At 53.4% G+C, this 141,336-nt stretch overlaps 3 protein-coding genes across 3 annotated transcripts; 2 read left to right on the top strand and 1 right to left on the bottom strand.

Moving 5' to 3' along the window:
• On the top strand, positions 5,104–8,409 carry TFF2 (trefoil factor 2). The gene is made up of 4 exons (XM_003358971.3): positions 5,104–5,391; positions 6,166–6,315; positions 7,205–7,351; positions 8,203–8,409. The coding sequence occupies exons 1-4, from the start codon at positions 5,205–5,207 to the stop codon at positions 8,214–8,216; spliced, it is 498 nt and encodes a 165-aa protein (XP_003359019.2). The 5' UTR covers positions 5,104–5,204; the 3' UTR covers positions 8,217–8,409.
• Positions 33,090–36,385, top strand: TFF3 (trefoil factor 3). Its single transcript, NM_001243483.1, has 3 exons — positions 33,090–33,212; positions 34,803–34,949; positions 35,872–36,385. Exons 1-3 carry the CDS (start codon positions 33,131–33,133, stop codon positions 35,883–35,885), a joined length of 243 nt encoding a protein of 80 aa, NP_001230412.1. The 5' UTR covers positions 33,090–33,130; the 3' UTR covers positions 35,886–36,385.
• Positions 48,995–115,526, bottom strand: ABCG1 (ATP binding cassette subfamily G member 1). The gene is made up of 15 exons (XM_021071021.1): positions 115,324–115,526; positions 108,141–108,384; positions 71,658–71,775; positions 69,878–70,010; positions 67,234–67,284; positions 62,759–62,904; positions 62,448–62,571; positions 61,009–61,123; positions 59,507–59,655; positions 59,230–59,331; positions 58,023–58,191; positions 56,841–56,941; positions 56,602–56,760; positions 55,436–55,554; positions 48,995–53,515 (listed from the first exon to the last, which is right to left on the bottom strand). The coding sequence occupies exons 1-15, from the start codon at positions 115,363–115,365 to the stop codon at positions 53,287–53,289; spliced, it is 2,001 nt and encodes a 666-aa protein (XP_020926680.1). The 5' UTR covers positions 115,366–115,526; the 3' UTR covers positions 48,995–53,286.

Raw genomic sequence — 141,336 nt, 5'->3', positions numbered from 1 at the left:
CAAGTTGCTTATGTTAGGAGGGAGACTTGAGAACAGAAGAGGGTGGGGGTGGGTGGGTGCAGTTCTTAAAGGGTCTTGCTTTTCAAGCCAACTCATACTCAGGCTTTACCCTTCAGGCTGGGAGGAGTGGCAGGGGAGTGACATATAGGTTGTCACTTGATAAAGGTAATTAAGGCCCCAGACTTTTTTCTGGATGGGGACAAAACTCTGTGGCTGAGAGAGTAGTTAGGAGACAGTCATAGCAAACCAAGGGAGAAGTCATGAGACTAGAGTGGGTTGTAGACACAAATGCTGACAGAGGCCACCAGGGGCCATAACTGAATAAATCAGGCCAAGTGGGCAGTGGTGGCAGCAACCTGAAAAATTAAGGCCCTACATCAAGGGACCACTGGAGTTCCAGCCTGAAGAACCACTTTTAGATTCCTTGGAGGACAGGATTGCAAGGGACAGATTATTTCAGCATTTGTTCGTCTAAAAAAGTATTTTGATATCTCCATACATTCTTCTCCATTCTGTTATGACTCTATAACTCCTCTAAAAAGACAAACTCTTTTTTTCAAAAAATTATTTTTGCCTTTATTTTTGAAGGACATTTTCAGGGAGTATAGAATTCTGACTTGGCAAGGCATTCAATCTCTTTTTTGCACTTTTTATCTATCTATCTATCTATCTATCTATCTATCTATCTATCTATCTATCTATCTATCATCTTTTTGCCTTTTCTAGGGCTGCACCCATGGCATATGGAGGTTTCCAGGCTAGGGGTCTAACTGGAGCTGTAGCCACTGGCCTACGCCAGAGCCACAAACAGCAACGTGGGATCTGAGCTGCGTCTGTGACCTACACCACAGCTCATGGCAACGCCAGATCCTTAACCCACTGAGCAAGGCCAGGGATTGAACCCGCAACCTCATGGTTCCTAGTCGGATTCGTTAACCACTGCACCATGATGGGAACTCTCTTTTTGCACTTTAAAGTCATCACTCCATCGCCTTCTGGATTGCATTGTTTCATGTGAGAAGTCACTTGTCGCTCTTAACGTGCTCTTCCACGTTTTTCCAGTTGCTAGAAAAGTATTTTTAAATTACTTATTTTCAATAATTAGATCATGCTATGCCTTGATGTGGTTTTCTGCATCTTTTTTTTTTTTTTTGTCTTTTGTCTTTTTAGGGCCGCACCCACAGCATATGGACCTTCCCCGGCTAGGGGTCCAGTTGGAGCAACAGCTGCCAGCCTATGCCACAGCCACAGCAATGCCAGATCTGAGCCTTGTCTGCAACCTACACCACAGCTCATGGCAACGCCAGATCCATAACCCACTGAGTGAGGACAGGGATTGAGCCCACATCCTCATGGATCCTAGTCGGGCTGGTTAACCACTGAGCCACGATGGGAATTCCTGGTTTTCTTTATCTTGCTTGGCATTTACTGATCTTCTAAGATGTGTAAGTTTTTAAATTTCATTAAGCTTATCAAAAAAACGGCCATTATTTTTTCAAATGTTTTTTCTTGCACAAATATTTTTTCTTCTCCCAGTCGTTCACCAATTTCCTGTATGTTAGATGGTTGACACTGTCTCACGGGTCACTGAGCTTCTGTTAATTTTTTTCAGCCTCTTTTCTCTCTATGCCCCAGTTTGGAGAGCTTATACTGCATTGACTTCAAATAAAGCAGGCATTTCTTCTACAGCATCTAATCTAAATTAGAATATTTCATTTCAGATATTGTGTTTTTCACATCTAGAATTTACACTTGGCTCATTTTTAGTTTCCATTTCTATGTTCAGATTTTAAAATGTGTTCCCTAATTATATTTTGATGTTTCTCTCTCGGTCTTTGAACATTTTAGTGAAGCATCTAGTCTATTTCTATTCTCTGTTATTTATGATTATGGGTTTTGCTTCTTCACATATCAAGTAACTTTTGAGTTTGCATTGAATATTCTGATTGCTAAGTTGTGTGCCTGGATCTTGTTGTTTCCCTTTAAAAAATGCTGAATTTTGTTCTGTTAGGCAGTCAACTTACTTGCAGATTAAGATGATTCTTTTAAGACTTGTTTAAAGTTTTGTTGGAATAGGTATAGAGTGCTTTTACTCTATTTTTTTCTTGCTTTTTTGTTTTTGAGAGCCACACCTGTGGCATATGGAAGTTCCCAGGCTAGGGGTCAAATCGGAGCTACAGCTGCCAGCCTATGCCTCACTAGAGTGGTTTTACTCATGAGATGGAGCCTACTCTCATGGAATGTTGTGGACTGAATGTTTTTGCCCCTCCCCTCCCAAATTTACATGTTGAAGCCATAACCCTCAATGCAATGGTATTAGGAGGTGGGGCCTTTGTGAGATGATTAGGGTTAAATGAGGTCATGAGGGCGTGGGAGCCCCATGATGGGGTTAGTGCCCATATAGGAAGAGAGACCAGAGATCTCCTTCTTTCCACCAGGTGAGGAAGTAGCCATCTATAAGCCAGGAGGAGAGATTTCACCTGAACCAACCTGTGGTTCCAATTATGGGCTTCCAGTCTCCAGAGCTGTGAGAAATCGGTGTATGTTGTTTAATCCATCCCACCTGTGGCATATCACTGTGGCCACCTGAGCTAAAACATGGCCGTCCTGTGTCCCTACTCAGTGCTTGGATGGCCAAGAAGCCTTCTCTTGCATCTGGTCTGAACTCACCTGAACGTGGCTGGTGACTGCCCAGTCCCCTTGATGCGTGTTACTTCCTGGGAGCTGTGTCTTCCTGACCTTGCATGTCTGGTAGCTCAGCATCTCCCTAAACTTCAGGGAGACCCCAGTCCTTTTTCAGGGGCTCCCCCTCCTTCAGTTCCCACTGGAAACCCCCCCACCTTGGCTTCCGATTCCAGCCTCCATCCCTCAGCCCCACGAACCTCCCATGCTCTGTGGTCTCCCCGCTTCCCTGCTGTCCAGTCAGTGTCTCTGGGCAGAAAACCAAGGGGTCCATGGAATTCCCTGCCCCTCCTCCCTCTCTATCCAGTGCAGCCCATTGCTCAACATCTGCAAATGGTCATTCTACATAGTTTTTGAGTCATTTATGGCAGGAGGGAGTGTCTGATTCTAGCATCTCCATAATAATCAGAAGCAGGTGTCCACCTGAGCAAACTCTCTGGAAGCTGCATTTGTTGGTTTCTGTTTCCTATGAGAACAGACAGATAACGTCCCTACCAAGATCTGTTGTCCTACTGGGTGCAGGACTTGTCTGAACCCATGTGTTGGGGGGAGCTGGAGATGTAAACAAGCAGGTGTCCCCTGGGGTGCCAGGATGGGAAGAGCAGGTGGAGTGGGGACCATGGGAACCAGGTTGGCAGGGCGGGTGAGAGGCGCTCACAGAGTAGAGGCCGAGAGGTTAAGGGCCTAGAGGGTTTAAGGTTTGGAGACCAGGTGTGGTGGGAGACCAGGTGTGGTGGGAGTGACCAGGAAGCTTTAGCAGCTTAGGACATCCTGAACAGAAAGGACATGTGTCTGTCTCCTCTTGGTGATGAAGCAAGTGGGATCAGGGAGGGGATGGATGGAAGTTCCCAAAGGTGAGGAGGAATGAAACACCTGCGCCTGCAGCTCTGGGTGAGGTGTCCACTCGAGTGCTGCAGCCACCTGGGATGTCACACGTCTTGATGTGACAAGGACCACAGTGAGCTCAGGGTTAAAGCCTCAACAAAGGAGCAGTCTGAGGGTCAGTGGATGACAGTGGGGCGGGGGACTTGAAGGTGGTACAGCCACAGCTGGGTCTCCAAGGAGCACAGCCTTTGTGAGAGTGTGGAGACATGGGGGCTCAAGGTCCACATCCAGCCACTGGTCTGAGCCCATGTGATGGGAACGCAGCCATGGAGGTGGAGATGTGGACGCAGCTCCATGCTCAGGTGGGTGCCATCCAAACTCTAAACATCACATCTATTGTAATGACATCCTTACCAGTGGAGGCAACTTGTCTTGAAGAAAATGCACCTTTTCCTAAGGTGGGGGGACGGCAAAAGCTCCCTCTGAGCAGGTGATGCCCTGGGTGTGGCCTGAGCACCTCCCCCTGAGATGGATGCAAGAGGAGCATCCCAAGGAAGGTGCTGGCCCCTGTCCAGGCCACAGCAGGGCCAGCAGGGTGATGAGCCGTCCCTTTGATCTGGTTCCATCTGGAAGGGCTGGGGCAGTGGGGAGGAAGCAGCGAGGACAGCGGGATGAGAATCCGGGAGAGGAGGGAGGGCTCAGGGGGTCTTGGTGTGACTAAGAGTCGCGGGGACATGGATGGGGAAGGTGACATTTAAAGGTTTGCAAGGTGCCAGAGGTTGCTGAGTCAGGGGTCTGGTCTGGAGGGTGTGGAGCTGGATCTGGTAGAAGCCTTGAGCAGAGCCCTGAGCAGGTCCTGCTGTCTAGACCCTGAGGATCGAGGGCTCTGGGTTCTTTGCGCCTTTGTGTCCCTGGCTGCCCGAGGCGTGCTGGTGGCGGGGGCGGAGGGGGGTCCTGGAAGCGCCCGGGCAGTAGGGGTGGATGATCTTCTTGCTTCCCCTCTGCATCTGTCCTCTGTCTCCGCTGCTGTCTGCTCTCCATTTCTCTCTTTGGGTCCCCTCCACAGACTCCCTTCCCTGGAGCATCTGTCCTCCCCAGGCCCAGGCTGGTTTACAGGTGCCATCTTTTAGGAAACACAGACAGTTCCCACGGAAGAAAAGAATGCCACACTTGAGGGTTGGCTGAAATGAACTCGTTCCCTTTACCCCATCCCGGGTCCTTTCATCAGACGAGCCTCATCCCCCTGGAGAGCAGCCCCCTGCCCCAGGACAGAGACAAGGGGCTAGGAGATGCATCTGCCACTCAGGAGGGCCCCCAGCCGTCCTCAGAGACCCTCTCAGTCCTGCAGGAGGGTCCCTTCTCTGCGCCTGGACCATTTTCCCCAGTAGCCTCAGGCACGATATTTTAAAAATCGCCGTGGTGGCCCTGTACCTTCTCAGGAGACTTATGTGACTCATCCTTTCCTGGGTGTGACCCTGCGAGTGCCCAGCACCAGACGCGCACACGGCCCGTCTTCCACGTTGGCATCCTGGCACGACTCGGCTCCCCGCCCAGGGCAGGGGGAGGTCTGGCTGCGCCCAGGGAGCCTGGCGCCCCCGGCCAGCAAACCTCGCCTGCGCCATCACCCCCACCGCTGGGCCTCCCGGGTGAACTATCTCAGCTCCTTTTCCCAACAAAGGCTCCCAAAAGCTGGTGCCATGGGGAGGTTATCTTGCTTGCTGAGCAAACAGAGAGAAGCTTATAAAAGCCCCTGGCAGCGGGGACCGTGTACTCTGCAGGCGGCTCCGGTGCAGCTGAGCATGGACGCCGGTTCCCGCAGCGCCCGGCTCCTGGCCATCCTCCTCCTGCTGGGGCTGTGTGCCCTGACGGGGGCCCAGAAGCCCGGTAAGCCACGGCCCGGGTCCTTGACGGCCGTGGAACATTCGGATCAGCGAGTCTGGGAGGCTTCTAGCCCCTGGGCCCCCACCTCCCCGCGCTTGCCCCCACCCCCCAAACCATGGTCCTTAGTTTCTTCCCCTCGGTGGGTCTCTATTCATGTCAGTTTCCCTCAAAGAGAAAAGGCAGATGATGCGTTAACCTGAGCTGGGAAGCAGCTGGAAAGTGTCCTAAGATTTGGGATGCTGGCCACATGGCCACTTTCACCACTTTCAGGCCGTTCAGGAAGGACGGTGGGGTCGGGGGAGGTGAGACGTCCCAGGAAGGCCCCTTTCCAGAGGGTCAGGACAATGTGGGCTGCGGGTGGGCAGCTCGAGGAGGGCCTCCTGGGAGCCCCACCTTGCTTGCTCCTTGCTCCTGACCTTGACCTAAGTCCATCTGCCTGCCCTCTTGCCAGAAGACTTTAAATGTTTTTGCTTTTTCGGACCGCCCCCGCGGCATGTGGACGTCCCCAGGCTAGGGGTTGAATCGAGAGCCCCCATCCTCAGGGACACCACGTCAGGGTCTTAGGCCGCTGAGCCACACGGGAACACCCACGGAAGGGCACTGGTGAAACACTTTCAGCGAAGCCCAGGCAGTTCCTCTGAAGGACATGGTGCAGTTCGAACACGGGCGAGAGAGGACAGGCTCTCCCAGGGCGGGGGCAGCGCTGCGGGCGTTCCTGGGGGGGCCCCCGCGGGCAGTGGGGAGGATGCGTGTGGCTGACCCGGGGCCTCTCTGCAGCCGCCTGCCGGTGTTCACGCCAGGACCCCAAGAACCGGGTCAACTGCGGATTCCCGGGCATCACCAGCGACCAGTGCTTCACCTCGGGGTGCTGCTTCGACTCCCAAGTGCCTGGGGTCCCCTGGTGTTTCAAACCCCTCCCGGCGCAAGGTAACGTGAGCATCCCAGGCCACTTCCCGGGGCTTGGCCAGAGCCCAAAGGGGAAAGCCAAGGCTCCGGACCCCGTGTCCACACTGGACCCCAAGGCTCAGCCATCTGCCCCCTTGGGAGACCTGCGGGAACTCAGCCATTTCACTGGGTTTGAAAAAACAACCCTCAGGCCCCTCTTGGCTGCAGCTCCTGCAGAAGCTGCTAAGGCGCATGTAGGCATTGATCAGTTCATCATTAATCATTAATTATATTAAGCAATCATTAATACAACTGCCAATAGACCCCAAATGTTAGGAAATTAAGGTAAGGCTCTAGAGTTAGTTACCGTTGAGAGTGAGTTTTATATCTGTGCCTATGGCATCAGGTGAGAAAGTCACTGATTCTGAGGTGTGCCTACGTGTGTGTGTGTGTGGCGGGAGGACCTGGCACTCACATACTCCGCCCACCCTCCCAGAGGCTGCCTGCTGGGCAGAGGCTCCCGGGCTCTGGGGGAAACCAGACTGGCGGCTGGTGGTTGGGGCGGCTGCAGCCAGGCCCCTCCAAGGAGGGCAAGGTTCCTTGGGTTTTAATCCTTTGGTCAAACGCTTTACGTTCTTAAAGGGTCCTCTCGGAGGCAGGTCAACCCATTTTACAGAGGAATAGCAAGTCCAGGGAGGTGAGACATTTTCCCTCCAGCTCGTCTAACTTTGGGCATCAGAAGGAAGGGGTGGCCCCTGCTGGTGCCCAGATGCAGACGGTCCAGGGGTGACGGTCCCAGAAGTGCCTCGAGCCACCCTGAGCCTGTGAGCCCAGGGTGGGCACCGTCTGGGGAGGAGGGGACAGGTGAGTCTGTTCAGCCAGCTGGCCTCACTGAGTCCCCTCGTTGTCCCCTCACCCTGTGGTGCGGCAGAGTCTGAGGAGTGCGTCATGGAGGTGTCCGCCCGCAAGAACTGTGGCTACCCGGGCATCAGCCCCGAGGACTGCGCAGCACGCAATTGCTGCTTCTCCGACACCATCCCCGAGGTGCCCTGGTGCTTCTTCCCCATGTCCGTGGAAGGTAGGGCGCCGGGCACGGTGCTTCCTCGGGGAGGCGGGAGCCGGGCTGGGGTGGGGGTTGCTCCGGGTTGGACAGGATGCTTGATGCCCCCCAGCCCCGAGGGTGGCCGGTTCAGGAACGCCTGCGCTGGTGTGGGAACCCGCCTTTGTGGTGAACCAGCTCTGAAGGCTATTCCAGAATGTTCTCCACAGGGCCAGCTTCTTTCTAAGAACTTAAGACCTCTGGCCTTCCCATTGTGTCTTCTGCGATGGTGGTAAAAGGCAGGTCTCTCTCTCTTGGCCACGCCCCCAGGTCCCAGCACAGGTGGGCAGTGTCCCTGTGCCTGGAGGCTTCTGACCCGGGCCGGGCACCAGGGCAGGACCCAGGGAAAAGCAGATGTGGGCCCTTCCCTGTGGACCCATTGTTCTCTCCTGAGACCACATGGGTCGGGTTCTGCCCCGGGTCCCGCCCCAGCTGTGGTCCCAGGATGCCCCGACCTACTCCCCACTCCCCTGGTGACCGTGTGACCCCGATGTTGAGTGTGGCAAGATCAAGGAGAGACCAGGTATTTCTAAAAGGCGGGAAGGCTGCGCTGGTCCCCAAAGGGCGCCTTCCCCTTTTCAGGAGGCAGGATGCCCCCATGAGCACGGCCTCTCCTTGCAGAAATTTCCAAGTGACTGTCTGTGAGGCCCAAGGGTCTACCTGGCAAATCACTGGTTCTCCGGGGGCTGTTTCCTCGCAGGCAGGCTGCCCACCCCCCGGCAGGGACACGGGCCGAGGGCTGCAGGCCGTGAACCCACAGAATCCTTTAGCGCAGGCTCCCCAGCCCCCTCACCCACCCCCTTTCCAACCGTCTTGGTTTAAATTTCTAGACTGTCATTACTAAGAGGCCATGGCTTCAGAGAACCCACCAGGCTCCTGGATGTTCTGAAACAAAAGAAGACTATTCATCATCTTATAATTTCAGGTTTTGAGTTTCTGAAATTCCTGGGTTTTCTTAATCTGCTTCCCCCTCTGCCCTTTTCAATGGTTTAACACAGAATTTCTTCAAATAAAGAAAACACTGAAAATCTGCTAAATTTTGTTTCGGCTTCATTGACGCAGAGGTGGCAATAACAGTGTGTGTGTGTGTGTGTGTGTGTGTGTGTGAGAGAGAGAGAGAGAGAGAGAGAGAGGCAGCACATGTGTGTACGTGTAATTTTAACACCCTTTCATTGGCTGTAAGAGCAAGAATTTATCTAATACGATCAGGTAACTCTGCCAGTAAAAAAATATCGCCTGCGCGGAATTCAGAATCCACGATCCCTTTAGAAGTCTCGCACCCAATCCTTTGCATAAAACCACAAATGACTTCACCCCCCAAACATATAAAAATTAGGTGACTCTCAGAGTGACATATAATTTGAGATCGCAATTACAAAACGGCTTTACTTTTAGCAAATGCGTCATGGGCTGTGTGCCTCCGAAGCCGAAGCGAGGCAGGGGACCCCCCCTCTTCCGAGGGCTTGGGCCGGCTGGGCTCCCGTGCTGTCCAGGCCCGTCTCCCCTCGGCCTGAGAGCCAGCAGCTTCAGCAACAGGCTGCGATTTGAAAGCCGTTGCAGCGGGCCAGTCGACAGCTTTCATCAAGGCGTGTCTGCAGCCCGCGGGAAGGACATTACGTGAGCGACACTTTAGGAACGGGTCTTCGGGAATGGGTGCTGACCCTCTGCAGCTCAGGCCAGGCTGTGGCCTCTCTGTGCTCCCTTCTCCTCGTCCAGTGTGGGCCCAGGGTCACCCTGGAAGTCCAGGGCCTCGCCTTCTGGGCGGCACTGGCTTTGCATTGAAAGGTGGGAATTTTGGGGATGGGCACGGCCAGGGCATGAGGAAGTTCCTGGGCCAGGGATTGAACCTATGCCACAACAGCAACCATGCCAGATCCTTAACCACTAGGTCACCAGGGAATTCAAAAGGTGAACATTTTAAGGAGTTCCCGTTGTGGCCCAGCAGGTTACAAACCCGGCCAGTATCCATGAGGGTGTGGATTCAATCTCTGGCCTCGCTCAGTGGGTTAAGGATACGGTGTTGCCGTGATGCAGCTCTGATCCCGCGCGGCTGTGGCTGGGGTGCAGGCCGGCAGCTGCAGCTCTGATTCGACCCCTCGCCTGGGCGCTTCCATATGTTGCAGGTGTGGCCCTAAAAAGAAAAAAGAAAAAAAAGTGGGAATTTTAAAAAGCACTTCTTCAAGGAAGGGGCTTGGCCCCACATCACGTCTCAGGACCCCTATTTGGAGAAGGGGTCCCCTTACAGCCTAAGGTCACTGTGGTATCTTTATCCTGCTAGTAAGACACACAGGCTCCATAAAATAATTGCTCTTGTTGGAACACAGGGGCTGAATCCTTGGAGCCAAGGGGCTGGTGGAGGCGGACACGGCGTTGTGACGTGTGTCTCCACGGGGCCCCGTGTCCCTCTCCAGCCTGTCCTCAGGGTGGCGTTCCCGCGTCCCGGAGCCGGCTCCGCCCGGCAGAGCCAAGTCGGGCCCTGGCATTTGCGTCTCTGGGAAGGGGTCTCTGCTGTGGGACTTGCTCGCGCCCGTGCTCCCAGGCCATGGCTGGGGGCTTGGGCCTGGGCTCCTGACCCGGGGCTGCGGGTCCTCTCTCAGGCGTCCTTCCTCAGGCCCCACCCCCAGCCCACCTCCTCCCTCCGCTTCTCCCTGATGCACTGACGCCCTCATTCCCCAGACGAGTCCTGATGGGCCATCTTCCTGATAACCAAGTGTGGGTTTGAAGCCGTGGCCTTCCCCGTGGGTGTGGGGGTCCTTAGGCCGTTTTCACCTGCTTTGCATAAGCCTCTTGCTCCAGCATCGCTGATGACCTGAACTGCGTCATGTCCCAACGTGGTCAGGACCGAGCCCCACCCTCCCATTATAGGGGGGCCACTAGGGGGTTCTCGCTGCCTCTGGAACAGCAGGTGGTGACATTCAAACCCACTCCATCAAACAACCGTGGTTCTTCCTCCTCCGCCTGGCTTCCCTGCCTTCCAGAGGCGGGTGCAGCCCGGCTGGGCTCAGGGGGATACTGCTGATGGCAGGGAGGACGGGCTTGCTGCAGGGGGTCTGGCAGGAGAAGCAGGGGGCTCCAGCCCCCACCCCCACCCTCCTGGTCTCCAGGCTCCAGGGGCTCACCCAGATCCTTGCCCTCTGGCTCCGGTGATGAGGGTGTTTGAGACGGTCCCAGGAGAGGGACTGGCCGGCTCTTTGGCGGAGGGAACAGCAGGAGGCATCACAGCGACGTGACTGTGGGGGGTTCTCTCCCGGCCCGGATGTTCAGGTGTTTCGTTTGTAAACCTGGGGTGATGATCACACCCCCAGCAAGGTTGCGGTGGGCACTAACAATATCATTTGCGAGCTGCCTGGCGCACAGCGGGCCCCGCTAAACAGAGCTCCTGCCAGGATGGTTGGCTCTTCCTGTCCTGACACTAAGCTGGACGCTCAGTGGCCTCGCGTCCGAAAGCCCTTCCACGTGCCACACGGAGCCGCACAAGTGCGCCCAGAACGTGGGGTGTTCTCAAACTGCACCCTCTCACCACGCTCGCCTGGCACCCACCCGTGCTGAATAGACATTCAGTTGGTGCCTTTGTTCAGGACTCTTCTGTTCCATGAAACCATCGACGCTGAATCGGCAACCCCTGGGCCCCTGCGACTGGGGAGACGCAGGACCAGGTGCCTGGGTAGCACCTCTTGACCATTTTCATCAACCCATCAACACGCGACCCAGCTGGATGTGTGTTTCTGTACAGACACAACTTACTTAATAAATACTCTTGTTTCATGAACACGGAACTCAGCCCCGCAGCCGTGGAGCGAAGCTCATCCGACCCCGTGCTTTCTTCCAGGGCACAGCCCAGCCTTCCCGCCCTGAGGGCCCCAGACAGCTCTTCCCACTCTGCCTGGAGCTGTTGAAACAGTGAAATCAGCAACAAAAATCACACACATGCGAAAAGGAGGTTTTGAACAGACCTTGATTTTCACCTGTTTGTGCTTTTTTGACGTTGGTTCATGGCGTGAACTGGGACAAAAGGGCGGAGTCGCCCTGTCCAGCCTCGGCTGGGGACCCTCATGGACGCTCGGACCCTCCCTGCTCTGCCCAGGCTCGTGCGGCTAATGACTGAGAAACACTTGGAGCGAAGGCTTTGGGCTTACACACACGTTTTGGTGAGTAGGCGAATTTGCAAATAGAGAATTAGGGAATAATGAAGATCAATTGTTTATTCAAAATACGTGTTTCATATTCGCTACGTATACATTTGGAGATGAGGTTCACACTCATAAAGACCCCTAGCGGCAGCTTTGGGGTTCAGGGGGACAGCCCGTCTATTGACACCCCCTCTCTCCCACTTTTGCCTGAAGGAGGAGGAGAGGCTGCAGCCCAGCCTGACCTTCACCATGAAATCAGGGGCTGCAGTAAGCGTATGTATCAGACTTCCAGTTTCTGTGTAGTGCACTTATGTTCCGTAATGGTTTCTACATCAAGGTCACTTCCAGGCCTTGTGACCTTGGGCAAGTCACTCAGATGTTGGTGCCTGGTTTTACGCAGGTGCGACATAGGGTATTAATAGCACCTGTCTTTAACAGGACTTTCTTTAAAGACTTGTCAGGATGCAAGGAGCTGATCCCTGATAACGCGGGCAGAACAGGCGTAGCACACGGCAGGTGCTTCACAGAATTAATGCTGGTTGTTGTTGCATTAACACAGACTCCAGGCCCCGTTAACGGGGGACAGGTGTGACCCTCTTCTCTCAGAGGCTTGTCTGCCTCTGTGGGACAATGGCAGGAGCCGCCCCCCCCCCCTCCCCCAGCCCCGGTGGATGGGCATGGAGGAGCCGCCTCACTCCAGAGCCCCTGGACGTGCTGATCCTGGTCCAGCCCAGCAGGCCCCTGGCAGCTCAGACACAGGTGTGCTCCGGTACATCCGGGTATCAGGTACCTGGGCTGGTACTGCTCTGGGGCTGGGTGACTGGGTTTCCACGAGGTCCCCTGGATAGAGCTTCCATATTTATTTCCTGTGACCCAAAGAGAGCTCAGCATGTAGTAAGTGCTTGACTCAATTCAGTGCAGTCAGAAATGTGGCTGCAGGGAAGGGCCGTTCTCTTCCTGGTACTTAGAACACAAACTTGATGAACCAAAGTCCCACGGAGAAACCGCCGGCGCCCAGGATGCTCGCGGCTGTGTCTGTCCTCTGGCGCCCTCTGCTGGCCACCCTGGGAACAGGCGGCCCAGCCTCACCAACCTGCAGAGACCGGGTGCCTGAGCCTTAGGACGTGGAGAGAATGTCCTTCAGAAACACTGTAAGTTGCTAAGTTATAAAGTCGGTTCAGGCAGAATGTATTGATGTGGGTGCACGAAAAGGAGAGGCTACATTTAGTGCTGCAGCTTGGGAAGTTGGGAAGGCTCTCTTCCTGGCTTGAAGACGGCCGCCCTCGGGCTGTGTCCCCACGTGCCCTTACCTCTGTGTGTATATGCATGGAGAGAAAGAGATGAGAGAGAGAGGAAAAGAGAGAGGGAGAGGAAGGGGGCAGGGAGAGAGGTACTCTACCCTTACGGCCTCATTTAAGCTTAATTCCATCTGTCCCGAAAAGGCTCCATCACCAAGGACAGCTGCCTTGAGGGTTAGGGCTTCAACCTGTGAATCTGGGGACAGGACTCAGTCCTAACACCACCTGTCATGAATCAGTTCAGTCTTCACACCAGTAACACTGATAAAGGTTATACCTTAAAGTTTTTTTTAATTAGCTTTATTAAGGTATAATTCAAGGCAATAAAATTGCCTTCTTTTACGTGAACCCTTTCAGCGAGTTTGGGAAAATGCATATCGTCGTGTAAACGCTCCCCCAAGGAAGTTATAGAACATATTTCTCCCCTGTCCCAGAAAATTCCCTCCTGCCCTTTGCAGTCCGCCCTCTTCCCACGTCCAGCCGCATCTTCTTTCCACCCTAGTTTTGCCTCCCCTAGAAGTCCCTGTAGGGTTCGTCACGTGGTGGGTGGTCCTTCCCGCCTTTCACTCATCACGTGGCTCTGAGATTCACGGGTCGCCCACGCCTGTTCCTCGCTGAGTAGAATTCCGGGCAGCGGCGGGTAGAAGGGCTTCTGTATGTTTTCCATCCGCCAGGCGCCAGGTGTTGGGATTGTTTCCAGCGCTTCCCTGTTATGAACAGAGCTGCTGCGGATGGACACGGGCATTGCAAGTGTAGCGAGGACTGTGAAAAGACTTTTCCCCTTGGTGAATATCTGTAGGTGGCATTGCTGGGTCCTACGACCGCTGTGCTGTTGACGTTTGTAAGAGTCGAGCAAATTGTTGTGCAGAGTGCTTGCACCATTTTGCCTTCCCACCAACAAGGCGTGAGAGTCTCGTTTTCCACACCCTCTCCAGCAGGATGCTGTTAGCTTTTACATTTGAGTCTCGCTGGTGTGTGCAGTGGGCAGCATCTCGGCTTCCACTTTCATTTACAGCCTAATAACTAATGATACAGAGTATCTTTTCATGGGCTTTTCCTTACTTTTTCTCTGGGAAAGCATGTGTTGCAGTCTTATGTGGTTTCCATCAGGTGTTGGGTTGTCTTCTTTTTTTGGCTATGCCTGCAGCATGCAAAGTTCCAGCGCCAAGAACTGAACCTGCACCACAGCAGTAACAACACTGGCTCCTTAACCCCCTGAGCCACCGGGAAACTCCTGGTTTGTCTGCTTTACAGGGAGTCGTAAGAGCTCTTGGTCTGTGTTGCAGGCAAGCCCTGCCCCAGAGAGAGGTTTTGCAGATATTTTCTCTGAGTCTGCAACTTGCTTTTTTATTTCCTTAAATATCTTTCAAAGAACAGATGGTGTTTAATTTTGCAGAAGTCCCATCTTTTCCATTTTTCCTTTATGAGTCACGCTTTATGTGCCCTAGCCAAAAAAAAATCTTTGCCTAATCTTTGCCTAATCTGCGGCTGCAAACCTCTTCTAGCATCTTTTCTTCTAGGAGTTTTACAGCCTCAGCTCGTATATTTTGGGTTTATAACACATTTCACGTTAATTTTTTCAGTGTGAATTTGTACATTTTCCTTTGTGTTTTATTCTTGGGAGCAATTTACGCGATACTGGGACCATTTGGTATTTGCAGCTTCGTTAGAGTTTCTCTGTGAGACCATCTGGGTGTGGACAGTTTCACAGACTTGTTCCTTGATAACTATTTCTATTTCCTCCCTCGTTGATTTGAGCTTTATGCCTCTACTGAAGCAATTTGGGTAAAGTGTGATTTTCCTAGAAACTGGTCTGTTTCATCTGGGTTTTCCAAATTCGCTGCATAAAGTTATCCAGATAAGCCTTTTATAATTTTTAAAGTTTCGTCTTTTTCAATAGGTGTTTTCCAAAGAATTCTTATTTTGTTTATTTGGGGTTTTTCCTCCTCTCCTTTTGTTTCTATTTTCTTGATTAGGCTAGGTAGTGGTTTGCATATTTTGTTTATTTTTTTCAAAGAACCAAGATTTTGAATGATTTCTTAATTCTGTTCTTTTTCTTTGAGCTACTTCATAATTTCTTCATCATTGCGTTCTTTTGGCTTATGCTCCTATTTTTTTCTCCTAGCTTTCTGAGTTGGGATTTAATTTACTTATTATTGATATGTGCTTAAGCTGTGCATTTTCCACTGATCACTATTTTAAATATTCTTCATAGATTCCAAAATGTGGTGTTTTTATTACCACGATTTTTTAAAAAGCCTCTAATTGGGTTTGTGGTTAATCTTTTAGCCACAAGAGTTTAGTGGAAGATATTTAAATTTCCCTGTGCAAGAACCTTCCAAAATGTTGTCACTGGGCTTCCCGCTGTGGCAAAGTGGGTTAAGGAGCTGGCGTTGCCGCATCCGTGGCGTAAGTTACAGCTGCGGCTTGGATTCAGTCCCTGGCCCAGGAACTTCCATATGCCATGAGTGCAGCTAGAAAAAATAATGTCATTATTTTCTAGCTTTTCCGCCTTTGATCATAGAGTGATCATAGCATTTCTACTGCATGGAAAAGAATGCTTTCTTTGTGAAAAAAATCTGTGATTAAATTTTGTGAATATTTCTTTTTCTTCTTTTTTTTTTTTTTCTTTTCACGGCTGCGCCTGTGGCATGTGGAAGTTCCCAGGCTAGAGATCGATTTGGAACTGCAGCTGCCGGCCCACAGCCACAGCAACACCAGATCTGAGCCACATCTGTGACCCATACCACAGCTCACGGCCGTGCTGGATGCTTAACCCACTGAAGGAGGCCAGGGATCAAACCTGCCTCCTTACACACGATGTAGGGGTTTTAACCTACTGAGCCACCATGGGAACTCCAAATTTTGTGGATATTTCACTTGCATGGATGTTGTATTATCAGGATTTAACGTTTGATGTGTGTATGTGCCCGTGAGCTGTCCCTGTGGATCGTATGACTTTTCTCTGTTTTCTTATTTTTTTGTTCACACGACTCATGCCCAGAATGGTGGCCCCTCACAAAGCCTGTGTTCCCAATACGGCATCCCCTGTGTTTGTCTCCATTGCTGCCTGCATCACCTATGCTTTCTGGCTTATGCAGTAGAATACCTTTGCCTGGCCTTTTATTGGTCCAGAGATATTTATAAATGTTATATCATCATAGTGAATTGTGGCTTATAAAGTGTCCCTCTTCACCACGTGTGGGTACTTTGTCCTGAATCATATTTTGTCTCATATCAAGTCGCATCCATTGGTTAAATCACTTTTGAGCATCAGTGTTTTAAAATTTCTATTTTGAGCAACATCTTGACTAATTTTTTCATCATGATGATTATGGGTTAAAGGCAGAAAGCAAAAGAGTTCTGGTGAAGAAATACCAGAAGCTGGAGTTTTCTGGTGGGTCAGCAGGTGCAGGATCCGGCATTGTCACTGCTGTGGCACGGGTTCGATCCCTGGCCCAGGAACTTGTGTGTGCTGTGGGCAGGGCCCAAAAAATACAGGGAGTTAATGAGGATAATAATACTAAAAATAATAATACTGAAAGCTCATCTTCAGATCTTCAACAGAGAAGTTATCTGAGGAGTCAGTTTAATCATCTCATAGAGAACACTCAAGTTTCTCCAAAAAGTAAAAACAATGCCAGAAAGAAATGAACAGGACCATAAAATTTAGTATTGTTTCTTAAGGAAATGCAATACCTAAAATAAATTTTTTTTTACATCAGTTTACTTTATCCTACACCATAGAAACTTACTACAATTTGTTTTATGTAATTCTTAGACAGGGGGTTGAGGGGGTTTATTTCTTACTATGCAAAGGGCAGTGAGAGGCTTGGGAAGCGCAGACCCAGTGCCTCCTCCCACATTCCCCAGCATTCCTGAGCTGCAGCATCACCCGCCCCGGAGTTGCTTACTAGCCCCAGAATCTCTGAGCTTTTCTGCTTTATGGCTACATTGTTCTGGAAATGTACCTTGGCACAGGGAGGATATTGAATTACTGTCCAAATGATCCTCATTAAGGCAAATAAAACCAGCTCAGGGTTCCTGCTGCCTCCCTGCCTCCTCTCAATTTGCTTTATTAGGGTCTGTAAAAGTGCGGTGATAAGCAAGAGCCCAGCTGATGGTTTTCCAATCATTTAATGGCCTTTGGGTGCTTGCCCAGACCTGTGCAAACTTCTAGACGGCTAACTGCTGGTCTCGGGTGCAGGCCCCTCCCCTGAGGGCTCCAGACCAGGCTGGGCCCCACCCTTGTCCCTCCCACTCCCACCTTCACCCCTTCCAGGACTTCCACCCCCCACAGCGGGGGTGCCAGGGACCTGAGCAGACAGCAGCTTCCAGCCCAGGAAGAAGAACCAGCAGGACCAGGATGGGGGATGCCAAGGGTCTGGTCCAGGCCTGGACAGCTGCTCTGGGCATGAAACCCTGAGTGGGACTCAGCCCAGGAGGCCAAGTTGAGCTGGGCTGAGTCGCGAGGCAAGGGGACTGCGTAGAGTTTGCTCTCGAGCTCGTCTCACGGTATCCCAATCTCTTGGAACAGACCATGATGGAAAATAAGACAGGAAAAGGAATGTGTATATATATATATACACATAATAGAGTCATATATATGTAAAAACAGAGTCACTTTGCTGTACAGCAGGAATCGGCACAACATTGTAGATCAACTACACTCTAATGCTAGAAAAATGTAACAAGTAGCCAAAAAAACAAAAGATGGTTTGCCACCATGATGATGTTGCCTCTCTGAATGGGTCTCCTGCACCTGCTGATCGATGACGGTGACAGCACCTGCTACCTGCCCCGGGAGTGCTCTTACCTGCGGGGTGGCTCTGACGTCACCGCTCCAGCCTCACAGCCCCCACAGGAGGCACTCTGGCTCTACATCAGGAAACCACAGCTCGGGCGTCTGGGGACACTTGAATACAGTCTTGCATCTCTAGAGCCCACAAGGCCACAGGGCCACCCTCTCCTGACCTTCCTGCAGGACAGCAAAGATGACGTGGGGGGTGTAGGGCCCCACCACTGGGCTCGTGAGCAGCTGCCACCTGGATGCCAAGGGCGGGGGACCCTTCTGCCCAGGGCCGTCCAGGGCCCCCCACGTGCCCTCTGGTGTCGGGATTCAGGGCCTCCTGTTCGTTTCCTACTTCCTCCATCAGGAAGTGTGACATGCATCTGTCGAAGTTCCAACACCCATATATCGTTTCCTCCCACCGCTGCCTGTGTGCTTTGAAATTACTTTTGAAATGAGCCTATTCACCCACTCAATCCCTCCTAACATAAAGACTATGAAAAAGAATGTATATGTGTGTATAACTGAATCACTTTGCTGTACAGCAGAAATTAACATATCATAAATCAACTATACATCAATGACATACATTTTTAAAAATGGATAAATCTGGGTGATGATAACAGCTTCCACATAATGCAAATGAACGTCAGATTGATTTAGTTATGAAAGGCTATGTGTTCTTCACCTTCCATCAGATAGAAGTAAAAGGAACACAGTTAACAGAAAACAAAGCACAAAGTTGGCGATGGAAGATCTTCAGTTAATTTCAGTAGGAGAGAATTCCAAGGCGAAATGAAACCTTGAGATGTTATACTATTTCAATACCCATACTACCATGAAAGAATGAAGAAATTCAGTTTATGGTGAAATTAACCAGCTGTTGTATTGTGTGTACTCTCAAAGTATAAGCTATTTGGACTACAATGGAGTCTTTCCTATCATGTGAGCCATTTACTTAATAAAATACCTAAAAACTCTAAAAAAAAACCCCCAAACCAAAAACCTTCCTAACGTATCAGCCACTAGAGGGCAGTTGCTCCAGCATTAGGAATGCTGTGTGGATTCCATAATGAGGTATCCGGATTTGAGTTCACGATGCTCCCTTCAGGACCACAGCCTTCTTATCAACCACGACCACATCGTCTTCTCCCTTCACCACATCCCACGGTATCTGGGTTAAAGACTGTGCACACAATTCATGTTTAGTAAATATTGACTGACTGTTCTTTGTTCCATAACATATCAGCCCATGGGAGGTGAACAAATATTAACGCTTTGGTAAAACCCCTCAAGGCAGTCAAACAAACTAATCCTGTGAGTGCCATGTATTATGAACCATCTATTAATGAACCTTGGTTTTAGCTTCTTTCCATTTAATATGAAGCAGGGCTGTTTTGAATCTTGAGAACACGTGAACCCCTTTATAACTAAGAGCTATGGGGAGGCACTGGTCATAGACACAGGTGCTGGTCTGTGGATGCTGACATTCTTGGTGATCTCACTTTGCTTTCAGTTCCTTGGCAGACTGAATTCTTACTGCAGTGAATACCTGACAGCAGGGGAAAAGCATTCTTTTAAATAGTGAAATGATGGTGCATATGAAGGGTCAACAGAGAGATACACTTTCTTCAAACCCAGTAAATTTCCACATGGTGCAGTTCCTGTCGTGGCACAGCAGAAAGGATTCTGACTAGGAGCCATGAGGTTGTGGGTTCAATTCCTGACCTTGCTCAGTGAGTTGAGGATCCAGCGTTGCCTTGAGCTGTGATGTAGGTCTCAGACACGACTTGGACCCTGTGTGGCTGTGGCTCTGGCGTAGGCCAGCAGGTGCAGCTCCAATTACACCCCTAGCCTGGGAACTTCCATATGCCATGGGTGCGGCCCTGAAAAAAGGACAAAAGACAAAAAAAAAAAAAATTTCCACATGGCACCTTGGCACAAACCAGCCAGAATCCCTACAGGTAGCAGCCCTGGGAAGGTGGCCAACCAGGAGGAATTCTTTTCCTCTGTGTAGACAGGTGCAAGGTATCATGTGACGATTCCAGGCTGGGTATTTAATACATTCTCTTCACAGTTTTGATGGTCCAGTATGGTTTTGCTTGTGGTGACACATTTCTTAAAGAAGGGAACTGCTTCCAATATCTTCTGAATTCCCTAAATTCTACTCTCTATGCAACTGACCTAACAGTTGTCAGGGAAGTGATGGAAAGGGCCAGGCATGCGATATGGTTGAATTTTATGAGATGTAAGCTACTTTCAATTCTGATCTTCCTCATCCTACATTTGAATGAAAACTCTTATAGCCCCTTTATTCCCCTCTGTTGGAACCGCTTGCTCTTTGAGCAAATTAGTGATCATTCCTAAGTCAGAATCATAACCTCTAGTTTATTTTCTCCAACGTACTTCAAGGTGAAGGATGAGCTGGTCCGTGGTGTGGGGGTTGCACCGAGAGGACATCTGATCCAGGGATTCATGGCATAAAACATGGTCACTTGCTCGGCTGGGACACCCAGTCACTCTCACGATCATGTGAGCGCCATGTGTTGTGAACCATCTATTGATGAGCCTTGGTTTTGGCGTCTTTCCATTTAGTATGAAGCAGGACTGTTTTGAGTCCTTTCCCACCCAGGGATGGAGCCAGGTCTTCACACCTCGTGAACCTGGAAAAACCGAACATGGAGAGAAAGTTGGGATCCCAAGGATTTAGGAACTAAAATACAAGAACTTGAAATGACTTGAGACTTTTATTTACTGTGAAGCAGGATGCTAAATGGGATTTCAGAGTGGTCCTCTCCCTTGTTCCCGATCAGCTAAACCTCTTTTGTATTGACTGGACATCCAGCATGGAATATTTTAATGGACCCTGCAAGCCAGGCCCACAGGGTTCTGGCCCCAAGCCTCTGCAGCGGCTTCTCCCAGGTTTTCTCACTCTCAGCCCTTCCCCTGCCTGCCCTCTGGATGGCCTTATTGATTTGAATGTATTTTATTTTCTCAAAATACAGTTGATTCACAATGTTGTGTTAGTTTCTGCTATACAGCAAAGTGATTCAGATATATGTTATGTATTTCATGTTCTTTTCCGTTCTGATCTATCCCAGTGTAGTGAATACGTTTCCCTGTGCTATAGAGTAGGACCTTTTGTTTATCCATCCTATATATGCTAGTGTTCAACTGTTAATCCAAAACTCCCAATTCCTCTCTCCCCAATCCCCCTCCTTCTTGGCAGCTATGACTCTGTTCTCTATGTCTGTGAGTCTTCTTCTGTTGTATAGATAAGTTCATTTCTGTTGTATTTTAAATGCCACATTTAAGAGGATATCTATGGTATTTGTCTTTGTCTTTCTGACTTCATTCACTTAGTATGAAAATCTCCAAGTCCATCCATGTTGCTGCAAATGGCATTATTGCATTCTTTTTCATGACTGAGTAGTGTTCCATCATATAGATGTACCACATCTTCTCCTCCTCCTCCTCCTTCTTCCTCTTCCTCTTCTCATTCTCCTTCCTTCTCCTTCTTCTTTTTCCTACACCTGCAGCATGTGGAGGTTCCCAGGTCAGGGATCAAACCCGTGCCACAGCAGTAACCCTAGCTGCTGTGATGACACCATCAGATCCTTAACCCACTGCACCATGAGGGAACTCCTGTACCACATCTTCTTTTTAGTTGGGTATTTTTCATGAAAATTTTAATCAGCCATATTTCGATCCCTTTTCCTTAGATAAACAGTAGGTAAAGTAATCATCTCCTATATATGTGCTACCCAGATTTATCCACCTTGGACTTTTGTTCTATTTGCCTTGGTGCTTCTCATTCTATAAAAAGAAACAAGACAATAAAAACGCTCCCTTTACCTGTCCTTTCCCATGCCTCCCCAGAACCAACCACAGTTCTGAAGTCAGTGCGGATTATTCCTGGGCATACCCATAAACAAAACATAGCCTTTTTTGTTGTTTAAAAAAAATCAGAAATGGTATCATAATACTCAGGCTTTCATCTTATATTTTAGGTAACTTTCCAGATGTATTTCTACTGATAAATAGGTCTGATTCGTTTAATTTAACATAGAATGCATTCCCCTACTGACAGGCAATCAGGTACCTTTGTTTCAATTTCTTCTTTTCAAAACAATATGGACTTGGAATTCCCTTGGGGCTCAGAGGTAATGCACCTGACTAGTATCCATGAGGACACAGGTTCAATCCCTGGCCTTGCTCAGTGGGTTAAAGATCTGGCATTGCTGTCAACTCTGTGTAAGTTTCAGAGGCGGTTCAGATCTGGCCTTGCTATGGCTGTGGTGTAGGGCAGCAGCTACAGCTATGATTTGACAGCTGGCCTGGGAAACTCCATATGCCACAGGTGCAGGCATAAAAAAAAAAAAAAAAAAAAAAAAAAAAAACAGAAAAAAAAAACAGTATGGACTTGTTCAGTTTCCTAGGTATCGTCCAACTACTTGCCAAGGTGGCTGTGCCAATTAAACTTATACCAGGTTTGAGTAAGAATTCCTAATTCTCTACATCCTTATCAACCTTTGGTGATATGAATGCAATCAGATGTAAGTGAAATGGTATCTAATGTTAGCTGATTTTGTAATTCCTGAGTGTGACTGAGGTGGAGCCTCTTCCTACATCCTTGTCAACTGCTTGGTTTCCCTTCCCGTGAATTTCCTATTTGTGCCTTCTCAGAACCACATGGGTTTTGTTTGCATTTCTTTATAGGAGTTCTTTGTGTAGCCTAGCCCTCCTTCGTGAATGACGTGGGTTCCAAATGCCTTCTCCTCGTTCCGGATTTGACTTTTCACTCATTTGTCACCCCTCGATAAATATAAAGCCTTGACTTGACTTGAGTCAAATATATCAACTCTGCATTCCTAATTTGTGCTGTTTTAGAAAATCCTAAGACGTCCTTGACTCAACAAATATACAGGATACGAAGTGAACCTAAAAATCCATTATAGTTTCATATCTGACCGCCAAGCAGTTAGAAAGATCATCACCCCTGAATAAAGAGCATTTTCCTTCTTCCTTTGTGACTTCTCTGACTTTTTTCCCTGGCCTTATCACATCTGCTAGAACCATCCTTGTAATAGTAAACAGAAGGGGTGAGATTGAGAATTCTTGCCTCGGTCCCAGTCTTAGAGGGGGAATTGCTGTATTTCACCCTAAGCTACCATGTTCAGTGGGTGGTTTTCAGGATTTATCAGCTTGAGAATGTTCCCTTCTGTTCCTAGTTGCTCAGAGTTTTTAATCATGTAGGGGAATAAATTTTGACAAACATCTTTTATGCATTTATTAAAATGATTTCATGTTTTTATTTTCATTTGTTTTTATTAATGTGGTAAACTGCATTAGTTCCTTGATATTCAACCTGCTTTGCCTTCCTTAAAGAAATCCACCTGCCTCCTGATGTATTTCTGTTTCTATACCCTGCCAGATTCAGTTTACTAATATTTTGTTAGGTATTTTTGAATCTATCTTCACGATGATCTTTCATGGCTCGTAATGTATGTGTCAGGTTTGAGTATTCGGTTCAGGCTGGCCCCGTACAACGCGTTGGGACGTCTTTCTTCCTTATCTTTTTTATTCTAAGTTTGCGTAAGACTTGAGGTCTTTGAGAGAATTAAATAATGAAACCACCTGAGTCTGAAACTTCCTTTGTGGGAATGTTTTTGATAATAACGTCATCAATTTTAATAGAAATAAGGCAATTTGGATTTTCTACTTCTTCTTGGGTCCAGTTTGGTAAATTGTGTTTTTAAAGGAATTTGTGCACTTCATCTAAGTTGTCAAATTTGATGTTATTAATATATATTGTTTTTTTTAATTTTTTTTTATTTTCCCACTGTACAGCAAGGAGGTCAGGTTATCCTTACATGTATACATTACAATTGCATTTTTCCCCCCACCCTTTCTTCTGTTGCAACATGAGTATCTAGACAAAGTTCTCAATGCTATTCAGCAGGATCTCCTTGTAAATCTATTCTAAGTTGTGTCTGATAAGCCCAAGCTCCCGATCCCTCCCCCTCCCTCCCCCTCCCATCAGGCAGCCACAAGTCTCTTCTCCAAGTCCATGATTTTCTTTTCTGAGGAGATGTTCATTTGTGCTGGATATTAGATTCCAGTTATAAGTGATATCATATGGTATTTGTCTTTCTCTTTCTGACTCATTTCACTCAGTATGAGAGTCTCTAGTTCCATCCATGTTGCTGCAAATGGCATTATGTCATTCTTTTTTATGGCTGAGTAGTATTCCATTGTGTATATATCCCACATCTTCCGAATCCAATCATCTGTCGATGGACATTTGGGTTGTTTCCATGTCCTGGCTATTGTGAATAGTGCTGCAACGAACATGCGGGTGCATGTGTCTCTTTTAAGTAGAATTTTGTTTATATTGGTTTTAATATTAATCTGAATATCATCTATTTGTTCCTTTCAAGGTCTGTAGGACTGTAATAGCCCATTTTTCATTTCTCATGTTGGTCATTTGTGTTCTTTTTAATTTTTTTCTTGATCAGTCTAGCTAGCGTTTTATCATTTCAAAAAGTCTTTTCAAAGATCGAACATTGTTATTTTTTGTCCTGTTTATTTTCATGTTTGTGTCACTGTCGTTAGATCTTCTTGATGTGATGTGGTGCCAGGGCTACTCGAGGCTGTGTGTATTTTTTGACCTTTTTTCCTCTCTGTTCTTCAAATAGGATGATTTACTTTGTTCTATTTTAAGTTAATCGACCTTTCCCCCTCTCATCTTCATTTTGCTGCTAACATCATCCAGTAAGTTTTTTCTTTCTGTCTGTCTTTTTACAACTGCACCTGCAGCATATGGAATTTCCCAGGCTAGGGGTTCAGTGGGAGCTGCAGTTGCAGGTCTATGCCACAGCCGGGGCAACACCGGATCCTTAACCCATTGAGTGAGGCTAGGGATCGAACCCGCATCCACATGGACACTATGTCGTGTCCTTGACCCCCGAGCCACAATGGGAACTCCCCATCAATAAGTTTTAATTTCATATATTCTGGGGTTCAATTCTAGAATTTTTATTCACTTTTTTTTTTCTTTGCTGGTTTCTTCTTCCTTCCCTTCCCTTCCTCCCTCCCTCATTTCCTCCCTTCCTTCCTTGGCAGGGCCACCAGGAGAGCCTGGTCCATGCCTGCCATATTGGGGGTGACAGAAGGCTGGTTTCTGACTCTTGAGGAGTCTGCTGTCAAGCAAGGAACAAGATGACCCTTTGGGACCTGCCTGCATCCCAGAGTTTGTTTGTTGGGGTGAAGGATGAGTGAGCGTTTCCAGCGGCGCAGAGACAGGCCATGGGGCGGGGGAACTCCATGCCCTCTCTCCAGGGCGTGTGCGAGACACATGCAGTCCGGAGTGTGACAGACGTCATCCCAGAGAGACGCGTGTCGTCCCGTTTCCGGGGGCTGGGAGGAGTGGCTGGAGGGCTGGCGGGGAGAGAATCTCCCATCTCCAGCATCAAAGGAGCTGCAGCTTAGGAGTCCCTGGGATGACGACTTTGTTTTAAACAAGACGGGTCCAGAGCCAGTGGAGGCACCGGGGAAAAATCAGTTGAGGAAGAACTTGCCTTAACCCTACATCCCTGCACCCCGCCCCTGCCCCTCCCCGGGCTCCTTCCCCTGTAGAAACAAGTCAGGAGAGGCGGGATTAGCCCTTCGTTATAGCCGGTGGGGAGCATGGTTACATGAGCCCCTGGGTGCCCATGGATTAGCTTCAGCAATGCTCAATTTACAGCTAAGCTTTTTTATCGTTACCTACCCCCCTTCTCCTTCTTGGATTATTTTGAAGGAAATCCTACAGATCATAATATTTCGGTGTACACGCCAAAGAGAGAAGGCTGTAGGTATAGATATAGACTCGTAAATCCTACAGATCATAATACTTCAGTGTATATCCCCAAAAGATAAGAATACAGACATTGGGAGTTCCTGTTGTGGCTTAGCAGGTTAAGGACCTGACATTCTCTCTGTGAGGACGCGGGTTCAATCCCTGGCCCAGCTCAGTGGGTTAAGGATCCAGTGTTGCCATGAGCTGCGGCGTAGGTTACAGATGCAGCTCTGTTCCTGTGTTGCTGTAGGCTGCATCTGCGGCTCCAATTTTTCCCTTAGCCTGGGAACTTCAATACGCTGCAGGTGCAGCAATAGAAAGGAAAAAAAGTATATATTGTATCTGAATATGTATATATATGTATCTGAAAGTATATACTGACACACAGTTGCGAGTCTATAGTAGAAGAATCTTGCTATAAATCTATCACTGCTTTTGCTCTATAAATGGAATGAAATCAAGGTCAGCATTGCGATATGAGGAACTGGGAGCCTCAGTTCCTGAAGGACAACTATGTTTTGTGACTTTGCAGATCACAGGGTCATCTAAGTTTCCATCCCCAAAGGGGCAATGGGGACAGAAACAAAAACACCGTGAGCCCTGCGTGGTCATTCAGCTCACTCACCACAGCTGTGGGTCTGCGATGGCTGGAAGGTCGGCGTCCCTCCCAGATTCATGTGCTGAAATCCTAGCGCCCACAGTGATGGCCGTAGGGGGGTGATGAGGTCACAAGGGTGGAGCCCTCATGAAAGGGATCAGTGCCCTTTTACCTTGGGCTCTAGAGCCCCTACCCCTTCCACCGTGCGAAGCGCAGATGTCTCCGAGGGTGAAGGCCCCGTCCTTGAACCAGCACAGCAGCCCCAGCGGAAGGCCATAGGGTGCCATGGTCCTGGACGGCCAGCCTCCAGAGCCGTGAGGAGAAACTGTTGTCTGCAAGCCAGCCGGCCGTGGAGCTGCTCTCGTAGCCGGCATGCACTGAGATGGGGGCCAGATACACACACTGATACCCACCTATGCATTGCCTGGCAGCCCGCAGGCACAAATATCAAAGTGTGACAGCTGATGACACACTCACGTTTGCACAGCGTGGCTCACATCTGTGTCCAGGGCTTTAGAACAACACACCATGCAGTTCAGACTCAGAAGGGACGACCACCTGGTGAGGGGCTAGCTGGGAGCGGGTGCCCTCTTGGCAGGTGGCCTGGGACGACCCTCCCCCAACACCAGCTGTCCTGGCATAATGGCTAAGAGCGCCCAGGTGCTCTGCAAGTGTCCCACTTTGGATGACTTGTAGCACCTCCCTGATGAGCCTCCCCTGGCCCTCGGGGACCTGACGGGGAAGTGAGAGCCCTGCCCCTCACCCCCACCCCCCGGCAGTGTTGTCCAGCCTCCCTTGAGACCAGGAAGGTGGAATAAATGACCCATGGGGGTTCTTTGGGTGACAGGTGGGAAGGGATTCAACAGTCGTTGGGTGATGGATGATGGCCGGGGGTTAATAGAGATCAACAGACAAACGTGCTTCGTGAGGACAAGGCCGGGGCCTGGAAGGGTGGTGGGGGCAGGTCTGAGCTCCACCAGCCAGGGTCCTGGGTGCGGGGTGCCGAGAGCTGAGAACTGGGCAGAGGGCGTCCAGCTCACCGGGGATGGGGTGGTGGGGGGAAAGGGCCCCGAGAAACTACCATGATCTTGAACTCCCCTCCCACACAACCCAAAGGCAAGGACATGTTAAAATAGGCCCTTGGGGAGTTCCTGTTATGGCTTAGCTGGTTAAGAACCCAACTAGCATCCATGAGGACACAGGTTCGATCCCTGGCCTCGCTCAGTGGGTTAAGAATCTGGTGTTGCTGTGAGCTGTGGTGTAGGTCGCAGATGCGGCTCAGATCCAGCATTGTTGTGGCTGTGGTGGAGGCCGGCAGCTGCAGCTCCGATTCGACCCCTAGCCTGGGAACCTCCATATGCCACAGGTGCGGCCACAGAAAGAAAACAATTTTTTTAATGGTCCCTCAGAGCGAGGGTCCCCTGGAGCTGCCACAGCAAAGTACCACAGACAGAGTGGTTTAAAGCACAGACGTGTCCTCCCCCAGGCTGGGGGCTGGGAGCATCAGCAGGCCTGGCTCCCTCTCGGGGCTCTGGGGCAGGTCCCTCCTCTTCTCCCAGCTCCCAGCGCCCGCCTGCAGCCCCTTGGCGCTCCCTGGTCTCTGCCTGGCGTCAGGGGCGTCCCTGCCTGTCCCTGTGCACATTGTGGCCTGGCCATGGTGTGTCTGTCTCTTCATCTTGTCCTCGCTCATGGGACACACGTCAGATTGGACTAGGGACCTGCCCCCTCCAGCCCGACTTCGTTTAACTGAAACTCATCTGCCGCAGCCCTGTTCCGAATAACGCCACGCTCTGCGATGCTGGGGGGTACATAAAGCTGGGAAGACACCGTTCTACCCAGCACACTCCCAAGTCACGCACAGTGACAGCGGCTTGATTCACAGGTGGCTTGTCCACAGCTGGCGGGAGGGTCTGGCTCCCTGGCATCTCCTGCTCGTGCCCAGCTTTTCCTCCCTGCCTGCACTGGGGGCTCTCAGGGACTGTCTCTGCCTCCCCCGGGTGTCCTCCTGGGACGCGGTGTGGGGCGAGGGGCTGGCCTTCTCAGGTTCAAGGGCGGGGCACACCAGGGGCGCTGCCAGGTCTCAGCTTCCTGCTGGAGCCCGTCAGCTGCTGGCAAAGTCCGCTGGGTCCAAAAGGTGGGGCTGTGGGTGCGGGTGGTGCCCCGAGCCTGTCTGCTCCCCGCTACCAGCTCTGTTTGTTTCTGACTCATCTCTATTCCTCTCCGTGTCCTGGTCATTGGGCCATGAGTTCCTGGGATGCTTTCCTTGTGGTCGCAGCACCTGAGACTGGCTACAGTTCCACCCAAAGGGCCCTGGAGGTCCCCCTGGAGGAAAGCACCCCAAGTACACTTTGAGCTGGACGTCATTTTATCCGGAGCCCCAGGGCTGCTCCATGCCCCTTTATGGGGTAGGGTGGGCACTGGCCTGGTATTGGGGGCAGGAGACCCCGGGTCCACGAGGGGCGTCCTCGGGCCCATGGCCTCTGTCCTGACTCAGGACACTCCGTCCCCATTCTTCCTCCCACATTCAGGGGGCTCCAGGCCCCCCAGTGTCCTCAGCCAAAACTAGGACAAGGTGAAACAGGAGCCTTCCTGAATCAGTCCAAGTTCATGTCCAGACAATACCCACACTCAGGCCCTGTTTCTCAGGAAGCCCTGGCAGGAATGCTGCCCCGGCAGGAATGTTTCTCAGGAAGCCCTGTTCAAACACTGTACAAACACGGGGGCGGCGGGGGGGCGGGCAGTGGAGGGAGGGGGGAGAGAAAGGGAGGGGGAGAGAGAAAGGGAGGGGGGAGAGAAAGGGAGGGGGAGAGAGGGAGGGAGGGGGAGAGAGGGAGGGAGGGGCCCACACCCTAGGCAGCTGCAGAATGATGCGACAGCTGGTGGACAGGAAGCTCCCTGGGGAGACTCTGACCCCAGGGCGGACTCAGGGGAGCTGCTTAGTGTGGCTTTGTACCCTCTTTCTTGGTGTGGCTGAGTAAACAAGGATAATATTAGAAAGCTGAGAGGGGACATGTACAGGTCTCTCTGACTATGTTTTCTGTGAGATGATGAGTTCACTCTTCTGACCCTCACCCATTCACGAACTCCTATTCATCCCTCAAGACCCAGGGCAGATTCCCCACACATCCCCTGCCCCAGCCATGAGATGCCTGCTGCATAGCATTCTGCCAGCACCTGCAGCCTTGTACCACAGTTCACTCTTGAACTTGCTCTTGCTCACAGGGCTGTGGGCTCTGAGGGCGGAGCGCTGCCTGATGTCCTCAGGGCCTGACATGACAGTCCCAGCACCTGGGCTGTGATCATGCTCAGTCCATGCTTGTTACATATATATGCCAATGGCCACGCTTTCCGCAGGTGGTAGGTGCGGCCCCAGCACTCCGGCCAGATGGCCTGCTTCTTGGACCCGTGCAGGGGGGCCCTTGCCTTTCCTGGCATCTGCCTATGAAGCCCAGGATGGGAGGGAGCTCAGAGGCGGGCTCCCAGGACCTGGCAGGCACCTGCTCACCCTAGTCTCCAGGTGCACTGGGCAGCCACCTGTCGGGGTGGGGCCACACAGGTGACCCTGGGACCTGCCTCTCTGGTTTGACTTCATTCCCAGAACTTGAACTCCCCCCAAGGATGAGGGGGAGTTCAGGAGGCCTTCGGGGCCTTTGTGCTCTGGCGGTGGGGTGGGCCTCTGCCCTGGAGGACAGCCCAGGGCTCGTAGAACAGAACAAAGAACACACAGGGACCTCCCCACACTTGCTCCCCTAGTCTCCCTCCCCCTTTCCTCTAAGAAGCCCAATCTGAGGAATCCAGCTCCACCCCACCCACCCCACCTTGGCCGTCAAACGGGGGTCTGGATTCTGGACCCTCTGCTGCCATGGCTGCTGTACCACACCTGCCCAGGGAGCAGAGTGTGTCCCAGCCCCCAGCTCGGCCCGGCATCACTACCTTACACAGACCTACAGGCCAGGGGCTGTGTGACAGGTACCATGTGAGGGGCGCCCTGGGCCCCGTGAGGAAGCAGAGGCGACGTGCCCAGGGTCCTGCGGCCCCACACCTGGAACCAGGTCTCAGCTTTGCCATCATAGTCACCCTGCCTCCCTGTCAGGGAGAGGGGTCCCCCTTTGTTATTCCTTCCTCAGCCCGAGCCCCGGGCTCCTGCAGAGGGTCTCTAGCCACATTGGCTGAGTTATACTGAAGCAAAGCTCCAGCTTGTGGCTGTCGTGCTGGCTGCCAGGAGCACTCAGGCGTGGCTCAGTTACCTGCCAGGGGTGGGGCCCAGGCGCCCATCTGGTCCAGCCCCCCAGGTGACTGCAAGGCAGCTGGGGGACCCCTGGCAGGGCAGCCTTCAAATAACTGTCCCTTCTCAGCCGGTTCCTGGGCGTTTGTGCTTTCCTGGGACCTGACCGAGTGCCCAGCCTGCCTGGCCCGGGGACACTGTGGGGTGTGGGAAGTCAGAGGGGTCTGGCTGGAAGAGGCTCCCAGGCACTTCCCCTGTGAAATAATAAATTTCCCTCTTTTTAATAACAAACATCATGCCATTTCCCAGCCTTGATGCCCTCTCTCCCTCTGAGAACAGAGCAAACGCCGCAGAAACAAGGCAGAATCTGCTTTGTCTTCAAGCGTGTGCTTGCCTCGGTTTTGGGGTGGGGTGGGGACCAGACAGAAGTGTCAGCTCACATGGGTTCTCGAGGGAGCACGGAGCAGTGGGACAGGCCTGGGGAGTCACGAGGTGGGACAGGTCCCCATTTGCAGCCCATGCACAGTCTGGCTCTATCAGTCACTCGGGGAAGGACAGCTCTGTGGACAAACCTTTGGCGATTTGAGACCCACCCCCCTAATGCCACACCCTACCTGGATGCTAGGTGCGGCCAGCCGGGGCCGCTGCTCTGGGATGGGGTGCAAACCCACCCCATGGTTCCTGGCTCAGAGCTGAACAGAGAGGAGAATGGCCCAGCCGGGGAAGAAGCCAGGAGAAGACATGATAAGGGGACCCCCACTCTCCCTGGTCAGCCAGCTGCAGGGCGGGGCACCTGCCCTGAACAGAGAGTGGAGACCGCAGGGTCCCACCAAGGTGGGTTGCATCCCAGCTCCGCCACGTCTCCTGGTGGCAGAGAAGAGGGAACCTGACTCCATGTTGCATCTCTTCCTTCAGCTCTCTGTGCTTTTTGCTACCTGTGCTTAGTCACCTGGCTCTGAACCTCTGTAAAAGAAGATTTCCTGGGAGCTCCCGCTGTGGGGGAGTGGGTTAAGACCCTAGCTGCAGCAGCTCAGGTCACTGTGGAGGTGGAGGTTCCATCTGTAGTTTGGAAACTTACCTAAGCCCTGTGTGCGGCCTGAAAAAAAAAAAATAAAGTTGCGTATAGCCTGAAATATACATAATAACCCTTTTCCAGCTTTGACCTTGAAAGGCAAAATGCTCTTCATTCATCTAGAGGTAAAAAGTTGCAGAACAAAGAAAAACATTTGCCTTGTTGGAAGTTAACCGAAACACGGAAATTACCAGAAACTAGAAATTACCAGTGACGAGATCTACCTGGAGAATTTCAAGAAAAAAGGATGTGGGCATCAAGAAGTTTGCAGCAGGGAGTTCCCACTGTGGCCCAGTAGAAACAAATCCGACTAGTAGCCATGAGGACAAGGGTTCCATCCCTGGCCTCGATCACTGGGTCGGGGATCCAGTGTTGCTGTGGCTGTGGTGTAGGTGGCAGCTGTAGCTCTGATTCGACCCCTGGCCTGGGAACCTGCTTCGGGTACGACCCTAAAAAGCCAAAAAAGAAGAAAAAAAAAAAGTTTGCAACAACCAAACACACTCCCTTCAATTTTAGTGTAGAAGACAATTCTAACCCTAGTAAGACGCCTCTTAGGGACACTAGTCCACCGTCTTCTTAGTTGGCTGGTTTTCAGAATAAAGTCACTCTTCTTTGCCCAACAACGCGTCTATTTCTTGGCTTGCTGTGCATCGACATTTTGAGCCTTAGCTTGTTCCTCTGGAAAATGGGTATAGTTGTTCCCGTCTCATTTAAATATGCTGTTATAAAGCAATTTTCAAGTTATAGCCTTCACCTTTTAAAAAGAAACAAACTGAGCAAAGGTGTAGAATAAGTTCTCAGTTGTGCTAAAAATGTGCTTAAATAGAGAACATTCTAGAAAAATACCTAAGACAGTGTTAAACTGGACATCACCGGAGAAAAGGTTGGTGGTGGGGATTCTTCTGTATTGTCTGATTGAAAAAAAAAAAACAGCTGCACATATTACATTTTTATGAAAATGTTTTGAATAAGTTTATTCAATTTATTTATTAAAATGATGATAAAAAATCATTTTTTCTAGAGAAAAGCAAAAAAGAAAGAAAAGGAACTTCCCCCTTTCAAAATTGGAAGAGAGAAATGAAATCTCTATGCACCACATACCTGACTTGTGGTTGTCACCTGTTTTCTTTTTTTTTTCAGGGCTGCAGGTGCAGCATATGGACGTTCCCAGGCTAGGGGTCAAGTCGGAGTTGCAGCTGCCGGCCTACACCACAGCCACAGCGACGCCAGATCTGAGCCTTGTCTGTGACCTACCCTGCAGCTCATGGCAAGGCCGGATCCTTAACCTCCTGAGTGGGGCCAAGGATAGAACCTGTATCTTCATGGAGACTAGTTGGGTTTGCCTCTGCTGAGCCACAATGGGAACTCCTGTTACCACTTTTCAAAAATCCGAGGCTGGTCTGGGATTAAGTGGCCCGTGAACCCCCTTCACTGAGCAGGGACTCTCCTGGACGGCTCCCGGGTGGGTTGTTAGGGCTAATGCCCAGGCTGGTTGGCCCTGCCCTCCCGCCCCACGCTGAGCCGTGAGCCTTTCCTTGGGGCCAGGCCAACACCTGGTAGAGAGGTGTTGGCTGGCAACTGGAATCTGCCTTCGCTGCTTCCTTGTTACCAAAGCCTTTGGGATGGACAAGCCTCCAGGGGCTTTGCAATCTGCAGGGAAGAGCAGGTGGGGCCGGAGCAGGAGGGAAGGGCTCCCCAAACAAACAGAATCCGGATGCCTGTGCAAACATGGGGCTATAAAGAAGTCTTTGCCTCGGACGTGGCACATCCGCTGAGCGGTCGGTTCCCCAGAACCTGCCCGTGACCATGGAGGCCAGGATGTTCTGGCTGCTAGTGGTGCTCCTGGCCTTGGCGTCCTCCAGCTCTGCCGGGGAGTATGTGGGCCTGTGTGAGTACCACTCTGTCTCCCCTACTTGGCAGTGGCGGGGAGGGGCCAGGGGCAAGGCGGGGCCCATGGCAGGGGCCGCTGGGCTCCAGGGCTTCCTGTGGGCTTGAGGAGAGGGACCAAGCCCCACGTCCCTTTAACCACTACCATTTACCAGACACCCAGGATTTCTCTCAACAGCCTTGCAAACGGGGTCTTGCTGCTCCCATTTTACAGACAAGGAAACTGAGTCTCTGAAAGTTAGTAACTGGCCCTCCCAGTCAGTGTTGAACTCAGGATTCAAGCCCAGGTCTGCCTTCCTTGCTAGAGATTTCCGAATGACAGTACAGGTCTTTGCATAGTATTCTGGCGGAGTCACAAAACAAAACAGAAAGATCCATGACAATGAGTTCTGGAACATTTTCCATCTGGTCAAACCTTTTTCTTTTAGCCATTGCGACTCGGGGCAAGGGCTGTGGTTGTTCCCGTCCCCTGAGTTAGGGTGTGGCTTTTATCAGGTTACCTGCTGAGCCATCTCAAGCAGTGGCTCCCAAACGGGGCACCTGTCAGCATCACCTGGAAACTTTGCCAACGCTTGAAGCTTGGGATGTGCCAGTCATATCAGAATGTCTCTGGGTGGGATCAGGTTTCCATGGAGTGAAAGACCCCAGGGCCAACAGAGTTTGGGAACCAGTGGAATACGGAATTACAGACTGGCTGCAATAGAAGACGAGCTGAGATTTCGTGTGATTTCTATTTTCCTGAGGAAAAGCACAGACAGGCAATGAGGCCAAGCAGACTTTTGCTGAACTTTAGACAAAGACTTAGATGAATATCAGAGTTCCCTTTGTGGCTCAGTGGTGACAAACCCCTCATAGTATCCATGAGGCTGTGGCTTCGATCCCTGGCCTCGCTCATGGGTCGGGTATCCGGCGTGACCATGAGCTGTGGTGCAAGTTGCAGGTGCGGCTTGGATCTGGTGTGGCTGTGGCTGTGGCTGTGGTCTAGACCGGCAGCTATAGCTCTGATTCAACCCTTAGCCTGGGGACTTCCATATGCCGTGGGTGCGGCCCTAAAAAGACAAAAAAAAAGAAAAGAAAAGAATATTAGAGATCAAAGAAAGTTCAGGGAAGGTGTGACAGGGGAGCAGGGAAGTGCAGAAAATGGCATATCCTGTGATTCTTCTTCTCTCGAATGTCTACCTATTATGCTACTATTTATTTTTGAAAGGGGGAAGTTTTATTGATAGAACAGCAAAGGGGACATTTGTTTCCGGGTTCAGGGGCCCCTGGATTCCCGTGGGTGCCTGCCAGCTGGAGGGAACCCAGGCCTTCTTGCCTTCCTGAAAGGTGCTGAGGGCACCCAAGTGAGAGACCCGGGGCAGCAGGCCAGACTTCCTACAGAACGTCTCTTTAAAATCCGTGTGCTGAGAGAGGGTCCTTGGCCAGCAGGTGTCGGGGTGGGGGATGGGATCACATCATTTGAACTCAGGAGCGGGTGGGGGTGGGGGTGGGAAGAGGGCAGGTTTGCAAAGCGCAGCCTCCAGACCAACCCCCCCCCCCGCCCCCCACCAGCAAGGGCTCTGACTCGGCTTTGTCGCTTTGTTTGGGGCAGCGGCGAACCAGTGTGCCGTCCCTGCCAAGGACAGGGTGGACTGCGGCTACCCCCAGGTCACCCCCGAGCAGTGCAACAACCGGGGCTGCTGCTTCGACTCCAGCATCCCCGGGGTGCCCTGGTGCTTCAAGCCCCTGCAGGAAACAGGTGAGCCGGCCCCCAGGAAGCCGCACACGCCTGGGCCTAGGGCGGTCCATTGGCCCAGGGCCTGGTGCAGACGAGAATCATTTCGGAAAGATGTTCGAAGTCGAGGCGCTATGTAGAGGGACCTGGTTTGAAACTACCCCAGAGAGAAATGGACAATCCGCAGTGTGAGAGCTGGGCTGACATTCAAGGCCATTTTCAGCAAACCACCCCCCAGTGTGTCTGTCACTGTGACACGCCCTCGCTCTGGGTGTGGAACCCGGCGTCACTCCCCGCCCTGCCCCCACCACGAGGGGCACCCCCTCTTTCATGGGTGCAGTGGGGTGCAGGATAGCCCCCTGGGGGACCCCGTGTCGGGGGCAGAGGGCAGTGCACAGCTGATTGGCCATCCTGCCTCCCTCGGGGCCCCCCCAGCTCCCCATATGTTGGGCCTGGAGGTCGCCGTGAGCCACCTGGTAGCCCAGGTGCCAGCTGAGCGCCTAAGACAGTTACTTAAGGCCCTTCCTGGAACCAGCACCTGGGGGCTGCTCCTGCCCTTTGTCCCCAGAGGAACGATGAAGGAGACCGTCTTCCAGCTGGTCCCAGCTCCCTGGTCAATGCTTCCCAGCAAACCCGGGCAGAGGTCCAGACATGGCTCTGGGCCCGCAAGGGAGTCACCTGTTGCCTTTGTGCTGGCCGTCCCCACCCGTCCAGCTCTTCAGTCTGGGACAACCCTTCTTTGGGTCCTGGCAGTGGCCCAGCCCAGGGGCCCAGTGGGGCGTGTGGCTTTTCTCCCACGAGGTGGGGACTCAGGCCCTCCCCAGGGAATTGGCCGAGAAGGTGGCACAGGGCACTGACCTTGGAGCCTGTCTGGACTGAAGAAACCAGGCAGCTGGTGGGCGGAGGCGCGACGGCCCGGGGTAACACCATCTTGCTTTGTTTCCAGAATGCACCTTCTGAAGTGACCACGCTTCCTAGACACCTGGGAGGGGCCCTTCGGCACTCGGCCCCTGCCCGGGGCTCTGCCCAGGACTCTGCCCAGGGCTCATCGCTTCTGCTTTTCTCTCACCTGCTCCTGGCAAGGCTGCGCAGAGAGCTGATGCCCACCCAGGGCCTGATGTCTTAAAGAATAAAGATCCGTGCTCAGCATAAGGACAGGTCATTTCTGAGATGTTAATGTGGTTGTGTTTTATTTCTGCGAGTCATGCTCGCTCCCTTTTCAGCATTTCATGGGGTGTCTTAGCCTCTCCCAGCAGAGGGTCTGCCCCAGGCCTGGGGAGCAGGGAAAAAGCTCCCTGGCTACAGCCCTGGTGCCGTAGCGACAGGAGGGACCAGCCACTTCTTGGTGCCACTTTCCGTGACCCTTGAGAAGCAAGATTTCGAATGTACGCTCCCCAGAAAAAGATTCTTAGTGTCTTTCTTGGCGACGAGAAAGCCAATAAAACCATCTGACAAAGGGGCACTTTTCTGTATTCATTTGCAAGTCAGGTTTGCTCTCTGTGACACCTTGAGGGGCCCGCTTTTGCTTTTTCCCCTGAAAAAGGATGTGGCTTTGTGAAGACGTGAGCAAGGGGCACCACAAGCGTCCAAGACGTCTTAGCAAGCCCTGGACAGAGAGCTGTCCCCTCTCTCCCTCCGGGGGCGCACCGGGTTCCACTCAGACAGCGGGCGGTTCCCCTGTGGGGAGCACTGGTTTCTCACACTTGCTGGCTGAGTCTCCTGCCCTCCTGCTGATGACCCAAGTCTCTGGGCCACACAGCAGCAGGATTCCACTGCTTCCACCGCAGCCTGGCTTTGCTCCCTGGGGCTGGAAAGCCCTGCTGCCCCCCTGAGATGGGGTTTCGGGTCTCAGCCACCCTTCCCTCTGGAGAAAGAGACACCGGCTCCTTTGCAAAACAAAAGGCTTAGTTTCTGAGCTTGCCTTGAGGCCAGGTCTCTAGGGTGGATCCTGTGACTATTGGAGAAGTGAGATACTATTACCTGCCCCCTGGGCAACAATATCGGAAGTCCCCGCTGCGGGGGCCCCACCCCAGAGCCCACTGGGGGGACTGTCACATTGAGATCTGTCACCTGAGATCTGGCAGGAAGAGCAAGTCCCCTCTGATGTGGCACATGATTCCCCACCTGAGACCCCCACCCACCCCATGGGCCCCAGCCGTGCATGTCCCCCGTGCGGGAGGGACTCCGTCCTGTCCCATCCTTCCTCCCCATGGCCCATCTTGTGGCAACTCCCCCACCCACAGTCCCCTCCTGCAGGTTTCAACTCACCCGCTGCTCCTGTGAGGACTGGCCACTCCCTGCACAGCCCTGGGGGGTGAGGAGGGACCCAGGGCCAGGGCCATGGGGTCCAACCCCCCATCCCCCACCGTCCCCCTCTCCCCGGCCCCAGAGGCATCCTGGGCTCCTGTGCCCGCCCTCCTGGGTGGAGCCTGAGGCCCCCACCCTCACAGGCGCTGCTGCTACCGTCCACCTGTCTCTCGGTGGTCAGACCAGAGAGACCCTGCTTCTCTGTCAAGGTCACTGACACCCTCAAGGGCGGCAGTCCTCACCCCACCCCCACCCCGAGCCCCATGTGGTCTTGTTGTTGGCTTAAAAAAATAGGCACAACCTGAACGTTGAGAGTTAAGTTTTACTGGGGGCAAAATGAGGACCAGAGCCTGGGAGGCGGCATTGCTGAGAGCTCTGAGCTACCGCCCCAGCAAGGCAGGGGAGGTCAGTGTAGACGTGGTTTTGGTGAAGGGGGAGGTCCACGCAGCCAAACACACGCTTTACAGCAGGTCACTACTGGTCACAAGGAGCAGATGCCACCGTGAAGGATTTTAGTGCTTTTCTAGATATGAGGAGAAGCAAGAGCTGGGCTCATAAAGTCTGAAAATATCTAACTGTCTGCAGACCTGTTCTGCCAGGGTTCCCAGGGCACAGAGGGCCCCACGCGTGGTCTCCACCCTGAGCTCTTTCGGGGTTTGAGGGTCAGCAGCTGCAGGCTCCTGGTTCCCTCCGTGTAGAGGCAGCTGGCGAGGCCCGTGTCCAGTTCACACCATGCCGGCCGTTCCGGCCCTGTCTTGAGAGTGCTTCCCAGGGACTTGGGAAGACCCCTGCCTGGCCAGACCCCGACGCGGGCATGAGTTCATCCCAGGAGGAGGGGCGAGCGCCTCTTCCTCTTCCCGCCCTGGGGCCCCAGCATCTCTCCCCCAACTCCCTCTGTGGTTCCTGCAGGGCCAGAGGGGGTCCCAGGCCCTGGGGTCCTGGCCAGCATGAATACCAGCCCCTCGCCAAGCCTGTGCCTTGGTTTTGCTTCCAGCCATGGACGTGGACGTTGGACTCATCTGGGGCAGCTTCAGACGTCTGGAGCCCTGGCAATTAGGTCCAGGCCTCTAGGCTGTGGCCCAAGCCCAGGAGTGTCCGGCTGGGCCGAGGAGCCAGGTATGTCCATCTGGGCAGGGAAGAACTGACAGTGGACACGAAGTGGGTTGTGAGAGCTGGGACACAGGGCGAAACAAGATCTCCAGAGCCTGGCCTGACCGTGTAGACGCTGACTCATGGCGTGAGACCGTCCGTCTCCAGCCTGTGTTTAGAATGAAATAAACAAAACCAGTGGCTCCCTTGTCCTCCGAGCCGAGAAGACCACAGACATCTGGGGACCCTGCCAGGCTATTTTTTAAACAATTACATTAAAATGTATTAAATAAAATGCATCCTGCGTTTGGGGCACCCTCTTCCATCTCGTGCCTTGCCCCAGCCACGTGGCGGTGGGGGGCGCTGTGGTCATCTCATAAATGCCTTCCTGGACCACGGACTTGGGCCAGACCCCTTGGACGGGGATGGAGCAGGACTCTGGCAAGCCCACCTCCCCACCCACCTGACGGGGTCCAAACCACAGGGGTCAACAGCCCCCTCTGCTGGCTGACACATGTAACCGCGGCTTCCTGCGCTCCCAGCCCTGGCCTGGCGTCAGGCCACCCACTTCTAGGAGAGATTTATTAAGACGCCCCATCACCCGACCACCCCACCTCCTGCGAGCATGCAGTCCTGAGCACAGCAGACCCCTAATTTCCACTGTGTAAGGGAAGACTTCAGTGTGGCAGAAAATTTGGAGTTTTTTTCTCCTTTTCCTTTTCCTGGTGGTTCAGTCCAACCCCAGGAGAGGCTGTGCCTTGCACTTCCCGCCTCCAGAGATGTCCTCTGGTCCAAGGTGGGGGCGGCGGCAAGAGAGGCGGAGTCTCAGGGAAGTGCCCCGTGCCCTGTCTCCCCCTAAAAATACTGAAAGAGCGGCTCATCCTCCGTTAGCCCCCGTTGCAGCAGCTCTGCGGGGTGCTCCACAGTTTGCTTCGTTTAACCCCCACAGCAGTCCTGTGAAGTAGGCTTATTGCCTCTGTTTTCACAAGTGACAAATAGAGGCACAGAGAGGTTAGGTCAGGAGCCCAAGGTCACACAGCAGTGGAGGGAGATCTGGTTCCAGGGTCTGCAGACACCCCCCCACCCCACAGCTCCCACCTCTCAGAGTAGAGGGGGCTCCTCCTCAGTTCCCGGGCTGGGTGCTGACCTCTGGGATGGCGGGGTGGGTGGTGGGCAGCTCTGCGCCCTCAGTCAGGCCAGTGAGGGGGTGATGGCTGGGTGTTGGCTTTGTGTCCTGTCAAAGAGAGCTGGAAGCAGCCCAGCTGAACCTGCAGGTTCCAGAAAGATCCAGGAGGGTGTTCCAAGGGTCCTGGGACCCCCCCCCCCCAGGAGGAGGCACCCTGCCCGGTGTGGTTGCCCGATCCTGGCGAGTCCGGCTCACTCAGCGGGAGAGTGGATGGAATTTGCCCCAAAGCGCCTGGGTGGGGGTTTTAAGTTCTGCAATAGAAAAAGCCAAGTCTTTGCTTTGCTGCCGCAAACAAATTTTGGGGCAAGGCTGAACATTTTGTGGGTCTGCCCACAGTGTGTGGCTATGGCTGTGGCTGCCTCTCTGTTTTCCAGAGTCTGTGTGAAACATCTCCTGGTGACCCTTGGGGTGCGAAGGGACCTGGAGAGGCTGCAGCCCCCTAGGTGCCCTGTGTCTGGGGCAGGGTGGTTTCCGCCTTTCTCTCCCACCCTACCCCACCCAGTGTGGCCAGCTGGGTGTCGTCGGATATTGGGGGACACCCAGACGGATATGGAAAGATGATCAAAGCTCACAGTGACCAAGAACCCAGCCTGAGTCACCCACCAGTCAGGTACGTGACATTTGCTAAACACTGCTTCCTTTGTTCCTTGCAAACCCACGTGGGGGGGAGGGGGTGCCACCTCCCCCGTTTTCAGCAAAGGAGAGCCCAGGAGCCCTTTAGAAATCCGTATCGGGGCTTCACCACGGGCAGGCCGCCTCTGAGGACAGCCCAGCCGCAGGAGGTGGAGAGCTGGGATCCCTTCTCCAAGGCAATGGCCAAGTCACAGCGCCTCCTGCTGGTCCTTCTCGTCTAACCCATTTTCTTAGTCACAGGAGATTTGGGATAAGGAAGTGAAATAGTTAATATGGGCCCAGCCTTGTGTAAAGGTCCATAATAATTTGACAAGTTTACAAAAGAAAGGATGAAATGCTGATGAACTTGAGCAATTACCCTAATTACTGGCTTGTCAGGAGGCAGCCTGTGATCCCACTGAGCCCGGCTCCACCCTTCAGGTCCACGTGACCCGATGGAGTGGACTCCCAGGGGTGGGTGGTCTTCTTCTGGAATTTTACTTTGTCTTTTTGCTTTGTAGGGCTCTACCTTCACCATAAGGAAGTTCCCAGGCTAAGAGTCGAATGGGAGCTGCAGCTGCCAGCCTACACCACAGCCACAGCCACACAGAATCCAAGCCGAGTCTTCGAGCTACACCACAGCTCATGCAATGCTGGATCCCTGACGCACTGAACAAGGCCAGGGATCAAACCCGCATCCTCAAGGATTCTAGTCAGATTCATTTCCGCTGCACCACAACGGGAACTCCTTACACTGGAATTTTAAACACGCTTCTTGGCTCTGGACATCGGCTGTTGGCTAAGTACCCAGACAGTGCTAACTGACTGTAAAGTTCTGGGGTAGGAAATACAACAGTGTGGGTGGGGAAATTTTTTTTCTTTAACTCAGGGACAACTTTATATTTACCCTTACCTTGCTCGTGAGGAAATTGAGAGAAATTTGCTCAAGGACACTGCCTTGCTAAGACTCAAACCCGGGATGCGCTGGCCACTTTTTCTGGGTTGCAGGTAATCCGACCACCATCAGTGGACTTGAGGCCTCTGGGTACGCAGCTGACACTGACCGTCCAGGGCTCAGATGGCCTTGACACCACCCGTTAACCTTCCTCCTCCCAATCGGTGTGCCTCAAAAACTGGAATCCTCCAATGGCTCAGAGTGGATTCAAATCATGATTCGCGTTCCGCAGGATCCAGGGATCACTTGTCATCAGAGATCTTTCTCACTGACTCGGAAATGGTACACGTTTGTAGAAACTTCCAGAAACCATAGCATGAGAGCTTTGACTTGCCCGGAGAGGCCAGATGGCCCCTCTGGGCTGCTGATGGAAAAGAAAGATAAATACCAGGCTCCCCTCCCCCACGCCCACCTGCAGTGGCCGGGAAACTGTTTCTTTTTTCTTTTCTTTTTTTTTTTTTTGTCTTTTTGTTGTTGTTGCTATTTCTTGGGCCGCTCCCCATGGCATATGGAGATTCCCAGGCTAGGGGTTGAATCGGAGCTGTAGCCACCGGCCTACGCCAGAGCCACAGCAACTCGGGATCTGAGCCGCGTCTGCAACCTACACCACAGCTCATGGCAACGCCGGATCCTTAACCCACTGAGCAAGGCAGGGATTGGACCCGCGTCCTCATGGATGCTAGTCGGGTGCGCTAACCGCTGAGCCACGACAGGAACTCCTACGAACTGTTTCTCGTGATGTTTATACCACGCTTTTTCCTCCTCCTCAGCATCAGGGCAGCTGGTCTGTAAGAGCTTTGCTTCAATGTTTCTTATTTGGCAGTGGTTCCTTCCGCATTGTTCCAGTATGTGTTGAATATTCACTGGAATCCCACACTCTATTCCAAGAATTCCTATATGTTCAGTGACATAGAGGGGAAGGGTGTTGCTGTGAACTCAGACTCCCCTGGGGACCCTTCGAGGGAGGGTGTAGCAGGAAGACTCATGTCCCCTGTGGGTCTGATGCTATGAAGGTGAATGCTCCCGCCTGGGTGGGCAGAGCCTCAGGCCAAGTTCAGACACGGTCTCCAACACCCCACGGACAGTCCCTAAACCAATGTGCCCCTTCAAGGAACCCTGTCTGGGGCGGGAATGGCCTGGTTGGGAGAAGCGGGGGTGGGGGGAAGCGTCCTGGCATCACGGGTGCCACAGGGCTGTCACTCAGCTGTGTCCCAAATCAGGTCCTCTTGGAGGGACATTCAGGGATGAGTGACACATCTCCAGGACTGTCACAGAAGCTCCTCCCTCCCTGCGTGTTTGCTCTGACCCTCAGCAGAGGCTGGAAGTTCTGCCCTGGGACCGGCAGTCTTTGGGGACAGGAGCGCTTTCACGCGCTGGAAAGACTTAGAGACCCTCTGAAGCCCCGTCCCCATCGGCAGAGGGGGGACAATTGCAATAGCCATGTCGGAGGGCGTTTAGTTTAGTGACAGCAGGACCAGGAGGCAGGCTCAGGAAGATGCCTCTTACTTGTTGGTCTTAGCCCGGGAGGTCTGAGCCAGCCCCCCGGGTCTTGATGCTTTGGGGGGCTGGGGGGGGGGCGGTTCTCAACCTTGGGAGCCATGGCCACCGTCCTTCCTGAGGTTGTGTCGCTTATGAAACATAACTGCTCTATGTGGAGTGAGGGGAGCCAGCCACCGAGATTACACCTTGTGTGATTCCACTTACAGGAAATGCCCAGAATGGGAGAACCCAGGGAACAGGGAAGAGAAGGAGCGCTTGCCCGGAGCGGGGCTGGGCCGGGGGCGGCGGGCAGTGACGGCCGGTGGGGTTTCTTCAGGGCCTGCCGACACGTTCTGGAGTTCGATGGCAGCGGTGACTGCACAGTGCTGTGAAAAAACCTAAAAAGCTGAATTTTATGGCCAGTAGATTGTAGCTCAATACATTCTTTTTTTTTTCTTCTGTGTCTATCTTCCTATCAGCTATCATCTTTCTTTCTGCCTTTCTTTCTTGTCTCTTTCTACCTGGGTATCTGTTTGTATCTTTCTTTCCACCTACCTACCTTTTTATTTTTCTTTCTTCTTTCTACCTATGTATCTGTCTCTATCTACCTCTCTCTTTCTCTCTCTCTTTCTTTCTTTCTCTTTCTTCTTCCTTCCTTTTTACCTGGCTATGTATTTGTCTCTCTATCAATTATCTATCTATCTGTCTGTCTGTCTGTCTGTCTATCTATCTGTCTGTCTGTCTATCTATCTATCTCTCTATCTATCTGTAACCCCCAATGCACTTATATCTGTGTTGATTTAATCTGCTTTTGACGACGGTCTAATTTGCTCTGAGAATTGAGAGTTTAGACCTAAAGGCCAAATGTGTGGGTCCACTCCTCTTGTCTCCGTGCCATCCGTCCAGGTGGCCTCTGAGGGGCCTTGTCTCCTTTAGGAGGCCCCGGGCCGAGGGTCACTCCCCCTTTTCCAGACCACGCTCAGGCCAGGAATTAACCGCTGTTTCTCTCCAGGCAGCTGTCTTTGACCCTAGGAGCTACCACCTCTTCCTGTGGGGTTTTGTGAGGCTCCCTCCTCCCTGCCACGCACCTGCTCTGCTGCTCAGCGCCCCCAGAGGGCGCCCTCGGACGCCTCCACCTGCTCTGCCACTGCTTCGGCCCCTCCCACCCCAGCCCTCACCCACCCAGTGGAATTTGCTGTCTTGGGATGTGCCGAGGTCCCTTTTCCTTCTAATGTCGGTTCCCAAAATGACAACCAGATAAGGCAACTAGGAGGAAGTGAGTCCACTTCCAAGGTCACGCGTCCCTCCTGGTCGTGTGGCTGCTTTAACATCGTCCACGTGTGGCAGCGACTGAGCACAGACCACGGGCTGCTGGCAGGGGCGAGAGCAAAGGAAGGAACGGAAACGCCTGCGGGCAAATCAGATTCCCCATCAAGGGGCCTCATGGGGGTTTGCCCCGTTCTCATTACATTTTCTGCAGAATGAGTTGCTAAGGAGAGGCGCTCACATCCACTCCAGGCCACAGCCACACTGTCCATCGGGATTAGCACCTTGGGACGAGGTGGCACCAAGGCCCTGGCCACCTTGTGGGGTCCCCAAGCCCACGCACCTGTAATCCCCAAAGCCACCACCTTCAGGTGTGACCTGGGGCCCAGAAGGCTAGAGGCAGAATGTGGGTGCTGGGTGGGACGCCGTGAGAGTGGGGGAGGCTTCCATGGGGGGGGGTCCCAGCTCCAGTGGGACCCCTTCTCTGCACATATGTTTCAAATGTTTCACATTTGGGGTTTCCTTCCACTTGCATTTCCAGAAAAAGCGTCCGTGGTTTAAACTGTAGGTTGTAAGGATATGTTTTCCAAATGTTCAGATGTATTGCAGTACGGTCGTTCAAGAGGAGGAGCCACAGGGTGGAGCAGAAGGGACGTGGCCACACGGATTCCAGAACATTCTGACGATGGCGGGAGCGCTATACCTTCCAGTCTGGGCAATGTCGGTGATTCGGGGCGAAGGGCAGGACGCATGGTGTGAGGGGTGTCTTTCTAGGGGTGCTACAGGGCTGGGTGGTTGCCTGCCAGCTGGTTGTCAGCCCTGATTACCTCAGGGGGTGTGCTTGGGCTGGTTTCGGGTGAGATTTTGCACTTTCGTACCCTTTGTTCAAAGAAATGTGGGGACTATTTGTAAATTAAAATTTCTACTAGAGATCCCTTTGGAAAGAGTGGGGGTTTTGGTGGGGAAGGTGGCAGGTTGTCCAGGAGCCGAGGGGCAGCATCTGGGGCAGGAAGCGGGGGGAGGACCTCAGCGTGGCTTCTCTCTCCTGTCCCTGCACGCACACCTTCCTCCACACCTGCAGGGTCACCTTGTCGTCCCCATCCCAGGTGATGCTCCCACAGTGACGCCTGGGCCCAGTGCTGACCCCAGGGGCCCTGACAGCATAGAGACCCCCAAGCTGACTCCTGGGGGTGCCTGCTCATCATCTTACCCCTTAGCAAAGAGTCTGGGAGAAGTGTCCCCTGGGCATGGGGCACAGAGTCCCCCAGGCCCTTCCTGCAACCGGATGGGGCCCTTTGCTGGCAGTTGCTCAAGGTCTTCTTCCGAATGTGAGGAAGTCAGGGCGGCGTCAGGAGCCCTGGCTCCCCTGCTAGACTGCCCCATCTGGATTCTGCCTCTGTCACCTGCCTTGGGCCACATGTCTAATCTCTCTGAGCCTCAGTCCCCTGGCCTGTGGAATGAGGCTGGCAGCAGGCCCCTGGCCCTGAGGGCCCCTGTTAAAGGAGACAGTGTGTGAAAGACACTTGACCTTGTGCTACCACAGCACCTAACAAGGCTGCCGCATCACCCCTCTTGTCTCTCTTCCCAACACCACCCAAATCCATCATTATTACACCTACCAGGGGAACTGCTCCATTAAGAGTGAGGTCAGGGGTTCTCATGGTGGCTCAGTGGGTTGAGAACCCAACTAATATCCATAAGGATGTGGGTTCGATCCCTGGCCTCGCTCAGTGGGTTAAGGATCCGGCATTGCCACAAGCTGAGGTGTAGGTCACAGATGCCACTCAGATCCCATTGTTTCTGTGGCTTTGGTGCAGGTCGGCTGCTACAGCTCCAATGTGACCCCTAGTCTGGGAACTTCCATGTGTCACAGGTGCGACCCTAAAAAAAAAAAGGGTGAAGTCAATGCAAGAAAGAAAAAATACCCCACAGGCTTCCCCAGACCCCAGACCCAATTCTCCCAGCCGATCTGCAGGCTGGTGGTGGTGAAAGCAAAAAGGAGAGAGAGAGAGAAATCTGAAAATAACGATACTTTATTTTGATTTATGTCACATTTTCATAAATGGCATCTAATTTCAGAAAACAAAGTTTGAGTCTGCAAAAAATGCACGTACAAATCTTCTAAGGAGAGAACTCTACAGAAATAAACAGAGCGGGACCATGCTCTGCAAGGTAGACCTAGCCAGCTCGCATCCCAGGGGCTGCTCGGGTCTATGTTCCCACGGAGCGGAGCGGAGCCGCCACAGAGACAAGAGCCCAAGGGAGCGGCTGTTACTTTAAAGTATGTGTGGGTGTCCGTGCGTCTAGATGTCGAGTTTACCTACAAGAGTGCACGGCTCTCCCACTGCTCCAGCACAGCCGTTCCTAAGGTCACGTGGCTACATCAATGCCAGGTTGTCTACACAGCATTACGCACATCAGGATTACATCACTGCCTAGTAGATACAGCCAGATATTGGCCCATGTTTGCACGCTGATTAAAAATGTTCTTTGCATTGACTCTTGCTTTGGAAGGAATAACAAAGGAAAAACATTCCACAGCTACTCGTCAAATAAAAGGCAGCGATGCACGAGAGATTCGGTCATGAGCAGGTGTTCTGCCAAAGGAAGACAAACCAGGGAACGGGGTCAGCCACGCGGGCTCACCTTTTAAACCCACCCCTTCTGTGGAGACACTCGGGGCCACCCCTTCCCCAGGGAGCACTGGACTGTGGAAGCCGAAACCCCCTTCTATGAGGTGGGTGGTCCATCTTCTTAACAATTTGGGTTGTAGGACTTTTTTTTTTTTTTTTTTTACCATTTTTAACGGGCTGAGGACTTAAACTGAGATGTTTATGAAGAAGTCTGGGCAGCTCGTGTTTCCAAAGGTCATGAAAAAGTCCCCCCAGCGACACGATGACAGAGTTGTTAGCAAAGGGAAAGATACACGAACAAAATACCTGCCGCAGCCGATGACATACTTTCAAAGAAACCAACTGCCGGTACCTTTCAGACTGGGTCACACCAGCGACGTCCGGGACCCATGAAGGTAGGGCCCTCGACCTTGACCCAGATCCTCATGATTTTCCCTTCGAGGCCTGATCTGTGCCACCCAGCAGGAGAGGGCACATTCAGGGCCCCCCAAGAAGGGTAACGTCTCCCCCAAGAATGGATGAGCCTGCAGTCTCCTCTGCTCCAGCAAATCCCTGTTTGATAAACCCTGCTTTCTTGAAAGTTCCACCGTGCTGGTCCAGGGAAGATGACCCGCGCCTCATGGCAGGTGAAATGAAAGAATGATCCACTCCCTTTCTGGCAGCAAGGCTTCCAGAACTTTCCTTCAGGGAGATGCCCTGAGGAACCTGAGCCCTGCCCCCTAGCAGGCTGCAGGGAGAGTCCCGCCTCACCAACATCTCCGCGCTGACGCTTGCAGGCTGGGCCTTAGCACCTCGGCCCCAGCTCACCTTGGCCCTGGCTGCAGGGGAGAGGTGGCTTCCTGGCTGCAGAGGTACCAGCCAGTTCCCCCAAATCAGATGTTCTAACATCAGTGATGATAAGAAAACACCATTTAACTGTTTACAGCATCAGGGTTGCGTTTACATTCATGTGCAGAGCCCAGGCTCAAGGCAGTCAAAGTGGCCAGCAAGGATCTCTCAGGCTTATGGGGACACGCCAAGCAGAGCGCGGGGCCACGGCACTGAGAAAACCTCAGCGGAAGACAGGGACTTTCAGCTTTGCCATCTGGTTCCAGCCACCAACCCCAGGGAGAAATCCACACGTATTTGTGACCACGTCTTTGGCTTGGGGGGAGGTGGGGGTCTCCCTGGAAATGGGGTGCGGACGGGGCAGGCCTGGACCTCCAGCTGTGTATGTGCAGCCCACACCCCTCGCAAAGCAGGGACCACACCCAGTGGCAGCCTTCACCCGGTCTGTGACCCAAACCAGGGCACTTTTATGCTTCTGCTCCTTTCTCTTCGGCTTTACGATGGTCTCTCGATGGCAGAAAAGCCCCATGGCTGTGCCCACATCATCAGTGAACCCTTGCCGGGCAGGGACGTGTAGCTGCTGTGCCTGGATGCTCGTTTTTGATGCCAGGGACCTCTTTTGAGAACAGGGAGGCGCCAAGGCTCGAAGGCCACGCGTGTCTGTCTGAGGATTGACTCCAAGTTGACCGTTCAGATGATGTAGAGAATCAAGCTTATCTAAACCCTCTGCTTCCTCGAGGGTGCAGAGAGGCGGGAAAGGACAAGCGGGAGGAAACCCAGGCTCCACCTGCAGAAGGACGGGCATGAGAGCGTCACAGCCCAGCTCCCCTCCTGCCCCAGAGGCCAGGACTTCCGTGCAGGCTGAACGGAGCTTGCGAGTGTGGAGATGAGCCTGGGCAGTCGGGGTGCGGGGTTTCCTGCTTCTTCCTGTGTCTGACCCCAGGGAGGCCCCAACGGGGACACCAGAAACACCTGTCTCTGCAGGGGGCGATGGTCTCGCAGGTGAGAGGCCAGATGCAGGACCCAAAGAGCCACGTGCTTAGTGGACACTGCCCAGGAGGGTGGGGTCTGCAGGGGGCGGGGGTGCAGAGGGGAAGGGTCGGGAGCCTCCGGAGCTTGTCCCAGCTCTGACAGGTCATGCATGTCCCTCCCTGTCACTTGGCAGGACTGAAGGGGCCGCCTCTCTGGGACTCTGGCCAGCCCTGCGCGCCGCTAAATCCTGGAGGCAGTGGGAAACCTGACGACAGCCCAGCCCTGAGCATCTGGCTTGTTGGTCGGTGGGGTGGGTGTTTACCCCTCACCCCCCAAAGCCAGGGAGCTGAGCTAAGGCCACACCAGCCGTGGTCCCTAGGCAGCACCCCCCTCCCCAGGGCCTGTGTCCCCGGAGACCACAGCAAGGGGGGGCCCACGTGGGCCTGTGCACCCGGGCCCTCAGCACTTGCTAGAGTCCTGGCCAACATCAATGAGGGAGAAGAAATGGGTGAGAAGGCGGGGAAAATGGAGGCAAAACACCACACTTCAACCTAAAGCGTGACAGGTGTCTAGAGAGAGAAATGTGACTCTACAACCGGTGACCCACCTGAACCCCAAGGAATAAACCAGGCCCCTGCGGACGGACACAAACATACTGCAAACACAACCTAAAAGCCCTTCACCTACAGCAATTCAAACCACTTATTTGGGATTGGAAGCAGTTAACACTGACCACAAGTAAGAAGTGTTATATAAAATATTTTATTTCTTAAGAGCTTCTAACTCCAAAGCCATACACATTGCCCCCCGCCCCCGCTAGGGGCTCGGGCGTTACTGTCTGTCCCACTCGAACTGAGCTGGCATCTCATCTGCTGCAAGTCGGAGTGGATTCTGAGCCACTTCATCCGCTCCGCGAGGGCCTGCGGGGAGGGAATTTTCTTGCCTTTTCGGGGCAAAGGGTGAGTGAGGATTTAGAGACAGCACAGATAATACGACTAGTGACACACCTGGAGTGAGCCAGCACGTGCCCTCGTGTGTGCGTGCACAGGTACATGTGCACACACACACACACACACACACACAAAACACACTCCCCGGTCCCTCTCGGGCCCCAGCGAGCACACAGGTACGAGGGCAGAAGAAGGCACCTCTCCACGGAGATGGGGGTAAGCTGGGCCCCGGGCCAGCTCGGGACACCCCCACACAAAGGCGACTGCGGAAGGGGGCGTGGCCACCCTCCCATCTCACTGACTGGTGACAGCAAGTCCAGAACGAGCCTAGAATTGCAGTTAATGCTAGCAAAGCATCTTCAGGCACAGGTGCCCACTGCAAACAGCAGGCAATGTGGCAAAGCGAGAAACAGACGGGAGCATCAAGCTTGGGCTCGCAGTCCAAGCCCGCTCTTTCCCGGCCCCCTCCGGCCGCGGTGCTTGGCTTCTGCAGAACGAGGTGCCCTCCAGCCCACCAGCACCGAAAGGCAGGCTGGGTCTGAGCCCCCTCCCCAGTCCCCCATGCCCGGGCCACACCAAGCACACGGGGATGGGTCAACACATGTTTGCTGAGTGAATAACTGAACCGAGGAGTTGGTAAGGTACCCAGCCAGCCAGCCGGCATCCGGACCAGCGGGGAAGGAGATGCTCGGTACAGGGGGGCCCAGCTTCTCTCCTCCGTGAGACCCCAGAGGGATTTCTACTTCGCGGACTTGGTCGGCCCCTGACCTCCTGGCAGTGCCTTGCTCAGGTGGGAAAAGGATCTTTCGGAGACTCTACTTACAGGCTACGTTTCTACCTACAAGCTTATGCCCCCTTTCTTGGTCTCGAAGGCTCCTCCCCCAAGATGACAGTCAGATGCCAGCACCTTCTATGTCAGATGTTTGCCTGGTTTCCTCCCCTCCCAGGTCACACACGTGGGAGCCTTCAAAGCATTTAATTCTCAAGCTGGTAAACGGGTAGAGCAGGGAAGAGCGAGGCGGGAATGGCTGCGAATGGGCTCAGAGGCGAAGGCCGGGGTGGTCGGCAGCTCCAGACCCCAGCGCTTCCGTGGAGCCGGGGCCGGACCCCAGTGGGGCCCCTTTCTCTCCCAAGTTCCAGTTGAACAGATGCTCTTCAGATTTCTGTTTCCGCCTCTACTAACAACGGGGAAGGCAGCACCTCCTTCATCAAAAGTACTCCTTCCTTCTAAGTGAAGAAGCAAAATCAGCGATGAAAGGAAGATTTGAGTCGGGAAATATTCAGAAATGACTTAAAAGCGTAAGCGCTGGGGAGGCGGCCTGCTTGAAATCCCAAGTACAAAAGGCAGGACATTCTCCCCCAGCTCGTACCCACACCTGCTGAGAAATAAAATCAGCAGGTTACGTGGATGGTCTCGCCTGAGATAAATAAGGCATTGTGTCAAACTGCCCTGCACACTACGGAAAGCAGAGGGAAAATAGCCGGGGAGTCTAACTGCAGCATTGGGTCTGTGCTGCCAAGGGCATGTGACAGGAAAGCTCGAGCAAGGGACAGGGGATGCTGAGACTGGAGGGATGACAGACAGCACGGCTGGTCTGTCAGCATCCTCGCTCAGCAGGCCCTGGGTCTTCCTAAGCCAGCTGTGCTGCGGTACCCGCTGCATCCCAGTTGGCATCCTTTCAAAACCGCCACGTTTCTCTGCACAAGCATCTCCCTTCTGGCAGCGCAGCAGCCCCCACAGCCCCCAAGACCTGCCCCCCCCCGAAAGGATCTTAATTTGTCCCTCATCTTTGAAGGGATGAATAAAAAATCTGCTAAGAGTGGAGACTTGAGATGCAGGAAGCATGAGCTCCTAGGGAAGCACTAATTCCTCTTGAGGGTTTACGGATGCTTGGGAACCAGATTCTCAATCTAGAGGAATCGCACTGTTTCCTTCTGAAATTGCTGAGACACAGCGCCTGTGGGCTCCGGGGAGGGACGGGAGGCTGCCTGTGCCCGGTCAGTCCTGTACCGTGCGGGCTCTGGTGTCACTTCCTTCTTAGACTCCATGGCCTGTGGCTGGAAGGGCTCACCCGGAGGCAGTGTTTCAGTGCTGGGCCTCAGCTGATGGGCTTCTGGGACAAGATCAAGGAGCTTTTCCTCTTCCCAACTCTCTATTGCACCAGGCTGTTCCCACGTGGGTCCTGCTACGTGTGACATCTCACAGGCAAACTGTCCTTGAAATTGAATACGGACTGTTGATAAAGGCTAAGTTTGACCCTGGTTAAAGAACATAATCTGGAAGGCAACGCCACCTTTTGGTGCAACACAAGCAAATGAAAATTTCATTTTCAGTACCTCGATTGTGTTTTACTAAAAGGGATCCAAAGCGACCAAGGGATCTTCAAGCCTTTGTGAACCAAATCCACCTATAAGTAAAAGCTGGCCCTTTCTCCTTCTCTTACGTGGGAAATAAATTTCTGGAACACCGCCTAGGAATCTCAGAACACTTCAGAGCAGAATACGCCTTGAAGGCGACCTCGTGCTGCTGCTTACAGGTGGGGAAGCGGAGGCTCGGGAGGGTGAACGAATCGGTCCACGAAAATACAGTCTTTCGTTAGGAGACCCTGATTCTAGGTTAAAGGGATTCTAGAAGGGGAAAGGGAGTCCCACTGCCGTCAGAGGAGCTTCTTTGGCCAGTGTCCCCTTCTACCCTGTGGTCCCACTGCTTCTGACCACCCCACCGGGAATTCAAAGGCCGTTTACCCCGCACACGTGCCCACGGCTCCCAGGGGGATTTTCCTTATGTGCTCGTGACACTGGAAAGGCGTTTCAGGTCAGGAAGGGCTACACTAGCCTGGTGCTGAGAAGGTGGTGCTGCTGAGATGCCACGGAAACCGGATGTGGGAGACGGAGCCTCCCACGACTCCAGGTTCGTGGATGGACAGAGATGCAGGCGCCTCAGCCACACTGAGTCTTTGCCAGTTTCTTGCAAAGACCTTGGATCTCATGAAATCCCAGCATCCTCCCTCCTGTGCAGGAAAGAAGTAGAGAGCGCCTACTTCATGGCTGCACCTGCAGGTCCTGCGACATTCACACCTGGAATTTCTCTAAGCCCAGCTTCCCAGGTTCAGTGGAGGTAGTTGATGTGACAGGCGAAGGAAGAGAAAATGTGATACATCAACAGGGTTGATCTTCTAGAGTCTTTTTCAGGCAAAAATGAAGATGCTCGGAAAGTTAGGAAGAAAAAAAAAAAAACTCCGTACAGTTTGCTCGAAATCAGAAACCTGGGGAAAATAAAAGACTTTGAAAGAGATGGCCGATCTCGCCTTCCGACTTTCTGTGTTCCTTTTGGAAATGTCTGCAGGGCTGAGCGCATAGCAAAGCGCCAGCAAAGTCTGCCTTTGACCTGGAGCCCACATCAGCATCTTCCTCAAGTTCCATCTGCCAATGGGACCAGCTCAGTGATGAGGTAAAACCCCTCACATCTCCAAACAAAGGAGGTTATTTACCCTGAATAACTGTCTTCAACCAGGACGAAAAAGGTGCAGGTTCTGAAAAGCATGAAACTGATCCCCTCGTGGCTTGGAAAATGACTTCTCGTTGGAAAAAAAAAGAGGCAAATTGCAGAAAGATGGAACTACGAAAACACCAGTCACAGAATGGAATCTCTCCAAGCTTCGCCTTCCGCTCCCAGACATCTGACTGCCCAGGGACCCCCGGGAGCTGCCTGAGTCCCCGGGCCAGGACCAGAGCTTCTGGGTCAGAAGGGAGAATTTTGCCAAGGAAGCCTCTCATCACCAGCTCCGTTGCCGTTTAAAATTCTGCCCCGGTTGTGATATTTGACAATTTTGCATGTGAAAAAAACAAAAACCAAAAAACTTCCTACATCGTCTTCCTAGGTAGAACTAGAAAGGGTGATGGGGAAAGGACCCACCCCAGCCAGGCGGCAACATCCACCACTGGCCGCCCGGCCACCACACGTGGTCCCTGGGGGGTGGGGGCAAAGGGGCGTCTGTGTCCTCAGGCCTGGGCTTGCCGCCGGTTCTGGAAGTGGCCCTTGGCCGCAGCGTCCAGTTCTCCTGTCCCCTAACATCCAGGGGCTTTACCTCTCGGCCCGGATTTTGTACCTCAGCACGAGGTAGGCGATGAGACGCAGGGAGATGAAGAAAATGCCCAGCACGATGAAGTCCAGGTAGAGCTTGGCGTTCTCCACGTCCAGCTCTCTGAGGATGGCCTCTGACTTCTGGAAGTGACACGTCTCGTCAATGTCACAGTGCAGGTCCTCGCGGTCGAGGCCGTAGATGGAGAGGATAACGCCCTCGAACCCGTACCTGAGGAGGGAAGCACCCAGCGTGAGCGTCACGGCCCCTGCTCCTCGGCCAGGTCTGCGGAGGGTACCACGTCCTGCCCGGCCCTCAGCCTGGCCCCTGGGATGGTTCCAGGCTTCCTTGGACAAGCACAGGCAACGGCCGTCCAAAGGTTTTCCTATTTTCTTTCCTCCACGAAAACAAACAAACAAGAGTAGGTATAGTTCAATAGGGATATAATTGGGGAAAAACACCCCCCAAAACCAAACATACTGTCGAAGGTGATACAAGTGGAAAAAAAATTGACGCAAGAGGAGATATTATTCAGTAGCAATGCAAATAGAAACAAACAAACACTAAAACACCAAATTGAACCAAGAGTAGGTATTGTTCAAAGGTGATACAAACAGAAAAAAACAAAAACAAAAAAAAACAAAAACAAAAAGACAAACTGAACCAAGAGTACGTACTGGTCATTGGTGATACAGACGAAAACCACTTTGGCTACTTCAGCTAATACACCTGTTTTTTAACAGTTAAATATAAGAGAGGGTCTGATAGCCTTCCGAAGACGGCGGAGCACTTAAATAAAACATTCCTGCGCCACCTGTGGTCCTGTCCGAGCCCTCTGATATCAGAACAACAGCGCTCATTCTGAGAAGAAAGGCACCAGTGTCTGAGCTCCCGGGCTGGGCAGCAGCACAGACTCCGGGCGCTCCGCACGAGGCTGTTTCGACTTTGTTCTCCGGAGCAATCCATCCAGGTCTGACCTGACAAACTAGAAAGGACAAGCTTGCGGAGCACCTGGGCTGCCGGGGTCAGGTGGAACCGCTCGGGCTGGGGAGAGAAGCAGCGCTAAGCAGGCCCCCCCTGCCCAGGGCCGACGCGCCAGAGCACCTCCAAGCAGCGAGGGGGAAACCCACAGCCTGAGGCCCCAGGCCCCCAGCAGCCCTGCTCAGCACTAGGATGCTTCCAGTATGACCTGTTCGCCACTGCATTGCCTTTTCTTTTCTTTTCTTTTCATGCTGCACCTGCGGCATATGGAAAATCCCAGGCCAGGGGCAGAATCGGAGCTGCAGCTGCACAGCCACGGCCACAGTGGATCCGAGTCGTAGCTACGACCTACACTGCACTGGAGCTTGCAGCCAACACCAGACCCTTAATCCACTGAGCAAGACCAGGGGTTGAACCAGCATCTTCACAGAGACTACGTCAGGTCCTTAACCCACTGAGCCACAACAGGAACTCCCACTGCATTTCTTTTTTGGTCTTTTTTGTCTTTTTTTGTCTTTTTAGCACTGCACCTATGGCATGTGGAAGTTCCCAGGCGAGGGGTCAGATTGGAGCTGCAGCTGCCGGCCTCCACCAGAGCCGCAGCAACTTGGAATCTCAGCTGCGTCTGCGACCTACACCACAGCTCACAGGAACACCGGATCCTTCACCCACTGAGCGAGGCCAGGGATCGAACCTGCGTCCTCATGGTTCCTAGTCGGATTCGTTAACCACTGAGCCATGATGGAAACTGCCCCACGCATTTCTTATGAAGGTTTTACAGAGATTCGGAACTTTGCTAACGCGAACAACAAAGTTGTGAATCTCTGCAAAAACTTCTCATCTCTTCCTCCAGAGAGGAAGGAAGTTCCTGAAAGACGGAAATCCGCAGGGCCGCTCTCCAAGACGTGCAGAGCACAGGGCCCCCACGGCCTCTTCAGGGCATGGGTCCCTGGTGTGATGTTCATCATGAGAGGGTGTGTGTGGGTGTGGGTGTGTGTGTGTGTGTGAGAAAGAAACACACACACACAGAAAACCAGGAGAAAAACAAAGGGCACTGATAGGCTTGTTCATGAGCCAAGAAGCAGGCCGGCATCCAGCTGACGGCCCAGGAGGGGCCTCGGGGGGCCCCGCGGGTCCCGGGTCCCCTCGCCCTCTGTGGCCCTGGCGTACCTGACGTAGGAGATGTAGGACATCCACTGCAGGTAGGTGGGGATGGTGTCGAAGCTGACGAAGAACCCTGAGAAGAGGAGGACCGGGATGGCCGTGACCGGGCCCACGAAGGTCGCCACCTGGGGAGACACACAGGGGACTGACTCCCCTGCCCCCTCCTCGCTGGCCCCGGGGCTACGGTCCACGTTTCCGGACCGTCGCCGGTAGCTGGAGAGGGGCCGGAGCTGCCAGGATGGGTCACAGCGGTGACGGCGCGGGGAAGCGCCACGTTCTGGGGGTGAGCAGACGGGTCTCCTGCACGGGGAGGGGCTGGGGCCTGGCCCAGCCGGACCCAGCGGACAGGGTGGAAGGTGAAAAGGAGTAGAGCCTCCTCAGAGCAGCGGCAGGGTGATGCTGAGAGGAGGGGGCAGCAGGGCTTCGCGATGCGGGAGGCCCGGCATCCCAGGAGCGGACCCCTGGGGGGTGTCGCCGTGTTGGAGGGGGAGGGTCAGGAGCGCCATGCCCTGGGCGCTAACTGTGGCTGCTGGGGCCGAGCACGTGCCACGGCTGTTGGCGGTGGGAGGGACACAGTCACCATCCCCACCCACGGATGAGGGTGACGCCCCGAGGCTCTGAACACAGAACAGGGGTCCACTGCACGCAGGGGGGCGTCGGGAAGCCTGCGGTGCTCATTCCCCAGGGTTCCAGGACTGGCCCGGGCACCCGGAAGCCCTGGAGGAGCAGAAACTGCATACAGTGGAGCTGGCAGGTCAGGGGCAGGTGGTGACAGGCGTCTAGAGGGTGCAGGTGGAGGGGCTCAGGCACGTGGGTGCAGGGGTGTGGGGGTGGAATGGGAGGTGTCTGGGGGACGGCTGAGTGGGTGACTGACAAAATCACGGTGCCTCTCTGGGCCGTGCCATCTGTGAAATGGGGAGCATCATCGCACTTAACTGGGGGACATGCCAATCTCCCGGGAGTGCTGAGATCAGCGCCTGGCAGAGCCTAGGCGCCACATAAGGGCACCTGCTGCTGTCCATCCTGAGTGGCCAGGACAGCTCGGCTCGTGCTCTGCTGAAGAGGCTGGTCTGAGACGTCAGGACAGAATCAGGAGGTAGGGTCTCGGGGCAGGGGTGGGGCTGAGCCCCACCAGGGCCGCGGCGCGTGGTCCGAGGAGGAGAGGCTGGTACCTGCAGCGACGTGGACGCAGCTCCGATCAGCAGGCCCAGGGACTGCGCCACCAGCGAGGTCATGGTGCCCAGCGCGGCGAACAGGACGAAGCGCACGGCGTCCGACGGCTGCGACGTCATCCAGTACACGATGCTGCAGTAGGCCACCGGGAACATGATCTGCAGACACAGGCCGTCACCCGCCGGCACGGGCCTCGGCCGCCCACGCCCTCCGCGCCACACCGCTGTCGCGGACATACCTGAAAGGGGACGTCGGCCATGGTCTTGGCCAGGTAGTAGGCCTTCAGGCTGTACCAGTAATTCAGATGTTCTCGAAGAAACACTCCCATCTCCAGGGGAACTAGGAGACAGGAAAACGGAAAGGCTCCAGCAGCCGTACCAGCGCCAGGAACTCAAACGGGGGGTCTGGTGCCGAGCCCCTCGCAGCCTCCACCTGACCTGTGCCTCCTGCGGATCTTCAGGACTTAAAACACCCGGGGTTTGGGAGTTCCCACTGCGGCTCGGCGGGTTACGAACCCAACAGTACCCATGAAGATGCAGGTTCCATCCCTGGCCTCGCTCAGGGGGTTAAGGATCTGGTGTTGTCGTGAGCTGGGGTGCAGGTGGCAGACATGGCTTGGATCTGGTGTGGCTGTGGCTGTGGTGTAGGCCAGCAGCTGCGCTCCAATTTGACTACGAGCCTGGGAGCCTCCATATGCTGTGAGTGCAGCCCTAAAAAGACAAAAACAAAAACAAAAAAAACCCGGGGTTTGAATGGAAAGGTGTGAGATGATTTACCGGCCAGGAAAGCCTGCCGAGCTTTTTTATAACTGAAGAGTCATGGAGTGGATACGAGCATCATTGCAGTGACTGGCGCAAGTTCCTACCGCTGACCTTATCTCTACTGAGTCACTGTAGCAGTGCCACCCTTCCCCTGGGCAAGACCTCATCAGCTGCCCTTGGAAATGCGGGGCAACTTCATGCGAAGGCATTGTGGGAGCAGGGGTTTAGCTGGAGCTCTGGTGAAGCTACAGCCTTCTACACTGTCAGCCTGAAGCGGCCAAGGGCAGCCTGCTTTGCAAACAGTCTGGAACTGCATGGAAATCTACCTAGAATAGCTTTGTCCACTGATGAACATGGCCGCACCAGGGCTGTCTGAACTAACAAGGTCGCGTTAGATGGGTTCCTGATTAGAAACCTTAGTAGAAATCTCTCATCAGCGTTGCACCAAGCTTACAAGCGTCCCATTAGTGATTCATTCCTTTGGCTTAAACATTGTATGTATTTTCATGTCTAACAGAAATACTCTAATACCGACACCTGTCCACAAAGGAAATGGTGTTGAAAAAAAAAAACGATACTTTGAGTGTGTGGCCACTCAGGCCAAGACCTCAGTGGCAGGGGATGAGGGAGAGAAGGGGGTGGGGCGGCCAGGCACTCACAGGTGAGGACGGTGGGCATGAGGGCCGCGAACATGAGGAAGAGCATGGAGAAGAAGAGGAAGCCAGAGTTGCTCAGGACCTTCTTGGCTTCGTTCCCGATGCCCAGGTAGAGCAGGCCGATGAGGAGGCCGATGCCGATGTGAGACGTGATCCGCAGGTGCGTCAGGACCTGGGCGGACACGCCGGGTGCTCAGGTGCGCGCAAGGTCAGAGGTCGGCCGCGAAACACACAGGGAGGCCGTGGTCCCCAGAGGCACCGGCCAAGGTGGGTCGCAGGCTTTGCCCTGTCCCCCGAAAACCCAGACCCCGACCCTAAAGCAGCTCATGCACACACACACACACACACACACACACACACACACACAAGCACACATGCATACACACATACACACAAGAGCACACACATACAAGTGCACAGATACACACGCACCTATACATGGCAGCATTTTACTGCCATTACAACAGGAGGAATTGCCGTCCTCTGTTCAACCCCCTTCAAAAGTGACAAACCCGGGCAGTGCCCCTTCCAAGGAGAGGACAAGTGACAATGATGGTGGTGACGGGGACGAAGGATGGAGGCGTGAGAGGCCTGCCCTCGGACAGCTCTGCCTGAGTGGCCACCAGCCCTCCATGCTTCAGGCTGGGTCCCAGGGGTCCCTGAGCACTCAGCCCCCCGTCCCCCCAGGTGGCCAGATGGTCCACTCGAAAGGTGGTTGCCATCACGGTTCCCAGTCATTCGCCAGCCCCTCCCCATAAGGGTATGGGCAACGCCCCTGCCCTCCGCCGCCTCGCCCCCTGGAGCTTTCCAGGGGGTGGAATACAGCCCCCCACGTCAGCTGCGGTCCATGGGATGTGAGCGCCAGGGACGGTCCCCCAGGAGCCAGAGGCTCTCAGGTCTGCTGTTGGGTGTCTTTGCCCTCTCCCTCTGCCCTGTTCCAGAAAGGAGTGGCCCATCCCTCCTGGGTCCCAGGATGCAAAGGCACATGGGGGCAGGGCCGCAGCCCGCAGCCGCCAGCACGTTACTGGAGCAAGACCCAAACATCGACTGTCACAGCCACCGCGTGCGGGGAGGGCTCGGAACTGCAGCTTCACGGATGGCTGATGGAGGCAAGTGAAGGAAGAACCCTCTGGAAGCTGAGTCAGGACGAGCACACCCAGAAATGACCCGATGGCCTCTTTTGCCACGAGAACCCGACACACCGCCTTACCGAGTCCCTCATGATGCTGAGAAACGTCCTTTTGAAGAGGATGCAGAACTGGGTGAGGCAGCTGGCCGAGAAGCTGTGGCAGCCCTCCACGGAGGCGGAGTCCTGGGGACACAGCAGAGGGGAGGGCACTGAGACCCCGTCCCCACGCCCCCCGCCCCCGGCCCCCGGGCTTGGGAAGGTCCTCGAGCAGCGGTGCCCGGCGGCAGGCACCATGGCCCGGGCCACGGCGGGACACTACGATTCTCAACCCTGTTGATGGACGGTCTGCCCGCTTTACCTCTTCAGAGGGCCGGTGCCAGAGAAAAGGGTTCACCTCGGCGTCTCCCCCGGGCTCTCGCCTGTGGTCACAGTCGCACAAGCCCTCCCGGACGGCTCTCACCAGACGGCTGTTCTGATCGCCGTACTCGCCGGATGCCACTTCCATGACTGCAGGGGACACAGACAGGGTCACCCTAAGCAGTGCCCGTGTGAACGCGGGGCCCTGGCAACCGAGTCAGCGATCGAGCTGGAATGTCCCAGCGGATTGGATAGGGGCTGCGTGACGATGCCAGTGACATGATAAAGTCATTTCACAGCCGATGTTCTTTTGGCTCGAAGATGCCCAGCAGGGCCACGTACCCCGTCGGGAGCCTGGACGTGCAAATATGGAGCGTGACGGCAGAGAGCCTGAGAAGTGATTAGCTCGGGCATCTATTCACGTCTTCACCCGTCCAAGAAACACAGAGAAAAAGCCGTGGGAGACAGAAGCAGGGGTTGGAGGGAGGCGGCCCCAAGCCAAGGGAGCCTGGAGCCCCCAGAAGCTGGAGAAAGGACCCTTTGCTAGAGCCCAGAGGGAGCCGGGCCCGGCTGCCACCCTGACGGACGGCCTCCGGGACCCGGAGAGCATGAATTTCTGTTGTTTCAGGGCACCTGGTTTGTGGTCCTTTGTTACGGCCACCGCAGGAAAGCAGGACACTGTGGTCGGATGGGACGGTGGCCGAGGGGGAGAACGGGCCTGAGTCGGCAGGCTCCAGCGCCTGGTGGTCCGGTAAATACAAAGCTTGAGGGGAAAGAGAAAGCCAGGGGTGGGTGAGGTCTCCTGCGTGGAGAGCGGGCTTGGGCTCGGGGCAGGGGGCAGGTCTGATGGGAGGAAGAGGGAGCTGGTTTGGGAGGCAGTGGCTGGAGGAGGCTGTGTGGTTGGCAGGTAGATGTGCGGCCAGCATGACAGGTGGATCTGCTGGGAAAGTGACTTGGGAGGCCTGGGCCAGGAGCGGGGCCAGAGGCAGAGCATCGAGGGAGGGGCTCATAAAACTCAAGTCCGTGCAAGTGACAGGGTGATCGGCCGCGAAGCACAGAGGCCACCAACGTCAGGACCTCCGTGTCAGGAGGGGTAACTCGGACATAAACCCGGTCTCCGGACTCTCAGGTCACCTTTTTTGTTGTGTTTGATCAAAATTTAAATCAGCATTTTAAGTCTCCATTGGTCAACACAAAAACAAATTTTTTTAACATTATTTCTTTTTAGACATAACTTCCTTTAGATTGGAAGCATAACCCGGTAAAGTATTAGGAAGTATGTCTCCTAACAATAGATGGTCTATTGTCATTCCCAGGTTTTCATCTGGAAGAAAGACCTCTTTTTATATCTGTTCTTAAAAGTGCTCCCACAGGGTGGTACTTGAGCGATCTGTGGAATATTAAAGTAATTCTTGACTTGGAAGCCTCGGGTAAAAGCGAAACCCACCAAGAATGGAAAAGAACCCCTTTCTCTTCCTTCCGGCCGGTCAAGGATCTACTTACCAAAATCAGCTGGGTTGTGGTAGGTTGGGCAATTCAGACCTAAATCCCTCAAATACGGTACAAGATTTGAGACTTTTCCCCGGTACACACACTGCCCTTGACTGAGGACATAGAGCTGGAAAAAAGGAGATGAGAAACATCAACCCTTCCCTCCTCTGAAAAGCAAGAGGAGCTTTCAACCCACCCATCCACCCACTTACCCGTCCACTCATCTATCCATCCATCCACACACTTACCTGTCTACCCATCTATCCAGCCATACATACCCCCACCCATTCAGCCAGCCAGCCATCAACACACCCATCCATCCACCCATCTATCCATCTATCCACTCATCCATCCATCAACCATCCATCCAACCATCCAACCATCCATCTATCCATCCATCCACACACTCACCCATCTACCCATCTATCCAGCCACACATACCCCCACCCATTCAGCGGTCATCCATCAACACATCCATCCACCCACCCACCCATCCATCCATCCATCCATCCATCCATCCATCCATCCATCTATCCATCCATCCATCCATCCACCCATCTATCCATCCATCCATCCACCCACCCATCTATCCATCCATCCATTCATCCATCCGTCAATCCATCCATCGATTTCTCTCTCAGGAGAATCTTTCTCCCTCCCAAGGACTTTGTCAAAGTTCAGAGGGAAGTCCATGATAAGTCAGGGAAGACAGGCTATCACAGGACCAGGAATTACATTGTGATGTTCCTCTTTCCCCTCAGGCTAAGCAGCTGCTCAGGAAAGGTGTTGGAGCTACACACATTTCATTCCTTGGGACGTGTTTTCTCGCTCAGGATAATATCAAAACCTAAGATTTCGGAGTTCCCGTTTTGGTGCAGCAGAAATGAATCCGACTAGGAACCATGAGGCTGCGGGTTCAATCCCTGGCCTTGCTCAGGGGGTTAAGGATCCGGTGTTGCGGTGAGCTGTGGTGTAGGTTGCAGACGCGGCTCAGATCTGGCGTTGCTGTGGCTCTGGTGTAGGCTGGCAGCAGTGGCTCCGATTTGACCCCTAGCCTGGGAACTTCCATACGCTGTGGGTGTGGCCCTAAAAAGACAATAAAATAAAATAAAATAAAATAAAACCTAAGATTTCTATGAGAGATGATATTGTACAAAGATCACCTGCTATCTCATTCTGTATGGCAGGTGTTCCCCCATGCAACAGGAGTGGGGAATGAAGCCGCAGCAATGCCATGACTTTTGCCCAGACTCTGGGGCTGGACAGCAGCCCCACAGAGGGCTCTTCCTACCTCCTCTTGCCTGGCCACCTGAGCCCTTTATGGCACCAAGGTCTTATACACCTAACATCCCAGGCCACTCGAAACTGAAGACACCCTTGGGAACTAAGGGGAGGCTGTGCGGTCCCAGGATTTGGCATCCCTTGGGCTGATCCCAGCGGGGCCTCCGTACCTGGTCGAAGAGCTCGAAGAGCTTGGCGCTGGGCTGGTGGATGGTGCAGACGATGGACCTCCCTCCCTGGGCCAGGCCTTTCATCAGGGAGACCACCTGGAAGCACGAGGCGCTGTCCAGGCCGCTGCAAGGAGAGGGGCGCCTGAGACACCTGCGGGAGCCCAACCACGCCCACACGCAGCGCCCCCTGGCTGGGTCTGCCCAGGCCGCCCTGAGCCCTGGTCAGCCGGGGTGGGGAGTCAGAGGTGTCACCTCCTGCGGCCACCAGTGAAAACTGCCAGCCAGAGGGCAGGGACCGGAGCCCCCATTACCTGGTGGGCTCATCGAAGAACATGACAGGAGGATTGTTGACGAGCTCCAGCGCGATGGCCAGGCGCTTGCGCTGGCCGCCCGAGAGGCTGCCAGTTCGCGTGTTGGCGCACGACAGCAGGCCCAGGGCCGTCAGGATCTCCTTGACCTGGGGGGATGGGGCAGGGCCAGGGTGGAGTCAGGGACCGCCCGGCACACCTCACACCTATACCCCCAGCCGCCTCCCACCCCACCTGCACACACATTCCAATGGACGTGCACATTGGGGCCCATCCCAGCCTGCTCAATGCCAAGCGGGCAGGCGAGTTTCCAAGCCCGAGGTCCTGATCTGGACCCAGCTGGCAGAGAAGCAGGGCTGGAGCCAGACCCCCTGAGCTGGATCCCCCTGGTGACCTGGCAAGGCCCTGCCTTCCCTTGTAAGACCAGCTCAGGACGCAGGGCAGCGAAGACACTGGAAAAACATTTCAGAAAGGATATGGGTCAGTGGACACACAGGTGGACGGGTGGTCAGGTTTCTGACCAGCACAGAGGGAACAGCCACCCTGATGGTTTCACAAGATAAGGGATCAAGGACTTGACACATCGAAAGCATTTACTCGACGGCAGCTATTAGTGACGCTCTGACTGGTGCACACAGCAACTGTGGACAAGACCCCACAGGCCAGGTCTCTCGGAAAGAAGGGCTGAAGGCTTTGTGCTCTTGTAAACGGTGAAGAAGGTCTCGGACGTGGCAGAAGGAGATGAAATTGCTTCTAGCCGATAGCAGAAGCCCAGCGTGCAGTGAGCTCCCCTCGCTGCTCTGGATGACTGACCCAGCTTTGACTCAGGGAGCAGGAAGGTCAGCAGACTCCAGGGCAGGCAGTGGTGTCAGTGTCAGCTGCAGGTTCAGGGTTCAAGGTCCATCCTGGCATCTTCTCGGAGGTGACCGCAGGAAGGCGGATGTCAGCTGCCACCCTCCCTGCCGGAGTCATCTCCCAGGGACAGCCTGCCATAGAGGTCCTGCCAGGATTCACTCGGCCATGGTCCCAGCCCCCGGTGGCAGCAGCGGGTGAACCCCAGTCCAGTGGCTTCCCTGGGGAGCTGAGCTCATCCCAAAAGGGAAGGAACTTGCGAGGAAGAAAATGTCCACCCAGCTCTGGAATTACTCAGGCGCGGTCAGGACAAGACGGGGCTTTGGGGACGGGAAGAGCCAGGACACGGCTGCCGCACTTGCCAGGGAGCAGGTGGGTCAGACAGATACGGGTTCGAATCCTGCTCGGCCTCTTTCGGGCACACTTTCCCTCGTGGAGACGGTCCGCTGGCTTTCCCAGGATGACACGGCGCCACGGCGCTCTAGGAGCCCAGGCCCACGGTACAGAACAAAGCCCGCCCCCCACCTGCCCTCTCCCCGCCGAGAGGATGCTGGGAGCAGAGGTCAGGGTCGTGCTTCCTCCTGCTTCTGCCCCAGGTGGGCGTCTTGTTCCGGTTTCTCTTAAGAGTAACGCTCTGCAGGCTGGTTTGGTTTTAAGACGAATCAGAAAAATTCATGTCCCAGCTCCGGAGCCCTCGCTGCTGAGGAAGCCCCCTGGCTGGGCTCTGAGGGCCGAGGCTGCTTTTCTGGGAAACAAGAGAGGCCATGGCAACACTCCAGGACCTGCTGGAACACCCCAATCTATTGTGTTTCCTCGAGATGTAAACAGCTAGGACTTAGGGCGCGGAGCCAGGCAGCCCTCTGGGCACCCTCCCTGGAAACAATCACTGGGCCTGCGGATGGGGTCTGTTGGCGCCGACCCTGCGTGGCTGAGGCCCCGGAGGCAGGTCCGCCCAGCCAAGCTGGGGGCTTCCAGGTGTAGGCGGCCTGCCGTCCAGGAAAAAGCTCTCCGCGGGAGCCCCTTTGTCTGCCACCAACTTTAAGCCAAGTGCCCCCTGCCCGCCTCCTCTTGCGCCCAAGCGGGGCTTTCACATCTTTGGATCACACAGTGATCTAATCTGCCTCATCTGTCTGTTCTTTCCGTAGATTAAAGAGTAGAAATGAATAAGTAATTAACGGATGACCTGGCCTTGTCCCTAGCTTCCCCTTCAGTCCCCTCACAAACTGTGTGAACAAGACAGCATCTAAAGAAAGATCAGAGGTGTGGGCCCGCCTGCTGGCCGCGGGGGATGGGACCGCTCCGACCCCCGTCTCCATGAGGACAGGGGTCACGTCTCTTCTTCCTTTTAAAAACCTTCAAGGCTGAGCAGAATCTTAGGAGCTTGTTTGACGGGTCCCGAGCCCACCACTCTGCAGACTGTCCATGTTCTGATTAAAGCAACTTTCTTTCCAACTTTTGCAAGTATTTCTTTTTTTCCAAGCAACGAGCAGCCCGCACTTGACTCGGTAACAAGGTGAGAAGCTCGTGCAGGACCAGGAGTGCCCCCCCCTCCCCACCGCCGCCGCTCCCCTCGGGGGTGGGGGGGCTGGCTCAGTCCAGCGGCAGAGCCGTCTGCAGACAGCTGCAGGTCCCACTCCCTGGGACCACTCAGTCACACAGCGAGAAGACCCTCACTGAGGTGGCGTCACTGCTCTGTGACCCAGCGGAGACTGCGGGGTGCTCTTCTGGTCTGAGCCGCCACCCAGCACGTGGAGGACGGGCACACGGACCCGCCTCCCCAGACACCTCCGCTCCCCGCCAAGAGGGCCATCGAGCCTGTGCCTTCTGTGCAAACAGGCAGGGGGGCTCCGGGACAGCCCCAAGACCTTTTCCAGATACCCGACGGGGGCCGGAAGCCGGCCTCTGCAGGCCCGTGACTTAGCGGTCACAGCCAGCGCAGGGGCAGAAGGATGGGCGCTCGAGCTCGTCCTCCCGCCCTTCAAAGCTCCTCCCCCAGCCCCCTTTCCCGCGCAGAAGGGCTGGGCCCTCGGGCGATGCTGCAGATAAGTCATCCACGGCCCACATACTCGTGGATCACGTGTATCCGTGGAGCCCAGATGCTAAAGACATCCTCCAACTCGGCTTCTCCCACCGGGGAGCCGGCCCTGGGGAGGGATGGAAGCCACGGCCCAAGGCTGTCAGGAGGCCAGGCCTGAAGGGGCCTCTCCTAGGCTTAGCTCTGCTTCACCACAGGCCCCTCTGTGCCTGTAGGACCCTCCGACTTCCCTCGTCTGCTCCCCCACGTGGTAGCTGCACACTGGTCCTCCCCTGGCCAAGCGAGGCTTCCCGCACCCCGGGGCTGCTCACCCTGCGTGTCTGAGGCAGGCTGTTCAGAAGAGACTAGCGGTCCTGGTGGCCCTCCGCTCTCAGCCTGCACAGCCGAGTCCCACCCAGCCCTGTGCCTTCACAGAGGATGAAAGCACCTGCGCCTCCACGTTAGTCCCGCCTCTCCGTTTTGGGTTCCGTTGATCCATTTTACGCCCTTCAACTGCAGAATCAGGGTCCACGTGAAACACCTCCAAGGCGGCGAAGAGGAGGTTTTACTGGCCATAGACATGGGGCTCTCCTCCCCTGCCCTCCATGCCTCGGCTGAATCTGGAAAGTTCCGCCGCCTCCACCGCCGCCGCCACCGCCGCCGCCGCCGCGGGGCACAATGCAAGAAGGTGCGGGGCGGGGCAGGGGGAGGCGGGGTGGGGCGGGGAGGAGGGGCTAAAGATACCCTAGGTGCCAGGGTGGTTGGTGTCACACAATATCAACTGCTGTGCGCGACAGGCGAGGGCACAGGGCTTGTACGCGTCACTCTTTAACATTTCCTCCGTGTTTGGCTTTTCTATCAGTCATTCCGCTTAACACCAAAACATCAAGAGCCCAGTCGCAGCCTTGGCACTAACCCTGCAGATCCTCTCTTTCCACTGCTAAACCTGTGATCCTACAGGGCATTGCAAGACAAAACAACGTTGTATATATAATATAAACGGCCTGCCCCCCACTAACAGGGCTTGCAGGCGCTCCCTGCTGGGTCTGCTCTCCCAGCACCCCCATGCTGCCTGGGGTTCTAGGGAAGCAAAAAGAAAAAGAAAAAAGAAAAAAAATAGGCAACAAACAGAATTAGAAGGTCTCTGTCCTCCCAGAAACTTGTGTATGCTATTTTTGAAAGGCTGGTTAATTCTTCTAAATTTCTTCTTGCAATTTGTGTGGAGGTGGAGGCTGGTTATTTTTAAATGAATGACTAACCATCTTCATTGTTAGTGTTTCACAAGGAAACAATGGATTTAAAGTGTATTCGGCACTAGAAGGGGCAGCGCACTAGAAGGGGCAGCGCGCTGGGTCCCACCTGAGGCTGGATCCTGCCACACCCTCCCTGTGTCTGTGCGCTGGCGCCTGTGTCTGAGAGGCTGGTGGCCCCGTGGTCACTCCGGGCGCTGGTGGGCCAGCCTGAGCACACGCGGCGATGCCACCAACCGCACACACAGACAGCGGCTCCGAACCACAAACTAAAAGAGCACAAAAGCCCCCCTCCCACATCTGCCAAGTGGATTTCATGCAGCTCTGGCCCACGCGTGGCCCACGTGTGCACGCGTGCTTACCATCTCTCTCCTGCCTTCGTCCTTCTCCTGGAGCTTCAGGTGTGCGGACACCTGCAGGGGACGAGGGTAACAGTGTGACATCAGAACAGATCAAACTCCCTCAGCAACCGTGGGCCCAGAGCCCCAGGGGCTGAGCTGCCCAGTGACAGAGGACACATCCTGGGAGGCCTGGGCTTCCCACCTGCCCTGGCTGAGCTCAGGGGGGTCCGGGATGGCAGTCAAGCCTGGGAGGTGTCCTGTCATCTCGGTGGGATTCTCTGCTGTCAGCTTTGATGTGGGCAACCGAGGGGGAAGGAATCCGCAGGCATCAGGGGTGGAAGGGCACGGGTGCTACTTAGGAAATTCACAAGCCACCTGTTAAAGCACTGATGGCTTAGTTATCTGCAGTGGGAGTGTTTTGACACCAGAAATTGGCGAGTGGGACATAGGAGGGCTCCAGTTTTGTTGTGGCTGTTGTTTTGTTTCATTCGAGGGCCTGCTCGCCAGCACAGCACGGGTCCCCTGACCCTGCGCGCTGAGGCCTGTGTAGCCATCGTCACGCCCAGCATCTGCCTCAGTTCCACTCTGCCAAATCCTGTGACCTTGGGACAAGGACCTTGGCCTCCTCATCGGCACAACGGTCATCTAGGGAGGATGCCCTGAGGCCCCACGAGAGACTGAGATGCAGGGAGAGGGGCCAAGAGGTCCCAGCGTCAGACACGGCCACCGCCTGCCTTGTGACACCGAGTGTCATGTCTTGGTCGGCCTGGTGGTTGCAGGTCAGGAGCAGGACAGGAAATGCACAACCAATGGCCGGTGGCCCACAGCATTCCTAAGCGTGTGGCCAGACCCTGCAGAGTGAAAGGTACCATTTCTCCACCCACTCAGCTTGACAGCATTTATCAAAGGGATGGTGCAGTTCTCAGAACCAACATCTAATTCACTTTCATTCTGAAAAATCAATGGATTTGATGAGAGCCTGATGGCGGGTGAGGGGAAGGTGGTGGTGACCACAGGAGGCCCCAGTCTTGTTTGCAAAGACAGCAGCGACTGAGCTAGAAACCAAAGTCTCTCCAACAGTGACCAGGTGTTTAACTCAGTGACTCTGAGCAGCGAAGCTCGGGTCGCCCCAGACGAAGGTGAAGTGGCCATTCGGGAATGAACACCTAGGTATAAAGTGAGTATTTCCCACTGAGAGCATCGTACTTAATTATTTATTTTGTCTTTTGCCTTTTCTAGGGCTGCTCCCATGGCATATGGAGGTTCCCAGGCTCAGGGTCGAATGGGAGCTACAGCTGCCGGCCTACACCACAGCCACAGTGACGCAGGATCCAAGCTGCGTCTGCAACCTATACCACAGCTCACAGCAATGCCAGATCCTTAACCCACTGAGTGAGGCCAGGGATCGAACCTGCATCCTCACAGATCCTAGTCAGGTTCATTAACCACTGAGCCATGACGGGAACTCTGACCTTCATATTTTCAAACTCCTCCTGAGTTCCCCCATCAGAATGCCCCCTTGGAGGCTCGAGAAACCACAGGTCAGGGCCGCCCAGTGCTCGGGGCTGCTGGGTGAGGCCCAGCTGTGGGGTGACCGGGACCAGGTTGGTGCCTGAGAACCAGCCTGCAGCTGTTCTGTTTCCCCACAAAGAGGGTTGGAAAGCCAATCACCCAACACCTTCTCTGCTTCTCTTTGCTGAGCTAAGGACGCCCGGGACCTGCCCTTCAGGTGAAAGGCTGGGCAAGCGCCCCTCCGAGACCCTGCAGAGAGGAAGCCTCGCCCCGTGGACGTCAGGAGCTCCCAGGACAAGAGCCAGCCCTCCAGGCAGAAATGTAAGATGAATGGCCTGCTGCTGCCCAGACAGGCAGGGGACAGCCCGTGTGTCAGGAGCGGCCTGGAGGCCAGGCCCTGCCTTGTTTGTGGACGAGGAGATGGCAAGGAAGCAAGCAGCTCAGGCACACACCCCCCGTGAGGACAAGGCTGCCCACTGACCTTCCGACCTCCCTGGCTGGGCGGCTCTCGAGGGGCTCCCACGGCCCACACATGGGTCAGTGGGTCCCTGCTCAATTGACGCTTGGCTGGGTCATGGTCGTCCAAAGAGCACGGCCAGGCCACACCATCCTGGAGCCCAGGCCACACCATCCTGGAGCCCACTCTCTGGGCCGCCCAGGCTAACTGCTAAACGCCTGTGCTTCTGCAGAATTGCATGTGTGATGACGGGGCCAGGCTGCGTGTGCAGACCTGACCCCGTGGGTGTGCAACAAATGCTGGTTTCACCCCCACCTGGCAGGCAGGCAAGTGAGGGATCAAGACCCCCGGGGCCCTAACCCAGGCCCCAGATGGCCTGGAACTTGGGCCCAAAGCTACAGAACCCTGATGGGAAGGAAAGACCCTTGGCCCGTGGGGGTAGGACCGCGGTCACCCCAGAAGGGTCACCGCCAGCAGCCTGGTCAATAACCTTCTCAGAAACTTGATCTCCATGTGCCATCTGGGGTCTACGAACCCAGGATCTTGGGATGGGGGTGGGGAATCTATCTGAACAGCACACCTGGTGAAGCAGGTGCAAGGGAGGGGTGCTTCCACCTGCGGGCCACCTGGCAGAGCCCGCGCTGGAGCCGCCCCGTCTAGCGGGAGGAGCGGGGCGGGCGGCCCCGGGCTGCTCACCATCATGGCTTCCTGCACAGTCAGGTGCGGCAGCAGCATGTCGTCCTGCATGATGTAGCAGGACACCTTCCGGAAGCAGCGCAGGTCCCGCGGGTGGCCGTTGATGAGGACCTCGCCCTTCATGCCGGTCTCCCTGCAAAGCCGGCGAGACGACACGTCAGCCCGACTCCTCCTCCAGGGCCTGGGGAGGGAGAGAGGCCGGCCCCGCCCAGCGTCTTCCAGCCAGACCAGCGGGGTCCCCAAGCCGGGTGGGGACCTGAGGCTGGAATAGCGGCAGCTCTCGGAGGAGGGAAAAGCACAGAGAGGGAAGCAGGTGTGAGGCCGCTCTGGGCGGCACGGTCGTGACAGGTGCCTACGGACTAAATCAAGGAAGACAGGAAAGGATGCTCCAACACGTGGCCACGAGGTCCCACGGGCAGCCCTGGCTCTGCATCTGAACAATCCCTTGAGTAACCGAGGCTACACCAACTGCCCCAAAGGCCCGTCCGGGGTGTGGCCGCCACGCCAGAGCCGTCCCTGTGGTGGCATGACACTGCTGTCTGGGAGGACAGGGTGGGCCCTGGGGGCTCAGGTGGCTCACAGAGGGGACGTCCTGGCCCTGGGCCCGCTTGGCCAAGCGGATGGCAAGTTGTGCTCTCTGACCGCAGCAGGGGGTTCCCATGTGTACCGTGGAGATGGTGGGGTGCGGTACTCACCCCCTCATTCACAGATGCATCTTCTGGGGGCATCATCTCAGCCCAAGGGCACATGGGAGCCATGGGCATCACTTTCTCCAGCCCTGCCTCCCAGATGCCGCAAAGAGCAGAAACACGGGGGGTCTACAGAGACCAGGGAGGTTGGATGTGGTTTCAGCCCCGACTGTGACCATGGGCCCCTTCTTTCCACCAGGGAATGGGTGGCATCGACTGGCTTCCCAAGAACCAGGCTGGGAGCCTGGCCCCTGTCTCTAGGTTGCTACTGGGCAGGAGCTGTGGGTGTGGGACACGCTGAAAAGCGGCGCCCACAGAGCAGAAGCTACCCCCCCACCTCCTGTGTCCCCCACATGATGCTGGGTGTTGGGAGTTCGGCTCTGACCTTTAGCTGTGAATGCAACAGACGGGAATCTGCCACAAGTGAGACTTTTAAAAAACCTAATTCCCAGGATTAGGGTGTAATTCAGAAGTCCTATGGAAATGGGGAGATTTGTCTCTTTTTAGCCAGTAAATGAAATTATTTTTAAAATTCGTTTGCTAAAGTAGCAAAAGGAAGTCCTGAGATTTGAAGAGAATTGGCTTTAAGAGGGTGTTTTGTCAGCACTTCTGAAGTGTCCCTTTTCTGGTCACTCGTATGTGAATGACACTGGACACGGGCGTGCCGTGGTTTCCACACATCAGAAGAGCTAATGTGGCCACAAGCGGAACCTGATGGTTCCTCTTCTCTTCTGACCTGGGACCTTCATTCACACCTGTCACAGCGTCTCCTCCTGCCATCCCCCCCACACCTGGACCTCTCCGCTCCTTCCTGTCCCGCCAGGCCTGCCGAGGCTCAGCTGACTCAGGCTGCCCCTGGCTGTCTGCCCCGGGACCTCCCTCCCCTGAGCGCAGCCTCCCAGGCCACCGCCAGGTGACAAGGAACAGGTGCATCCTGGAGCCTGGAGCTCTGCTCCCATCAGACTCCAGGGTCTCTTAGTGGAGGACGCCCCTTGGGCACCCCTGCCGCCTGCCCGAAGCCGTAAGAAGCGGTGGGATGGAGCAGTCAGGACGCCGTTGGCCCGGCCGACGCCCGGCGGGGCTCTGCTCACCTGTATCCGGCCAGGATGTTCATGAGCGTGGACTTCCCAGCCCCGGAAGGACCCATGATGGCCACCAGCTCTCCACTGTTGAATTTCCCGGAAATGCCTTTCAGAAGGGTCTTGTACCCTGAAAAAAGCAGATCACACTTGTTTTCCAACCATCCCACAACTCACTGGTTTTTGCCCCCACACCGCAGAGGCAAACACACAGCACGCTTGCCTGCAGAACCAAGGCCAAGGGCCAGGCTTTTTACACCATAGGACTCATAAAAATGCCGCGGTCTCAGCAAGAAAACAGACCCCGAGTCTGGTTGAGGCCTCCGCCTCCTCCTCCTCGGTTGTATTTCACGGGTTATGTTCGTGATACGGACTGGCGGTTATAAAGCGTTACAGGTTGCAAAGCGCTTTCACGTACATCAGCTAAAGTACAAGGAATCTGTCATCCTGATTTCAGATTAAGGAAGCAGCGTCCAGCCGGGAGGCCTGGGTGACCTGTCCAGGCCCCGCAGCCAGTGTGAACAGATCCTCACCCAGGGTCACACGACCAGCCGTGATGGTAAATCCGTGCCTTTATCAATTAAATGATGAATGAATTACTTCATTCATAAGTTATCGACTTAAACTCTACCTATATATACCTTATGTATACAGAATTTATTCACAAATCATTATTATAATGAACTGATTCATAGATTAATAACTAGTCATTAAAAGTTTCTCGTTTGGGGAGTTCCCACTGTGGCTCTGCGGGTTAAGGACCCGACATTGTCTCTGTGAGAATGCAGGTTCGATCCCTGGCCTGGCTCAGTGGGTTAAGGATCTGGTGTTGCCGTGGCTGTGGTGTAGGTTGCAGATGTGGCTCTGATTAGACCCCTGGCCTGGGAACTTCCATATGCCGTAGGAGTGACTGCTAAAAAAAGAAAAGAAAAAGAAAAAAGAAGTTTATCATCTTACCGTTATATCACATTGCTTTGGACTTTCTGCCAAAACTCCCCCCGAGCTTTATAAAAGGAAAAAACTACACATCCCAAATGGAGCCACGTTCCCTTTTGTCCAGGGAGGCTGTTAGAGGAGCTACAGAGACTAAAATAGAAGCAACCGAATTCGTCGATAAAGACCCTGAGGCAGAAACCCTTTTCGGTCCCCGAGAGACACCCAGCACGTGCCCGTCAATGATCAGAATCGGCAAACGCAGCATTTCAGCCACCCCGGCGGTGAGGGCCTGATGAGGATGGGGCGGGGGGGCCTGGTGGAGCCCCTGGCTGGGCTCTCCCCTGTCGCTCCCTGGACGCCCGAACCTGGGAACCCGGGTGTGGACTCGAGCCCCAGCCTGGGCCCGCCTCTGTCTCTCCCAGGGGACCCCTAATGGCCCAGCCTGTCAGCAGGTGCCTCCCTGAGATGGATGGGGAGTCCCTGGGGCCGTGTTAATCAGGCAGAGAGAAGCGGAAACAAAGGCAGGAAGCACGCGGCCCTGCAGCCTGACTCATCACAGGAGCGGCAGTCCCTCAGGGAGGCTGGAGACAGTCATCCTGATGGGACAGGGGCCCAGGAGTGGAGGCGTGGGGTGCAGGGGGTTGGGGGGTAGGGGCCGGTCTGGAAAAGCAGCTCAGAACCGCAGGTGAGTCAGACCCCTCCCCCTGGGACGTCGGCGATGGCAGCGGGGGAGAGCAGGGAGGCCAGCGTGGAGGCGGGGGCCCGAAGGACCCTTCGCCTCGCAGTGGACAGAGGAAGGAAGAGCCGGGCACAGCAGGCCCCCTCCACTGCAGGGTTAAGCCCCAGCGGGGGCTCCTCCAGGGACGGAGCTCTGAGGAAGGCCAGGCGCTCCGGGACCTCGGGCCCTAGGGGACACATGTGACATCACGGAGGGAGCAGCGGGGCTGGGTGTATGCTCATTACTGGCCTCCTGGCAATTCCAGCAGCATCGGGGTTACTCCAGAGCAAACCTTCCCCAAGCTTGGAGCCCATCTCCAGCTGGTCTCCTGTCGATTTGGAGCCACCAGAGGAGGCAGACTGGTGGCCGGGGGGGAGCACGACCACCTGGAGGCCAAGTGCAGTCTGCACCTGGGTCAGACGCCTGAGGACAGCCTCGCCTTGGGGATCTGGAAGGTGCTGCCTTGGCAGGGCCCGTGGTGCTGCTCCTGCTGTCGCAGTCCTGGGGCTGACCCTTGGAGTTGGGGTCCACACGGGAGCACCAGACGATAATAATAATACTGGGGGTGGAGCTCACACGGGCTGCGATGCCCACGGCCAGGACGCCGGGAACAGACAGGCGTGTGGGAGCTGGGGCACATCTGGCCTTTCAGGGGAGAACTGGGCAGAGTGGGGTACAGACTGTGGGCTTGTCATTTACAGTCACCAGCCTGGAACTGGGGGTCTGACCATGGACCCCAGGGCTAAGCCAATGCATGTTGAGCTGAGCGTGTTACCTGCCTCACAGCTCATGCCTCCGGGGGTCCTCGGGCTCCCGGGGGTCCAGGGGTGGGGAGGGTGTGTGACGCACTGCAGGGCCCCGGGGATGTGTCCTCACCTGCGGGGCCCCATGGGGTCCATGCTCTCGGGGGTACTCCTCTGATATCAGAAAGGTGTTTTCTTTCAAAACCACAGACTGGCATTTGGGATTGAAGACCCTTGAAAGTGACACCGGACACAGACGTCCATGCACCTGTGCCCGCCGCCGCCGGCTGGGGCGAGGAGACAGGGTGTGCGCTGCGGGCCTGGAAGCCGGTCGGCAGCTCTCCCATCAGAGCCGCGTTGGAGAGCGTCCTGTATTTATGTAACAAGAGCGTCCTCCCTGCAGGGCCCTGTGTCCTGTCCCCTTATAGAAATGTGCATGCAGCTGCACCGCCCGCCGCCCTACTTTCCCGCCATAAGCTCGGCTCAGCTCTGTTCTTGGCATAATGGATAAGCCGCCACCTCCGTGTGCTGGGGACACTTGTTCACATGGTGCTCGGCCTGGGCGAGCCGGCGCAATGGACAGAGACCGACAGACAGGGAGATGACCGCGCCCTGGGCCCACTGCTCCCAGGGAAGGCACTCTGCTTGGACACTGGTCCCTGTGGGAGAGCTTTGTGGTCCTAGGATGCAGAGGACGCAGTGTGCAGTGAGAAGACAGCAGGAGCGCGCCCCCCACCCCGGCCCTCCCCAGGCCCCAGGACTGTTGGGACAGATGCGCTGATGGGCAGATGGGAACCCAGGGCTCTCAGCCACCGAGCCCTGGCCAGCCTGGGGTCAGTTTGTCTCAAAGACCCTGATGCTTTACATCTAGCAGGTGTTGCGGGGGTGCGGGGGGGGGATGGTTCTTCATGGGGAAAGTCATGCAGTGTTCGGTTCTGGCTCAAAGACCAGTCACACTGGGCAGTTGGAGGGAATGCCATCGCTGGAGGGTGGCTAGAGCAGGGCACCAGGGAGCCCCCTCCTGACTCGTCTTTGGTCTTCAAGAGCCACCTGTGAGAAGCTGGCCTCGCTTTCTAGAATTTTCCTTCGCAAAGACCCTTGCTAAACAGGCAGTGTTTGTAAGGGAGCCACAGACCTATCACAGCATTTCAAACAATCCCCGGTTCCACTCAGCTCGGAGCTGGTGGCCGGGCCCTCTGCCCTGCCCGGCGAGCAGCAGGAAGGAGAACCACGACGGTAAAGCAGGGAGGGCTTTCTCCACAACCCGCCGACGACACGAAAATGAAGCCGATTGGAAGTGACTTTTCCATGATCTAATCCTTTCCAAGGGGAGGTGTGACATGTTCAGAAAACCCACACATCCGTTCCGCACCCAGCTGGCAGGGGGGCTGTGGTTGTTTGTAAAGACAGGGAGATAAAGGCGCTTATCACCAGGGAGCACTCAGTGGGGCCAAGAGGCTTTCTAGTTACACCTGCAGTGAGTCCCTTTTAGAATGTTCGCTATTGGGAAGAGCCTGTCCAGACATCCTGAGTTTGTGAGACGGCAGCCAGCCCCCAGCCGAGACCCTGATAGGAGCTCGGCCTCTGATTCCTGCCCCGTCCACGCCTCCTTTTGTTGCCCGGCCTTAACGTTGCCCCCAGAGGCCCCCCGACGTCAGCTCTGTGATGATGTAACCAGAAGAGTCTTAAGCAGTGTGTCCTGTGTGTGACACTACGCTTGGCGCGCGGGGTCCCTGGAAACGTGTCTATGCCGTTCACTCTAGGAAGGGGAGCTCTCTGCACAAGCGAACTCAGAGTGACCGCCACGGCCATTTCGGTGTCGCCTCTTTCCAACCATCCCCGACAGGACCAGAACCCCCTGCTGGCGATGGAAATTCCCCCCAGTAGGAAATGCCCGGGAGTTCCCAGGAGTCCCGCTGCCTAATGGTCCCTGAGGTCACCCCGCGGGGCAGCCCTGCCTTATGGAGCGGCCACTGGCCCCTCTGTCTTACGTTCTGTGACATAAACTCAGGCCCAGGGGACAGCACACAGGTCACCAGCAAACACCCGCTCACTTCTGAGTAATCACGTCTGATGCCAGTTTTACCGCCGCCGAGAAGGCACAGGGGAAAGCGCACACATCCCAAGAGCAGGCGCGAAAGACTCCACGGATGGAACCACCCGGGAGTCGGCCCCCAGATCCAGACACCGGATGACGGACGGAGGCCCTGGGACCCTCAGGCTTCCTGCCATCACTGCGGTGGGTGACTGCTTTTGAATCTCTTTTTCTTTTTAGGGCCGCACCTGTGGCATACGGACGTTCCCAGGCTAGGGGTTGAATCAGAGCTGCAACTGCCGGCGCAGCACAGCCTCAGCAGCGCCAGAGCCGAGCCTTGTCTGTGACTTACACCGCAGCTCGTGGCAACGCCGGATCCCTAACCCACTGAGGGAGGCCAGGGATCAAACCCACATCCTCATGGATAAGTCGGGTTCTTAACCTGCTGAGCCACGACAGGAACTCCTGGTTTTGAATCATAAATAGAACTGCCAGGGTGTGGCTATTTCATCAGAGGAGTACACTCTGCACCCCCCCACCCCCCGACCCGCCGGAATAGAAATTTCCTCCCTCAGAAATGCAGACAAACCTCTTTTGCTGTGGAGAAATTGAGGGACACACTTTTGGTGGGAAATCGTTGGCCAGTATTTTCTCCTGCGTGCCTGTGTGCGGGCCTGCGCCCCGGCCCCGAAATGGGCTCCGCCGCCCCAGCCCCACCCCCGCTGGACCGAAGCCCTGAGATGAGCTGATTCTTGCCCAGAACGCAATCAGGAGACCAGGGAGAAATGGCCTCATCAACTGTTTCCCTGTCCTGTGTCCGCCAACAGTGCTTTAAAGAGCAATGGTGTTTGTTCACACCTAGACGGTTCTGTGAGGTCCACAGGGCCGTGGGCACGTGGCCTATCACTGTGGAAATGTGCTCCAGAAGGAGAGGCAGGAAGCAGCATCCCTTGGGGCCCGTGGGGGCTAGCTGTGCCACGACCTCCCCCCGACGCCCCCCAGCACGCTGAGCCCCGGGTGTGGAGGAGAAACGAGGGGTCAGAGAGGGTTCAGGACCTGTGGAGGCCACACAGCAGCTGACATTCCAACCACTGCTGCCCGACTCCAAGTAGCTCTGGCACCCAGGCCAGGAGCCGCCGCCAGCCTGGGCAGTGCAGTGGGGGAAGGGGTCTGGGCAACGCCCCCGCCACCCCTTCCCACGGGCCACTTGCTCCAGGTGAATCGCTGCGGTCAGCTGCACTTGGGAATGCGTGATTCGTCTGCTATTGCACCAGACATTTAACAGAGGGTGGGAAGGAACCGCACACCCCCCCTCCCCCCCCCCCCCCGCAAAGATGAGGTTCCCTTGGTCATCAAAGGCCGCGGTGGTCACCTGGGAGCCGGCAGCCTCTCTCGGGACTGAGGTGGCCGGATGCCCCGAGAGCTGAGGCACCCGTCCCTCTGTGTCCCGTCCCTCTGTGTCACTCTTCTGGCCAGGCTGCATCCTTCAGTTTCTTTCTCAATTTATGAACATCCTTAAGGGGACAAAAAATAAAGAAATCCCAAAACGTCTCTCCAGGATGCGCGAGGCCTCTTTCACCGGGGAGGATGCAAGCCCCTTTGGAGGGTCCGAGCAGTTCCAAGCTGCAGTGTCGCCGGCACATCCGGGCCTGTTGCCCGAGCCCCTTGGGGACCACCAGCCCCGACCCCGTTACCCGCAGACAGTAATAAGCGGCTCATCGCCCGTCTCCAGCAGCGGCTCGCTCCCCTGGGGTTTCATGTAAGGAGCTGCGGTCTTTTTAACAAGAGGCGGTTTTTCTAGAACGGTCAATTGCGAGCTGCGCCTCACTGAGGCCTGTGGTCTCACCGGGCAGAGGTGGAGGTGGGGGCCAGGGGGCGCCCTTGTGGGCGGGCTGTCCTAAGGTCCGAGGCAGCAGCGGCAGCTCAGTGCTCAGACCCCCAGAAGGTGGGTGCGACGGGGCCACACAGACCATTCCTCCTCTGAGCCTCGTGGCAAAGAGCTGAGAGAGGAGGGTCGCAGGGAAGGGTCCCCGGTGGGCGGAGAGAAGCCGGCCGGCAGGAGGGAGGCGCCAACCCCTCGCCCCGCCCCCAGGATCCCCACACATCAGCCAGGCGCCAAGACACAGTCAGACCCTGCCCACCGGCATCCTCACTGCGACACCTCCCCTCAAGGAGGGGACAACAGAGCACAGAGCAGGCCGCCGCACTAAGCCCACTCCCATCTCTGCACATCCGAGAGGCCGGCTTTCCAAATACAAAAGCCAAATCGCCGTCATCCCCTGACCACCCGCGACATCCAAGACCCCCAGAGACGCCTCCCTGCCTAGTCCACATGCAGCTACAAGGAGGCCCCAAAGCTTACCGGGTGGGCTGCGGGGTGGGCTGCGGGGTGCCGCCCGCCATCCAAAGATGGTGGCCAGGGACTCTGAGTTGGAAGGGGCAGGGACAGGAGGGACACGGGCTGGGCGCCAGCAGCCCACATACAAATGAGGGATGGCTGGCTTTCTGGTGCTTTTCCCACTTCTGGGATCCCTTTCTGTTTTTTTCTTTCTGCTGATGAATATTTTCCTGACATCAGCTCCTTGGCTCCCTGGCAGAAGCAGAGGTGGGGGTAGGCCCGGGAATTGGGAACCCGTCGTGCCTCCTGCTGCCACCTCTGGTGTCACCCTCCATGGTGGGCTGGTGGCCTCAGACCCAGGTCTTTCACTCCCCGGTCCCACTCCTGCAGAGCCAGGTTCTTCCTGCCTCCTTGCAAAAAGCATCGTTTTAGATATTTTGGCGAGCTCTTTTTAAACCTTTCATTCGCAAAAGGACCACAACAAAATCACTCAGAGGCAACCCGGGGAAGGAGGGCCATGCAGCTGTCAGTCCCTCCCAGCTTCAGCACGGTTCCCATGTCACAGAGTGACAAGACCCTGGCTGGGCAAGTGCTGACAATTCAACATCTGGTCCCAGCTCGGCCACCCCCGCTGCCAGTCTCCGGACGCCACCTCAGGCTGAAGGTAAGCATCTCCTCTAAATGCGTCTGGCCCCTGTCGCCAGCTTCACCTGAGAAGGGACGCAGGGCCCTCGCCTTCCTGCTCGGGTCGTCCAGGAAATGCTGACGCTTTGCCCTTCCTGCCCGGGAGCCCTGCCATGGCTTTGCTGGAGATGGTATGGTGAGAGGGATAGGGTGGCAGGTAGCAGCCCTGTGGGGCTGGTGTAATGGGCACCTTTTGATGCACAAGTGCCCAACGGTCACAGTCCTGGGTCCTGCAATCCTGCCACCTTCACGAGGTGAGTAACAGTTAGGAAAGCAAGACAGCGGCCAGCTCCTCCAAAGCCACACTGGCTTGGGCCAGCTCAGTAGTCCCCAGGTCAGCACAGTGACCCACCAGGGAGGCTCCCAGGAAGGGTCCCTCGAATGAAGGCGGTGATGCCAAAGGCTCAAGTCCTGCAGACCAGTTGTTGGCCACCCTTTTCTGTAAGGGACTGGGACATCAATATTTGAGGCTCTGCAGGACACGCGCTCTGTCACAACCACTCGGCTCTGCTGTTGTGCTACCAAAGCAGCCAGATGTAACAAACAGACATGCCTATGTTCCAATGAAGCTCTATTTTCAGAAGCAGGAGGTGGGTTCCAGACCTGCCCTGGAACCGTGGAGTGGGATCTGGTCCAGCACCGGCGACAGCCACCTCCCACCTCGTCCTCTCTCCAGGAAGTGGGAGAGGGGACCAGGGAGGAGGGGGCGCTGGTTCTCAGGGAGAACAGGAGAGCAGAGGCCAGTCTGCGAGGAGGGCACTCACTCTACACCCAAAACAAGGAAGAGTGCTGACCCAGACCTCAAGGACTCGGCACAGCATGGGCCCCTAGCTGTGGGGGAATCCTGGAATCAACGACCCAGAGCACCGAGCAGGAGAGGTACCAGGCTGCAGGTGTGCCTGCTGCTAGGAAAGCTTGGGGCTGGCTCCTCTCCCACCGCTCCCAGACTTCCCACCATGCCACCGTCGTTAGAAACTGAAGCTGCTGCCGGGGGCACCATCAGACTGCAGGGCAGTGCTCTTCAGAAGCTCAGAGAGAAGCTAGCAGCTGCCCTGCTCCAGTGGCCCCTTCTCTGATAGAATTCTAGTCCAAGTCTCCAAAGCTCACTAGGCTCACACAGAACATGTTCAAAGCAGCCCCCAGCTGCACCCCCCCAGGGTGGTTTTCAGACCCAGATCTTTGGAGACTCAGGGTGCCGAGAGCTCTGGGTGGATGGATGGGTGGGTGGGTGGACAAGTGGATGGCTGGCTGGGTGGGTGGGTGGATGGATGAATAGATGGATAGATGGATGGGGGGGTGGGTGGATAGATGGGTGATGGATGGATAGATGGGTGGGTGGATGGAGGGATGGGTGGGTGGGTGGGTGGGTGGAGGCGGTAGGAGTGAAAGATCTGTGTTTACCTCACTGTGTGGGGCAGAATAACAGTCCCCGAGGATGCCCACATCCCAACCCTTGGCATCTATGAATATGTTGTCGTACATGGCAAAAGAGACTTTGCATATGGGATTAAATTAAGAATCACGAGATGGAGAGATTATTATGGACTATCCTGGTGGATCCAGGATAACACGAGGGTCTTTATAAAGGAAAGAGGGAGGCAGGAGATATGAGGGTGGATGCAGAGAAAAAGGGAGAAATCTCAAGTCTCAACACTGCTGGTTTCGAAGGCGGAGGAAGAGGCCACCAGACCAGGAATGCAGGTGCCTCTGGGGCGGGAATAGGCAGGGAGAGGATTCTTCCAGAAGGAGCACAGCCCTGATAACACATGGGTTTTAGATTTCCGACCTTCAGAACTTTCAGGTAGTAAATCCCTGCTGTTAAGGCCGTAAACAGTCCATCTGTGTTGGTGAAGCCACCAGGTTTGTAGTCACTGGTCGTGGCAGCCACAGGAAATGAACACGGTCACCCCCACATGGCCCACCCCGGCCACGCCCCTGCCAGGCCTCCCAGGTCCTCCCTGGGGACCACCTCCCTCTGAGGAGAAGCCCCTTCCACCTACATAAACATCGTGTTACGCCTTTCAGCCAGCAGGCCCTGCCCAGGGGCGGTGTCTGAGGAGGGGTGGTCTGGAAGGGGTGGAGCTGGCCTCGGGCAGCTCCGTCCAGAGGTCCCGCTCCTTCCTACCCAGGCCAGCCTCAGACTTTCCCAAGCAGCCCACGTGGGCACGAAGCCTGGTGTGAGCGCCCCCAGGGCAGGCTTTCATCACGGGGAAAAAGGAGCCGACGAAGCTCAATGGAATTAAAAGTGGAAAGACAGATGATGGGCCTCGGGGTTTCTGGTGGGGACCCCTGGAGAGGGAGGCAGCCCGGGCCCCATTCCTAGGCGTGCTCTTGGCTAGAGAGTGGCCACGCCCAGACCTCAGTTTCCCGAGATGAGGTAAGACGCCCTCCAAAGCCAAAGCCCCTCCCAGCACCGGAATGCTCCAGCTGTGGTCACGTGCCTTTCGTCCCTGGTTGAGATGCTGGTTCCTTCCGAAATGGCCCAGAGCTCCTGACATCAGGGTCCAAGACATGAAACTCTGTCCCTAGATCCGATGCTCATGGTTAGGGCTAGAGCTACTAAGGCTGAACCCCAGTTTACCGGCGTCCCGGGCCCGGCCCGGCATCTCCCCTCGGGCTTTCATTTCACAGAGATGTTATTCTAGGTGGTTCTAAACAATGACAACTAAAAAGAAACAAAGGAGCCCGAGCAAATTTTTATCTTTTTAGGGCCACACCCACAGCATATGGAAGTTCCTGGGCTGGGGGTCAAATCAAATCGGAGCAGCAGCTGCCAGCCTACACCACAGGTGCAACAACGCAGGATCCAAGCTGCATCTACGACTTGTGCCATAACTCACGGCAACGCTGGATCCTTAACCCACGGAGCAAGGCCAGGGATCGATCCTGCATTCTCACAGACTCTGTGTCGGGTTCTTAGCCCACTGAGCCACAATGGGAATTCCATCCCAAGCAAAGTATAAAGAGCCAGACGATCAACCTGGATCACTGGCTGTTTTCAAATGGATGTGTGTCTTTAATTCTTTTAATGGTAAAATTCTGTCCAGCAGACTCACAGGATTCCAGAGCTAGGCATTTTCTAGCTCTGCCAAACGAGACTCACCCAACTGCAAGGCACGGCCCCTCACGCCACACACATCAGTGACCCTCCGCTACCCAGAACTGTCCTCACTGGCTCTGTATTTTCTCTGCCGAGAGGCAGAAACACGGGCAGACATTCCTACCCGGCTGATGAAAATCAATGCCGATGTCACGGGTTGTGAAAATGACACCAATCAAAGGATGGTCGGATCTGGTTAGCACGGAGACACTCCAGCTCATTCTCGAAGGTTGGAAACCAAGAAGGGGAAATCGGCTGAGTGAAGGGAGAGGGACATGGGGGTTGATGGGGGGCAGAGAGACGCCATCTCTGATCTGGAGAGGCTGTCTTCACGGCTCAAGTGAGGACAAGCCACTTCCCGATCGTTTGGTCACCCCCCGAAGGGACGTGTGAGTACCTCCTGTGCACGCCGCTGTCGGGCATTTTCACCGGGGCTGCATGGCACAATTCTGCCCACAGGCACGGGCTCCACCATAAGGTGTCCCTCTCAAGAACTCTTTTGCTGGTGTGATGCGGGGGCTCACTCCCACCGGCCGGGAAGCACCTCTTAACCATACCTTTAAGCACATTCCAATTTCTGGAAGGTGATGAGCGTGATGGGTGTGGGGCCGAGGGAGGGGCTGGTCCGATCTGGACATCCCAGCATCGTCCTTTCCCAAGGTCACTGGCCAGGCCCCCCTGCTGGAGCCAGCAACAAGCTTTGGGATAAGGATGCTTAGAGGAGGGTGGACAAAAAGGGGGTCCCCGCTCATCCATCCCCAGCACCAAGCCAGCTCCACACATGTCCTGCACAAGCCGCGTCTCCATTCCTCATCCTGTGCCTCCTTCAGAACAGCGTAAACGACAAAGAAGAATGCAGAGCAGGTGCTGCACGAGATGTAAACCTGCGTGGCCACCAGCCCCTGGGCCTCAGTCTGGCCTGGAGCTTGGGGAACAGTGATGGAGTCCGTCTGGGGCTGGGCCAGCTCATCCCCATGGGCCCGCAGATTCCGCCTCTAACGAACTGTGTGCCTGGGGCAGATCCGCCCCTGACTCACCCTCCTCGTCTGGTAACAGGATGACCGAGGACTTGACCTTTCATGTTTGTGAAGACAGACCGAGACCATGTGTTCCAAGAGCAACCTCTGGGCTGCAGGTGGGTGGTGTGATAAGTGGTGGTTGTGAGAGCTGCACCCGGAACGCAAACCACGGGACAGCTGGTGGCCATCCTTGTGCACACACACCAGGTACACACACACCATGTACACACACACATCACCTGTAGCCAGCTTCCCCCGGTCAGGTGCTCAGAGCAGCTCTGATGCTGATGCCGAGACAACATGTGTGCATAGACCATGTACCTCCCACACACACACCCCAGGTACACACACACATACACACCCACACATGCCCCATGGCCAGTCAGTTCATTGGTGCACCAGCAGTGAAGCCCCTGCCCAGAGCAGACACTAAAAAATAGATGGGTGTCATTTACATCTGCCTTTCGGGCATGAGGCAGTTTTCTATTGCTGCGGTATTTTTCTAAAGCAGAACTGGTCTTTTTCACAAGCCTCTAAACCTGCTAGAACAACAAAGAGAAAGAAATCCTTCTGAGGATTTCAATCACGCGGAAAGCACTGCTAAGGATGCCCAAGTCATCTGCACGGGTCACGTCAACCTCAGTCTGAAAACAACACAGCAATGCCCATTTCTGCCCCCAAAGTCAGGACTTTCCCCTCGGTGCCAACACGGGCAGGATGAGCCCAGCTGTGCGCCCCCCGCCCTCCCCCGCCCTCCCCAGAGAGGAACGGGGGTCTTGGTGAGAACAAGACCCTTGTTCTCCAGACCCTCTTCCTTCCTCTCCAAGAGTAAGCTCAAGGCAAAAAGGATGAAAGTCCCTGTTCCCAGACACAGGAGACACAGCCTACCTGCTTCTTTCCCTTAATGGCCCAGGGGCCAGCTCATCAATGCCTCAGTTTTCCTGATTAAGTGGCAAAGCCACACCCATCGCTCAAACCTTCTTGTTTCCTGCACCTTCTGAAATAGGGGCTTTTTGCATTTACGGCAATAACAGCAGCCAGGTCTGGGCACCTGGGCTTAAAACCACCAACACGGACCCAAACGTACCTGGTGAGGGCTCCTAAGTCACGAGGATGGGGTGCTACTGGTAAAATGAAGATGTTACCATGTGTCCCCAAACCAGGCAAACAGCATGTCACCTCTTGCTGCCCCTCTCCCCCCCCCACCCCCCGTGGGTGTCAGGGCAGGAAGTCCATTCTGCCTGCAGAACAGCTGCTTCATCTGTCAGGCTGCGAACACCGACTCCTGGACCTTCAGAAGGCGCTCAGCCCTCGAAGTCAAGGGGACAACAGACAAAGGGGCGAGCTTCCTGGACGGTTTCTCCAGGGCTCGAATGGTCCCCTGACCCCAGCTCAGGGATGCCCTCTATTCTTTTTTCCTTAGAGCCTCTCCCTGCTTCAGCATTGTGTTTCAAGCTCCCTGTCATTCCGTCTGCTCCCACCGTGCCCCCCGCAGCCCGGGTGCCCTCCTGGGTCCACCTCCGCCCCAGCCCCAAGCAGAAGCAGCCCCCTCATTCCTCTGCCTGCTTGGGCGCAAGGGTTCTGAAGAGGGGGGCAGTATCTTGTCAGTAAATGTCATGCAAAATGATGCCCTGTGTCCACAAGCACCCCCAAGAGGCATCCACAATTTCTGCTCGCCTCCGATCCCAGCAAGAACGGTAGGAAATCTGTCATCTTAAATCACACCCCCACAATGCAGGGTTCTCTGCCTGTCCTGCCAAGCCCAGTTACTCTACCAATTCAGCGGACAACGACAGGTCGGGGCCACTCAGCAGAGCTACTGAAATGCAATTTCCCTTTCATGTTCCCAGAGCACCAATGGTGGCGCCCAGCTCCTCCCAGGCTGCCTCCTGGCCCAGGGTGGTGAGATGCGGACGGCAAGTGCCCAGTGGGTCCCGTCAGACACACACCCCTCTCTCCACCACAATCCAGGGGGCTCTTCAGCAGGGAGCTCAGACGGGAAAACGATGAAGTGGCTTTATCCCAGCCTTGCTGAGCTGAGCCGGGCGTGGACCTGGCTCACTCCCCACCCTCCAGGGTGGCTGGGTAGCTGGGGCATTCTCACCTCCACGGGCAGTGCATCCCTGGTCTGGTCTGTGCTCTGCTAGGGCACCTGCCCACGTGGATGCTGCAGTCTCCGCCCCTTGCCTGTGTTCCTGGCTGAAGGGCCCACGCCGACCCCAGCATCTCCCGCTGGAGTAGCCCTTCACTTGGGGCACAGCAGGTGCACCCCCTGGGGACCAGCTGCTCCCAGGCTGGGATCTGGATATGGATGCCTCATCTGCTGCTTCCTAAAGCTCTGGCTACACCCAGCCCTGTTCCAGGGGCGTGCAGACATGCAGGACTTTGAAAGGCAAAGCACGCAGGCGGCAGCCTGAGCACAGAAATCCTTCCACTGCCGCCCCCAAGCCTGAGCCCCACTCGCTGCCACCTTCCCCTGGCCTGGGAGGACTCTAGGAGGCAGCTTTCCCACTTGTGACCTACCTCCCAAACCCCGCCCCTGACGTGGCAAAGCTCAAGACCCAAAGAAAGGCCCACGAAGAGGCAGCAGTTGCCAGGGAGGCAGAGGGTGGGCCCCCCCGCCCCAAGCCAGGAAACTGCTCGAGGCCCCAAGGAGACTTCTGTGCATAGAGCTTTCTCTTGGGACACTTTTCAAAGCTGAATGACATTGGGGCCACCTTCTATTACAGAAAGGTCACAGTACGGACCCAACCAGAAGCCGCAGATGCTCAAAAAGGCGGTGGTGAGACACAAACAGGACAGAAGCTTAGCTAAACTTCCCCACCAGCACTGCCCACGGAACACCCCCCAGCCCTTTGCCTCTGCCCTCAGCTCCAATGGCCATCTCACTGGGAGGGCACCAATGAGATACACAGAATGACTGTGTTCCCCGCCCCAAATTCATACTATGAAAGAGGAGGGAAAACAAACATCAGCGGGTGCAGAGAGCGTTGGGGGCAGGGCTCAGCTGACGACCCCCAAGCTTTGGCGCTCACATCAGCTGGAGCCTGGCTCCTGCTATCCCCAGGGACACAGCCCCAGGCAGCCGAGCAGTAGGGTTGCCCCAAGGGAACCCCAAGGAGCCCACATAGCACCATCAGTTCCTGCCAAGTCTCACCCTTGTCTTCTCTCTTTCTCCCACCCCTGTGGTCCTCAGTCCCTCAGGCTGACAGTCTGGGTCCCTCGGCCCTCCCGTGGGGCTCACCCAGGGCCCCCCCGCACACATGCACATACCCGCGGGTCCTCGCCTGCAGAGAGCCTGCATTCTGCCTCTCAATTCTGCACGGTCCCCTCCTTGTTTTTCAAATTTCGAACTGTTTTCCAAGATGATGATATTGCTGTGATGACAACTACAGTAGCAGATGCTTACATGGACATTCTACATCTGCGCGTTCTACACTTTCGCGTGTATTCACCTTTTTAATTCTCACCAAAGCCCCACGTGGTACACACATCAATACCCCCGTCTTATAGATGAGAAGATCAGAGAGCTGAGATACTGTTCCCAAGGTACCGCGACGGAGAGGTGGGAGGCAGGACTGAAACGAGGCCAACGGGCTCCCAGTCTGTGCTAATTCTCTCACACAGACAGCACGTCCGAGAGGCCGAAGGAAGACAAATGAACACACACGCTGTGCCCTCCCGACACAGTCCCCAAGGTCACCACCCTCTTAAAGCTTATTATTCCCTTATTTTCGTCTCTATGGTATCACACATCGATGCATTCTGCAACAATTTGGGTAAGTTTTGCATGTTTTTGAAATGTATCCAAATGGTGTCGTATGTATCCTAAGAATTGCTCTTCTTTGTTCCACAGTATTTTGTCTGTGAGATTTGTTCTTGTGGATGCTATGATGGCGCTCATGTACTTCTGCTCTTCTAGAATATTCCATCGGGGAGCTAACCACTGTCTGTTACCCGTTCTCCTTTCAACGAGCATTTGGCTTGTCTTGTCTCCAGTCCTTCTGCGATTATGAAAACACAGGAGAGTTGAGAGCGTTGCCCACACCTAAGAGGGAAACTTTCTATGTCTTTGACTCGGCATAATAAAGCCAATTACGGTTTTGGGGGCTGCACCCCTTCACGATCCCCTCGGGGGATTGGAGAGCTTCCTCCCCCTCCCCCGGCGTCCTCACCAACGCTCCGCAGGTAAGGTTCTTGGTCAAAATGCTAATACTTTCTTTTCGTTGGTACTAGTTTTCCGGGGCTGCCCCAATAAATTACCACAGCGTTTGCTGCTTAAAACAGCAGAAATGTCCCCGGGGCAGAAGTCAAGGTGTGGGCAGGGCCCGCTCCCTCTGAAGCTTGAGGGGTCCCTCCTGCTTCTTCCAGCCTCCAGCGGCTCCAGGTCTCCTTGGGCCGGTGGCCGCACCTCCAATTCCTGCCTCTGTGTGTACGCGCCTTCACCTTCTCGCCTGCGTCCATGTCTTCAGCTCAGGGTGTCCCCTTCTCTCCTAAGAACTTGCCCTTGGACTTCAAGTCCACCTTGATCCAGGATGACCTCCCCTCCAGCTCCTTGATAACATCCGCAAAGCCCCGTATTCCCAGGAAGGCTTACAGGGTGCAGGGTGGGAGCATGGACCCATCGTGTTGCAGGGTCGCCATTCAATCACTACCCCATTGTCACTGTGGATGAAGAATGCCACCTGCCACACCAGCAAACAGAGGGTGCTGCGGCCATCAAGCCAGCAGCTACTGCAGCCGCCCCCGATGGTGCCCCCTGAGGAGACTCGGGACGGGAAAGCAGAGGCTACTGGCCCTAGACGGCTAAGGTGTGTGTTAAAAGATAATTTCAATGAGCCCAGACTCTTGCATCTTCCCAGACACAGAAAAGCACGAAATGCATTCACTTTTCGATGTCTGGCTTTCTTTAATTAACAGCAATCTTCTGATGTTCCGACTACCTGGTTTTTGTGGCAAAAACCTCTGGTTCCTCCCTGACCTCTTGGAGCCCCTCAGAGCCACCTGAGAGGCTGTCTTCCAGGCTTGAGTCCTCAGAAAGTCCGGCAAATAAAACAATCCTCAGCCTTTATGCTGTGCGTGTGTTTTTCTCAGTCGACATCACACTCAAGTCCAAGATCGTCACCTGAACTGTGGTGACACACCCTCTGTGGGCCGCCAGCCTCCAGAAAGCCCATCTCCATCACTGGGTACCACCGACCTCTCCCAGCATCACTTCTCAGATCCAGAGCCAGGCCCTCTGCAGGGTCTCCCCCAGCTGCTCCCATCCGCCTCCTGTGGTGAAGAGCCTGCCTGCAGCCAGCCAGGCTGGGCTGCCTCCACTCCTACTTAGCTCCAAGACTTAGTGAAAACACGTTGCTTATAACAGATAATTTAAAACGTGTTGAATGACAAACAGATGCTTAATTCCCCCAGAATAAAAACGGAAAAAAAATTCAGGGAGTTCCCGCTCTGGCACAGTGGGTTAAGGATCTGGCATTGCTGCAGCTGTGTTGCAGGTCACAGATGTGGCTTGGATTCAGTCCCTGGCCCAGCAACTTCCATATGCTTCAGGTGCAGCCAAAAAAAAAGGAAAAGAAAAAAATTCAAATATTTTCTACACAGAGAATTACTCAGATTTACAAAGAGGCCAACTCAACAAAAAGTAGAAAAAGACTTCGCTAGACATGGCTTCTTTAAAGTTTACAATCCCAGAGTTCCCATTGTGGCTTAGCGTTTAATGAACCCGGCTAGTAACCATGAGGACACGGGTTTGATCCCTGGCCCCGCTCTGTGGGCGCCAGCGTTGCCAAGAGCTGCGGTGTAGGTTGCAGACTCGGATCAGATCTGCGTAGCTGTGGCTGTGGTGTAGGCTGACAGCTACAGCTCTGATTTGACCTCTAGCCTGGGAAACTCCATATGCCGCAGGTGCGGCCCTAAAAAGCAAAATAAATAAAAAATACAAAAATAAAGTTTACAATTCCTCACACGTTTACCTTAGAGCTTCACATCTAATTAAAAGTTGCAAGGTTTCCCCAATGTAATTGTAAAATCAGGGTCAAGGTTATATTTTTGTGGCACTGTTATAATTACATGTGTTGAATTTTTTTTTTAATTTATCCTAATCTGGTTACATGCAGCTTTAGTATTGACAGTAGAGTCATCAATACCTCACCTTCTCACTTGGAACGAAATAAATACATGCACATTAGATACAAGCTTAGATGGGGCAGTAATAGAATTTAATCTGAAAAGCTGATTTACCTTAAACCAAAAATCTCTCAACCTGGGATTTGGTTTTCTAATCTGTAAAATGAGAGGATTGGCCTCTAGGAATCACTAACAGCTTTTCCTAACTTAAAAAAAAATTACCCATATACAAATATAATCTAATGACACATGGATGTGTTTATAAATACATGTACAAATACATGCACATGCTATTATATCTTGAAATTGCATTTCTTCCTCTCTGCAAGGCAAATTTATGAAAAAGAAAAGAGCAAAGAAACCCTCGTGGAATTGGATGTCACGCCTCTATGTCAGTGAGGAAAATTGGCTAATGACTCCTCTCTTAGCCAAGCAGCTGTTTATTCTTCTTGTGCCGGAGCTTCATTTTTGAAAATATTCATTCACAGGTAAATTCTTAGAAGAGCTTTATTGCTTTGCCAATATCTTAGGTAAAAAAAAAAAAAAGTCTCAATGGCAATAATTCCTTTTAATAACTATTTAATATCTTGATGACTATGTCTCCCCTCGAGAAACAGCCTTTGTAAAACTCCCATCTATTCTGAAGCACCTGGATGACAAAGTCCTTTACTGCACAAGTCTGCAGGCTGACATGGGAGCCAGGGAGCCGCTCAGAGGTGGGGGCTACTTGGTGGGCAGCCACCTCTCGTCCCCTGGCCATCAGCTCCTGTCCCCACCACCCAGAGCTGCTGCCTGCTGCCTCCTCCAGGATGGAGTGTCCCCATTGCCCTAGACTTTCTTTCTTTCTTTCTTTTTTTTTTTTTGCTTTTTAGGGCCACTCCTGTGGCATATGGAGGTTTCCAGGCTAGGGGTTGAATTGGAGCTGTAGCTGCCAGTCTACACCACACACAGCCACAGCCACACCAGATCTGAGCTGCATCTGTGATCTACATCACCGCTCGCAGCAACACCGGATGGTGTTAACCCACTGAGCGAGGCCCAGGATTAAACCTGTGTTCTCATGGATGTGAATCAGATTCACAGCCCACTGAGCCACAACAGGAATTCCTGCCCCAGACGCTGAGATGCTCCTGCCTGGGGCCACTGTCCCTCATCTTACTCGGAGACATTCCCTGGAGGAGTGACGCAGGCAAGGTGCCTTGTGCTGCCTCCCCAGCACTCTCCCGTCTTGAGCCCTGTCTGCTGGCCTCAGTGCTCTACCACGACACTCAGGTGTGGACGTGCGTTCCAGAAAGGGTGAAGCTCAGGCTCAGGCGGGAAATGCCCAACCACCTGGCCTCCCCCCAGAGGTGGGCCAGTGACCTTAGTACCCACCCAACCAGCCTCATCCCCTCTGAGCTGTTCTCGTCCCAGCCCTGACAGGACCCCTGCCTGCGCGTCCAGCCCCCAGCCTCTCCATGCCTCCCTCACCGGGGACTCGGCTGGCCTTTGCTTCTGCTGGGCATCTGTCCCGCCCCGCCCTCTCCTGTCCCCTGGCTGGCATGTCATCTTTGCAGAACGTGGGGCGCGGCTTACAGACAAGAGGACCCCAGTGTCCGTGAGAGCACTTGGTCCAGGCACTGTCACTGTCGTGAAGCAAAGTGGGGTAAGACGCCCTGTTTCCCCACCGGGGAATCCCTCTATCTGGCCGAATGCCTAAAGGTCAACTGGAGAAGAATGCAATTTCCGGTTCTTTGACAATTTTCATGACTACGAAACCCCAAACCAACATCCTCCTTAGGAATCAAGCTTCTGCACGAGCAAGCGGAAAGGCTCGAGCTTCTACGTAATTCCCTTTTCTTGGGTTCTCCCATCTATGGACTTTCAAAAGTGGTCTGAACCTGAAGTCGGCTTCATCCTACACCCTGTGGCACAAAGCCTGGGGCATCCAGAATTCACCAGAGGAGCCCCAGGGGCAGCACGGGGGACACACTACAGAGGCCTGAACCATGGGAGGCGTCTGGGGGGCAGAGCTGGGCTGTGGCCCGGGGACCGGGAGCTGCCAGGCAGGGGCATCCCACTCGCAGGTCACCCTCAGCAAGCTGGTGGAAGAGGACAGAGCCCATGCTTCCACTTTGTCCTCCCCTGCCGGGCAGGGCTCTCACCAGCCACAGCCGCCCCCAGCCTCAGGTCCTCCCGGAAGTGTGGGGGCTTCTTCCTTCTCTTCAAGGGGTCACCTCCACCCTTCACATGAAAATGCTTCCCCAGGGGGGAAGGTCACTGGCAGCTCTCAGCAGGTGTTTTCCAAGCTTTTTGCAGAGTCAGGCATTTGGCATCGGGGGAGCAGCCTTCCTGTCCACAGGCCCCCCTTCAGCGAAGCAAAAAGCCTTCAACCACTAGCTCCTACTCCAACCACTGAGACGCCTCCAAACTCCAAGGGTCATTTTTAAAATTCATGAAATTATGATCTCTGCGATTCAGAGCCTGCAGTCTGGGAGGCAAGGAAGAGGCTCCAGTTCTTTGCCCAAAAGAGAGCGGGGATGGCCGCGGAAGGGGACAGTGGAGGAAAGGGACAGCGGAGGAAAGGGACCGCCACGTAAGGGGATGCCCGCGCAAGACAGGAGCGATGGCTGTGGGAACACGGGGCGAGAAAGGACAGACTCGTGAGGCCCCTTGGACGCGCTGGCTGGTGGGCAACGCAGGGACTGGTCCTCTCTGCCTGTGTCCTATCTGGTCCCTGGAGCCGGTGAGGGGACAACGGACCTGCCCCCCTTCTTCTGCGGTGACCAGTATCACTAGATAGAAAACACCGAGGGAAGGGCTCAGGCCGGCAGGTGTCGAAACCGCGCATCAGGAGGAGGCTCGGACCCAACGCGCCATCATCGTCCTGAAGGCCCGCCAGCCCCCGGTCTTCCCAGCAGCGCCTTGGAGCCCCTCACCCCGGCCCCCTCCCCGGAATTCGCAGAGGAACTGGCTGGGGGAGGGGTCGGCTGGTGACAGACACCAAAACGGCTCTGCCTGGGGGCTTGACCAGGTGTGACAAAGAAGCGGAAGGAAACCTTATCTTCTTTATCCCGCGCAGGTGCTATTGCGCACGCGCACACGGAGGGTTGCCTAGACCAAGGCCTCCGGATCAGAGGAAAGTAAAAATACAACCTGTGTTCTCTTCGATAATAATACCAGTGGCTGAATCCAGGCCTTCCCGCCCTGTTATGCAGCATCTCAAACCTGTTGTCCCACGGAGACGCCCCAGGGGACAGCGAACAGCTCCAGGTCACTGTGGAGGGGCGGGGCCCGCAGGCTCCCCACGTCCACGGAGCAGGGGGCTTGGGAGACTATACCAGCCCTGCATCCCTCACAGAGTCACGTCTGCATCCTTGTTCCACCATCCCTGTCCCCAGGGAAGCTGACTATGCGGGCGAGGCCATTTCCTGCTCCAGCTTTTACAAGGTCAAGTGTGGCTCTCAAGTGGCGGAGGCTCCTCTCTGCCCTACCCCAGCGGCTCTCAGAGTGGGTTCCCCAGGCCAGCGTCAGTGTCACCGGGCACCTACTGGACATGCCTAGGCTTGCCTGTCCTGGACCCGCTGACGCAGAGCCTCCGGCAGGGCGCTGGTCACCCTTAGGGCCACTCAGATGCTCGCTTAGTTTGGGACCACGGCTCACTGCCACTTCAGCTTCTGGGCTGCTGCAGCCTCAGGGGCTCTGAGAGCAGCCGTGGACGTGGAGGGGTCAAACAGCCCCCCAAGAGGTCAGCCTCCTTCCAGGGCGAGCTTGCCCTTACCTCTCAGTGCGTCTCCCTGACAGGTTCACCTCTGCTCTGGGTACCGGGCACCCATGCCCTTCATTGCTCCAGCATCTTCCGCCCTCTCACAGCACAGGTCTTAAAAAGCCCATATTCCCCAACAGAAATGCATAAAGTCAAAATTCAGTAGTAAGAACGGCCCAGGCTTTGATAATTTTGCTTAAAATAAAATAAAACCGCACTGGCTTCACTTTTCTTAGAAACATGTCTCACTCTTCCTCCTCTTCGCAGCAGGTACATTTGTAAAACAAGGGACCAAAGAACCAAGGGGTGGTCTCCATACGACGGAACCATGGAATCATTCAGGAAGCAGAATAAAATGACCAAAGCCCATGGACTCCCCAAGTCCCCCCCAGAAACACATAGCTCTGAGTTGTTACTGAAGGTGGGGTCTGGCTGCTCTCTGCTCCAAAGCCAGGAAAGAGGCAAGGTCGGTGGGAAGGAAAGTTTGCTTTATTTCAGAGGCTGGCAGCTGGCGGGAGTCGGGGGGATGGAGGTGGGTGCAGATGTGTGTCTGTCCAAGGGCTGACGCCCCCCCACCCCCCACTGACAACCAGGGGCAGAGGCTTTTATAGGCAGAAGAGGGGGCTTCGTGCAGAAACAGCACCGTCAGCTCTGACGTCATCTTGCAGTTGGTCCCGGTGGGCTGAGCAGCAGCAGCCTGACTGTGTTAAGCACAGTTTGTCTTCAGTTCCAGGGTCAGTCTGTCCCCATGTCCTTGAGGCCAGTTCTTGGAATGGTGGCAGTGAGGTCAGGGCATGATAGTCTGGTCATCACGCCGTTAACGTCTTCCACCGGGTGGGGTTTCTGTGTCGACAAGACAGCGCACAGGACACGGCTGGGATCTGACTGACAGCCCTGGAGGAGGAACTAAAGGTCCTTGACTTGGCTTGATGACTAAACTGTTATTATTTGGTTTTCTTTGTTTCCCTTGGGTCTGCATTTCCTCACTTCCCTGATTAAACTTATTCTTTGACTGAACTTTTTTTACAGACAAAAGGCAAGCAGAGGAGTTCCCACTGAGGCTCAGTGAGTTACGAACCCAACATAGTGTCCCAGAGGATAAGGGTTCGATCCCTGGCCTTGCTCAGCGGGTTAAGGATCCGGCATTGCTGTGAACTGTGGTGTAGGTCACAGATGCAGCTCGGATCTGGTGTTACTGTGGCTGTGGTGTAGGCTGGCAGCTGCAGTTCTGATTCGACCCCTAGCCTGGGAACCTCCGTATGCCGTGGGTGCGTCCATAAAAAAAAAAAAAAAAAAAAAAGGCAAGCAGAGGACATGGAGGGGAAGGACCACAGGTCCTGCGGTCCTGCTCCGTTTCCATGTGTCCCTCCTGCAGTTGATGGCGAGCTCACTGATGCCATGTAAAGGCCGTAGCCCCCGTGGGCAAGTTTTCATGAAGCTGCTGGCCCAGCCTGGCTGTCCCGCTCAGCACCTTGAGAGGCGGTCACCTCCGAATGTGGGCAGTGCTCTCAGACCAAGAGTCACAAACTCCTGGAGATCCAGGTGCCCCTTCCTGGACGTTCCAGACCCTCGGGCCCCCTTTCCCTCTGGAGAGTCTGTCCACATGCCCCCACCCTGAGCTGACAAAATCACGGAGCAGCGGATTCACCCACACTGCCTGCTCCCACGTGAGCGAGGGTGGCGTGCACATGGCACGGCCGCCTGCTGTCCCCGAAGACACACAGTGGGTTTCAGCTGGGCCAGGCCTGAGCCCTGGCTGCAGGCTCCCCTCCCCACAGCCTCCAAACTCCTCAGATTTCCCTCCCAGGACACTGCGTCGTTCTCGATGAAAACAACACTCCAAGGTAGGAGTGTGAGAGAAGGAAGCATTGTAACAGCTCGAGTTCCTTACAAAGGCCCACGGACCCAGGACGTCGGGGCATCTTTGGACAGGACCCAGGACAAGAAAGAGCTGCGGTCAGGCATTCAGATTCTGGGGTCCGAATGGCCCCCGCAGGAACCCTGAACTTGTTGGAAATCTCCAGCCAGGATTTCTTCCTTGATGACGTGGAGACCACGACGGACAAGGTGGCGGGGACATGGCCAGGCAGGTGACACCTCCTGGCCACTAGGGGGCCTCGCAGCCCAAGACGGGCACACAGGGCTGGACCCTCCCTCTAACCCAAGACTTACAAACGCTTGACCTTGGGAAGGTCCCAAAGCCTCCCTGCTTCCCCACTAGCCCAGTAAACACTGAGCTAAGTCAGCACTCCCCAAAACCCTACAGCAGCCTCACTCCTTTTATTTCTAAAGTCTCAGATTTTACCCCCGACTTACATTTTGAATGATAGCCAAAGGCTTTGATCCATCCTATTGAGTCTAGGCTATTATTAGCCTATTAGATCCCAAGTGGTACCATTCACAAGGAACCAGCTACTGTTTCTGAAATACTGCATGGCAGGCACAGGGCTTCACCTGCATAAGGTGATCTGTCCCATAGATGGACAGATTATTATTATTATTATTAACCCTTTTCTACAAGGAGGCAAAGTAGCTTACCGCCCAGCTACTAAGTGGTAGAGCCGGGATATATATATATATTTTTATCCCTTTCCTCTTATGGCTGCACCTGCAGCATATGGAGGTTCCCAGGCTAGAGGTCAAATCGGAGCTGCAGCTGCTGGCCACAGCCACGCCACGTGGGATCCGAGTTATATCTGTGACCTACACCACAGCTCACAGCAATGCTGGATCCTTAATCCACTGAGCGAGGCCAGGGACTCAATCCGCATCCTCATGGACACTATGTCAGGTCCTTAACCCACTGAGCCACAGCGGGAACTCTCTAGAGCCGGGTTTTGAACCCATACTTTTACTCTGGAGGCTGCATTCTCACCACCCCCCTCCACTGACAGCATGTTAATACAAGGCACTACGCCAGCAATCACTTATTAAAATAAATGGAAAGAGGAGGAACATTTTAACCAAGCCCCACATATAATTTTATTTATCTTCACCTCCTTTTTGTTACACATTAACTCGGAATTCCCTGAAGGGAGGAAATGCATGTTCTATAAAATTTCACATTAATTTCTGCAAATCTAAGACCAGCATTCACACACTGGCCACGCTGCCGCCACTCAGAGACCACGGCTCGCCACGGACACCTCCACGGCGGCCAGGCGGAGCAGTGGACATAATCATCCTTCATCTTCGGTTGTGAAAATCTAGCCACCGGACTCAGCTGCACAGCACCTGATAAAATCTCCCATGCTCCTAAGGTAACCTACACAAACATCACTCCCGAGTGAAGTTCTAACGTGGAAGGTTGCTGGGAGCTTGGTTCCAGTGGTGGAAACTTCCATCCAGTAACTACAAGTATAGATGCTTCCATGCAAACATCTCAAGGAGTCTACATCCCACAGACTGCAACCTCAAGTTCTTGGAAGGCCTCCTGGGGAAAGCAACCTTCGGGTCCCCAGAAGCACACACATGTCCTACCAAGCGGCATTTGTCCCCATCTCTGAAGCACTCGGCTGCTTGCATCCCAACCGCTGCCATGAGCAGGAAACCCAGGGCATCTTAAAGAAGGTATAGAAATTCTCCCAGGGAACAATTCCAGAAACTTGTCCGCTGTCTCCCTCAGGCAGAGCAGGGAGCTCCGGGCATCAGGACAAGAGATCCTGGGTTCCAAGGGAGGGATGGCACTTCCGTGCTGCCTGGCAAGTGGGCGAGGGACTTCCCTGCGCTGCGCCACGTGGGAATGGTGACAAAGCCTTCCACGGGGGTGCTGGGAGGATGGGGTAACCGACCACACGAGAGCTGTACGGTGGTGGCGGTTGTTGCTGTTAAGGACGACGAAGTTATTAGGTAAAATCCTTAATGAAGCCAAGGACCCAAAGACCAATGCTTCTGCAACCTTTGACCCCCACACTAGAAAGCACCGAGCCCCCCTGTGTGCCAGCCCCAACACAACTACGTCACGGTCACTCCCGCTCTGACCCTCTAAGGCTGGCACGCTCATCAGCCCCATTGTGCAAATGAGGAACCGAGGCCCCAAGCCACGTGGAGCCAAGATTCCAGGGCAGAGCACCTGACCCAGCATCCAGGCTCTTACCCCGCCCCCACCCCCGCCGCACCCCGTCCGCCCACCCACGATGCAGATGCAGGGGCTGAGGCCAGCCCCACGGGAGGGCCGACCCAAGGAAGCAGCACCTGAACCCACTTCCCCCAGGGTTAGTCAGAGCTGGCTCGGGGCTCGAGAGAAAGGGAGGCTCGAACCCTCTTCGGGGCTCTGGCTCCCCCCACCTCTCCCAAGGCCTCTTCTGGGGTCAAAGCACAAGCTCTTCCACTGCGAATGTGGGGCTTGTTACTCCAGTCACTGGCTTGGCAGCCATCGAGTGGGTCTCGACTCTGCGTGAGGACCGAGGTGGGTGCCGGGGACGGAGGGCGACTGGCGGAGGAGGTAAAACATAAAATCGTCTGCGGAGTGCCAGGATCGCAGGGCAGAGGGGTAGACAGGTGCCCAGGGAGGACCCTGGCCCCAGAGGAAAGGTGAATGAAAACAGGCTCCCCTAACCCCGAACCGGCAGAGGGCCTGGTCCCCGCAGAGACACACGGACCCTTTCTCGGCAGGCGGGCCACCCAACTGGCAGATGTGCAGTGGCTGCAGGAGAGGCTGGGAGACCAGCAGGAAAGAGCCCACTGAGAGACTGTTGGCCAAGCTTGGCCCTTCGAGATTCACATCACAGAGCCCCATCCAATTCTGAAACCAAGAGCCACTTCTCTCCTGGGAAGAGAGAAAGTGACAAGAGGGCAATTGTCACCCTCCCTTCTAAGCCCAACCAAAGTCAGAGAGGAAGAAACGGTGCGAGGTTTGGACCAAGGCAGACGACACACCTGTGGCAACTCAGGGGACCCCACCCGAAGCCCAGGACCAGAAGGCACCCTCTCCCACCATCGAGGACATAATAGCACTTTCTGGGCAGCCTGACACGCAGGTCTTCGGAAACAGGAAACCCACAAGCTTCCTCTGCAAGGCCTAATGGGGACTCTCGTGAAATGTGAAACTAGATGTCGGGGCACCCCACGTTTCAACCCGCTTTCAGACACGGTCTGTTCCTGTGTTGGCCGTAGGCGCCGTTATTGTTTATAGCGACGGAACACCTCTGCCATGATAAATGTGCCCTTCCTTCTTTTTCCAAAGGTTTTTCACCCTCCCCGCCAGCACACCTCAAGGGAGAATTTATTGCGTAAAAGCTCGGCACCACCGTCTCTCACTCCTGTATTCCACCTTCAGGGCAGTGAGTCTCAGGGATCTGAGTCTCTAGGTAGATTTAGGAAAATGTCAACTCTACGGTCACAAAGTCAAACAAGCAACCAAGTGAAACTCAAGTCTGTGAGAACAGCCATTAGCTCCTGGTCCCCCGTGTCCGGTCAGGAAGCATCGGAAGGATGGTGCTGAATGATTCAGAACTCACCGCGATTCAGCCCACAGGCACCAGGCCGGCCGGGTGTCCGGGAAAGACCCAAGTCACCAGGGAGGCCCAAGGCATGGCACCTCTGCTGCCACCCAGGCCTTTGAGGTGCTGGAATGGAGCCCAACTGGTAGAAATCATGTTTGCTTTTCTTGTCACAAGTATGGGTGTACACGCGCGCACACACACACGCTGTCCTGGAGGCTATGGGAAACACACCTAAAGTTCAGCTTCTGTTTCTCCGAGCCTGCCTAACACGCCCAGGATGGGAGTGAGTCAGCAGGGAGCGGGGGCGCGGCAGCCTGGCTGCATGACACTCTGGATTCCAGCCCACTTACTGGGCCTGCCACTCAGATGCCTAAAGGGAATTCCAGGATTCCAAAAGCCACCCTGGTCATTTTTAAACGCTGACTGCTCAGTTTGCTTGGCCCAGTCCAGGAGGCCCTGCCTCTCGTTACCTCACCCACAGGGTGAACCTGAAACAAAGCAAAACAAGAACGCTTTACAAGGATTCGGGTATCCGCGGTCTCATGGGACATGTGGGCACCTGATCTAAGTCCTTGCCTTCCACTTTTTATTTTTATATTATTATTATTTTATTGCCTTTTAGGGCTGCACCTGCAACATATGCAAGTTCCTACACCACAGCCACAGCAACGCGCGATCCAAGATGTGTCTGTGACGCACACCAGACTCACCGCAATGCCGGATCCTCAACCCACTGAGCGGGGCTGGGGATCGAACCCACGTCCTCACAGATTCTAGTCGGGCTCCTTACCGATGATCCACCACGGGAACTCCCCTACATCCCACTTTAAATAGAACCTGGGAAGTTCAGGAAGCCTCCCCATTCTGACGAAAGCTACAAGGACGAGACTCCAGACAGGACGCCAGCCATTTTCCTGAGGACAGCCTTTCTAAATCTCTGTGTGCTATTTCTAGTTCAGGGACGTCTCCCAATTATGTTTAAATAGACATCAAAATAATAATCACCGTATAAAAAATATCTCCATTCATCAGACGCATTTTAGTGACGTCTCCAGAGTAAAAAACAGGCTACAGGAAAGGTTCTCCCACTTTCTGGACCCAGGTGTTGGTGGGATGGGGGGTGGAGCAGTGGGGCGTGCGTGCTGGGGGAGGCCGAGTCCCCCACCGGCCCAGAGAGGCCTCAGCATCCGGACCCAGGAGCGCAGCATCCTCTGCTTGAGCTTAGCAACAGCGCCCGGCGCGCAGCCAATCGCGCGGCGCCGCCGAGGTTACTCGCGAGCATTGACCGATAGTAACCCCGGCGCGGGAGGCAGCAGCAAAGGCGGCGGCGGCGGCAGCGGCCACTGCGCACGCGCAGCGGGGCGCACCTGCCCTGCCCGCACCTACGTGTGCGCGAGGGGCGCGGCGGGGTCCTTCTCCTCTGACCATTCAGAATTTAAGGGCTGCCGAGGAAGCTGAAAACCTCCAGGCAGCCTCCTCCGCCAGACCCTCAGCCAGATCTACATCTGAGAGCAGGTGTGTTCCGGCCACTTGGCTGGGACGGCGCAAACGTCACCCTGGGCCCCAGGCCTGCATTCAGCATCCACACCAGCCAAGAAAAGAAATGGCTTTTTACTCTGTATTTCAAGCCGGGGGAAGAGCCACCTCTCCGCTGGCCAGGGCCTCACCTTCCCTAGACTGTGCGGGCAAACACGGGCTGGAATGAATTCGCTCCTTAGAGACAAACCAGTCTCTTGGAAGGAACGCAGTGAAGGGCAAGTGGTCTGGTGACCCGGTGCTGGAGGGCGAGGGCGAGCAGAGGGGCCTCCGTGCAGCCCCCAGCCGATGGACGGAGTTCTAATTCAGGATGGAGGCCAAAACTGCCCCCACAAAGGAAATCTGAGAACCTTCTGTCCTGGGAGCTCCCGAGGCTTTTTGTGGTACTTCTGTGACCAGGAGGCTCTGGGGTCGTGTTTGTCGTGGGCAAAAAAAGATGAGAAAAACAGCTCATCTTATGTGGGCTAGCAGAATGGCAGAGGGAGAAGAATTCTCCACGGAGCTCGTTGAGAGGCAGGCAGTTAAGACTCGAGGTCTAGGCCTGAACCCCAGGCCTGTCTCCCTCTAAGCCCCCTTCCTCCTGGGCACGTTGTCCAGACCGAAAAGGACTGGTGGCTTTCCTGTGAGCACTTACTTGATACCATGTGCGAAAGCCAACAGCCTTCGCTTAGTAAGCAGTTACCTTTAAGTAAAACATAAACACTTCTCCCCGGAAAGTGGGAGGGAAGAAATAACAACTGAGAAATCCCATAAAACTCCTGCTAAGGCTTCACTTTCAAGACAGGCAGTTAAGATAACAAGGCAGGGGACTCTTTTGTCTGGGCGCATCAGCTGGCCTCGTGACAGTGAAAGAAACAGAAGGAGTGACTCAGGTTCTGCTCACCCGTTGGTTTTCACCCTTATCAGTTTTTAACGGAGAGCAAGAACATTCCCCAAGGGGCGCCTGCCCGCTGCCCTGCCCCTATGGATGCCACCGAAGTGCCTACTCCTGAGGCAGGACTCCAGCCCCACTTCCTCCGAGAGCCATATGCTTCCTATCGTCTCCTTTCCAGGTAGCCCTGGATCTCGATGCACCTGGCTACTGCCTGGATGGGCATTTTTCCTTCCCGTGTCCGAGCTCCTTTCAAGACCAAGAATATCTGTATTCTGCAGAGCTCCAAAAAGCAGACCTCGGATCAGCAAATGAACATTGCTCAATTCAGATTTCAGCTCAACAGACAGAAGCCTTTTCTAAGAACCTGAGTTGTGCAAACATGGGCCCGGTCAGGCAGGGAGGTGTCGGTCCCTGGTGCTGGCAGTGCCCAGACGGAGGGTGGCCGCCCTTGTCAGGTCAGGATGGGGCAAGAGGGATTGCTCCATGCGCAAGCAGTCAGACAAGGGAGCCTCCAGGCCCCTTTGCGCTCCAAGATTCCGAGTCTAAATATAGGTCTCGATGGGACATAATCAGTCTTGAAGTCACTCTGGCGTGTCTTAGTTTTGACACCAAATGCCATTGACCCCACAAGCACAAAGGCGACTAACAACAACACAGCTGACAAAGTGAGAAGTGACGCTCATGGCTACAGATGAGGCTGGATCCCTGCAGCCGCCATCCTGGACTCTGCAGACTCCTCTTGATGCCTTTTCTCAAGTTGGGCAAAACCCGACTCAGGATTGGCTGTATTTGATTTGAAGGAAAGCTCTCCTCTGGTGGCGTGGAACTCCAACAGCCTGGGTTTTACAGAGACTACACCTCCACTCTACAAAGCCTGAGTTTGTACAGTTCAGTCTGTCTAACTGTTCTTAATCTGACCCACGTGGTTACCTTTGTTCCTTAAATAAGCAGATCTGTTGACCCTAGACCTGAACTCAAAAAGAGCAGGTGTACAGTGACTAAACATTGTCTTCTGCCAATTTCTAGACAAAAGAAGTGGTTTCACGTTCAGTAGAATGTCACCTTGGCTTATGTCTTGGCCTTGGCAGATTAGGTTCTGGTTTATAACAGAGGATGTTAGTTCAAGCATGTGAAATTTTCAAGACATTTTGGAGGTATTAAAGGAAGGCAGGAAGGCACCCGCCCAGCAGGTGAAAATGAGGGTGGCAAGAATGTCCTCAAAAAGTGACACCAAGGCACCAGACCCCACTGAGCAGAGCACAGTCCTGCAAAGTAACAGTGAAGGGACCAGGTGGCTCCAGACCAGGCACACTCTCTGGGAAAACGGCAACGTGTTAGCATGCCCGCATAAGGAGCCTGCCAGTCGGAAGGTGATGGGGGTGGCCCAACATTGAAGCGAGAAGAAGGTCTCAAAGCTGATGCTGGCAGAACCACCCGTGCCACGTCTCCTGGGGGCTGTATCTGAGAGGGCCACACTTGAATCACACAGCCCTGACCCCGGGGTCTGTGATGATGGTCTGATATCCACGCAGCGTGCCCCGGGGAGAGGAGGGGCTGGCTGGAGAAGGGGAGCCTAGAGCCCTTGGGTCTGCCAAGGGCTGCCTGTAAACTAGCAGACCCTTTTGGTTGTTTACGTGGTCACTCCTCATCCCCCGATCATGAGTCAGCCCCAGCTCAGCAGTTTTTCAAAGAGCCTACAAGGCCGAGGGTCAGAATTATTCCAGAAGAACTCCCCACCAAAGGGGCCTGAGAACCTGAGAACTGGCCGCAGAGGGGACAGGAGCCCTCCAGCCACCTCCACCTGGGATCACCAAGGCAGCCTGGGGTCATTGGGCTCCGTCTGTAAATACGATATAGCCTCAAGCAGGTAGCCCTTGCAAGGTTTAGGTTTGCCACATGGCACTGAAAGACCAGCTGTGGCCTCAAATAAAGAAAAAAGCAGAGCATTAAAAGCCATTTCCTGAAGTTCCCGTTGTGGCTCAGCAGAAAGGAATCGACCCCTAGCCTGGGAACTTTCATGTGCTGCAGGTGCAGCCCTAAAAAGCAAAAAAGCCATTTCCTTTATGTATGTATGTATTTGGCCATGCCCATGGCACATGGAAGTTCCTGGGCCAGAGACTGAACTCATATCACTGCAGCAGTGACCTGAGTCACAACAGTGGCAACCCCAGATCCTTAACTGCCAGGCCACCAGGGAGCTCCACCAGGGAACTCCAAAGCCATCTCCTTTTGCAGCCCAAAGAAAGCCCACATTGGCAGTGATGGTTGCTGAGAAGCACAGAAGTAATTCATTCATGCCAGGGGAGAGTGAATCTGCCCTCACAGCGGGCAGCCTACCCTGCTGGAGCCCCCTCTCTGCTCTGGATTCCCACAGTCCTTTTTTTTTTTTTTTTCTTCTGTCTTTTTAGGGCTGCACCCTTGGCATATGGAAGTTCCCAGGCTAGGAGTCTAATCAGAGCTACAGCTGCCGGCCTCCACCACAGCTCACAGCAACGCTGCATCCTTAATGCACTGAGGGAGGCCACGGATGGAACCTGTGTACTAGTCAGGTTCATTACCGCTGAGCCACGGTGGGAACTCCCGCAGTCCTCTTTAACTGGCCACCCCTGCCCATCCTGTCCCAGCTGGTTGGATCAAGTTCCCCAGGGGACTTGGTTGGAATCCAGTTTTCCCTTAACAGATTTCCTGAAAGGGACATTAATGGCGCCCTGTACTCATTTTAGCCGGCCTGTGGTTGCAGGCCTTGTGACATAGCCATGGAAATTAAGAGAGAGCAAGCTTCAATTTGAGAAGGGTGTTCAGATGCAATTGTACAGCTCAGAAGCAAACCAATACAGATAATCCGATGTGGAGGAGCCCAGAATGTTGAACCCAGCTCTGGCCTTTGGCAGAGATGAGGCTGGAGGGTCGGGTTTCCAGGTAGGAGGGGGCGTCCCATGCCATGGCATGCCCCTTGCTGAGAAAACAGCCTGGCTCGGAGGACTCCAGAAAACTCTCTAAAGCCCCAGCTAGGATTGCTTTTGTTCTCAGCCAGCTAGGTAAGCTTGGGAGGTGTATTGAATTTCTTAGCATCCTGTCGCCTGTTTGTGTGTAGCAGGCACATCAGCGTCACGTCCCTGGTGAGGGGACAGGACAGCTACGCCTCCCCAAGGGACTAGGAGATCTCTTTATGGGTCCTCAGCGAAGGCAGAGGTGATTGACATCAAAGCAGGCCAGTTAAAGGGAAAGTAAGTCAGAGTCAGTGGTCAAGGCCACCCCCCATGGTTTTTGTCACATGGGGGTGAAGCACATGTGTGCCATGGTGGTCCACGGTGTGCCCACATCAGGGCTGGGTGCTCCCGAGGTGTCTTGTGGCCTCACCTCTCCCAGACCTGCTTTCCCGTCCCGCCTCCTCTGCCACTATGACCTGGGCTGTGTCTCGGTATCTCATGTGCTCCATGCATTGAAAGGACAGAAGTGGCCCCTACGTCAAGGGACCAAAGGACCCCTTCAGTCCTACCGATGGAGAGGGCGCCAGGCTCCCGGAGGGCGGACAACCCGGCGTGACCCCCATACCCCACCAGCTCTGTGGACCAGCTCTGCAGCCAGGTCACCCCACCGCTCAAGTTCACGGGGAGGGTTCTCTTCCTGACGAGGGGTCCTAAATATTACCAACACCAACGCAGGTCTCTCTTCCAGGAAGCAAAAGCTGCTTTCGAAACCTAAGTCACGCGGGGGTGAGTGAGGACAATTAAACTGATTGTTCCCGCACATCCCTCGACACAATGGCCTGTGTGACGGCACCGAAGTCCATTCTGTTCCAAGTCATTTGTCCCATCAACTTCACGCTACGTGAGTGAATTCCTGGCGGGAAAGCAATTACTGGGTCAGAAGCCAGTGAAACTGTCCTTGGGGCACGCTTTTTTCTCCGGAGAACCGTTCCTTTCACAATTATGTTCTCTACGAGGAATCTATTATGCGATCCAGGTTTTCCTCCGAAGACATCATTAATCATATGGTGAAAATGTAACTACAATTGAAAATACAAGATGTTTGCTTAGACGCCACACGCGATGCCTGGCCATCGCCAAGCTTCAGAGTTTTCAAGAATCCATGCCTGACATCTCCTTAAAAACACTGCTATGGATTCACCCGTGACCTTTCTTCTAAGGATTATGAAGCTTCCTTCCCCATCTCCTTTCTTTGAAACGATTGTAGTATTGTTCCAGTCGTGGTGCAGAGGTTTGCACGGGCATCCTGTGCCGAGGTTGTAGCACAGCACGTGTTCTGGGAAAAAAAAGCTTCCCTGGAGTTTACGGGAGTGGCCGGCGCCTTGTGATGGGAAGAAGCCTGGACCAGGGGTCCCACGCCTGGTTCCGGTGCTGGCTGTGACCTTGAGTAAATCACTCCAGCCCTCAGGCCCCCGTGTCCTTCAGCGCACCCCCAGGCCCTCCTGAAACCCCTCCAGCTCTCACCTTCGGAGATGCCTCTTCCCTCCTCAAGGCCATGCCTCCAGCCTCGGTGTGATCATGACATAGAGCTCAGCGTGCCAGGCTGGATTTCACAAAATTAAAAATAATCAATGTGATACAGATAGAAAAACGGAATATGGTGAGAGAAGTAAGAGCACACGCTCCCACCCCAAAGATGGTTCACACTTGGCATCGCGCAGAAGTGATGCCAACTAGAAAACTGCCACCGTGAGAAAGGGCAATGCCTGCCAGCTGGGTGAGCCGGTGCTGAACGGGCCTTGGGGGCACCAAGCCTGGAGAAGGAGCCCGGCCTCCCTGTGGCTTCGGGGCCGCCCCCCGGCACCCTGAGCTCTGCACCAGGTGCAACGCAGACAGCGAGCGGGACCACAGACCGGGAACCACCGGCAGCCAGGCCTGCCTCCTAGCCCAGGCTCGAGGCCAGCCTTTAGCCCTCAGCTTCCTTCTGTTCAGCGAGAAGGTGGACACGTCTCTCCCGCCCTAAGTGCAACAGGAGTGAAAAAGCATCCAAACTGAGAATTGCAGGGCACCAGGAACAAAGAAAGGTGGGGGGTGGGCGGGGCAGGGGTAGTGCACCGAGAGGGAAGCCAGGCAGGTGCTGAGCAGGGCGCTGGGGAGGAAGCCAGACACAGATGTCAGGCCTCGCTGGTTGAAAAACCGGCAGCCAGGCCACCCCAGACCACGGGTGCCTGCCTTCCCCTCTGGCCCCCAGCATCTCTGACTCACAGGCAGCTAGCTCCCTGGGGCCCACTTCCTCCTCCTCCTCCTCCTCCCTGCCTGAACCCACAGAGGTTACTGCAGGGCAGGCAGCCACCTGGGCGGGGCTTCCAAGGAGGCCATGGACAGTGGGGCCCCTCCCTCACTTATTAAGAGGCCATCACCGTGGACAATTAGTGTGACCAGTCCTAACCCGCAGATAATACACGCTGGGCAAGGCACACACCCGGCCAGGAAGTAACTTTTCTCACTCCAGCACTGGCGGAACACCTGCTGTGTGGGATTTCAAACCGAGATTCTGCCGTGGTTTTCAAATGTTGGCATGTCTGCCTGGCAAGCTGTCTTCACTTTGGGGGGTCCCCGGCCCAGCCGTCCCAGCACTGTAACCACATTTCTACGGCCACATGCAACACGTGGACAGAAACCCATCCATGTCACTCACAGGTTTGCCCACGTTTGTCCATAGAGACCGACCAAGACAGAACCTCACAGGCCCTCCTGGTCCCCGGTGCACGTTTTCCATAAAATCTTTGTCCACGTGGCGGAGGAAAGGGCTATGACCTTAGGCTGAAATTCAAGAGGCTCGAATGGACCCAAGTCTGAGCCTATCACAGAATTTCTTATCAAAACAAGGGTAAGTCTCAGACAACTACGCTGTACTGTGGTCCTGCTATACTGAGAAGGTTCGGGATCTGTTCCCCGTTGTGCAAACAGACACAAAGTCATCCAACAGCCAGACCGCCTTGAAAGTCCCAGGGGCCGGCCCATTAAGGTTCCAAAGTCATGGCTCTGAGTGAGTCTTGGTGGGTCTTCTTTACAAAGAAGAACAGAATCTAGATTTAAGTGGCGAGGCCAAAATCATGACAATATGCCAGTGTTACTTGAGTCCCTTTGTTCCAAGTCCCTCCTGGATTTTCAAGTGGTTTTACATGATTCACGAGCAACAAGGACCGTTGTTTCTGGGTGATGTCTCCCCCAGTTGCCCCCCTCCCCCACCAAAGGTGGATGGAGGGTGTGTGTGCAGAGCAAGTCCCACAGGAAGACGTAGAAACACCAGCCCATAGAGGCTCTAACGCTACACACCCTGGACATCTAGAGCTGGCAAAACTGAAAAGGGTCAATTCCCATCAACCCTCAACAGGTGGGTGGCAACCTCCTGTCTGTGTGGCTTTCTCAAGACCTCCCGAGTCCCACGGGCTCCATCTCTTCTGCTTTTCTTGACCACCCACCAATACCCCCTCAGGGGACAGTCCTTCTGAGATGCTTCAACGTACGTGACTGGTTTCCAGGACAGTCACTCTAGGTTACTGGTTTCTTTTCAAAACTTCAAGCGTGAGAGGAAGCACCTGTCTTCCCCATTGCTGTGAAACATGAAAAATAGTCCCATCTCGAGAGACTAACATAGACAGCATCCCGTACGAAGACCCCCGGCGAGCGGACCAGAAACCCACACCCGCAGACCCTCGTCGAACCTTGGGATCGGATCAGAGTTTGAGAACCACTGCGTGACTCGCAGGCGCAGACGACAAATTTATGGTCCCTGAAGGGGAAATGGGGGTGAAGCAGGAGTTTGGGATTAGCAGGTACAAAGTCCTATATGTAAAATAGATAAACCCACAGGGACCTACTGTACAGCACAGCGAATGATCCCCAATACCTTGTAATAACCTATAATGGGAAATAAGCTGTAAAAAAATATATATGTATATATATATATATATATATATACACACGTGTATAACTGAATCACTTTCTGTACACCTGAAGTTAACATAACATTGTCAGTCAATTAAAAGAAAAACACTGAATTTTGAGTCATCTAATGCAACCTGTCCATGTTATAGGCAAGGAAAACATCAGGCCTGAAGCAGTTAAATAAGTGGCTCCGGCACCGCCGGGCTGGGAGGAGCCGGGCTCCCAGCGTTCAGGTCCAGAGTCTCCCAAAGCACCTGCTCCTTCCTTCGTGGCCTCTGCGGCCTCCGAACACACAGGGCAGTCCCCTCCCTACCTTTCTTCCTCCACCAGGGACCCTCTGGGACCGAGTAGGAGAGGTCCTTGAACTCGATGTTCACGGCCGCCCTTCTGGGCAGGGACGACAGGCGCTGGGCCTCCGTGAGGTTGTTGTCCTCCCTCCTGAGACGCCCGTTCAGCAGCTCCGTCTCCCCGATGTCCCTGTTGCCGGAGACCACTTCGTCCACCGAGACACACACCGACTTGGGCTCCGTCATCGCTGCCGAGTAACTGCTGGCATTCTAGAAGCATGGGGAGGAAGCACCAAGAGAGGGTATAAGCTACATTAAGGGGGGGACCGCCGTGGACCTGCCTTTCGGCTCGGGGCCATCAATCAGTCAGTCAGCAATCAACCCCCCCCCCACCACGGTGCCCTCAGCATCACAGGAAGGGCTCGCCCAGAGGACTTCCTCCAGCCCTTCCCTCCTCGACTAAAAACACGCGAAAGCCAGCATATGAAACCGATCTACCGTCTCACTGAGGAATCCAACTCTCATCCCAAAACTATAGTAAATACAACACTTGTCTCAAAGAAGAAAACACCAGCTGCCCTAAAAAATGACCTACTTACGATCCACTCATTAAACCAATAAAGACCCACGAGGCTGCCGAGCGCAGGGGACTCTATCCAAGCTCTTGGGACAGAACATGGTGGAAGATAATATGAGAAAAAGAGTGTGTATACACACACACACACACACACACACACACACACATACATATGTGACTGGGTCACTTTGCTGTGCAGCAGCAATTGGCACAACATTGTAAATCAACTATGCTTTTACACATTTCAAAAAGAAAATGCCTTATGTGAAATGAGCGCCTGCAGCACCTTCCTCGCCCAGCGTCACAGACGTCTCCCCAGAGCAGTGACACCCCTTGGCCCCTGGGCTCCGTGCAAGCTGGCCTTTGTGATGTCCTTGTAAATCTCCCAAACCCCCGATATCTCTCCTCTCTCACTGTATCTTCATAATAGGATGGACGGCGTGGAAAGATGGCTTCTTTTTCTCTGAGATATGGGCAAGGACACTGAGGCACAGACTATTTTAAGGAAGCTGCTCTGAGCCCAGGGTCATGTGAGGGGTAGAAGGGAGCCCAGAATAGGAGTCATCGGACAAAACAGGTGCCTCCCGCACAGCCTCACCAGGATGGCTCCCCGCTACGTAGGCTTCTCGAGCTTCTACTGGCGTTCACACTGAACTGTTACAGATCTGCCAAGAGCCAAAAGTATTTATGCAAGAAAAGGAAGCGCCTTTCCTAATGGCTTGGCAATGCTGGACAAATCGATATGCTTCAGGCACCTCCAAACACAGAAGAACCCTGGGTGGATAAATATCATGCTGCGCTTTTCCCAGCTGTCTCTGGACTCTAGAGAGAACATTCCACAGTCCCCAAAGCGTGGGCCTTGGGCAATGCCACTCCATACGCTGAAGGCTGATCAGGACAGCCCATCAGTCACCATCTGGGTAATTCAGACCCTTCTGATGCCCGAAGGACCGGGGAGACACCGCTGTAGCCTGATCTGTTCTAAAGAGAAGCAGCATCATACTGTTATTTTTCCATAGATTTATTGGGTATTTTTTCAGAGTTGATGGCTTTTTGATCGTTATCATTTCTGATAAAAAATCAAAACCAAAACCAGGGAGTGGCTCATCCATAAATATCCTTGCAAGCCCAGCAACTCAAGTGACCAGAACAAGCCCTCCCCCTTTAGAATGTCGTCCCGAGGGGACATGGCCGCAAACCTTGAGGAGCTGGCATCGTTGCCATCGTGGTGTCTAAGGGCTCCAAGATCCTGGAGGATTTGGAGGTTTCGAATATTTAAAGAACAAATGGGGGTCACAGGGAGATGCGCACCCATGGGCTTCTGGTTCCTGTGATGTTTGAAAATGTTGCTTTGCTGTTTAAGAAAAAGACACCACACACACACACACACACACACACACACACACACACACACACACTCCTTCCAGGCCTCTCCTACCTCTGGAAAGCTTAACCAAGTCAAAACTCAGCTCATTGACTGACGCTCTGTGGGTAAAAATTAAAGCGCAGCGTGAAGCTCTGATGAAATTAATCTGGGTTTGCTGTCGGCCCCGAGCATGTGAAGTGCTTCAAACGCAGACACAAGTAGGTTCCCTGCACCCTCCCCCGCCACGGGCAGGGTGGTGGGTGCCAGCCTGACAGCGGGCCTCCTCTGGGCTGGGCTGAGCCGGAGCCTGTCCTGTTCCCAGGACGGCCCTCGCACCTGGGCCTGCCCACAGCTTCTGTGTTGGGGCCTCTTGAATGAACAGCAGAGACTCTGCCCCAGCTCAGCTCGCTTTTGGCTTTGACCAACTCGGAAAGAATATGCCCCTTCAGCTCCAGCACCCAGAGCAGCACCAAGAGCCACCCCTGTGCCCACCCGTCTTGCTCTCCAGGGACATGTGCTGTAACCCGGTTCGACTCCACAGAAGCCCAGGAAGCACCGAGTCCTGGCTTTGGTGGGGGCAGGGTAGGAGAGAGCGAGGGCCCTTGGCAAGACGGTTATCTCCAGGCCTGGTCCCCAACCTTGTCCCCAACAACATCTGCACCCCCACCTTGTCGCCCAAGTGGAAAGGCTGGATGTTTGCCTCCAGACTCACGTCCTGCTGCCAGGCTTGACTCAGCCCAGCATCCCCAGTTGCTGGGTGTTCAGTTAGGGGCGGGGAGTTTCCAGCAAATCCCTCCCCAGGGTGCGGCCCCCAGAACCTCCACCCCAGTGTTCTAGCCGCCCTGGCCCACCCCTTCCCTCCCCCTGCACCTGCGCTGGTGTCGACCCTGAGGAAGTCCTTCCAAGGATGAAAGGCCATGATTCCACCCACCTACCCCGGGAGCCAAGGCCAGACCTGGACTCTGACGGGGGTCTGACTTTCCCCTAAGGACTCCAAGCCTATCTATTCTCTCAGGCACTCACAGCCCAGATAAAGGCCTGGGCATCAGCAGTCAGCCAGACAGATGTAGCCTGTGGCCTCAGCAAGTTCCAGATCAAGACTGAGCCCCAGGAGTTAGAATCAGACAACAAGGAGACCCACACTGTCACCCAGTGCAGCACAGGCCCTGGGTGGGGACAAGGTATTTCAGGGGTATCAAAGGTAAGGTCACTTAGCATGGGGGGGGGGGCTGGTTCAGGACCCTCCCTGCGGGATGCGGGTGGGGGCAGCTCGTGCAAAGGCAGCAGGAGAGATCACACATCTGGAGACCTGAAATTCAGGGGCTGGAGCTCTGATTTGGAGTTGGGCGGGGGTGGTGTCGAATAAGATGGGACTGGAGAGGCACATGGGGTCCCCACACAGAGGCCTTGCAGAGCCGCTAAGGGGTTTGTACTTAGCTAGAGGTCTGTGCAGGTCCACGAGGGGTCTCAAGGCAGAAGTAACAGACCAAAAGCACAGTCTTCCTGCAGCAACGTGCGGAGGGGAGGGTGAGTGGCCCTACCCAGCTGGGGGCAGTGGGGAGACCCGTGAACAGGCCAGTGGGACCAAGCTGGAGGAGCAAACTGGGCACTGAAAGAGAAGCCAGAGGCAAGTATTTACTAGTGAAAGTTGTTTTTCTGTTTTTTGTCTTTTTGTCTTTTTCCATGGCCGCACCTGCAGCATATGGAGGTTCCCAGGCTAGGGGTCGAATCGGAGCTGTGGCCACCGGCCTACGCCAGAGCCACAGCAACGCAGGATCTGAGCCGCATGTGCCACCTACACCACAGCTCAAGGCAACGCCAGATCCTTAACCCACTGAGTGAGGGCAGGGATCGAACCCGCAACCTCATGGTTCCCATTCAGATTCATTAACCACTGAGCCACGATGGGAACTCCTACTATTGGAAGTTTTGAATTCCAATGCCTCCGGCTTGGTAGGTAAGCAATTATAAACAATAGCGGCTCTTGGATCAGCAATTCCCAGTTACAACGTGCCCATTAAACTCCCATGAAAAGATTGCTCCTCTTAGAGACGCCTCAACTCCACACTCCATTTCACATAGAGACCACCTCCACACTCCATTTCACAAGACCCCACCATTAAAGAGTGGCCAAGCTGCAGCCCAGCTGTGTGCAGCTTCCCCGTCTGCCCCATCCTGCCAGCCAGGATCCCTAACCTGCCCCATCCTCCCAGCCGGTATCCCTAAGAGCGCTTGCATTTGGCTTAGCTTTCTACAGACAAGGTGCAGTGGCCTCTGGGTCATCCCAGCCTCTGTGCATTACAGGGAAACCACACAAGTGACAGGGAAGCACACCAGCCCATCGCCAAAGAAACCAGCACCAAAGCAGGGCCCACCATCACCCACTGTCCCTCCACGGGTATCCAATTAACAAAATCCTGCAATCCTGTCTGACGGGAGGCAGTGGCTGTCACTCTGAAATAGACCAGCTCTCTGGAAACACATCCTCAGATGAGAGCGGCCGGCGATGTAGGTTACAGCTAGCTTGTCCTTAAGCCTCCTGAGCTCATTAAAAATGAAACAATTACATCTTCCCTCCCCGCTCATTCCCTTTCCTTGTTAGCTTCCCTCTCTTGCTGATGTGTGGTCTTTGACACACCTCCCCCCCACCCCGCAATGTGTGCTGCCTAATAAATGGTAAATAATGGTGAGTCTGCTTACAGGTGTTGAAATCAAGGAGACCCTATTTTGATTCTCCCGCTGCTGGCCGCTAGTGAGAAAGTTTTCCATTTAAATGCTAGTATATGGAGATGCTGGTTTAGCTGGGAAGGGTCTCACACAGTCAGCAAGCCCCCGGGCCATTGGAGACTGGTTCACTCTCTTTCCCCAGAAGCATAGTTAGAGATAGGAACTTCTTCCACAGCATCTTGGGGATGGGAGGGGAGGGAAGAGGAACATGCAGGCTCCAGACCCTGACATGCATTCTCTGACTTCTCTCACTACTGCCAGCTTTGGTGCCCAGCTAGACCAGCAGACTCTGCAGCTGGAGAGCAGATCCTTCCCTGAGCCCTGGGCACAAAAGACGAAAACATACAGGTCCAGAATCCTCAAGGCCACTCACTGCCTAAGGGAAATAAACCCAAATGTCACATCCTTAACTAAGCAAAGGGGGGATGTCACTTGCCTGGCCACTCAGGATGCCAAAGTCATCATCTTCAAAATCTAGCCTCAAACAGCTAACTACCAATCCCAGTGGGAGCCCGTGCCCACCCCACCCGGCCCAGCTCAGGAACTCCAGCACACTGCCTGGGTGCTTCTCTCACCCTTCCAGGCACCTGCTCCAGATGCATAGCTGGCAGTCAGCCTCAGGCTGGACCCCAGAGCAAAGCTTAGTATTCCAGGGAATCTCTGAAAGGCTCTGTTTGGGACTTGGATAGGATTTTTTTTTTAATTAAAAAAAAAAAAGCGTGAAGTTTTCAGGGAGAAAAGTGATTTTCACATAAAACAATGTTCCCTTAAAAAATGAGCCTAACTAGGAGCACCTCCAAGTGACTCAAACACTTGCATTCTGGGGCTATATTGAACCGTAATGTAACATCCACGAAACGCTGACATAAAACATCTGTACCTTAGAACATTGAGCCGCTGTTTTTCCGCATGTAGGAGCTACTTTTGCAGCTCCGAAAGGGCTTCAAGAGTTACCCGGCATCTTCAAGATCTGAAACTTTCTTTACCCACAACTAACAATAATAATCTCCTTACTTTTCCATAACCACCATAATTTAGGAATCCCAAAGAAATGAACAAATGTGAAATGAAGAATTGCTACGTGTTCCACAAAATGTCATGAGGAGGGGACTGGCATTTTTGTTTTGTGATTCCTCTTATACACAAGAAGCTAAGTATGGGGTCTAGGCAGTGTGTGCCCAGAGATGGGACCTGGCCCCCGGGGGCGGGGGCTCCCCCTGCCCCCAGCTTCTTCCTGCTCTATCATCTACCAACCTCCTTGATGGGTCTGCGGCCCCATTCTATCGGTTTACACAAAATCATTATATAATGAGCTGGCGAGGCTGGGTATGTTCTACAGTAACCTGTTTGGAATCACAGGATGCAGTTGTCAGAGTAGAGCATGCGCAGAAACCCGGCTACTTTTTTTTTTTTTTTTTTCCTCTTGAGCTCAAGGCAAGAGGTAACTGTCGGTCAAACCCTGCTGAGCCCTGCTGACTTCAAATAGAGGATGCTAAAAATGAAATAAAAGCAAGGGATGGGGGCAAAAACCGATGTGTACACTGTGGGGTGACAGCTCATGGAAAGTAACTAGCAGGATAGTAAATACACAGACAAATGAGAGAAGAGGGATGGATAGGGAGGGTGAGAGGGGTTGGAATATGGAATACTTTCTGTTTGTACTTTAGATGACCTGAAATCAGTCCAGAAGTACCTAACTGCACTGTGGGCGTGCTAGGCATAAAAATGAAAGGCTCTAGAACGCGTGAGACGAGGGTTAGTTTGCTTTTTTCTAATGTGAGTTTATAGAGCTGTTTTAAAGGAGCAAGAGGAGAGTCTTAACCATTCACATGAAGAGCACTTGCAGTGACTGTGCCCAGCAGCGAATTCAGCTGCAGCCGGTGGTCCCTTTACGGAGCTGGCGCCCTTGGGGAGAGTGAGATGCGCACCTCTGCCCCCACCCTGGTCTCTCCCCAGGATGCAGAAATGTGGCTGGAGTGTCCAGGCTGGACCCTCATCCGCGTCCGCTGCTCCCTCCAGAGCAGGTCCTGGAGAGGCTTTCCCCTGACAAAGGGGCAGCACAGGCTCTGGCTTCCCGGATCACCTCCTTCTTTTGTTCCCCCAGACCGTGCCGGAGCTCCAGAGAGTAAAGGAAGAAGCGCCCGCTCCCCAGGCTCTGGCTGTGCGCGCCGGCAGAGGGATCGGACCCCCTTTCCTTCTGGCCCAGGCTGCCGCCCATCCCCAGTACCCTCGGGGTTCCAGGCCCGAGGCCCCTCACCGGGAGGCGGACGAGGTCAAGGCTATTTCTCCAATGTGGGGACTGCCGGTCTTCTCCCTCCCTCTCTTGCGCCCCCCTCCCCCGCCCCCCGCCTTCTCCCCCGTCCTAGGCTGCAAGGAGCATCTTGAAGCGCCAGGTGGCCAGGACAGGGGGCGATGGGAATCGGGCGCCTCCCCCGGGGCTCGGAGGCAAGTGTCAGGATGCGGGTGCGGGTCTTTGTGCGTTTCTTATTCTCCTAGAGAACAGAACCAAGCTCCGGGGGCGAGGGATGCGCTCACTCACCATGGCGGTGCCGACCGAGAAAGCGGCCATCAGACAGGCCATGCCCCGGGGCGGAGGCGGCGGCGGCAGCGGCGGGGACGAGGCTGCAGGCGACGAGGACCGGCGGAGGGCACGAGGTTGCGCTCGCCCCAGGGTCGGCTGCTGAGCCCAGCGCGGGATCCGGCTCCAGCTCTGCTGCTGCCAGGGCCGGGCCCCGCCCACGACCCGCCCGCGCCGGCCCCGCCCACGACCCGCCCTCTACCCGCCCACGACCCGCGATTGGCCAGCTCTCGCGGGCGGGGCGGAGCCGGCAGGTGCGCGTGCTCTTGTTTTGCTCCTGCGGGGGCGCGGCTGGCCCAGCCTCTCCTGCCTGAGCCCCGTGCCCCGGAGTTTGGAAACTCGCGAGGGTCGGGCCAGCGGCGACAGTCAGCGGGGGTCCCCCGCCAGGACCGTCACCTCCAAGCCTGCCGTGCTGTGCCTCGTGGGACCAGGGGAGGCCTCTGGGGAGGGAGAGTGGAAGGCAAGGGAACTTCTGCTTTCTTTCTTCGTTGTTGGGCCCCTCTCTGCCAGGAGGAGCGTGAGAACCAAAGAAGGACGGTCGCTCCGACGCCGGCAGTACAGCTCCACATCGAGGCTAGCCCCCCACAGGCAACGCACTCATTCATGCCACACTGAGGCTGTGTGCCAGACACAGAGCTGGGTAACAAAGGGGAGCTTAGGAAGATACCCAGGCGTATGTCCTCCCGTGGCTCTCACCTCTGCGGCCCAACAAAAAAAGAAAAGGCTTTTTCTTTTTTCTTTTCTTTCTTCTTATTTTTTCTTTTTTCCTGTAGATGTGGTGTTTCCAGTACTTGGCCCAGAGCTGTGCTCACGTAACTGCATAAGGAATGACACTTTGGGCACCCTCTCCCTTGGCCCCAAACAGGAATATCAGATGGCCTGGCATCTGCTAAAACACCTATTATATGTAAGTGGGACCACTTCCTGGTAACCATGGTGATAAGACATTCCTTACTCGCAAACAGAGGCTAATGTTTTTATTCAGCAGTTTGCAGGTGGGGCCCGCAGGGAAGAATGCAACTCTCCTTACCTCCAGCACACCTGGTTTGTTCCTCCTCGCAGCCTCTGAGATGAGCAAAGCCCCCGTCTTTCTCCTCATCCAGAAAGGGAGCATGACTTCTCATGCCAGGCAGATGAGCTTCCCACCCCAGGGCTGACGACCATAGCCAAATTCTCCCCTAAACCAAAGGAGAGAGAGGAGGTAGAACATGTGAGTTCAAGGGCAAGACGGCCCAGCTTTGGTCTGCAGGGTTTCACGTGAAGAGTCCCTGCATCACCTCCATTCTATTGTTAGGAAATAGGACTGGAGTATTTCCAGGTGCCACTCTCTGCATGCTGGGCCCACGAGGGGCGTAGTGCCTTAAACGTGCTGAACAGCAAACTCTGAATGTTATCAAAAGAGGATTCAAATCCACAAACCTGCAGTGACCCTCCAGTGGGAGGCACTTCCTGTCTCAATAGGCTGCCCGTACCTGCCTTAAGTAGTTGTGGCTGGCAGGCGATCCCTGAGTGAGATCCCTGTGTTCCACAGTCCACAGCATCCGTGAGCCCCATCTCTGCACGTGAGGCTGCGAGCTATTCCATCATGGCGCCATATTTCTCTTCAGGCCTTCGTTCCCCTGAACCAAACATTCCTGGTCCCTCTGACATCACTGTGGACAAGATGCCCCTTCATCCTGCTCATCTTTCTCTGCGTGGGTTCCGTGTTCTCCATGTCCCCTGTGACACATGGGGTCCATCACTGAACGCCTGGTCAGGGTCTTCCCTCCCCTCGCTGACGAGCACCTGCTCCCTGGCTCTGCTCCAGTCATCGGTAAGGACATGCTTTCCCTGCCGCAGAACCTGCTACCTGGTATCCTGGGGCAAGCGGGTGGATGGACTCAACCAGCAGCTGACTATATTCACTTTCCTTGGACTTCGGTAGTTTCACTTGCCTGGTTGGCACTGTAGCCCCCAAATTCCATTTTAAAGAGTGTCCAATTTATTTCTGCTAAGCATCAAGCCCCTGAGGCTGGGAAATGGCCTCGGGTGCAAGGATTCTGCTCTTAATGGCGGAGGAGGGGGCTGGGGTACAGGTGGCCTTGTGGCAAGCCTGTGGATTGACCCAGGTGTACTTGTACAGGGAGCTGGCCACAAGGGTGTGAGGCTGGCTTGCCATCTCGTATCGCCTGCCCCTGGAGGATCCGTCCAGAGAAACTTCGGGGACACCCCATGGCTTCCTGGCCACCACGCTCCCCGCCGGCTGGGAAGAAATCTTAGGGATGCAGTCGTCTTTGCATCTGGGTGATCTGGCTTTGAACAGTTTGACCTCGACCCTTTTTTGACCACAGGGTGGTCAGCTCTGAATTAACCTGAGTGTTCCCTGCTGGGCTGACTCTTCTGCTCAATGGCAGAGCTGCACAAACCCGAAGTCCATTTTCCTTCCAAGACCTACAATTTCAGTCATGCTTTTGGCATAGGCTCAGAAATTCCTGCTCTGCTGGGATCTGCTCTCAAGGCTGGGAAGCCGGGGTGGACGGGAGACAGGAAGCCCAGCCCTCAAGTGTGGTCAGACAGTCATGGGGGAGACGTTCTTCTCTAAATTGGATGTGTTTTCAACTGGTTCTGTGGGCTTAACATATTTTAGAAATAATGGTTTGCCTAAGTTAGAGGAATTCTTGCTAGTAGTTTAAGGGAGAGCGGCCAGTGGCAAACTGGTGACGTCTGGGCCTCCTGGTCTACCTCGGTCCTGCTCTTTTGCAGTCAGCCCTTCAGGTGTCCCACCCTAAGGACCAGATACCTGCAATTGCATTCTCCCCAGACTGCCTCATCACCAGTGCTCTGCCTTCTTGGAATCTGCGCATCACGTAATTAATTTACTATGGATTGTGCTTACTGCCCAGCACTGCCCTCCAGAACGTACGCTCCATGAGGGCAGGAATGCCATCCCCTGATGGATCCCCGGCCCTGGCAACAGTCCCTGGAAAAGGATTTTGTCCAGGCTCATCAGCTATTCAGTCGAGACGTCCCACCCCCGTCCCTCTGGCTCCCTACCCCAGCTGTCTCCAGCGTGCCCCAGTGTGGAAACAGGCCTGCCTTGCCAGGTCCACCAGGCAAACATCTCCCTTGCCGTTTCCCAGAGGAAAACAAAAACAACAGAAGGCTGGTCCCCCTGCCCTTGGCCCAGCTCCCCTCTCACCACATGGACCCCTGCCCAGCAGCATTATGAGGGCTTATGGGATTTCTATCCTTAAAGCCTCAATCAAACTTGATCTCGGAGGGACGGTGTAGGGAGGTATTTGTTTGCTTTCTTACTTTTTACAACCCAAAGCTCTGACTCTGAAAGTAAACATTTTCAGCCAAATAAAAGCAGAATCCAAGTGTTCCCACCATGGTGCAGTGGGTTAAGAATCTAACTGCAGTGGCTCAGGATCCTGCCAAGATACAGGTTCCATCCCTGGCCTGGGAACTTTCATATCCCATAGGTGCAGCTATAAAAAAATAAAAAATAAGGAGTTCCCATTGTGGCTTAGCGGAGACAAACCCCACTGGGATCCATGAGGATGCGGGTTCAACCCCTGAACTTGCTCCGTGGGTTAAGGATCCAGCATTGCCCTGAGCTGTGGTGAGGGCCGCAGACATGTCTCCGATGCCGAGTTTCTGTGGCCATTGGGTAGGCTGGCGGCTGCAGCTCTGATTTGACCTCTAGCCTGGGAACGTCCATATGCCTTTTGTGCAGCCCTAAAAAGACAAAAAAAAAAAAAAAAAGAAAAAGAAAGGAAGAATCTGAAGCCACAAGAGCCAGTAGGAAAGAGGAGGGGCTTGTCCCCTCCCCAGGCTGACAGTGGGGGGTGCTGGGTGGAGCTCCTGGGAGGCAGGGAGGGTGGGGAGGAGCCCTGCCCCAGGGGTATCCCCAGGCCGCACAGCAAGTACTCACTGGGGCACCCCTGTGAGATCCTTGCCCTCGGCCAGGGCAGACCTGCTTTCAGGTCACAGCTCCTGCCTTTCCGGCTTCTCTGATCCTGCAGAGAATTAGCGGCTGTTGGGCCCTTTCTACCTCTGTTCCCAGGGAAGTCATTGCCTCCACTTTTAAAAAGGAACAGAGAGAGAATGAGAAAGAGATAGAGAGGAGGTGGGAGGGAGGGAAGAGGAAGGAAAGGGAAGCAGGAGGGAGGAGGAGAGAAAGCAAGAAACTTAAGAGGCAGGAATAGGTGTAGAGAAGCCCAGGGCTGGGCCCTTGATGGGAAAGTGTGGGAAGGGGTGCAGATGAGCAGACGCAGAGACAGAGCTGGTTCGAGGGTGACAGCCGAGGCTAAGCCACACACCACATGGGGATTCTCTGTAAATTGGTGTCTTTTAAAGAAACAGAGTCTTCTGATCCAGCAGTCCCACTCTTGGGAGTATATCAAGACAAAATTCTAATTCAAAAAATTACATGCACCCCTGTGTTCATAGCCGCGCTATTCGCAGTAGCCAAAACATGGGAACAACCTAATGTCTATCAACAGAGGAATGGATTAAGAAGATGTGGTACATATATACAGTGGAATACTATTCAGCCATAAAAAGAATGAAATAATGCCATTTGTGGCAACATGACTGGACTTAGATATTGTCATACTAAATGAAGTAAGTCGGAAAAAGACAAGTACCATATAATATCACTTACATGTGGAATCTAATAAAAATGATATGAATGAACTTATTTACAAAACGGGAACAGACTCGCAGACATAGAGAACAGACTTGCCAAGGGGAGGGTGCGGGAGTGGGATGGACTGGGAGTTTGGGGTTAGAGATGCAAATGATTACATTTAGAATAGATAAGCAACAAGGTCCTGCTATATAGATGAGGAAATTATACTTAATATTCTGTGATAAACCAGAATGGAAAAGAATATGAAAAAATATGTATGTATAACTGAGTCAATTTGCTCTGCAGCAGAAATTGACAACATTGTAAATCAACTATACTTCAATAAAATTTATAAAGAAATGTATTCTTGTCTTGTCTATGGTTTGCTTGATTCTGGTTTTGCTGACCCTCCTGACTCCCCCAGTGTCTGTCTCCATCCCAATGTGCCCCCATCACGTGTAGGAGCCAGCCTGGCTCCAGCCAGGAGTCCCTCCCTCCTCAGCCCGCCAGGAGATGGGGGCAGAGGAGGGCCATGAGCTGAGTTCTGTAGAGGTAGGGGGAAGGGAAGAGCCCAGAAGGAAGTAAGTGTTTCATAATCTAAGGTAGCAAGAGGCAAGTGAACGATGGCAAAGAGATCATTTCTGCTTTCTTTCTTCCATTAGCACAGAACAAGGAATTCTGGGAAAGATCCAGTAAACCATTTCTGCAAATGAAGAAAGAGGAAATACCATCTGACAATGAGGTGACCTTCAAAGCTGAAGAATAAGAGAGAAGTCTGAGACCTTGGAAAATTACTGGAGGGTCCTTCCCACCCACACACAAAAGCCTCCCATTACCCCATAAGAGGCCCCAGCTGGGACCTAGCTGGAACCCCCATGCCACTGGGCACCCACTTTTCCTCTGAGGAGGACCCCGTGTACTCAATCCTACAACACAACCTTGACCCACAGCCATCAGAACATTCTATCTAGTGGTTTGAAAAGTGCTATAACATGTGTGACCCCATATGAGGCTCAGAACATCTGGGAGGTGGGAGGGCAGGTGCCATCACTGGAACAAGTGTGAGTTTGATTCCCAAGCCCCGTGCAGGACAGGCCATGCCCACTGCACAGCTCAAGTTCAATGTACTCATCACCCTGGCCACTGGGAAGAAATTCTCTAGCCTCCTGAGACACCCCAACTCTCCTGGAAGGTGCCCACCCACCCCTCCTCTCCCCAGGCCTGGGAAATGGCTCCTCTCCCTCCCGCCTCTTTCCTCCAGAGCACCAGCCCCATCCCCGCCCCTCCAAAAAGACCTGGCAGTCACTTGCTGAGCCCTGGCTTTTGAAAGCAGAAGTCTGGTTAGGGAGATTATCTTCTGCATGCTTGGAAACTTCTGGGAAGAGCCCTGCTGCTCAAAAGTCCCCAAAGGCTAGAGAGAATCAACTCAATTAAAAGAAAAAAGTCTTGGCTTCTTTTTAAAGGAGGGGAGGGGAAATGGCTGGAGCAAGGATATGAGTGTCAGAGGTTATCCCAGCCAATAATCCTGCCACAGGAAACAAGGAGAGGGAGGCTGCATGGAGTTTGAAACCCACCCACGGCCACAAGGAACGGGGTTTCCTGACTCCCACAGAGCACCTCTTCCACTTTTCTTACAGCTGCCAAATATTTGTTGAGAAAAGGCCAAACCTATTTCTAATTGGGAGAGAGAGCTACAAGAGGCCCAAGTTCAATCTTTTAAAAGTCACAGCCAGGCTAGTAGGGAGATGGAGCAGACATGTCTTTCTCTGTTCCTTCCCCTAACACAATGAAAAACTCAGGAAGAGACTCTGAAAGGTGGAGAGGACAAGGCAGGGTGCCAGGATTCTGGGCCCAATTAACCACACTGTTCTGAGGCCCTGGGTGGGTTTTGTTTTTTTTTTTTTTGTTTTTTGTTTTTTTTTTTTTTTTTTGCTGCATGTATCTCAGACTTTCTGTTGAAGAAACCAACAACCTGGAAATGCCAATGCCCTCAAACAAAAAAGGTCCCCACAAGAGACAGCTGTCTCTAGCCACAGGAACAGAAGAGGAGCACTCTGGAATTGTAGGATATGTGTAGACAATTACTGCTCTATCCCAGCCAAATACCACACAACAAACTCCCACCCCACCCATACCAGCAAAGATAAAGTGGGGTGGGCCTAGATTTTCACCATCCTCAGGCTGAAATGAAGCACCCAAGCCCCATCCTGAGTCAAAATGGTGTCAGAGAAAGTCAAACAGGGAGTCTGGAACACATTGCCACTGACAGGAATGAGGATCCTCTCTCTTCCTCACCAGGGTGGCAGGTGGAGACCCAGCATCCAAACCAAGATGCCAGTGGAGAGTGTGTAGGGACCAGTAATGAAGTCCATCTCTCCCAGCCAGGGAGGTAGGGATGGCTTTGGGTGGAGACCCAGGACTCCTTCCCTTCCCCACAGTAGCAAGGGGCCCCTCCCTTGGACATCAACAAAGGCTGAGTAGGGAGCCTGGACTCCTGGCCTCACCCAACAGTAATAAGGCAGTAATAAATCTCCTCCCCCTTCCCCTCCCCAGTGATATCAGAAGAAGTCAAATAAAACAGAAGACTTAAGTAAGATCTAGCATCTCATAACAACAAAAATGTCTAGGTTTTCATCAAAAATCATTCATCATCGAAGAACCAGGAGAGTCACAATTTCAACAAATAAAAAAGTCAATCAATAGATGCGAACACCAAGATGACAAAAATGCCACAATTACCTAAAAAAATTTAAAAGCATACATCACAAAAATGCTTTAGTGAGCAACTAGGAATACATTTGAAATAAATGAAACATTGGAAAGTCATAGCAGAGAAATAGAAAATGTAAAGGAGAATAACATGGAAATTTTAGAACATAAAGAGAAAGGTGGAATAAGGAAACTGCACATCAAGAAGAAAGAAAGAAAACTGTAAATGCAAATGTGAATAAATAAGATAGACTTTCCTTCTGCTATTGAATTTTCCAACTTTTTTTTCTGGGTAAGAACAGAAATTATAGTACTCTCTGATGTGCTTCTAAATGTGGGTAGAGTAAATATTTAAGACAATTATACTATAAACAAAGGAGAGTGAAGAAATATTAAGGAAGGTAAGGTTTCTACATGGCACTCAAACTAATAAAACTGTGACATCAGTAGAATCATAAGTTATGTATATGTAATAAAATACTAAGAAAGCAGTAAAAGAGCTAAACAAAGAGATATACAAAAACACTATAGATAAATCAAAATGGAATTCTAACAAAAGTTTAAATAACTCATAGGTAGGAGTTACATAGATAATAATAAAGATAAGAGCAGAAAAAATAAATCAGGGCAATGAAAATGAGAGAAGGGAGGAAGAACAAAAATTAAAATATATACTTAAGCCCACCATATTAGTACTTACATTAAATGTAAGTGGATTACACCAATCAAAAAAACAGATTGGAAAGGTGGATTAAAACTTACTTCAAATATAGTGATACAGCCAACTTTAAAGAGATGTAAGTGATATGTACAAACATTAATCAAAAGAAATCAGGGATGGCTCTATTAACACCAGATAAAGTGGACTTCATGTAAAGAAAATTGCCAGAGATAAAAAGGGCCATTATATAATGGTAAGAGGGCCAGTCCATTATGAAAACAGCAATTCTAATATGTATGAACCAAACGAGAGAGCTATAAAATGAGACAAAAACTGATCACAGCTGAAAAGAGAAATAGATAAAATGACAATTACAGTTGGACACTGCATCTCTCTCAACAGTTGTTGGAAAAACTAGACAGAAAATCATCAAGTATATAGAAGTGCTCAACACCACTGGCCAACAAAATCCAATTGATATTTACAGAATACTCCACCTGACAGCAGGAGAATAACATTCTTTTCAAATGTTCATGGAACATATACCAAGGTAGACTACATCCTAGACCACAAGACAAACCTCAACAAACTTTTTTTTTTTTTTTTTTTTTTTTTTTGCTTTTTGTATGCATATGGAGGCATATGGAGGTTCCCAGGCTAGGTGTTGAATCACAGCTGTAGCTGCCGGCCTATGCCACAGCCATGGCAACGCCAGATCCTTAACCCACTGAGCAAGGCCAGGGATCAAACCTTCAAACCTGCAACCTCGTGGTTCCTAGTCAGATTTGTTTCTACCACACTGCAATGGGAATTCCTCAAAAAACTTTTAAAAATTGAAATTATACAGTGTGTCCTCTGATCCAAATGTAATCCAACTGAAAAAAATCAGTAACAGAAAGATAACAGGAAAATCTCAAAACACTTTAAATTTAAACAACAGCCTTTAAACTAATCCAAAGGTTGAGTCTAAGGGCAAAAGAAAATACAGTTAACTGAAATAAAATGAAAGCACACGCATCAAAATTGGGAGGACACAGCTACAGCAGCACAGAGAGGAAAATTTGTAGCACTAAAGGCATATAAGTTGGAAATGAAGAAAAATTTCAAATCAATAATCTAAACTCCTGCTTAGGAACATAGGAAAAGAAGAGCTAAATAAGCCAAAAGAAAATAATAAAGATAAGAGCAGAAATCAAGTTAAAAATAGAAGAACATTGAAGAAAATCAATGAAACACAAAGCTGGTTCTTGGAAATGATCAATAAAATTGACAAAACTTCAGCAAGACTAACAGAGGAGACACAAATTACCAATATTAAAGGTAGAGAAGGGATACTGTTACAGATTCCATAAACATCCAAAAGAATGGATGTTTGGATCCATTCTACAATAAGCGAACCCTACAGATAACCCTACACACATAGTTTTCACAACTTAGATGAAATGAACCAATTCCTCGAAAAATGACAATTCACTGAATACAAAACAGGTTATTTGAATAGCCCTATAACCGATTAAGGAAATTGAACTCATAATTTTAAAAGGCCAAATAAAGAACTCTCCAGGCCCAGATGATTTAGGCAGGAATGCTTCCCAATTCATTTAATTTGGCTAGTATTACCCTGGCACCGGATCATGACAGCATGAATAAGAGGAAACTACAGACCAGTATCCATCACAAATATAGACACGAAATCCTTAACATAATATTGGAAAATAGAATTCAGCACTATATTTGAAAACTTACGTACCTCTTTCGATTGGGGTTTATTCCAGGCATGCCAGGCTGGTTCAATATTTGAATGTTACTTACCGTAGTACATTGTATTAACGGACTAAAGAAGAAAAGTCACATGATCTTTTTTGGGTGTGTGTCTTTTTGTCATTTTTAGGGCTATACCCGAGGCATATGGAGGTTTCCAGGCTAGGGGTCTAATCGGAGCTGTAGCCGCTGGCCTATGCTGGAGCCATATCAACACTAGATCTGAGCCACGTCTGTGACCTACACCACAGCTAAAGGCAATGCTGGATCCCTAACCCACTGAGCAAAGCCAGGGATTGAACACTCAACCTCATTGTTCCTAGTCGGATTTGCTTCCGCTGCTCCACAATGGGAACTCCTGATCATGCTTTTTGATGCAGAAAAACCACTTGGCAAAATTCAATGCCTATTCATGATTAAAAAAAAAAAATCTATCATAAAAATAGGAATGGAGGACAACTTCCTTAACTTGATAAAGGACATCTACCATAAACCTATAACTAACATTCTAATTAATGGTGAAAGACTGAATGTGTTCCCCTTAAGGTCAAGAATAATACAAAGATATCTGCTTTACCACTCTTATTCAGTGTAGCACTGGAAATTCTAGCCAGTGTGGAAAAGCAAACGAAAATAAAAAGCATGCAAATTGGAAAGGAAAAAATAAAACTATCTCTATCTTTACTTCATGGGAAATTCTGAGGAATCAACAAAAACATTCCTAGAACAATAAGCGAGACCAAAAAGGTTGCAAGATATAAAATAAATATACAAAAGTAAATTTTATTCCTAAATCCTAGCAACGAACACATGGACACTGAAACAGTATGTCATTAACAATTGTTCAAACAAAAGTAAGTAATTAGCTATAAACGTAACAACAATATGTATAGGGCTTGTATACTAAAAACTGCAAAAAGTTTATAGAAGGAATAAAAGAAAATCTTTAAAAATGCAGAAACAAATCATGTTCAAGGAGTGGGAGATTTAACATAGCAAAGATGTCAATTATTCCCACACCGATATACAGGGTTGATGCAATTCTTGTTAAAATCCCAACAAAATGTTTTGTAGACATAGATTAGAATAGTTTAAAATTTTTGGAAAGGCAAAGGAATTAGAATAGTTAGAACAACTTTACGAAAGAGGAATAAAGTAGGGGAAATTGTTTTACTGATTTCAAGACAAATTATAGCTACAGTGGTCAAGTCTGTTTCGTGTTGGCGAGGAGAGAGACACAAAGATCAGTGGAATGGAGGAAAAACCTAGAATTACACCCACACATATATGCTCAACCGATTTTGGCATAGGTTCAAGGCACTTCAAGGGAGGAAGGATAGGAGTTCCTGTTATGGCTCAGAGGAAATAAATCCGACTAGGAGCCATGAGGTTGTGGGTTCGATCCCTGGCCTCGCTCAGTGGGTTAAGGAACCAGCATTGCCGTGAGCTGTGGTGTAGGTCGCAGATGATCTGGCGTTGCTGTGGCTCTGGCGTAGGCTGGTGGCTACAGCTCTGATTAGACCCCTAGCCTGGGAACCTCCATATGCCACAGGTGTGGCCCTAAAAGGACGAAAAGACAAAAGAAAAAAATGGAGGAAGGATAGTTTTTCCAATAAAAGGTATTGAAGCAACTGAACATCCATTGACAGAAAGGGAAAGAAGCTAAGTCTATGCCTTATATGAAAATGAACAGAAAAGAGATCACAGATACAGCCACAAAACACTAAATCTTTTAGGAAAAAAAGTAGGAGAACATTTGGGATCTAGGGCCAGGCAAGGAGGTTTTAAACACCAAAAGCACAATCCATGAAATGAGACATTAATAAACCGAAATACTTCAACATGAAAAACCTTGACTCTGACAAAGACTCTGTTAGAAAGATGAAAAGTCAGGCTACAGACAGGTAGGAAATAAGTCTGAACCTCATATCCTACAAAGGACTAGTATCTGGTACATACAAGGAGCTCTCAAAACTCAGCAGGGGAAAAACCCAAACGATCCAATTGGAAAATGGGCAAAACACATGCATGAATATTTTGCCCCAAGAGATGTACGGTGAGGAAGTAAGTCCACGAGCAGAAGTTCAGCATCATTAGCCATTAAAGAAAAGAAAGTTAAAATCACAATTAGATGGCATTGCACGCCTATCAGAGTGGCTAAAATAAAAACAAGCTCAACCCCACAAATGGAAGCCGTGATAAACTGGACCACTAGCTCACTGTTGGTGGGAATGTAGAAGGCACAGCTACTCTGGAAAGCAGTCTGGCCGTTTCTTCAAACACTGAACCTGCAACTACCATTGGACCCAGCAGGTGCACTCCTGGACGTGAATCCCAGAGAAACGAAAACTTCCACTCACACTAACATCTCTACAGATGTTTACAGCGCCTTCATGTACAAAAGCCAAAACCTGCAGGGAACCCACATGTCCTGCAGCAGGGACCCATTAACCAAATGTGGTCCGCCCGCACCACGAAACACTACTCAGCCATAAGAAGGAATGAAGTATTGATACCCACGATATTCTCTGGTCGTATCTCCAGAGAATTCTCATGGAAAAGCCTGTCCCAAGAGGTTATATATTGTGAGATTCCATTTAGGTAACATTCTTGAAGCGGGGGAAACAGGATAAAGGCTACGTGGGATCTGTCGGTGTTCTTTCTCACAACTACAATTCTCTCAAAATACAAATGTTAATTTTTCTTTTAGGGCTGCAGGTACGGCATCCGGAAGTTCCCAGGCTAGGGGTTGAATCAGAGCTGCAGCTGTCGGCCTACACCACAGCTACGGCAACACCAGATCCCAGACATGTCTGCAACCTACACCGAGGTTCGCAGTAATGCCAGATCCTTAACCCCCTGAGCAAAGCCAGGGATTGAATCTGCATCCTCATGGATGCTAGCCAGGGCCATTTCTGCTGAGCCACAACAGGAACTCCAAATGCTAATATTTTTTACGTCACAGAAGAGTCCCAAGGGGGGCCCCTCTGTGGCAGAATAGACTTTACACAGAGTGTGGGGAGCAAGGAAGTGGAGGCTTTGGAGACGAACAAAGAGAGGACAACCAACTGTTGGTGACCGTCCTCGGTCAGCTGTCAACCTCAGAAGGCAAGGATGGAAGGGACAACGTTCTTCCTCCTTATGAGCACTCTGTGAGTGAAGGTGTGCACGTGTGTGCGTGCGCACACGCGTGTGTACTTGTGTGCGTGCATGCGTGCGTGCCCAGGCACCTGCTGGTGGACGGCGGTGGGTGGGACAGCAGCCCCATCACTGTGCCGCCAGGCCTATTCTCAACCTTGCAAAGCCTTCATCTTCATCTTCATGGGTGAAATAGCAAAAACAGTACCACTGGGATGACGGAATAAGATGGGGTGTTGAAGTGCCTGGGAGCCCAGAAGAGAGGGAGGTTTGTAGGCATCTAACTTTTTTCTTTTCTTTTCTTTTTTTTTTTTTTTTTTTTTTTGGCTTTTTAGGGCCACACCTGTGGCATATGGAGGTTCCCAGGCTAGGGGTCTAATCGGAGCTACAGCTGTCGGCCTCCACCACAGCCACAGCAACACTGGATCCTTATCCCACTGAGCGGGGCCAGGGATGGAACCCGCATCCTCATGGATCCTAGTCAAGATCATTAACTGCGGAGCCACAGAGGGAACTGCCGGCGTCTAACATTTCTTCTGCGTCTTGAGAGGCTGAGCTCCCTCCTCCTGATTTTTCACTGCTCACCGTCTGGCCGGAGGCTTTATTCTTCTCTGCCTCCTCCGGTGAAGGTCGAGCGGGATGTCCTGCAGGAAGATGGAACGAGAGATGCGCGAAGGGGCTCCCAGGTCGCCAGCCTCAGGGTGGTGCACTTCACTCTAAAACATTAAGCATCGATGTGGGGGACGAAGGTAAAATCTTCCAGTTCTAAGAGAAATAAGTGCTGGGGATCTAAAGCACAGCATCAGCAGAGTTAAACACTCTATATGTTTGTATATATGTTTTATATTTGAAAATTAATGAGAACGAATCAAAGATTCTTATCAAAAAAAGACATTTGTAACTATGTGAGGTGATGGATGTTAATTAAACTTTTTTTTTTTTGGCCACACCAGCATCATATGGACGTTCCCGGGCCAGGGATCGAATCCAACTCACAGCCACGACCTACGCCATGGAGGCAGCAACGCCAGATCCTTAACCTGCTGTTTATCCCAATATATGCATATGTCCAGTCATTGTGTTGTTCACCTTAAACTAATATAATGTTTTATATCAATCATCTCTCAGTACAACTGGAAAAAATATCTAGGCATCTTTTTGCCAACACTCAACTCACCTGGATGTACAAATTTGTGTTGTCTCCACTCGTCTCTGACCCAGAGGACGGGGACGCTGGGACTGGTCCTCACTGATCCCCAATATCCTGCAGGTACCTGCCTCCTAGCAGGCTCCGAAGATTTGAGGACTGGCTGATTTAAGTCACAGACGCTTTGCAACAGAGTAAATCACAATTATCGTTTGCTGCCTGTTCCCATGGTCTATGTTCCCTGACTTCCATCTAGTTAATTACATTTACTCCATATATTTAAATTAAATTTTTTTTTTTACTAAAATGCATTTTGTCAGTGACATACCTACAGCTTAGGTATAAACACTTCCCAAGGAGTCCTTCTGCCGCAAAACAGACACCTTTGGAGTGAAACATATTTATTTTGCAGTTAATAAAGGGGTCCTTCTTTATGTAGGGACAAGTTTCAGCTGTCACCACGGCAGACACATGAAAACCCCCAGACCGCAGTGATTCAGTTTCTGTTCTGTGCTACAAGGAGAATTGTTTTAAAATAGGCATGATGCAATCTTATGTGTAATAATATTGCCCAATGTAATTGTTCCTGCAGAAAACAGGAAGTAAGTGAGGTTACTCAAGGGCAGTTTGCTCCCTCCCAGGTAACTGGCATGAAAGATCACCTGTCTGTCCACAGACCGACCAAGTGCGAAATCTAGGTATTTCCCACGTTTAGTCAGATAACAGAGTTTTGCATTAGGGAACATGGTGGAATTTGTTTCGTCATGCGCCCTGAAAACAATTAAGGCAAAAACTGAAATTCATCAAGGCCTTCAGGATCATACTTGTTTGTTTGGTTTGGTTTGCTTTTTAGGGCCACACCCATGGATATGGAGGTTCCCAGGCTAGGGGTTGAATCGGAGCTACAGCCGCTGGCCTACACCGCAGCCACAGCAACGTGGGATTGGAGCAGAGTCTGCGACCTACACCATAACTCAGAACAATGCCGGATCCTTAACCCCACTGAGTGAGGCCAGGGACTGAACCTGCCTCCTCATGGATCCTAGTCAGGTTCATTAACCGCTGAGCCACGAAGGGAACTCCCTTCAGGGTCATCATTGTTAGAGATGAACAGAGTGTTTCCAGCAGAAGGTCTAGAATAACTCCAGTAACATCGTATGGTGAGAGCTCTAGCCAATGATTATTGCTGCCAAGTGGGGGGGGGGGGAAGTGTGCTGGGAAGCATCTGAGACTTCAAAGCTTGAAGGGAGCTTACCTCTCACCTGGTAACAGGACTAAGTAGCTTTGGAGTCCCAAGCAGGTTCCTGGCACTGTGCTTTGAACTTTAGAGCCCTTATAATTCACTTAGTCCTCATCACTGCTCCATGAACCTCACACTATTATTATTCACGATGGGCAAAGAAGGCACAGAGAGGTTATGTAACATGCATGGGTCACACAGCAAAAAAGTACCAATCCCAGATCCCAAATAGTCAGGTCTAGCTCCAGGAGTTATCGGGTTTTCTTTTTTTTTCCTATAAGAAAGACTTTTTTCTTTTCTCTTTTTTAAAGTAAAGCACACATATTTTCATGTAAAGCTTGGTGAGTCTGACACATCTAGTCCCTTGTATTTGCAGATCTGTACACCTGCATATGCATGACCCAAATCACAACATAGGACACTTCCATCCCGTGAACATCTTTTTTCCCAATCACTTCCGGTCTCTAGAGGCGAATGCTGTTCTGGCTTCGATCACCATAGATTAAGTTTGTTTGTTCTTGGCCTTCAGATGATTGGATTACAGTATTCCTACTTCCTGCCTATCTTTTTTTTAGATCCACCTGTGTTATTGTGTGTACCCTCGGCGCATTCCTTTATGCCACAGTTTACGTTTTTCTCTTACTGATGGCCCCTCGGGTTGTTTCCTGCTTGGGGCTCTTAGAAATAAAGCTGCTGTCAATCTTCTTGGACACGGGTCTTGGTGGACAGAAACATTCATTTCTCTTGAGAATATGCACAGCAGTGACACTGACGCGTTATGGGACAGGAACACGATGAACTTGCGTCGCACTGCCGACCAGTTTTCCAAATTTATACCGGTTCGTATTCCCCCCAGTTAGGTAAGACTTCCAGTTGGTCCCTATCCTTCCCATCGCTTTGCGTTTTCCGCGGATTTTGGTTTTGTTTTTGTTTTTAGTGTGGCTCTTCTGACAGGTGTATGGTGATTACAGCACCAAGGTTTTCATTTGCCTTTCAGTCCTGATAAGGATTTGTCTGTTCAAATGTCCCCCATTTTAAAATTGGATTGTTTTGTTTTTCGTATTGATTCCTACAATTTCTCAATATAGTCTGGATATGTTCCCTGCTGCCTAGAGATATTGCAAGTGTATTCTCCAGTCTTGCCACTTAGTTTCTTAATTTTCTGATGATGGAAGTTCCCAGCTTTGATAAAATCCGATTGATTAATATTTCCCTTTATGGTTATGGGATTTTTTACCCATATATGTCTAAGAAATTTCTGCCACCACGAGAATATGAACACACTTTCCATATTTTCTTCCAGAAGCCCCATCGTTTTGGTTTGCACACCTCAGTTTAGGACCCGTCTTGAATGAAGTTCTGCGCGTGCTGAAAGGCAGAGGTCAAGGTGCATGTCTCCGTGTTTATCCAGTTGCTCCAGCGCCAGTTTACTGAAAACACCCTCCTTTCTCCACTGAATGAGGCCAGCACGTTGCTTGAATTAGGTCTCTCCCCAGGCGGGAGGAAGGTGCATTTCTGGAATGTCTGTCCTTGTCCATTGCTCTCACGCCAATAGCACACTGCCTTCCGTCCCCAGTTTCTAAGTACGTCCTGGATTTTGATAAAAGTCCTGGCTCCTTTGTATTTCCACATAAATTTTAAAATCAGCTTGTCACCTGTCATCAAAAAAAGTGGGGAGGAGGGGGAGGAAGAGGGAAGTCAACCCAGTGGAATTGTAACTGGGATTGCATTAATCCAGAGATCCTAATATTAATTAGGATTAATAGGATTAACTAATCTGTATTAATATAGATCCATTAATCTATATATTACTATCATATCCTACCAATAGGAAATATTCCTAACCCATGGCTATGGAATATTTCTCCACCTATGTGTCATCTGCACGTTCTCTCAGCAGTGTTGCAATGGTTTCAGCCTACCTTCAGTTAGATTTATACTTTGTTATATTTTTGTATTTTCGTAAATTATATATATATATTTTATTTCTTTGTTTTTTCTTATTAGGGCCGCACCTGCGTATGGACGTTCCTGAGCTAGGGGTTGAATTGGACCAGCAGCTGCCAGCCTCCACCACAGCCACAGCGACGCCAGATCAGAGCCACATCTGCCACCTACACCACAGCTCACGGCAACACCGGATGCTTAACCCACTGAGCGAGGCCAGGGATTGGACCCACATCCTCAGGGTTACTAGCCAGGCTCCTTTCTGCTTTGCCACAATGGGAACTCCCGCAAAGCATATTCTCATTTCCCTTGTGATTTCTTCTTTGAACTATTGAGGTTTTAGGATGGTGTTGTTCAATTTCCATATGTTAGTAAATTTCCTAAAATCATGTATTGATGACAGTGAGTTTATAGACTTATTTATAGAGAGATTGACTAGGATATACCTAAGTTTTTTAAAAAATTATTCACCCTCATTGGAATTAGTTTCTCGAATCTGTGTGTCGCTACCTTCCCTAAGGTTTAGAAAATGTTTGAAGCACTTGGCTATTATTTCTTCAGATATTCCTCTTTCCTGTCCCTCCGTCCTTCCGCCTTCCCCCCTGCACCCCCTCCCACCCTGCCCGGACGCGAGTTACACCTGCGATGGTATTGATCACGCCTTTCCTACATGTCTCATTCTTTGTTCTGGTTTCAGTATTTTTATCTCTGTGTGATTCTTTCTCTTTTTTTTCGGTCCACATTTGTGGTGTACGGAAGTTCCCAGGCTAGGGGTCAAGTTGGAGCTGCAGCTGCCACCTACGCCACAGCCACAGCCACAGCCACCCTGAATCCGATCCGCATCTGCGACCTCCGATATCTACTTTGGATACTTTCTTTTCCTTTTTTTTTCTTTTGTCTTTTTAGGGCTGCACCTGAGGCATATGGAGGTTCCCAGGCCGGGGGTAGAATCAGAGCTACAGCTGCCAGCCTGCACCACAGCCGCAGCAACAAGGGATCCGAGCCGAGTCTGCGATCTACACCACAGCTCACGGCCATGCCAGATCCTTAACCCACGGAGCAAGGCCAGGGATCGAACCCACAACCTCATGGTTACTAGCCGGTATCATTAACCACTAAGGCACAACAGGAACTCCGATTTTTTGATCGTTTCTATTGATCAGTCTTCAAACATGCTAATCTTGTGTTCTGCTGTCAGAGCCACCCGAGAGAGCCTCATTGCAAGTCGCCAGGGGCGCTTCTAATCCGTCCATTTGATTTTTGTAGATTCCAACTCTCCACCCAAACACTTCCTCCTTGCATCCAACTTCGTCCACGTTTTTACTCCATTTTTAATGTACTTGTCAGTTGTTTTGAAGGCCTTGACCACGAACTCAATTCTCTGGGTCCTTCTCTGAGGCCTGGCCTCTAAACACACCAGCCGTCTCCACAGAGGAGAAATGAAACGCGTCTCCTGACTTCTGCTGCCCTGGCTGTCGGGTTTCTCACGCTGCATCTACCAGCTGGGGTGTGGGCTTGCTGGCCTTGGAGTTCTGCGACCAGGAGCTACACGTCGCTGTGATAACACCAACGCAGTAACCCCGATCGGGGTGTCGCCAGAGATCAGGAGGCATTTTGTCCCTCCCCGCACACCATCTGAGAAGCTGCCTTGGGCAACACCGGGTCTGCAGGTGCAAACCGCTTTCCCACCTTCCTTGAACTGGCCCTGCCACGCCGAGGCTTCGCCAATGCAGCCAATCACAACCCACCACTTGAATAAAATGTTCTTTATTTTTTAAAAAAGTCCGAAAATTGATGCTAATGGCAATTTAGTGAAAATAGCAGGGGTTCCCTTCGTGGCTCAATGGAAACAAATCTGACTAGTATCCATGAGGACGCAGGTTCGATCCCTGGCCTCGCTCTGTGGGTTAAGGATCCAGCGTTGCCGTGAGCTGTGGTGTGGGTCGCAGACACGGCTCGGATCTGGTGTGGCTGTGGCTGTGGTGTAGGCCGGGGACTATGGATCCGATTCGACCCCTAGACTGGGAACCTCCATATGCTGCTGGGTGCAGCCCTAAAAAATAATAATAATAAACATAAAAATAGTATGTTGAGAACGTTATGAACCCCCTTCTCCTGAAAACAAAGGCAATTCGTGGGTCCCTAAATCGGTTTCCTGGAGTTTTGTCTGCTTCTGCGGAGGGAAGATTTTGAGGGATTCTGGAAAGCTTTGTGACGATTTAGCAACAAGGCCCCACGTGTGCCATGAGATTCATGGCATAAACATCTCCCATGGGAGGACTGGAGGGTGCTTGGGGTCTCTCTTTTTATTCATCTTTTTAGGGCCTCACCCAAGGCAAGTGGAGGTTCCCAGGCTAGGGGTTGAATCGGAGCTGTAGCTGCTGGCCTACACCACAGCCACAGCAATGCAGGATCCTTAACCCAGTGAGCAAGGCCTGGGGTTGAACCTGCGTCCTCAGGGATACTAGTCAGGTTTGTTTCCATCGAGCCACGATGGGAACTCCCCATTTGGGATTTCTAAGGTCTCGGCTGCTACCCAATTTCGAGTTTCATTATTGCAACTGTACCAAGTTTTTACCTCTTAACCGTATGAGAGATTAGAAACACCCCTGGGGCTGTCAGCGGGCAGGGCTTGGGACAGAGGAAATGAGAGACCAGGCCAGGCAAGTGTTCAGATGTGGAACGCGGGCTGTGAATGCTGCGCTGAGGGGCCGTGGACCCCCGTGGACCTCAGGCCTGGGGTCTGCTCTGATGTCCAATGTCCCTGTAGCCTTGCCGGCCCCACCTTACCCAGCCAGCCTCGTCCCCCCGATGCTGGCCCCTCCTGGCCAGCATCCCACTGACCTCCCGCTGCCCTTCGCGTCTCCAGCTGGACATCCCGGTTCCTTCCTTGACCCTTCACCCCAGACGGGGTCCCGCCCCCTTGCCCCAGATGTGCTTGGGTTCCAAGGCCTCTTGTGAGAAGCTGCACCCACAGCAGGCTCCCCAGAAGGCCTGAGACCCCGAGGAGAGCAGGCTGAGGTGGACCCCATTCCAGGGGCTTGATGTCATCATGGCTCCGCTAGTGCCTGCCTTTGCCCAGCCGACCCGGCCAAGCCCGTCATCTGTTTCCCCAGGCTTGACCCTCCAGGAGTCTTTTTCCCTCGGTCCTGAGCCTCCAGGCAGCTGCAGGCGCTGGCGGCTCTGTTAGCCCCTAAAGCAGGAGGGGACAGGCATGTCCCTGCCTGGGGGGGCCAGTGTCAGCAGCCTGTTGGGCATTTGGTTCACTCCTGAGAGCAACCAGGAGCCAGAACGCTCATGTCCCTCCATCCCTGCTGCCGACCCCTCCTGCATGGCTGCTGAGAGGGGGTGCCCGTGAGCCCCGTCACGGAATGACAGAAACATGGGGAGAAGCCATCATGCCAGATGTCACCTTCCTTCTCCTTTGCTGCAACGTCTCAGGAATCTGAGATGCCACGGAAATGGGCCCTTCCAGCTCCACGAGGGTGATGGTCATTGTCCTCGGGTCCCCACCACAGTGACCCGCCCGGCTGGTGTTGGGCTCCCAACACGTTCCCCCTGCCCTCTGCTGGTGCACTAACTCCACGCCTGTCCCGCGCCCTGTAGCAGCGCCTGCAGCCCAGGATTCCCCAGCAGGTGCCCTTGAGACCCTGAGGGCAGAAGGTCTGGGCATCTGGGGTTTGTGTAGCTCCCAGGGGATTCAAATTCAAATCCAGGGAATTCCCTTTGTGGCTCAGCAGTTAACAGACCCGACTAGGATACCTGAGGACGCGGGTTCAATCCTTGGTCTTGCTCAGTTGGTTAAGGATCTGGCGTTGCCGTGAGCTGTGGTGTAGGTTGCAGATGCGGCTCAGATCCTGCGTTGCTGCGCCCTGTGACATAGGCTGGCAGCTGCAGCTCCAATTCAACCCCTAGCCTGGGAATCTCCATACGCAGTGGGTGTGGCCATTAAAAAAAAGCAAATTCAAATCCAAACTTGAGAACGAGCACCCTGGGTCTGCGCTCAAGAACTACCTGGGACCTTGTCAAACACGCTATCCCACGTCCGGTCAGTGGGTAAGGACCACACGTTCTCAACGAGCTTCTCTAAGTGCCCACAGCACCGGTCTCCCTGTGAATGCGGTGTCTTCATGATGCCTGTCCTGAAAGTGAGCTTTCGGATAATTTCCCTCCCTCGTCACTGGTCCCCAGCCCTCCAGCCTCCCCCCAGGTCACGCCCAGCATGACCAGACCTCCTGTCCCTTGTATGGGCGACTTGTCCTCCTGTCCCTTGTATGGGCGACCCAATACAGGAAGTCGTGCCAAAACCAGCTGCCCAGTAGAACCTGCGGGGGGTGGGGGTGTTAAAAGGAGTGATGCCTCCATGTCACCCAGACCCATGAGTCAGGACCTCTGGGTGGGATTCAGGAAAGAACTGATGGCCACACCTCTCACTCCATCCTGAGCCATGGAAGCAGCCCCGGGGGGCAGAGGCCAGGAGCCCCCCACCCTATCTCGCTCACAGCCCTTCGCCAGCCCCCCACTCACACCCAGGAGTGCTGCACCCCTGCTGAAGTGACTTCTCCTTTCCCAACAAGGCTTGTTGCCCTACGTCCGTCCAGCTGCCCGGGCCCTCGGTGCCTGTCCCACGTGGCCGTGCCATCGGAGGTCACTCTGGGGCAGGATTGCTGTGTACGGGCTCAGGCCCGCGAGGCTGTGAGGATGAGGGTGGTTTTTCCCCGACGAACCACAGGGTAAGAAATGAGAAGTCAAGCATGAGCCCCAGTTCACTGCCTTATTTGTAATTTCAAAAAAAAAAAAAAAATCCTGGAACATTTTCTCCATGTACTAAAGGTTAAGTGGCTTGAGCACTACTGGCACCAGAACAAGAAGACAGGAAGCCGGAGGCAACGCAGGAGGTGGGGGTGGCTGAGATGTTCCCAGGGGGTCAGTGGCAGGAGCTCATGGCCATCTCTGGCCATGGAGTCACTTCAGAGCGTGGAAACCCGAAACCACGTAGCAACATCTCACACAGGTGGGCTCGAAAAATGGATGGATGGGTGGATGGATAATAGATAGGCAGACAGACAGAGAGACAGACAGAGGGCTGTGGGCTGATAAAAATCACAAGCGTATTGGCCAAAACTCACATCTGCTCACCAGGACAGCCTGGGTCCTCCCACGTGGCTGGGACAGTCCCAGTGGCCATGGAGCAGCCCATTTGTGACCTTTGGAGCCAAGAGGAGAGACAGAAGCAAAGTAGCAAGAACATCCCCTGGGGCTGGGGGACTTGGAAGGCGGGAGTGTCAGGGCTGGATGCCGGAGTGCCCCTCAGCCAGCGTGCTGCACATCCCCGCAGGTCACCGTCCAACACGGACGGGCGTGGCCACAGTCAGGTCTCCCGTGATGACCGTGGGTCTGGGCACAGAAAGCTGCAGCAGGGGGAGCAGGGCGTGCAAAGGTGGCCAAGAGCTTGGAACTGCCGTGGACAGAGCCTAGAACCCGCGAGAACCAGCCTTGACCGCTGAGGACCTAAGAAAAGTCCATCAGGCTATAAGCAGTCCTCTTCCAACAGAGTTGAAGGGCCACCGAGGGAGTAGCCATGTGACTCAGGGTCAGCCTTCTTGTCTCTTTAAGTCACTTTGGTCCCAGAACGATAATGCATCCTTAAAAAATGGGGGCAGGCGGCGGGGGCGGGGGGGCTTCCCACTGTGGCTCAGCAGCAGTGAAGCCAACTAGGACCCATGAGGATGTGGGTTCGATCCCTGGCCTCACTCAGTGGGCTAAAGATCTGGTGTTGCCATGGGCTGTGGTGTAGGTCGCAGACCTGCTGGGATCCTGCATTGCCGTGGCTGTGGTGTCAGTTGGCAGCTGCAGCTCCAATTCGACCCTTAGCCTGGGAAGCTCCATATTGCACAGGAACAGCCTGGAAAAGAAAGGGGAAAAAAAAAAAAAGTGCCCTTGTTATCTGGGCATTGACTTCCAAAAGCTTTTTGTCTTTTGCTATCAGAAATCCCCACTCAAAGACTTTGATTATTAGACTCTCTTTATAAAATCCCACTGGAGCCAAGAAGAAAGGATTTTGAGGCTCAGCCCCCTCCCTCGGGTCTCCTGGCATGGCAGGGAAGGAAGGATTCTCGGCTCCTGGCACCCGAGCCAGAGCTGCCCCCCAGCATCCAGCCCCAGTCCACGGGGACACGCCGCATCCGGAGGCTGGCAGTCCCACGCAGGGCGGGCCCGGGCTTTCTCTGGCTTATTGTTGAGCATTGAGAATGCATTTTCCCATAGACACAGGGGTTAGGTTCCCAGGGCAGCCCATAAAAGCCCGTTTTTGTTTCACTTGTAGATAACTTGCATTACTGCAATTCTTCATGCTGCTGAAGCGTGGAACTCCCAGTATAGAGAGCCCTACAACACGGTGTCTGCCGGAAAATGTCCCCAGTTCAGCCTTGGCCTCTGGGCCGTGTGGCTCAGGCTTGGCCTTGCCCCTGCACAAGATCCGTGTCCACTGATGCAGATCCTGGGGCACCACCTGTCCAGGTGGGGGGTCAGTGCACGGGCCACTGTGGCCAGCAGTACCCAGAGGGTAGTTGGGCCCAAGGTGGCAACCCCAAGGCCAGGGAGGAAGACTGGGGAAGGAGAAGACAGCAAGGGCTGAGCCTCGGGCTTAGGCAGCTTATCAGACGCCAAGAATATCAGCTGCTCCAGCAACTTCGCAGGGGGAGCCTCGCAGATCGTGCTGAAGTGTCTGATCCCCCTCGAGCAAAGGCAGGTGACATGAGCCCAGCCAGAGCTCCCCGTCGGCACAAAGGATTGAATCTGGAGAAAGCAGTTAGGGCTCATCCCACGGGCTGAGCTGAATCAGTCAGTGAGGCTGTCATTGCCGTAATCCCGATCATAGCAAGTCCAGACTCAGCAGGACCTGGTGCCCGATCGATTAGTGATGTCTGCCTTGGGAAGAGGCAGGGCCAGCCTGACCTAAAGTGTGGGCTACACCCTCGCTGGGAAAGTCAGCACCCACCATCGTTTTCAGGTTTCCTGGGGAAAGATGTGCTCTTATATATGAGCAGAGGCTCGGATCTCTTTTAGCAGTCCATAATAGCAGCATTACCCGTCCAAGATTATACAATTGGGCACATAAATCTAAAAATGATGTCTATGCAGTGTACAGAAAAAGAAAGCGGTCATGGTCTGGGGAAAAGTTGTTGCTTTTTGGTGCATAAAATTAAGTATAACTTAGAGAGCTAAAATCACGATGGTTGAAAATTGCATGGTTCTGGCTCCGGAATCCAGAAGCACTTAGCGGTGCAGTGCGTCTGTGGCCGCTGCGCATCGCACCTGAATTTTTGCTGTACTTTTATCCCTCCCTGCTTTGCATTTCCTCGAATTTGTATATTCGTATGTTTGGGGAAGTGAAATACTCTTTTATTGATTATCTTGCCACATAACTTAAAAACTGCCTTATCTCTAAAATACTGAAGTTCTATTACTGAGGCTTTAAAATGCATTCCATCTGCTGTCCCCCTTAGAGCTGTAGGTTTCCATGTAGGTTCAGGAATCGCTCCCGCCGCCGTGTTTATACTATGCAGATGCCTACAGGCCTCAAAAGGATCATGGCCTGAACCCTGAAAGAGCGGGGGCTCCTTGGGAGATTTCACTGTTCACGATGCCCCATGGAAAGTGTTTCCTTCAGCACAGCCCAGAGACAGGTGACCACAGCATTCATGGGGCCCAAGGCCGGGCCTGTCAGCAGAGCTGCCTGTGCTGGGCCCTGAGACTCAGGGGGAAAGAGCTGGCTGCTCCTCTGACTCCTAGAGAGGTCAGCTCGCCGCTGAAATCCACGGCACATCTTTCCTGCTCTTTATAGAAAAAAGACACATTTTTATTAATGTGAGTGAGAGCAACCCACATGAAGCAACCACATCAGGACACTTTTCTGAACGATAGATGGATAGATAGATAGAAAAAGGAGTTCCCGTCATGGCTCAGGGGTTAACGAACCCGACTAAGAACCATGAGGTTGTGGGTTCGATGCCTGGCCTCTCTCAGTGGGTGAAGGATCTGGCGTTGCCATAAGCCGTGGTGTAGGTTGCAGATGCGGCTTGGGATCCCACGTTGCTGTGGCTCTAGCGTAGGCCAGCGACTGCAGCTCCGATTAGACCTAGCCTGGGAACCTCCATATGCTGCAGGTGCAGCCCTAGAAAAAACAAAAAAGGCAAAAAAAAAAAAATAGATAGATAGATGATAGACACTATATATTCACAAATAGATAAATTCATAGACAGGTAAGAGATATATACATACATAGATACATAGATACATTTCTAGATAGATTCATAGATAGACGGACGAATGGACGGATGGACGGACAGACAGACAGGTAGGTAGTTGTAAATAGATATGATCCTTGATGGCGGGACAGCGTTTAAGGTGAGGGAGCCCCAGCTGGTGCCCCTCTTGCCCATCTTTGACTTCCGCTCTGAGGTCTGCCCCAGGCTGCGGACAAAGCTCTTCCTGGGGATGCAGAGCCAGCTGCTCAGGGACCCGCTGCCCGCTCCTCCGCGCCGCCTGGCTGTCGGGGCTCGGCTGTGAGGTCTGATCCCAGAGAAGGCCCTGGTTTCTCCTCTCAGCCTTGCCGCTGCTCAGGCTCCCGCTGCCCTCCGCACCCGAGAGGAAGGGGAGGAGGTGGGCCCCAGCCCTCCCCACTGCCCAGGGGGGGTCAGACTGCAGGTGGCTGGGCAGTTTGCCCTCCTGGAGTGTTGTCACTGCGGCACTGA

The sequence above is a fragment of the Sus scrofa genome, chromosome 13 (assembly GCF_000003025.6).
Source record: "Sus scrofa isolate TJ Tabasco breed Duroc chromosome 13, Sscrofa11.1, whole genome shotgun sequence".
In the NCBI taxonomy this organism is placed as follows: Eukaryota; Metazoa; Chordata; class Mammalia; order Artiodactyla; family Suidae; genus Sus; species Sus scrofa.
Note: the sequence above shows the minus strand (reverse complement) of the source record. Positions and strands in the feature narration are given on the sequence as shown.

What these genes read in the sequence shown, in the direction of transcription:
- TFF2 (XM_003358971.3), top strand. Translation starts at nt 5,205, where the DNA reads ATGGGGAGGTTATCTTGCTTGCTGAGCAAACAGAGAGAAGCTTATAAA. An exon ending in GACGGGGGCCCAGAAGCCCG is followed by an intron (nt 5,392 to 6,165) that starts GTAAGCCACGGC and finishes GCCTCTCTGCAG; the next exon opens with CCGCCTGCCGGTGTTCACGC. An exon ending in CAAACCCCTCCCGGCGCAAG is followed by an intron (nt 6,316 to 7,204) that starts GTAACGTGAGCA and finishes GTGGTGCGGCAG; the next exon opens with AGTCTGAGGAGTGCGTCATG.
- TFF3 (NM_001243483.1), top strand. Translation starts at nt 33,131, where the DNA reads ATGGAGGCCAGGATGTTCTGGCTGCTAGTGGTGCTCCTGGCCTTGGCG. An exon ending in CGGGGAGTATGTGGGCCTGT is followed by an intron (nt 33,213 to 34,802) that starts GTGAGTACCACT and finishes TGTTTGGGGCAG; the next exon opens with CGGCGAACCAGTGTGCCGTC.
- ABCG1 (XM_021071021.1), bottom strand. Translation starts at nt 115,365, where the DNA reads ATGGCCTGTCTGATGGCCGCTTTCTCGGTCGGCACCGCCATG. An exon ending in TCTCGGTCGGCACCGCCATG is followed by an intron (nt 108,385 to 115,323) that starts GTGAGTGAGCGC and finishes CCATGCTTCTAG; the next exon opens with AATGCCAGCAGTTACTCGGC. An exon ending in ACGAAGGCAGGAGAGAGATG is followed by an intron (nt 62,905 to 67,233) that starts GTAAGCACGCGT and finishes CCATCCCCCCAG; the next exon opens with GTCAAGGAGATCCTGACGGC.